Source organism: Cnephaeus nilssonii, assembly GCF_951640355.1.
Source record: "Cnephaeus nilssonii genome assembly, chromosome: 10".
NCBI classification, from domain to species: Eukaryota; Metazoa; Chordata; class Mammalia; order Chiroptera; family Vespertilionidae; genus Cnephaeus; species Cnephaeus nilssonii.
Window position 1 is genome coordinate 1,383,595 of NC_137081.1, and position 106,331 is coordinate 1,489,925.

The window sequence follows — 106,331 nt, forward strand, 5'->3', positions numbered from 1 at the left end:
TTTACTTTTTTCTGTACTGCAGAGTGGGAGTCAGTAATTATTTAAAGTCTGTGCGGAGCCTAGGAGCTGGGAGGGAAGCTGGCCAGGTGGGGGGACTGCTAGAGTGGGGTGACTGGGGGTGGCGCTGATGGCACTGAAGGCCCGCCCACACACCTCGCGTGGAGAGCAGTCCAAGGTGGTGTGTGGGTTGCTGTGCCTGGTATTGGTTTGGACCCTAAGTGTTAATATGAATAAAAATCCAAATGTTAGCTGGCGTGTGCATTGTCAGTGTGTGTTTGTCAGACCCAGTGTTAAACAATCACATTACTTGTTAATGTTCTTCGTTACACTCACATAACGTGTTGATTCTAAATTTTATGTCATTACAACCCAGGACCTCGCATCGATGGGTGAAGGAGTCTAGAGTTCGGCCTAGAACTGCGTCTCTGCCTTCAGTCCGCCTGGACTGACTCGACGGGGCCATTGCAGTTGGTATTGATGGCGTTGCCATCTGTATTTTCACGAGCAAAGCGTGTCTTCCCGTCTCCCTCCCAGCGGTGTGACTGCGCGGGGACCCTCACCCTCGGAATGCCCAGAGCGGACGTCCTCACAGTCTGTCTCGGCATTTCAGCGCCAGATGTAAAACCTCGACGGGAGCATCTGTGTCCCAATCTAACGGGCTGTCTTTCTGCGATCGCAAAATCTCTTCTCGTGCAACTAGAGTCATAAAGTATAAACCGAAACATCCGCGAGTCGCCTCCGTGCTGTGTTAAGCCGTGTTGTGTTGGTAGGGCTGGGCTGCACCCAGAACCCTGGTCCGCGTCCTGTTTCAGTCCCTGTGACTTTAAATGGTGACCAGCTCTCTTGTCCAGGCGCCCAGAGCCCTGGCCTGGCACTGAGTGTCCTTGGTCCCCGCGCAGCAGTCAGGACAGCAGATGGGCTAATGGCCGCCCAGGCTCCAGCCCGAGGACCTCCGTGCAAACCCTGGACCTGTTTCTTCTTCGTCTCTTGGAAACGTCTGGAAAATACTTAACTATACTGTGCCTTATTTATTTATTTATTTATTTATTTATTTATAATACATTTTTATCGATTTCAGAGAGGAAGGGAGAGGGAGAGAGAGATAGAAACATCAATGATGAGAAAGAATCATTGATCGCCTGCCTCCTGCACCCCCTATTCCTCCAGGATCAAGCCTGCAACCCGGGCATGTGCTCTTGACTGGGAGTTGAACTATGACCTCCTGGTTCTTAGGTCGATGCTCAACCACTGAGCCACACTGGCTGGCCGCTGTGCCTTCTTTTCTGCACCGATGAAAGGAAGATCATAGCATTTCACTCCCTGTACAGGCCCCTGTGAGGGCTGGTGGGATTAGTGGGTGTGAGATGCTTGGAGTCGCTCTGGTCTACGGCAGCCCCACCCACAATGGCGGCTGCTAGGCCAGGAATGAGCCTCATTGCTGAGCCCTTGGTAACGTGAGAACAAGTCAGGGAATGGGATTGTGATGTCAGAGAAACTGGGAGGCTTATGTTGTAAAGTACATAGAAGAGCATTGGTATGCAGGACCCATTCAGTGAGTGTATTCACCTAAACCAGTGGTCGGCAAACTCATCAGTCAACAGAGCCAAATATCAACAGGACAACGATTGACATTTCTTTTGAGAGCCACATTTTTTAAACTTAAACTTCTTCTAACGCCACTTCTTCAAAATAGACTCGCCCAGGCCGTGGTATTTTGTGGAAGAGCCACACTCAAGGGGCCAAAGAGCCACATGTGGCTCGTGAGCCGCAGTTTGCCGACCACTGACCTAAACTTATCTTAGTTCACAGATTTACAGACTACTTTTATTGAAGAATACTGGGCCTATAACATTATACTGGTTCTTGCTGTACAACGCAGTGAGTCAATACGTGTACACATTGCAAAGCGGTGACAACAGCAAGTGAAGTTAATCTCTGTTGCCATCCCTGGTTGCAAAAGCTTTTTTATAATTACAACTAAGTTTAGATTCCTGTTGATCCAGGTGCTCTCTAACCACGTGAGCCCATGCGGAATGGCACGGGAGTGGCCATCGGACTTGGGTTTTGTAACTCTGTCGGGAAGGCCCCTCCGCGTTTCCCGGTCCGGGTTTGTGACACAGGCAATGCTCCTCGCCAGGCACGTCTGGCCGCGCTGGCCGCTCCGCTGCGTCCCGGAGTGACCGTGGGCGAGTGAGCGAAGCTCCGTGCATGCAGTTCCTTCACCTGCGAATGGAGGCGCACCGCCTGGGGAAGGTGCTGGAAGATTAAAGATCTATTTAGAAAACGTAGCCTCCTCTCAGGCCCTAGGGTGCCACTAAGCAAGTGGGTTAGCTTTCCCTGATTCGCTTCCTCTCGGTCCAAATCCTAACTCACCGTCCGGCGGGCCTCAGCTCTCTCCTGCTCTTCCATCGCCGTTCCTCTTCCTACCCGGTCAGACGGGCGACCTGTGCAGTGCGAACCGTGGTAGCACAAAACGCACTGTGTCCTGTTATAACCTTAAAACTGGCGTTCACGACTGCTCTGCTGTGACTATCATCATGCCTGACCTCTGACCATCTGCTTTTCTGTAAACGCCCTCTCACTCCCCCTTCTCTTGTGTGACTTCAGCTATCACCTCTCCACTCTTGGGCTTGCCATTTTAGTCTTCTGAGTCTCCTTCTCTCACTGTTTTCATAATTAAAATCTTGCAAAAGAGCCCAGCTCCTCCGAGACAGTTTGTATTTAACTGGTTCCCTTCTGTCTATCCTAGTGGGATGATTTCTGGGGGGAACTTGGGTGACATCATGCAGTGTTCTTGTAAGTAAATGCTCCTTCGTTTTCGGTAAAAATCCTGCCCTCACTGTAGATTCTCTTGTTCTCAAACTTCCAAGTTCATGGCTGAGGACCTCACGTCCTTAGGGTCCTCCTTATCCACATGGCTTTTCTTTTTCTCTCCTTCAGCACACATCCCATTTCTCCTTTAAATCCTGGTAAAAGTGGGATAATTTTTTAAATTAATCTTTATTGTGGAGATCATTACAGAGGTCCCTCTTCCCTCCCCTCCGCCCCATAGCTCCCCTCCACCTGGTTCCCACCCCGCCGCAGGCCCTCGCCACCCCATTGGCTGTGTCCACAGGTAATGCATCCACGCATATAAGATCTTTGTCTAATCTCTTCCCACACCCCCCACACCCCGTTTCCTCTGAGAATCCTCAGTCCGCTCCCTTTCTATGCCCCCAATTCTGTTCCATTCACCAGTTTATTCTGTTCATCAGATTTTTTATTCATTTGATTTTTAGATTCAGTTGCTGATAGACACGTATTTGTTGCCATTTTGTTGCTCATATTTTTTATCTTTACCTTTTTCTTCTTCTTCCTCTTCTTAAAGAACACCTTTCAGCATGGGAATAATTCTTAAGTTCACTTAATTATTCATTTTGAATAGTAAGAATATAAATATTATTTTAATTTATATTATTGAATATTATTAATACTGTTTTAAAAACCTAGCAATATAAAACCCAACAATTTTTTATTCCTTCCAATCTAGTAAATTCTAACTTGAGGCATAATCATTATGACATCATTTTACCATGTCTTAGAAACTGTTATCAAGTATAAATGTGCATAGACATTTATAATAATGTAAGCACCATTGTTTTTAAGCAAAAATAAGCTGTTATTTTAATACACATGAAAAGCCGCACATACAGAAGCAAACGTGTGTTTGCTTCATTTACTGGGCAAACCGTGGCTGGGAAAGTATCATACGATCCGTGACCCCTTTAAAAGGGGGAGTGATTCCAATGTGATGAGACAAGGAAGGGCGTGGTGGGGCGTGGGGGTGGGGTGTGGGGGTGTGGGGCGGGAAGGGCAGATTTCAGAACCTTATTCACGTGGCCTTCTTCGTGCTCGCTCATCTTGGAAATGCTGCTGTGACAGGTCCGTGCCTGGGACAGCAGGGCTGGGTGACCCGGCTGCTCGGAGGAAAGCAGTGTGACTGTCCACCAGCCAACGGCCCAGCTCCCCACTGTGCCCGGCGGGAAGTGGGACCATGGCCGCCCCACAGCGACTTGCGTCCTCGTGCTGGCTGATCCTCGGGGAAGTGACTTAGTGCGAAGAGCGGCTGCTCGTTGCTAAGGAAACGCCCAAGCCTGAGCTGGGAGGCGGTGTGCTGGGTTCAAACTGCTTGCACAGTCGCTTTCTGTGGGTGCTCATTCATTCCCTTTAACCCGACCAGCACGTTCTAATCCTGGTGAAAAGTAGGGTTTTGATGACACGGGTACATTTGAATTTTAATCTCATGGTTTTTGTTTCTGAAACATTGTACTGATGTGTAATATCTAACAGCAAAGGATATATATTTTTTAAGTAATTTTTTCCAGTAGTAATTTAGTGATGACATAGAATGCAAATCACAATCCCAGGCTTCCTTAAAGCGGGGTCAGTGTCGAGTCTACATGGACACACTGAACACAGTCTTGGCTGAGATGCTTTTGACAGCTGTAGCTCTACCAGCACGTTCCCACAGGGAGCGAAGCTAGAGCAGCTGCATGACCAAGTGCTGCTGTCTTAATCCCTCCTTTATCTCTTCTAAATATTAGGAAGGAATATGCAGCACCATATCTGAAAGTTAGTTATTTTCAAAATACCCTATATTATTTTAGAATCTATCAACTTTTCTTTTTATTTTGGCCCCCAAAAGTATTCTTAAACTTGCTTTGGAATTATTTCATTTCTGATTTCATTCTCTCTCTCTCTCTCTCTCTCTCTCTCTCTCTCTCTCTCTCTTTCTCTCTCTCTCTCTCTTTCTCTCCCCCCCCCCCCCCTTCTTGAGTTCTTAAACTTTTGGGTAATTATAGGTCCCTTGGAAAAGCTAATGAATGCTATTGACTCTCTATGACTCCTAAAAAAACACACAACACACTGCAAATTATCTCCTGTCCTAAAGCCCACTCATGGTGCCTACATTATGAATCCCTGCTTCTTCATCGCACTCTTCTTTCTCATCCGTGTACCTAAATGCATAGGAGAAGAAACATACTCTAAACCATAGTGTGAAGGGGCGTGGAGGTCATGTTCATGGGCACTGACTTTGAAACTGCCTTTTAAGAGCTTCTGTTACAGTCCGGGGGCAAGTTTCACATGTATATTTACACCGTCACGGAACACAGTATTGGGGGCAAGTTTCACATGTATGTTTACACCGTCACGGAACACAGTATTGGGGGTAAGTTTCACATGTATATTACACCGTCACGGAACACAGTATTGGGGGCAAGTTTCACATGTATGTTTATACTGTCATGGAACACAGTATTGGGGGTAAGTTTCACATGTATACTACACCATCATGGAACACAGTATTGGGGGCAAGTTTCACATGTATGTTTACACCGTCACGGAACACAGTATTGGGGGCAAGTTTCACATGTATGTTTACACCGTCGTGGAACACAGTATTGGGGTTTAGGAAAAAGAAGAAGGAAGTCTGCTTCCTTTTCCTTGTCTACATTTCTAGTTCAAGGTTATTGAATTTGTGCAATTGGCACTTTCTTCGCGATAGACAGCGTGGTGGGGTAGCTGCCACAGTAACACCCTCCCAGTCTCCTCCCTCCGTCCGTGGGAGCCTCACACCCACCTAGCAGCTACTTTAAGTTAATTCCTAACTTCCTTTGTTTTTATTATGCGTAGTGTGCTGGTTTCTCTTTTCATATAAACGTTAATGTGTTTATTGTAGGGTTCCTCAAGATATGCTTTTAGAATTACAGTGCTGTGCAGGTCTCTTTTTTAAAAAAAATATATTTTATTGACCTTTTACAGAGAGGAAGGGAGAGGGACAGAGAGTTAGAAACATCGATGAGAGAGAAACATCGATCAGCTGCCTCCTGCACACTCCCCACTGGGGATGCGCCCGCAACCAAGGTACATGCCCTTGACCAGAATCGAACCTGGGACCCTTCAGTCCACAGGCCGACGCTATCCACTGAGCCACACCGGTTAGGGTGCTTTCCAGGTCTCTTGGCGAACAGCGAGCCCGCAGAGCAGACGGCGATGCCGCTCAGGCAGCACTGACTGTGACGGAGGGAGCCATCGCCGCAGCTCCCGGACCGTTCGTGCTCTGAGCGCAGCCCTGACACCGGGAGCAGCACGGGCGGCGAGCACCCTGCGGCTCTCTCCTGGAACGGCGTCACCAGAGCTCTAGCTTCCACTCTCCAAGGGGGCCCCCCGATGCTCCCTCGAGGGGTGCTTATGCTTTAAAACGCAGTGATAACATACTCGCGGTTTTCCAGCCAAATCGTATTTTAAAATCACACATGAATGGACTGTAACGTGTAGACTTCGCAAGAGCAGGAGAAAGCAGACCTGGTGACCGTGCTGAGGGCCCGCGGCGCTGGCTGAGGGGCAGACCCGAGTGGGAGCCGCATTGGTGCTGAGGGAGCCAGCACGCGTGCCTGTAGCGAGCATGCAACTTATCTCAGTGACCATCGTCTTTGTTATTCTCACCTGAGGATATTCCTCCCCCTCCCCATTGCTCCTTAGAGAGAGTGGGAGGGAGGGAGGGAGAGAGGGAGGGGAGGGGGGAGAGAGAGAGAGAGAGAGAAACATCGATCTGAGAGAGACACATTGATTGGTTGTCTCCCGAATGAGCCCCGACCTGGGCCAAGGATAGAACCTGCAACCCAGGAACGAACCCTTGGCTGGGAACTGAACCCTTGACCCTTTGACGCATGGCCACACTCTAACCACTGAGCACCACCGGCCAAGGGTGAGCATCATTATTTTTAGCGTATAAAATGCTTAAATAGATTATTGTTAACATTTACAATTATATTAAGTTTCATAAAAATTTCGAGCTAGCGTTACACTGACCACTGTCACATGACGCTGAAAAGAGTGTGAGCTAATGTTAAAAGGATTTGCGAATGAACTTCTGGCACGCAAAGGTTCGCTATGCACGCACCCATTCACTGCTGCGGAGCGTAACCTCTGACCCTCACACACATGGCCGAACTGCTCTTCAGCTCCCGTAGGTACACCCGGAATGGCAATCCCCGCCTGGCAGTGCCCTGCGTGAGGAGAAGATGAGTTCATATAAAGGAGACAGCTGAGGAACAGCTTGGCACGTAGGGGTGTCATAACTAATCTTTATTGATGTAGCACGAGGCGCCCAGCGAAACACATGATACACAGCGGCCGTTTCACAGTCCTCAGACTGGGTGCATTCCCAAGCCCCCACTTCTCAGTGCCACACTGGACGCTGCCATGATCCTCACTGACTCAGTTCCTGCCGAGTCCTAAATGTTGGTGTGGTGGCCTTCTGGCCAGGAGCCAAGGAAACAGGTCAAAGGAGCTAAGTGGCGGGGCTCCGGGAGAAGGGACAGAACCAGGGTTCGGACGCTCGCCTTTCTGACTCCGAGCCCTGAGCAGCTCAGCGTCTTGTTATGACCCAGCCCTTCTTTCCAGCTTCTCCCTGCGTCCCCCTCTCCGTTCAGTGCTTCTCCTTCTATCTTTCATTCCACACACGGTCATTTCTTTCCTCCTGTGTTGTTTGCTCCCCCGTTCAGTTACCGGGGACGCCTCCGCGTACAGGTTCACAAAGGGATCCTGTGCTATAAAGCCCCTCCAGCGATCAGTGACTGTCAAAAAGGTATATTTTTATTGACTTCAAGAGGAAGGGAGAGCGAGCGGGAGAGAGAAACATCCATGACGAGAGAGAATCACGGATCGGCTGCCTCCTGCACGCCCCACACTGGGGATCGAGCCTGCAACCTGGACATGCGCCCTGACCGGGAATCCAACCCTGACCTCCTGGTTCCTGCGTCGATGCTCATGGTATCAATGACTTTTATTAGATTTATTAAGATTTTATTCATCCAACAGTTCAACTACTTTTCTGACAGACACGCTGAGTTCTCTCTTAACCGAAAGCAATCACTCTAAGTAATGGATCCCGTGGATTGGAAAATATGAAATGATAATCTGGCCCTAGGTGGTACATGTAAGGTTCAGCGCTACCTTATCTGTTTCTTTTCACATGAAAGAGAACAGTATCCAATTAATCACATGACTGGCTGTTATCTTTACTACTTAGCGAGTGCTCACCCTCCCCGTGCCCTCGAGAAGGTTACAGAGAATAACAGTCCTAACACTCGCTGAGCTGCTGCTTCTCGGAAGGAGTATAAATCCTGGAATGTCTTGGAGATCTGGAATGCTAATGAAAGCTTTCATCTATTTTGGCTTAAAAAAGGGAAACTAAGAAATCATTTTCTTCTATAGTTCAGCATCTGTGCTTTAATGCTTCTCCCTGTCGCTTTTATTTCTCTGTCAGTAAAAAAAAATTATGTTTCACCGTGAAATGACCCGGCCTTATCCTTGGAGAAATCTAAGTGGCGTCTTCGTGGGATTCTCGGATCTCAGTGCCTGTGGTCGAACCTGGCAGGGTTCCTTCAGCCTGACCTACTAACCCCGCTTGGTGCCGCTTTTCCCACGTATTTAGCGACGTGGCTCCTCGCTGAGCCGGCAGCTGCCTCCTTCCTGCGAATGTGTGCGTGGGCACATCTCTTTTGGCCGAACGCACACCATGCCGGCCTCCCATACCTTTCCTCCTCTGACGCCCCGTGTGCGCAAACATCACCTCTTCCCTTAACACATGAGCTAAGCGCGAATGGAAGGTGTGTAGGCAAAGACCCCGTGTACACGGGGTCCAGGAGCAGGGGCGATGCTGAAATTCAGACCTGGGCCTCCATTTCTAGGACAGTGTGCAGGGAATACCATGGGTACCGTCGTTTCTCTTTTTAAAATTTATCTTTATTGTTGAAAGTGTTACAGATGGCCCCCTTCCGTCTTCCTCATTGACCCCCCTCTACCCTTTTCCCGCTCCCACCCCAGGCCTTCACCCCAAAATTGTCTGTGTCCATGGGTGATGCATATATGCATACAAGTTCTTTGGTTAATCTTTTCCCCTGGCCCCCACCCCTGCCTTCCCTCTGAGGTTCGACAGTCTTTTAGATGCTTCTATGTCTATGGGTCTATTTTGTTCTTTAGATAATTTTGTTCATTCGATTCCACAAGTGAGCGAGATCACGGGATACTTGTCTTCCTCTGCCTGGCTTATTTCACTCAGCATGATGCTCTCCAGGTCCCTCCATGCTGCCTCAAATGGTGAGAGAGCCTCCTTTTTCATTGCTGTGTAGTGTTCCACAGTGTACATGTACCACAGCTTTTTATCCACTCGTCTGCTGATGGGCACCATCTCTTTTCCTTTCAACTTTGGCCTGTGCATCTGGCCCTGCCTGCTAGGAAGGGCTGCTAAGTGTATAATCCAATCCGTTACCACTTACAGACACACCTCAGGAGCGACTGTTAATGAAAAGTCCACACTCACAGGGAGAGGCTACGAAACACGAGTTTATCACCGTACACCTTTTGGTGATACTTTCGCCTGAGAAGAAACAGACATGCCCTGAGGAAATGAAAGACCCCAGAGACAGCGAGTCGGATGTGGAGCAAGACTAACTCCCGATTTAAATGCAAAATCAGCCTTCAGCATTTAAATCAATTATAGACACACAGATCCCTTCCATGTTCATCAGTCCATATCAAATTTACATAATTAGATTAAAATTTCTGTCTTTCCCAGCTGGTGTGGCTCAGTAATTGAGCATCAACCTATAAATTAGGAGGTCAGGGTTCGATTCCCGGTCAGGGCACATGGCTGGATTTCGGGCTCCATCCCCAGTGTGGGGTGTGCAGGAGGCAGCCGATCCATGATTCTCTCTCATTATTGATGTTTCTATCTCTCTACCTTTCCCTTCCTCTCTGAAACCAATAAAAATATTTTTTAAAGCCCTGACCGGTTTGGCTCAGTGGATAGAGCATTGGCCTGTGGACTGAAGGGTCCCAGGTTCAATTCCGGTCAAGGGCGTGTGCCTTGGTTGTGGGCACATCCCCAGTGCAGGAGGCAGCTGATTGATGTTTCTGACTCTATCCATCTCGCTTCTTCTCTGTAAAAAAAAATCAATAAAATATATTAAAAAATATTTTTAAAAAAATGTCTATCTTGAATGGGTTTCTGAAAGTGACCTGGGTGGGAACATGAGGAACAGAGCGAGTTCTCTGTCGTTACACTGGATCATGCATGGCTCCGAAGCGAGACTCCCCATGCCTGGTAGCCTCAGGGACGTGGTGGGTGTTGAGGGATGAAAACGTTAAAACTAGACCACCTACTCCGGGTGGTTCTGGAACGGCATCCTGACTCCTTGCCGATTTCTTGCCTTAATCCAGGAAGCATGTGCTCCTCTTGGATAACTGGGCTGGTGGTTCCTATTGATCTGTATTGTTATCGTTCCTATTGATCTGTATTGTTATCGTTCCTATTGATCTGTATTGTTATCGTTCCTATTGATCTGTATTGTTATCGTTATGAGGGGAGAGGAGTGGTTAGAGTATAAGTCTTCACCCAGTGGGTTTGCCCTCTGAGCCTTTCCTTCAGCGTTTCCCGTCTGTCAGTCCCTCTGGCGGGACCTGCTGGCATCGGGGTGAGGCTGAGACAAGGCTGGGCGGTGAGCCGCCGGGCTTTGCTCCAGGCGGTGCTGCGGTCGTTCACGGAGTGTAGTCCCTGGACCAGTCGCATCCGAACCACCTGGGAACTTGGTCCAAATGCACGTTCTCCGGTTCCCCGGACAGGCTGGCCGGGAGCCCGGGGGCCGGGCCAGTGGTCGGGGTCTTCGCGGGCTGTCCCGGGACGCGGGTGCACACGGCGTTGAGAGCCTTTGCTCGTCTCATCGACGTCTTCCCACATCTCTGACCCCTTTGGCCGCTGGTGAAGCCTGCGGATCTTCGGTGAGAACAACGTTCTTAAAACCCAAGATGAAATACACAGATTGCCAGGGAAGCAGGTGATATTTAATTTCCGTTATCCAAATACTAAAAAACAACACTTGTGATGCAGTAACACATGAGTTTCTTTACGAACCCACTTAACTAACAGGATCCAGGGGAGTCTACTAACCATCATCGTTATAATGGTTAGTGATCAAGGAAGTTCCTCCCAGACCCGGGCCACCAGCACGGCGCGCTGTGACTGCGACTGTGGTTTGTACCGGTGACAGGTTCCGGATGTTGCTGACGCTGTTGTGGCTTATGCCTGCACTCACCATTCACGGAGACCTCGCATTCCGCCAGCAGCTAGAGACGCTGAAATGATGAGTTGTCTTTGCGTCTGAATTCATGCCTCCCTTGAATTCTCCCCACCAGCCCCTGGGGAAAGGAAGCCTGACCAGATGGTAACGTCGGCCCCCCTCAAAGATGCTTCTCTTGTCGCCGGATAAATGCGATGCACTGTGACACGACCTCGGAGGCCGGATGTGAATCAGACGCGTCCTGGAGCCACAGAAGAACTGGCTCTCCTCGGAGCACCATGCGGCCTCGCACCTGGGACAGGGAAGGGGGCCGGCCTGGTCATCTCGTCTCCTGGGAATGAGCAGCAGGGCCTTCAGAGCCGCGACACCGTGACCGTCGGGAACGCGCTCGGCAGAGCCCGGCCGCCACTTCGTCCAGTAACTGACGCTCCGAATGCTTCCGATCCTCCGAGAAGCGAAGGTTTGTAACCGTTCTCCTTCCGGCATCACGGCCAGGCCACGTGAGAAATGGCTCTGCAGAGATCATGTAAACAGGTGGAGGTCCCGGAGCACAGCGCGGGGCGGTGTCTCCCACGCACGTCCCGGTCCCGGCCTGCGTCCCGCCGGCTGCGGAGACGGGGAGCCCGGGACCTGGCTGGCCGCCGTGGAGATGTGAGTGTGCTCAGAGCTGAATGAAAGAACAAAGCAAACAGAGAAAAGGGTGCGTTCCATTTCAGCCGCTGAGGGCAAAGCACTCAGACAGGAAAGGATCAGCGTCTGGAAGGATGAGTTTATTACCATCCTGGGACAGAGGGGCAGCGGACTGTCCCAAACGGAAGGCGTCCCTGTGTGTGGATGGGACCCTGGGAACAGGCACGGTGGCCCACGCGCTGTTTTAAAACCGCGCCTCTGCCTTTCCGCTCCTCCTCTTTGACTTCTCTCCCCAAACTCTGAAGACCCAAGGCGGTCACCGGTCTCTACGGGGCTTTCTTAGCCCATATTTCCCTCTGTCTGGTCTCGTGGCGAGGAACCGTTTGCTACTGTTTCTACCATCCAACCCTGACCTCGATGCTCAGTCTGAACTTGTCTAATCTGGAAGGTGTGACATTGACATCCATTTTCCAAGGCTCCATTTTATGGAACCAGGCGATGATGACACCTGCCCTCCTGCTTCAAATGCATCTACATGCGCAATAGATGAGGGGAGGGGAACAGCTTTTTACTGAGCGACTCCCATGTGCCACGCGCTCATCCTGCAGAGGAAGACGTAGGACACAGACGAGCAGGTGACAGCCGCCTGAGCAGGTGGAGCGGAGGCGTTACAGCTACTCAGGGCGCCAGAGGCTGCAGGGACCAGGGAGGACCCCTGGGCGGCTCAGTGGGGCGTCGATGACTGCAAAAGGGGCGGAGGAGCAGGAACGAACCGGCGCACGTGGGCGGGAGTGAGACCCCGGTAACGGACTAGTTACTAACGACAGGGCAGGCGCACAGGCACGGCCCACATGCAGGCTTTGCCCCCAGCTCCCCCGGAGCCCCAGCGGCACGGCTGCGGGCCCCGGGAAATGGGACGGCGGAAACCCAGAAACAGCCTGAGAAGGAGAAAGAGGCCAAGGTGAGAGGAGACTGTGGGAGACAAATCGAAGTACCGGAAACATTCAAGAAGCACGTACAGTCATACGGCGGAAATGTCCGGGTTCTCAGGAGGCCAGAGACGGTCTTTCTAACGGGGGCTGAGGAGAGCGGGTTTACAGGGAATTGGGAGACAGCAGGAGAGTCATTTCATTACTTCCCTGGAAAGGGAAGCTGAGGGTTCGCATGGTGCTTCAGTGCCAGGAGGTGGCCCCAGGGCGTGGTTAGGAATCCATGGATCTATTAAACCCTGCAGCCATGTGCAAAATCCTACACCCAGCACGTCACCCTCACGGGCTGACACGGGCCAAACAAACAAGGAGTAAGTGGAAGTGGCCACAAAAAACCAAAAGCTTCAGTTTTCATAGAAACGTAGGTTTACTTCGATAGAGACACGCTGAATACAAAGGGCTGAAATGAATGAGTCATCGTTAACATAAAATAATAGAACATTTTAATAAAAATTAATATTTTTTCTTGAACATTCACTTACCAGACACCAAATAACTGCACAAATTAACAAGCGTAACACAAATAAACCTATTTTTCTTGTTCTCTGAAAGCGAAATATTTCTTGTTGTGCACACCAAAAAAGTCAGTGCAAGAAAGCAATGTGGCCATCAGCTGCTAGAATATTCGCTGCTGGTATTAGTGGAGAGAAATGGTGCGCCTGCACGTAAGGCACGAAAGGGAAATGAATGCTACACGATTGTAGTCATCGTCATTAGCGAGCGTTGCAGTTCGTTATTAATTATGTATAACAGGATATTGTAAAAACTAAGTCATGAAATTTTTATTAAAATGTTTCTTACATACCGTTATATTGTGGGCCACACGCGGCCCGCGGGCCGAGAATTTGACATGCTTGTCTTACATGCTTATAGTTGTAAATTGAAGAAAGAAAGAAGTGGCATCTCCATTCCTTTCCCAGGTAAAACTTAAGGTTTTTTCCCCCCACAGACCTCTATGCTCCACAGGGGGTAGTTTCAAGGCATTTCCCCGTTAAAGACAGGCGAGCGCACTGCCATGCCATGACCGTGGCGTGCGAGGAGCCCACGTCTACACCTGGGGTTCCAGGAGGGGCGCGTTTTCAAAGAAGAGAAAGGGAGGTGGGCAAGAGTTAATGATTCTCTGGGGGATCATGTCCTTCCTCCCCCCTTCCTGTTACCCTTTCCACTCCCTTTACAGCAAAACACGTCACAAGAGGGGTCGACCCCCTGCTTCCCGCCGCCCTGCCCCTGCCTGTCCGTGTGCCCTGCTGCTCTGTCAACGATCGGGTCACTCGGTGTCCCCCAGGGCGCACCCCCCACGCCCCTCGCTCAGAGCCTGCATGCTTGCTTGTTTTATTCCCCGTGTGCTCGTCAGAACCAGCACATCGGGCTTCACATAGTGGCTCCTGGTGCTTTCACTCTCACATCCGTGCTGGAGGAGCGGTGTCTCTCTGGTGACCTTCCTACACGAGGACAGGCGTGCCTTTCCGTGGTGAGTCCTCTGTTGGGCCTGCTGGCGCTTAAAGGGCGTTTGCTCCTGTGTCTGTCACCTTCTCTGGGCGCCACGGCAGCGTGCCCCGTTCCCCACAGCCTCTGCCGGGGGCTGCCGGGGGCCACGATGTGAGGGCCTTGACGTGCCCGGGGCTGCGTGTCCGACGGCTCCTGGGCGCAGAGCAGCGCCCCGGGCGTGTCCGTCCTGCTCGGGGGGAGCTGACCCTCCCCCCTCCTCCCCACACGGTGCGCCCGCCGTGTCCGGTTGGATGTAAACAGCAGTGGTGCCGGGGAGCACGCACATCTTGGCCGTGGCTCTGGGGACAAGGCTTCCCTCATTTCCCTCCTGACATGCGCGGCCTCTGGGGCTGAGGTGTCTTGTATGATGTCCGTAAAGTGTCTGTGAAATCCGTCTGTATTTTTACTTTTGGAAAATTCAATACATAGTTTGATTTTGTCAGATGCGTCCTCACCGACGTTGGAGAGGACGATTTGATTTTCAAAATGAATGCAGAGTCGACATACACGTTGGCACTAGTTTCAGGTGCAGTGACTTGACCTGTGAAGATCTTACAGCGTGATCCTACAGTAAGTCAGTCACGCTGGCCGCCCTAAAGGTTATCAGTGCCAACTCCCCTCCCTGTGCTGCCCGGGACCCCCCGGGACTTATTTGTAACCGGAAGGTTTGACCACTTGTTCCTCTTCGCCTTCTCGCCCTTCCCTCACCCCCTGCCTCTGGCAGCCATCACTTCTCTTTCTGTATCGATATATTTTTTCTCCGTCACGCCATCAATATGATGTACGCAGTTAATAGATTTCCTACATACCGATTTATTCTTGCATTCCTGAAACACATTGTCTTGGTTACAAAAATATCTTAATACGCATTGAATTCTGTTTGCCAGTATTTTACTGTAGATTTTTATCTATCAACTAGCGTTCCCGTTGCAGGAAAAATCCTGCAATAGGGTTTCCTGCTGCACTCTACCCCACCCTGCCTGCTCTCCTCCCTTGACCCCGCCCCGCGATCTCCGCCAGCCCCCCTGCTTTTCTAACTTCTCCGCCAGCCCGCTCTCCTTCCTTCTTCCCTGGCCCCGCCTCCGCTCCTCCCTTCTCCCCCAGCCCCGCCTCTGCTCCTCCCTTCTCCCCCGGCCCCGCCTCCGCTCCTCCCTTCTCCCCCGGCCCCGCCTCCGCTCCTCCCTTCTCCCCTGGCCCCGCCTCCGCTCCTCCCTTCTCCCCCGGCCCCGCCTCCGCTCCTCCCTTCTCCCCTGGCCCCGCCTCCGCTCCTCCCTTCTCCCCTGGCCCCGCCTCCGCTCCTCCCTTCTCCCCTGGCCCCGCCTCCGCTCCTCCCTTCTCCCCCGGCCCCGCCTCCGCTCCTCCCTTCTCCCCCGGCCTGCCTTCTCTGCCAGCCCGCCTGCTGTTCCCTTCTCCCCGGCCCCGCCCCTTCTCCCCTGGCCCCGCCTCCGCTCCTCCCTTCTCCCCTGGCCCCGCCTCCGCTCCTCCCTTCTCCCCCGGCCCCGCCCCTTCTCCCCCGGCCCCGCCTCCACTCCTTCCTTCTCCCCCAGCCCCGCCTCCGCTCCTCCCTTCTCCCCCGGCCCCGCCTCCGCTCCTCCCTTCTCCCCCGGCCTGCCTTCTCTGCCAGCCCGCCTGCTGTTCCCTTCTCCCCGGCCCCGCCCCTTCTCCCCTGGCCCCGCCTCCGCTCCTCCCTTCTCCCCTGGCCCCGCCTCCGCTCCTCCCTTCTCCCCTGGCCCCGCCTCCGCTCCTCCCTTCTCCCCTGGCCCCGCCTCCGCTCCTCTCTTCTCCCCGGCCCCGCCCCTTCTCCCCCGGCCCCGCCTCCGCTCCTCCCTTCTCCCCCGGCCCCGCCTCCGCTCCTCCCCACCCCCCCGCTTGCTTGCTTCTCTGCAGCTTTGCTCCCTTCTGCAGCTCTTGGCTTCTTTCTACGCTGTTGCGATATGCAAATTAGCCGCCATCTTTGTTTGGATAATTTGCATATTCGTCCTGATTGGTTGGTGGGCGTGGCTTGGCTGGTGGGCGTGGCTTGGGCGTAGCGAAGGTGCGGTCAATTTGCATATTTGTCTATTATTAGATTAGATATTCCCAAGATATTCATTGTACTTTTTTTAATGCAATATTTGATTGTGGACGTGACGTTCTTACTTCATAACAGCACGTTGCGGGGCTGGCTTTTCTAAAGACGTTGACTTACCTATTGTTTCTTTTCTGATGTTTTTGTCACTTGATGCGTGTTGAGGAGGCAAAGGCTCTACCACGTGTGTGTGTTGTCCAGCTGTCCTTGCGGCCCTATAGCTCCCGTGTTCACTCAGAGCAGCACGGACATTCACGCGTGTCCTGCTGTCCCTGCGGCCCCATAGCTCCTGTGTTCACTCAGAGCAGCACGGACATTCACACGGTCCCTGCTGTCCTTGGGACTTGCACCCGTTAGCATGACGCGCCCTCTTTCCTCACCCGATACCGTCTCAGAAAGCCTGCATTCCTCCTGCCTGGTGTTCACATCAACACCATTGCCTTTCCGTTTGTTTCTCTGAATTTGCCTGGTATTTTCAGAGTCTCTGAATCACGCCTATATATCTTTATCGTTGATAGTATTACAGATGTCTTCCATTTCCCCCCTCTCTCCCCTCCTCCCAGACCCTCCCCACCCCCCAGGCCTTCACCACCCTATTGCCCATGTCCCTGGGATACGCATATCTATATATATAAAAGGCTAATATGCAAAGTGTCCCCTCGGTAGTTCGACCGGGAGAACGGGAGTTCAATCTCTCGCTATAATGTGTGCTGACCACCAGGGGGAAGTGCAGAACATGGCGGGTAACCAGCGATGGTGGCAGGGCGCTGAGGGAGTGAGGGAAGGAGGAGGAGGGAGGCAGGGGAACCTGATCAGCCCTGATCACCGGCCAGGCCTAGGGACCCTACCCATGCATGGATTTCGTGCACCAGGCCTCTAGTAAGTATATAAGTGCCTTGGTTCCTCTCTTCTGGTGAATCGTGCGTTTAGGTTTGTATTTTGCCGACCTCAAAAAGAGGGCTTTACTTGGGATTGAGTTTGAAAATCTATTAATATGGAAGTGAAGTCCTCTGCTTATATGGACCAGATGTGTTACGTTTAATTCTGCCACGTCATTTTTATGTCATTTTTTTTTACTGTTGTTCAAAACAAGTGTTTTTCGGTCCTCCGTTTCTCTGGAACCCTCTCGAATCAGGATTTTGTTTCAGCAGCTCCGCTGCCACGGCCTCTGTCAATGTCACGAGTGACACCCACGTGGCCCAGGACAATGGCCGTCTCCGCTTTGTTTGGCTGCAGTCACGGCAGCATGTGACAGGGGACTCCATCTGCCTGGAAGCCTTTCTCTTCCGTTTGCTCCTGAGAGGACACTCGCGTCTTGGTCTCCTTCCACCGCCGGCCGCGCCGCCTCGCCCTCCTGCTCCAGCTTCTCAGCCGCATCTCGCCAGAGCCGAGGCCCCGAGCCCTCTCTCCCGGCCCCCTGCCTCTTCCTGGGTGGATCCCCCCGGTTTTGATGCTGCCGATGCTCTCAGTGTGTTGACCAGGCTCATGGCCACACCTGCCTCCTGGCCTCCAGTCCCCCCCACACCCGTGCGTGGATACCTGGTAGAATCCCAATCTTGCCTGGCTGGTGTGGCTCAGTAGTTGAACATTGACCTATGAACCAGGAGGTCATGGTTCAATTCCCGGTCAGGGCACATCCCCCGATTGTGGGTCCGATCCCCAGTGGTGGGGCGTGTAGGAGGCAGCCAGTCAATGATCAATGATTCTCTCTCATCACTGATATTTCTCTCTCACTCTCCCTCTCCCTTCCTCTCTGAAATCAATGAAAATATATTTTTTTAAAAAAGAATCCAAGTCTTCTATGACTAACACTGATCTTTTGATTTCTCTACCTATTGTGTCCTGTCTCATTCTCTCCCCTGTTAGTAAACAGTGAGTGAGACTCCGTTCTCCTCAAGGCTTGAGGAAACAGAACAACAAAATAAAATAAAATTGAAACCATCCCCAACTCTTACATTTAGAGCCAATCAAAGAGCACATCCTGTTGGCTCCAGTTCCATGCACATCCAGAATCCTTTGCCTTCCCACGACCTTGGCTGGCTGCTATTTTAAGCCACGACATCATCTCTTGCTCAGACAATTGCCACGGCCACCGGAAAGTCCCTGGTCCCATCCTGGTCACCCCGCGGCGGAGCTTTGCCACGATGGAGCCGCTTCTCCACGTCAGTCAGGGCGGACCTGACGTCAGACCACCTCCTCCTCTTGCCCAAACCCTCCTGTCCTTCCAGAGGACACAGTGAAACACCCACCCCGCGGCTTCTGAGGCCCTGGTTGTGTGGTAACTGTGACTCTCTGGTCTCATCTCTTTCTGCCCCGCCTTGCCTGCACCCCACCACCTTCCCGAGGTTCCTCAAACAGTACTGCCTCGGAACCCGTGTCCTCACTGGCCACGGTGCCAGAACGCCTCCCATCCCAAATAACCTCACAGTTTGCCAGACTGTATGGCTCTGTGGTTGAGCATTGACCTATGAACCAGGAGCTCATGATTCCATTCCTGGTCAGGGCGCATGCCCAGGTTGTGGGCTTGATCCCAGTAGGGCATGCAGGAGGCAGCCCATCCATGATTCTCTCTCATCCTTGGTGTTTCTATCTCTCCCTCTCCCTTCCTCTCTGAAATCAATAAAAATCATATTCTAAAAGGAGAATAAAAATGAAAGAAAAACATAAAGACACGCCCCCGGTGTGTGAGTTGAAATGCGTTGCTTGCTTGCTGGGTGCCTCCTGCCTTTGCTTGCACGGGGGCGCAGCCAGAAACGGGATGTTTGTGAAACCCTCTGAGGTGGGCAGAGATGCGGATCCTCTGTCACATACGTGGAGTTGTGGTCACACGCGTGCAGGCGGGGCACATGCTCCCCGTGGGGACGAGGTGCGGTGGGGTGACTCTCTGTCCTCGTAGTTACTCTGTTCGCACCCTTTGTCCCCGCACGCTGCTGGCTGGGCGGATGAGTCTCCCTGCTGAGCACCAGGCGCACAGGCCTGGGCACCACCGCAGGGAGGGCTTTTGGTCCAGGGGAGGCGTGCCTCTGGTCAGAGCCTGGGCGTTTTGCGATCGTCTCCAATTGGAACAGGAGAAACTTTATGTTGTGCCTGGGAACAATGATCCAGATTTTAATTCTCCACCTGCCCCTGTGAGCTGTGTTGGACATGACTGGTATAGCTTGAACTGTAGCTTTTGTAGATTGCAAACAGAGACGGCGCCGTGCCAAGCGTTCAGTGCAGAAATGTCTGTCTGAAAGGACGGGGAAAGAGATCAGATTTTAAAACATCTTTCCTCCGTGAATGCGACTCCCCTCTCCCCAATGCTCGAGGAAAAGAATCCCATCGGAGTGGTGGAGTCTCTTTGGGGAACTCCACTTGACCCGCGATGCTCCCAGTGTTGTGCTTTTCACACAGGTGCGCAACGCCGTGTTGACTGAAATGGATTTGCTAATCAGCTCTGCTCTAAGGCAAGCATGCAAACGCAAAGGCTCACACGAGCCAAACCAAAACGAGGCGTGCGGCCCGCGGGCTGCGAGTTTGACATGCTTGCTCTAAGGTAACAGCATTAGCTTGGTATTGTGAACTCGATGGCATTTGTTAACCTATAGCACACTTTGTGATATTTCACCAAATGACACATCTTCAGAGCTGATGGTGAATACACACACAAGGGTAGTGTTTGCTCTGCTATTTCAAACTTATTTTTTTTTAAATATATTTTATTGATTTTTTACAGAGAGGAAGGGAGAGGGACAGAGAGCTAGAAACATCGATGAGAGAGAAACATCGACCAGCTGCCTCCTGCACACCCCCTATTGGGGATGTGCCTGCAACCAATGTACATGCCCCTGACCGGAATCGAACCTGGGACCCTTCAGTCCGCAGACCGACGCTCTATCCACTGAGCCAAACCGGCTTCGGCTCAAACTTATTAATGTAAACTAGACCTCACAGAAATGTCTTCTCATCCTGAATGTGTTGTAGGTTTCTTTAAGCCCTAAGATCGAAAAACTTTTTTGCATGCGCATCATCAGTAGCTACAGGGGCTGGACCGGTGTGGCGTCGACCTAGGAACCAGGAGGTCACAGTTCAATTCTTGGTCAGGACACATGCTCGTGTTGCGGGCTCGATCCCCAGTGGGGGGCATGCAGGAGGCAGCCGATCCATGATTCCCTCTCATCATGGATGTTTCTATCTCTCTCTCCCTCTCCCTTCCTCTCTGAAATCAGTAAGATTATATTTGAAAAAGTAGCTACAAGGAAGTCCCTGGGTAAAGCAGGGAGAACAGGAGAAACAGAGCTGCCTTGTGTGTTGCGTGTTGCACACAAATGCTATCATAACGCCAATGTGGGAGAAAGAGACACTATTCATTTTATAGAGTTTTAAAAACAGTTGTCTTAACAAGTTTCCTCCCTTTCCATCTACGTTTGGCCTTTACCTCTCCCCCCCCTCACCCTGTTTTTTCTTTCTCTCCACTTACATTTCATGAGTAAAGTTGTGAAAGACTTTAAAATGGTTAAAAAATGGAAAAGATGGAGAGTGTCACCTCTAGTGCAGCCCCCAGGTGACCTTGGTTTTGCGCTGTTTTGGGAAATTCTACGCCGTGTGAGCGATAGAAACAGGTCACGTCACCTAAACAGTCCCTCCCACGGACAGGCAGGCCCCTTCCACCCGGGACACGCGGCCGGCGAGCCCTTGGGCAGAGCTTTTCCCTCCGCCGCAGGCGCTCCAGAAGTTCGTCCACCAGTGCATGAGTGGCGCTTTCATTCTCCTCCGAGTGCTAGTAACATATCGCTGGTTCCTTCCTTCAGGGCGAATTAAGCAAAATATTTGATGTGTTTTCCTCTTATATTTGTGTGAGTCACAAATATGCCCTCTTTAAAAAAGTATTTTAAAAATATTCTTTTTCTTGTGTTTCTTTCTGCTTTTCAATACAAAATTACACAATCTATCTATATATATATAAAAGGCTACTATGCCAATTGTCCCCTCGTGAGTTAAACCGTGAGACCGGGAGTTTGATCGCTCGCTATGATGTGCGCTGACCACCAGGGGGTGGCACAGAACAGGGCGGGTGACCAGTGGCAGCAGCAGGGTGCTGAGGGAAAGAGGGAAGGAGGAGGCAGGGAGGGGGGATGTGGGGGGAACCTGATTAGCCCTGATCACTGGCTAGGCCTAGGGTCCCTACCTATGCATGAATTTTGTGCACGGGGCCTCTAGTATCCTATATAATAAAAGCCTACTATGCAAATCAACCTAACAGCGGAACGACCGGTCGGCAGGGGGCAGGGTCGGCGAGCAGGCAGCACCAGGCCAGCCAAGGCGGATGCCAGCAGGCAGAGGGAGGGGATGGTGATGGGGGTGGCAGCGACTGGTGGTGGCGAAGGGGTGATGGGGGGTGGGGGCCGGACATCCCCCAAGGGCTCCTGGTCTGCAAGAGGGTGCAGGCCGGGCTGAGCCTCCCCCCCCCCCCCGGCCCCCGAGTGCATGAATTTTCATGCACCAGGCCTCTAATAACATAATGAAGAAATACAAATCCTTGCACATTTTCCTCTTTATGGGCATCCTTTTTTTTCTTTCTGTCTAGAAAGGAATTTGCATACACTGTAGTTCATTTGAAATTTTCTTACCAAAAAAAAACCAAATTCATAACTTTTAAAAATAGAATTTGTGGAGTGATTTATGGGTTTATTGAAGACTTCAAAGAGGGTAATAGAGTTATAGTCAGGGATTTTAAGAAGTATTTCACTGATTGTTATAAAGAATTATGTTTATAAGTTAGATTTTTCAGTACCACAGTAAACATGAGTGAAAATCATCTTTAACTCATAACTTTAATATTTTCATATAATCAAAATAGAGAGATATACATTAAGTAGGCATAACATGAGTTGTTTTAATTGATCAAATATCTTGGGTATGTTTTACAGATAAAAGAAATGATGGTTTCTATTAGCAGACTAAAACCAAGAGAAAATTAAAATAAGTTCACATTTTAAAAAATTATTAAGCAATAAATACAGCACTACAGCTGCCACTAAATTACAGAATGGATTATTTTATGAATAAATGCACTAGAAAATAGTTTTAGAAAAGAAATGACAGATTAGACTTTTCAAAAAATTACAATGTGACTTTCACAAGCACTTGCAGAAAAATAGCAGTCTACATTTTAAAAGTTAGAAATTCCCAAAATTATTTTTTAGACACCAAAAAGGTTTACTCTTAAAAATATCAATTATACCTTTTCTTTATGAGTAAGATACAAAGGTGATCTTAATTAGCCATTCAGCTTTAGAGAAATCTAATATTTAAAAATATTATCCCTAAAAAAATACAGGTACAAAATTAACACGGATTAATTGAAAACTGTACAATAGATAAATCCTATACATAAAGGAAATCTGATCTAAAGTTAATGAGAGCACAATAAAAAAATACTTGAAAATTGTAGAATAATTCAATATAATACTAGCTGATAAGGTGACATTTTCTACTGTCATTTGTGGTTGAGACTGAACCGTTTGTCTAGAAGAATCTAAAGTATGCAAACAGGGTCGGCGAAGGGTCTGGATCTGCCTTTGAGTTAAAGTAACGAAAAGTGAGTTAATTCGGAGGAATTTCCGTGTAATTGAGGCAGCATAGGGTCCAGCACAGCCCGCGTCCCTTTTCTGAGAGCTTGCTGTGAAGTCCACAAATCTGAACTAACTCAATACAATCTGAACACACACACATATATATGGGCACCTTATAAGTGCATTGGCCAGACCATTTAATATGTTCATTCTTACTACTTAGATAATTATCCTGGAGCATTGCAAATGATTTCTGAACTCACCATCTATTGACATAGAAAGCGTCACATGATCAGCTAGCATTACCTTAAACACCCTCGGAAGACGAAGTCACCAGTTTAATCCTTGTTCCGTGATTGACCCACTGTAGACACACACGAGGTAGTGATGTCTCCTCTCACAAATCCACTTTCACTGATTGATGCTTTCTGTTTGTCAGCTGTTTCAGTAAAACAGCATTACAGAAACGGAACCCCACTCAAACGTCCCTTTGACTCATCAGCCACACTTCCCTCCATCTCAATTTAACTCTTCCTTAAACACCTGACAGCAATTCCTCCTGACGCTATATTCAAATCTTTCACCGACTTGTGTCATCATCTATCGTAGCTCTCTTAAAATATTAATATGTTGATATACACTGTATTCCTATAGTTTTTAAAATAGCTTGGAACATTTCAAAAGCCATACACCTTCATATAGGATAAGTCAGGGAGTTAATATTTTAGTGGGCTTCAACCCACAAGAGTAGTGAACCGGCATTTATTACAGTAGGAATTGCTTATATTTTCTGGATTAGAATGCAGGTTCATTGTCAACATAAAAAGAGAAATATGTCAAACATACCTACTAAGGTATGAAACGCCAAGTCAATATGTTCAAGAAAACAAGGGTCTTGAGTTTGTTTTTAATAAATATCTTCCATCTTATCAATATTTCTGCTGTCAAACTTCTGATGCTGGCATCTGGTTGTCTTTAATACATTTAGCGAATGTAAAATTCCAGACTCTATTTTATTACAAAAGCAGCCCAGACACAGTATCAGATATTAAGATGCATCCATCGCGACGTTATGGATTTGTGTTGAGGCTATAAAATAGAATAACCGAGTATTTACAAGCTCATCCTTCACAACATTTTTAAAATAAACTTCCAAGGAGATAAGAAGCCCTTCACTGATCTTCTTGATGTAAAATACTTGCTGATTTGTCTACACAGTAGAGACGGAAGGGGAAGTCTTTATTTACAGATACAGGGACACCGACCCCCTTCCTGTGGTTAGATAGGAAAGGAGCAGGGCAGCAAATTAGTGGATGAGGGTTTTGTAGTGTCAACCAAGATGTCTCCCTAATGACACCGAAGTGGGGCTGCATGTCATACATACTGTTTACGTATCAAGTCTCAAACACGGTATGACACAGGGTAGAACGGGTGTAACCGCGAATGAGGACCCGGTAGGAATTCCGCTTTCTTGGGAAGAAGAGGGCAAGCCAACGGGAACAAGGAGCCCTCCGTCTGGTCCATCGGAAAGGGCAGACACAACAAAGGCCAGAATTGTCTCTGGACAACAAAGAAATCAGCATCACTGAGGAACAGGGGAATACAGTGTTTAAAAAAACAAATGAGAAGCTCTTTCCCCTCCAGGGCGATAGGCCTTCACTAGGTCTTTGTAGGCAGCAGAAGGAGATTTGTGCCCAACAGGTAGATGAAGCGCCATCGCTTCGTTCCTCTGGGAAGGGCAGTGTGCTGGGCTGGCCGGCTCCAGCCACGGCAATGGGCGGGCCATCTCTTCCGAACTCCATGCTCAGTGACGTCAGGCTGGCAGCTTGACATCAGCCGCAGTGCGACTATCACACCAGACGCTGCAGATGCTCCAGATCAGGGCTCCCCCACCCCATAAAGCCGGCTGTTAAACACGGATCAACAAGTGACTGGAGCCCGGCCAGCAGGGCTCCGTGGTTGAGCATCGACCCATGAACCAGGAGGTTACGGTTCCATTCCCGGTCAGGGCACACGCCTGGGTTGCGGGCTCCATCCCCAGTGTGGGGCGTGCAGGAGGCAGCCGGTCCATGGTTCTCTCTCATCACTGATGTTTCTGTCTCTCTCTCTCTCTCTCTCCCTTCCTCTCTGAAATCTATCTATATATGTATATTAAAAAACAAAACAAAAGCCAAGTGACTGGATTCATAGGAGGGTTCTTTGTGGCAATCAAGAAATTCACTTAATATCGAAGTCTCCTGTTTATAAAGTCCTGGATCGAAGTCCGTGAGCTCAGAGTGGCACCCTAGGGTTGAACAGTCCTGCCCCTATTGCAAAATATAGTCATTCAGCTTCTCGGGTTTTAAGACCATGTTCTCCATGTCCTGGATGCTCTTCCCGTTGGAGTGCTCGCTGGAGAAGTCGTGACTGTACGCCGTCCCGTCACTGATGGTTGACACCGTGTAGGACGCGCTGCGGAGGGCGTCCGAGTGCGCAAAGCTGCTTCCGAACTGGATTTTGTATTGATTCCAGTTCCTCCTGAGAATTGCTTGGACCTGCCAGTCAAGAGGAAACAGAAAGAACAAGAGCAGTCCATTTTTTGAAATGAAGATACTGTGTAATATCATAAGTTATATAGAAAGGCTTTTAAAAAAAGGCATTAATGTTAGTGAATAATATTACCTTTTTCCTTTCTTTTTTAAAAATTATCTTTAGTGTTGAAAGAATTACAGATGTTCAATCTGCGTTCCCCACTGACCCCCTCCACCTCTCCCAGGCCCTCACTGACACACCATTGCCTGTGTCCGTGCGTCATGCATAGAGGCATATAAGTTATTGGGTAATCTCTCTCCACCCACACCCCCACCCCCACTTTTTAAACTTAATTTAAAAGATTAAATTGAGTGAACCATCTTTATGTTAGGGAATCATTGCTCTTACTCTGTACTTGTAGTTTCCATTAATATTTTCCTTTCTAAGCCTTATTTTTGAAGCTTTCATAAGGAATATGAATTCATTGTTGTAAAACAAATAGTCAATACAGACGCCATTACAGACTTGTGTGTGCAAGTTTGAAGTTTATAACAATGTCTTTAGAAACAGAATGAGATGATGAGTGAGAGTATAAAAGAGGGACAAGAGATAAAAGAAAAAGAAATAGAAGTACAGGGAATATAAATCATCATCATCATCATCATCATCATCATTATCATCATCATCTGCTTCACATCATCATCTCCAGCAGCAGCACGACCTTTTACTGAGTGATTAGCATACGCCAGGGGTTGCGCTACATTATAGATGAGATGAGTGTTGAGAAAAACTCGACAGGCAATACTACGGTGACTTTGGTGTTAACTGAGCATACGACACTGGTTGATTTTCTTCAGACTGAGTCAGAGGGCCCAGGACTCGCCTCCCACTCGACACCAGGTGTCTGAGGAGAGAGGAGACTGGCTCGGGGGCCATCTGTTTCTCGTTCTAAGTCTCTCAGCCACATTCCAGTGACCTGACCTGTGTCTTTTCAAAGCATGCGCAGCTTTAAACCGTCTTCCTTGCCCAGCCTGGCGTGGCTCAATGGTTGAGCATCGACCTATAAACCAGGAGGTCACTGTTCGATTCCTGGTCAGTGCACATGCCCGGGTTGTGGGCTTGATCTCCAGCGTGGGGTGTGTAGGAGGCAGCCAATCTGTGATTCTCTCTTATCATTGATGTTTCTCTCTCTCCCTCCCTCAAGCTCCCCTTCTCTTTGACCCTCTTTGATTACTTCTTCAAAGAGAGTCGGAGCATCTGATTCTCATACTAATTCAAGCCCCCTCACTGAGTTTGTTTCTAAGGGATGGACTGACTGAAGACGGTCACTATATAGTTTCTGAGTGGAAGGAAGTAGAATGCAGCTGAGTACGAAATATTCTACTAAATGTAACTGAGAAACGGGCAGGAAGTCACACCTTAGCTGTGAATGTAGTACTTAGAGTCTTAAAAGGAAAGCTTAAACTCCAAAAGCCGAAATGGTTTTTGGACTGACTGTTTGCTCTTGAACTGCCTTGATTAAGATCAGCACCCTGGCTCCTGTCATCACACACACACACACACACACACACACACACACCGTGGACGTTAACCATGAGCCGAATTAAAACCTACAGGCCTTGTAGGCTTCTGTTTGTGTGTATTATCCTCCATAAAGACACGATGCTTTTCATTTGCTTCCCTTTCTACGATTTCACACCCGTTCAACAGGACATTAAAGTGGGCGCTTTTAATAAACTTTTAATTAGAAAACTTTAATAGGGAAAGATAACAAGGAAAATTGCCACTGGATGGGAAGACAGCCTGATGGTATTAAAGATATTAAAATGTTTTTCATGGTTTTACATGAGTGTTATATAAATAGCAAGGCCAACTGTTTAGAATATTATATTACAACTCTCTGTACCCTTAGCAGCTGATAAGGAACCAATGCTGGACTCAACCTAAATCAATGAAAAGATGTTTAACAGAGCTTCATAAAAACCCTACCCAGTTCTCAGTACAGAATCTGGGTCCTGTCGTTCTCAGCACAATTTTGTTGACTTTGTAAAAATAACTGCTCTCAAGTATTGTGATTTTTCACTGGCCAGGGCCCTGCCATGCCTAGAGTTCCTAGTTTATGCAAACAGTGACAGTTTTGTCCGCATGGACGAGAGATGAGATGAGAGAATGTGGCCCGAGCACTTGTCAGGCCACAGTTATTTCACTAGTGAGAAATGCAAATAGACATTTTGCCTAAAAGATAAAATACATAGCATGTGAGAGTAAAACAAAAGCAGAGACACTGAGCTAAAGCAGGCGATTCGGCCTAATGTGGGACGCAAGAGGGAAACGGATCCTTTGAGGATGGCTGTGAGAAGCACATGACATTGTTGGAGCCACGCACCATGAATCTGGAGGCTGCGTTTCCAGGTTGTGAGAGTGTGAAAGACGAAGAGAGAGACAATAAGGGCGGATGATGGTATTTCTCAAGACGAGAATGAATCAGGCACAAGCAGGGGTTACATCTGAAGAGATGAAGAGCAGGGGACAGCTGTTGCAGATGGGAGGAACTGAAAGATTTGGCAACGACGTGGCTCACGGATTTTGTAAGATTGAAACTTTTCACTGCCAAAGTGTTCTCAGTGTGAGGACGTGGCCGCAGATCAAAGCACGTCCCGTTTGCTTACACAGACAGCGTGTAACCCAGTGCTGGCCAGGAGAGCAGACAATCCCTGGACACTTTTTTCTAAATTAAAGGGCCAATTTGAGATTTCACTCCAATATGATTAATTCCCTTTTTTAAAGTTTTTTTTAAAATGAGTGACTTGACAAACCTAGTAAGGAATCTAGCATGTACTGAGTATTCACCATGGTGCTAACAACCTTATATCCCTCGCTTCCCTCAATCCTCGTGAGACCTGTGTGAGGAACTTGCTTTATTTTCTGTAGGGTTAGAGCCATGGTCAGCAAACTGCGGCTCGTGAGCCACATGGGCTCTTTGGCCCTTTGAGTGTGGCTCTTCCACAAAATACCATGGCCTGGGCGAGTCTATTTTGAAGAAGTGGCGTTAGAAGAAGTTTAAGTTTAAAAAATTTGGCTCTCAAAAGAAATTTCAATCGTTGTACTGTTGATATTTGGCTCTGTTGACTAATGAGTTTGCCGACCACTGGGTTAGGGTATTGGCCAAAGCATCCATCCAGAACCTAGTGGGATCTTTGGCATTTAAATGCTTTGCCACATCCGTGCTTTTATTCTATGCTGCCTCCTATCACCACAGATTTTATTAGCGATTACGTTTTGTACATTTTCAATTTCCCCTTTATAAAAATCATGCGTGTTTCTGCCGATGCAGAGGTATATCTTCATACTTAACACTTTCTTTGCCTGTTGTTATTCTCCCTCTCATCTGTGTTTAATGATAAAGTCCCATGTAGGCAGCAAACAGGATTGTCTAATTCAGCTTCTACTACATTAAGTTTATAGTGGTACATACAATTGCTACTTGAATTTTATGATCAAAAACGATTTATCTGTTTTCCTTGGTTGCGTGCTCTGTGTATACTTCTCATTGACTTCAGCAAACAGCCGCCTGGCCCTCTGGAGAGGAGAACCTGGCGGTACCACGTAGCGATCCTAAGTGTGGTCTGCTGTCGGGCGGTCCTGCGGCCCGTTATGAGTAAGTCGCTATAGAAAACAAATGCCTCTGCTCACAAATTAAAACGTATGTCCATTACAATTTAAAAATTAAACTTGAAGTTTCACTCCTTGCTAAGAGGAAGAAGTAAAATATGAAGCCACAGAAAGCGATAGCTAATCGTTTCTGAGATGCACGTGATTGCCAGCGTTGACTTGTCCGGGGGGGACCGGTCCTCTAAGGTCACGCTAACTGCTTCCATGTGTTCCCCGCCGGAAGCTCCGTGATGAGCTCACAGTTACCGAGTGTCCCCGGCTCGCTCGGCTGCTGCCTGGATTTCTAAACTGGGTTGAATTTGCCAGAAGCCTCCAGCAGGTTAAAATTTGCCACGTGGATTAGAAACACACAGAGCCGAACCCGTGGAGCTCGAAGGACTGCGCATCACGCCGTCCACGTGCGTGGGAAACTGCGCCCCGCCGGGGCCAGGCCCCGAGGCTCCTCCGCTGGGCAGCCCTGGGGGGACGCTGACACGTCCAGGACGGCGTTGCTGTTTCCAACCTCAGAGCTGGGCTCTCCCCGGCCTGACCACTGCGGCTCCTCCTCACCTAACCGGAGTCTACCTTTAATGATGCTCTGTGTCTACCATAAAGCTGTTGCCAAACAACACACTGAGGGCCAGGCAGGGAAACACAAACAAACAAAAAACAGGGAGGAGGGGAGAATAAGATGAGCCAACTCTCCTTCCTGTGAGCGGCTGTGCCGGTCCTGCGAGGCCGGGCGGGGCTGGCCCCGCGCAGGCCAGCGTCCGGAGTGAACAGGGTCACCTTCAGAGGCAGGTCCCGGACTCGGTAAATACGAGCCCCCCGCGGAGCATCTCAGCGTGAGGCTGACTTCGTCCCTGGCCTTGACCTCCCGAGTGACCCGAGCTTTGGGAAGGAGAGTTGCCCCGAGAAGAGACTCTACGGTTCTCTGTCCCCGGGAAACAATATTTGAAATAGTTGTTCCTGGGGAATTCATAACCCTGTCTCACGGGCTTTTGTTTGTTATTTTTAAAGAAAAAAATTACGTTGCCCCTACGAACCCATCAAAGGAACACCATCAGCCACCATACCTCTCCGTTAAAGAAGCAGAAAATGGTCGAGACCAAGAGACCCTGTGGGAGAAAAACAGAACAATCCGATTCGGAGCAGAAAAGAGACGGCCCGTTCTTTACCCGCTCTCGGCCTGGGTGGTCGGAAGTGAAACCTGTGCACAGTCAGCCCCACGCCCTCCAGGCGCCCCCCGCCTGGGCGCGCCCCCTGGGAACCCGCTCACTGCCCAGGTGGCCGCACCTCTGCACCCCCCTCGACACCCCCTTGTCCCCCCCAAATGCCCCTGTCGCCCCCCCAACCCCCTTCTCCCGCCGCTGCCCCCGCCGCCCCGGCAGGCCACCCACCTGGGAACCTGCTCACTGCCCAGGTGGCCACACCACCGTGCCCTCCTGCCTCCCCTTACCTCCCTCACTGCCCCCGCCTTCCCCCTGCCCCCCGCCCCCCACTGCGCCCCGCCGCCGCGGCAGGCCGCCCACCTGGTAGTGCATGAGGATGTTCATGATGTAGTCGTACACCTCCTCCACGGGCCTGCCCTCGGGCCGCCAGGGCAGCAGCACGAACTGGATGCCCAGCAGCGGCACGAGGATGAGCGTGGCCCGCACGGCCTTCATGTAGAGGTGGGACTCCGCCTGGTGCGTGACCTTCAGCTTCGTGATGAGCACACGCACGATGTTCAGCAGGAAGAAGAGGTTCACCTGGGAGAGAAGCGAGCGCGGGTGGGAACCCCGCATTGAGATGGCCACGCACAGCACACGCCCAGGCTCACACGCTAGGACACACGTCCTCTTTGATTTCAAAACTGAGCGTGAAGTTTTATTTTTAATAAATCTTTACTGTTGAAAGTATTACATAAGCCCTCTCTAATCCCGCTCCCCCCAAGCCCTCTCCACCTCCATCTGTGTCCATGGGGTACACACATACACACCTGAGTCCTTCGGTTGATCTCTACCCCTCCACCCTCCCCTGCCTTCCCTCTGAGGTTTGATGGTCTGATCGATGTCTCCATGTCTCTGGCTCTATGTGTGTTCATCAGTTTATGTTGATCATTAGATTCCACAAATGAGTGAGATCGTGTGATATTTATCTTTCTCCGACTGGCTTACTTCGCTTAGCATAATGCTCTCCAGGTCCAGCCATGCTGTTGCAAATGGTAAGAGTTCCTTCCTTTTGACAGCAGCGTAGTATTCCATGGTGTAGATGTACCACAGTTTTTAATACACTCATCTGCTGATGGGCACTTGGGCTGTTTCCAGATCTTAGCTATGGTACACTGCGCCGCTATGAACATAGGGGTGCATATGTCCTTTTGGATGGGTGTTTCTGAATTCTTGGGATCTATTCCTAGAAGTGGGATCACCAAAATCCAACACCCTTTTTTTGATAAAAACTCTCAGCAAAGTGGGAATAAAGGGCTCGAACCTGAAGTTCTATCACGTGCTGAGAGAAGGAAGTGAACTATAACGTAAGCAAAGGAGAGCGATCGCTCTTCGTTTCTGAGATGCACCTGGCCCCAGTGTTGCTGTTGGCGGGAGAAGCGGTGGAAGGGTCTTGGGCGTTGTAACTGTTAGAGTATGCTCAGCGTCTAGGAACAGGACATGCTTTGTATTTCCGGGAGGTTGATTTATTAATCTAACAGGTACGTCGACTTTAAAGGACGTAGGTTTGAGAGAAGTAAAATGATGGTAGAGTCATTGTGGAGCACACTCCGTTGAGCGATAGTGGAGTGTTTTACTCAGCTCCTTTTCCTAGGCAATTCTTTTTTCCAAGTTTTATTTTGGTTCAAAGACTCAAGCTTTTAAATAGTCTCAGCTCAGACAATGGGAAGATTTATTTTTAACAAGTTCTAGTTTTCACGTGTCTCTTCTGTATCTGTGTCCAGGTGTCCATACCAGGCACTTTCCAAATATATATTGTACCGTAATAACCATTTTCATCTTTTTGGTTGATCCTTTCTGTCTTTTTTTTATTTTTATTTTTTTGTAATAATCCTCACACCTCCTCCAAAATAGAACTGTAATCCTTTTTATCCTTAGACTAGACTGAATCCCACATTTGAACTAGTTGATATTCCATCTACGTCATCCTAGAGATTTAAAAAAATTGGCATCCACAGGGCCTTCTGTTACATTAATCACTTTCTGTAATTACGTATGTACTGTGTGTTAATAATGTTCCCCAAGAGAAAATATTTTCGTTGAAAGGGAGACATAACACTTGAAAAGTATAGTGTGGCTGACCAAGTTTCCCAGAAAATGGACAGTTCTGCTGAAGTACGCCCCGCCCCCTGAATATCACTTCCTCTCTCCCTGTTCCAGCCAAGTCACAGCTTCCCTTTGGTCTGTGTTCTCTGCCCCCTCCCGCCTCCAGGGGCTGCGGCCGTGAACTCCAGGGGAGCCGGGGTGGGGGGAGGAGGGGGGAGGGCTGTCCTCTGTCCCGTCTCCTCCCCCCGTCCCCCCCCCCCCCCCCATGCAGCACTGGTGCTTGTCTGTTAGAACCCAAACACTTCCCAGTGACACCCCCGATGTGACTGCCATCTGCACACTTAACACAAACCGGCCTGTTAGCACCTCGCTTCCTGCAGGAAGCAGCGAACAAGCAGCAGACCTGGCGACCTGGAGGCATGTGTGACGGAAATAACGGGGCACAAAAACACCCACTCCTGTTCTCGGCGGAGTCAGTGGGACACGTGCTGCAGGGGACACCGCTCCCTGTCACTCCGAGGGAGACGCGTCCGTGGAGCGGGCGGCTGCGGCCCAGGAATGTCCCTGCTGCTGACCGAGCCCTGTGAGCCCCAGCAGCTGCGAGGGGCCCGCTCAGCTGTCCCCCAGCCCCTCGCCCTCCCGGCACTCACGGCCATTCTGTAGGCTCTGACTCAAGAGACACGGCTACCAGCGCCCAGGGACAAGGGTCACACCACCCCTCGTCTGCTATGACGGCAGAATGGCAGGCGTCCCACCAAGACCAGCAGTCACAGCGCCGCAGAAATGTGCGGGGGGCCATCGCGAGGACATGCTGCGTGCAGAGCGCCTGTGCAAGCGGTGAGTCCGGGTCCGAGTGTGAAACCAGAAACTGGAAAGTCATCCTACTCCCCTTCCTGCCAACACATCGTTTGTTCTGAACCAACCAGAACAGGAATTGCCCATCGCAGGAGCTGTACCCGCCTCTCCTCTCTCGGAGCAACGTGGATGAAGAGGGGGAGAGGCCTGTCACCCCATCACTCATCACGTTCACTCATCTGCAGGCACAACAGGGCGTTTGATGTCACCCAGCCCCCTCGGGGCATGACAGGAAGGCAGGAAGTGGGGTGACTCAGCCGGGGTGGCGGGAGGGTTCCTAGAAGCCACTGCTGCCCCGGAACAGCCGGCGATCGCTAGGCTATGCACCAGTGACCTCAATGTGTCTCCGGACCCGGACTCAATGCATCTCCTGCTGCCTCCCTCAGCGGGGCTCAGAGGTGCTGAGCCGCTCCACTCACACCCGCTCAGGAGGCAGGTGACAGCGGAAGGTGGAAAGGAAGCGGTGGAGGCTGAAATCTTATTTATCAGAAACCAAACACACACACACACATTCACACACACACACATTCACACACACTCACACTCATACACACATTCACACACACACTCTCTCTCTCACACACACACACACACACTCTCTCTCTCTCTCTTTCTCTCTCTCTCACACACACAGACACTCTCTCTCACACACACACACTCTCTCTCTCACATACACACACTCTCTCACACACACACACTCTCACACACACACTCTCTCTCTCACACATACACTCTATCTCACTCTCTCTCTCTCTCACACACACACACACACACACACTCTCTCTCTCACACACACATACTCTCTCTCTCTCTCTCACACACACACACACTCTCTCTCTCACACACACACTCTCTCTCACACACACACACTCTCTCTCTCTCTCTCTCACACACACACACACTCTCTCTCTCACACACACACACTCTCTCTCTTTCTCTCTCTCTCTCTCTCTCACACACACACACTCTCTCTCTCACACACACACACTCTCTCTCTCTCTCTCTCACACACACACTCTCTCTCTGTCTCTCTCTCTCTCACACACACACTCTCTCTCACACACACACACACACACTCTCTCTCTCACACACACATACTCTCTCTCTCTCTCTCACACACACACACACTCTCACATACACACACTCTCTCTCACACACACACTCTCTCTCTCTCACACACTCTCTCTCTCTCTCTCTCTCTCTCTCACACACACACACACACACAGAGCATCAGGTAGACATTCCACGTCAGGAACTTTCTGCAGCGTTAGTTTGAGATTTTATGCTGTTCCCGGCGCTGTGCTCACCGCTCACTGTGACGTGTCTCCTTTAGTCTGACCACAGCGGTGAGGACCTTATTCTCCCGAGCACAGGGAGCACGCAGCCCAGACAGGTGCAGACACAACCGGCCCCGCGAGGGCCCGCAGCGGCGGCAGCGCCAGGCTGCAACACGGGCTCTTTGAGTGCAAAGAGCGCACGGCTAGGCCGTCTCAGGCTACAGCTCAACACGGCGTGTCATACGTGTCCCTCGTACGTGCATGGAGTAAGAAAAGGGAAAACTTCTGCCTCTGAGATGCTCACTCAGATGAGAGCCTTCTCTTCACTGGGCTGTGTCCTCATTCCCCCCCCACGCCCCCCCCCCCACACAGCCGTGCGGGGTTCCTGTCTCCCTCCCCGCCCAGGGCCCAGCCTCTGTCCCTGTCTGTGGGCTCTGAGCCCGGGGCGGGGCGGCTCCCGAGGCCTGGCCATCCCCCCACTTCTACCCTCTGCCATTCGCTGCCCTGGCCAGTGGGAAGGACAGGAGATCAGAGTGGGGGGGAGGGGAGGGGATATGTGAGCGTCTCTCTCCTTCTTTCCCGCCAGGCTGTGGCTGTGGCTGTGGCTGTGGCTGTGGCTGTGGCTGTGGCTGTGGCTGGCAGCACCGGCCCCTCTGCCCGCGGCCCAGCTCCTCCCAGCGCTCCTCACACCAGCACCTGTGCGTCCCCTGCTTCTTGCTGTGATAACGGCTTCCCACTGGGTCCCCAGGGCCTCCCCCCACAAATGAGCGCCTTCCCTGCCCGCCACCGCGAACGCAGCAGCACCCTCCCCACGCCTCGCATTGGCCCGGCGCGGGGTGTGTGCCCGGCCGCCAGGCTACAGCGCGGACACGCGTGAGGACGGGAGCGGCTACCCACCAGCAGCGCGGCGCAGATGGGGCCGTGGATGATGTAGAGCAGGTGCGTGTCGGAGCTGATCCAGCACCTGCGGGCAGACAGAGCGGGTTAAGGTGCTGCTCACTCCGTCCCGTCCCGAGAGAAACCAGAAAGGGCTGTCTTACTTGTCGTTGTAATACAGGCTTCTGCCCACGGCGTGCGTGCAGGCGGGGATCAGCGGGAAGCCTGTCGGCGACAAAGGAAACAGACAGATGGGCCACCTCTCAGAGGGACGCCCCCCGCGTGGGTCAGGACCTGCGGCTCCGGGGCTTGTGATCTGTGGCCAGGCCGTGAGCGTGGCCCCGGCCGGCTACTCCCGTCCTCAGGGCGGAGTGAGTTCTTCCCAACACGTGCCATTTGGGTCCGCGGGCCCCGCGCCCAACGCACGGACATGGACGCGCTGCTGCCCACGCCCAGGCCGGGAGCAGGCCGTCCCCGCGTCTCCGTAAGGAGGGCCGGCCGCGGGCAGGGCGTCCCACGTGCGGGCAGGCGGGACTGAGGGACTGACTGCACAAGGAAAAGGGAAGGAGGGAAGAGATGCTGCTCGTGCCACAGGCTTTGCGCGGTTTGAGCCTCGAGAGCAGATCTTCAAAGAGACGTTTGAAAAGGTGGCCTGGATGCGCCGAAGCCGCGTGGGCGCCTAACAGCGGCGTCCATCTGTCTGTGTCTGACTGGATACGCAGGGAGGTGAACAGATGAGCAGAGAGATAGGTAGGTAGGTAGGTAGGTAGATGGGGAGAGAACGTGCAATTTCAGCTATGTTTCTGGAAACTAGTCCTATTGAATTTATCGTCAGCATTTTGTATTTCGCATTATTCCTGTTGTGCTTTTTAAATGCTAGAAATGTAGCATTCTCTGCCATGTGAATGACACCGTGTCAGGGGATTGTGGGGGAAAAAAGAGATATTTTGCATGCTCGTATTCAGTAACGGATCCCTATACTCTTAGGTAAAATGACAATATTGTTGTTTTTTAAGTAAACATTTAAAAAATGGAAGGTCAAGCTAGCTAAGCCCGATGTTCTTATTTTGCACACGAGGAAAAAGCAGAGTGAGAGAAGTACAAACACTCGGTCCTCATTCATTACCCTAATCCTATTGTTTTAGTCACCACGCAGTCAGCCAAGATCCACACGGAGTACTGAGGAGGAAGAAGAGCAGTGCCTTCGCAGTCGGCCCAGGCCGGCCGCAAACAGTGAGCCGGGGCTGTTTTATCCCAACATCTAACTCCACAGCCCGCAGCACAGGCTAACCGCCCGGGCCGTCTTAGAACGGTGAATAGTAACTATGTCCGGATTACAGAGGAGCGACACCCTCGAACGCAAGCGTGTCAAACTCAAAGGCCAACACGGGCTAAATAAAGGAGGCCTGTGGCCCGCGGGCCGTGGGTTTGACATGCTGCTCTAAAGGACGCAGAGGAAGGCGAGTGGGCAGCGGTGTGCGGGCCTTACCCCAGCCGAGGAAATGGTACCACAGCAGGCGCTGCTTCTCGGCGAACACGGCCACCACGATGAGCGTGTGCAGGTACACGCCTTCGCAGAGCATCCAGAAGTAGTTGCAGCCCATCAGGTAGAGGTGCAGGAACTGGGACACCTTGCAGCCCACCTGGGAGGAGGCAAGCACCGCCGCGGTCGGTGGTGAGTTCACGGGGCCCGCCCCGTGGAGCTCGGCCGTTCAGGACCGCGGGGCCTCCCTTTCTCTCCCCGAATCGCACACGCAGAGGACCCAGGTTTGCAAAGCGCCAGCCTTCATTCTCCTCTAACGGCACCTCCGGAGTTCTAGCCATGACCCCAACGGGGCGCGATGGGGAGCTGCCACGGGAGGCGCGTGTTCCGAATCTCCTGCATTTAGTGGGCGTGCGTTTCCCAGTGCACCCCAGGCCTCAGTCACCCTATTGTCTGTGCCCACGGCTGATGCATAGACGCACGTGAGTGCCAATGTGTTTTAGTTATTACGTCATTTTAAGTGTGAACGTTTCACACCTGGATGACTTCACACCTATTTTTGTTTTAGTTACGTCTTTATGAACTCCTTGACTGTGGTAGTCTGTTGGGAAAAATCTTAATAATTACGAAAGCAATTCATGAGAAGTGCCAAATACTTGGAAAGTCTTGCATATTATGTGCTAGCCGTGCACATACTCATCAAGCAGTGACCTAATGAGCTTTTACTTTCTCTTGTCCAGATGTGGGGTCCGAGGGAAAAGAAGGAATAGTGCTCTCCTGCCTCTATCCTGGGGTCTCCACGTTCTCTTCTCTGCTCTTAACGAGGCAGGAAGAGGCAGGTTCAAACACAGCGTGAAGAAATCACGAGGCAGTAGCAGACACGACTCTCGGAACAAGGGAAATGAATGAAAAGCTCTCCCAGAAATACAGGGCCAGTTACTCCCATCAGCTCCAATTTCCAGTCTGGAACTCAATACATATTTAGTGGCAACTGTCACCATTTTTGAAATAAATATTTTTTTCACTAAAAATAAAGTCAGAAATGAAATACACTGGAAAGTAAATATTGGGTTCTCATAGAATAGTAACAATAACATTTGTATATGATTTAGCTAAAAATGGTTTAATATATTATTTAATCTTTAAAATGATTCCGAGGCATGAATTATTATTAATCACATACCTCATAGATTAAAACTGCTCTAAAAAAGTTAAATGACTTCCCAATATTCACACAACATCGATCAAAGCCACACTCTGAAGACAAGTCCTATGATCCGGATTTTGTTTCCATGACTAGACACAATGCCTTCTGCCTCAGGACATTTGTAAAACCTATTCTTTCATTCAACATCCTTTCAGATCGCATGACACTACATTTTAAATGGCATCCCTTGATGTCAAACCTAACACCGTAACAGCAAAGTTCCCTCAAAGGTAAAAATGAGTTATTCCACTCTACTCTATAGAAGAGGTAGCCTTCCGATTCACGTTCTTACCCATATAGTTCTCAGATATTCCTAACTGATTGAGTTTTTAATTTCTAAGCTCATTAAACACATGAATCCATAAACTCTTATAATAAAAATAGCTTAAAGCGTGCTTCAGAAAAATAGCTGAGCATTGGTGAAAATGAAAACGGACAGAAAATTTCCAAGAACATGTTCACACTACGTCTACGCAGTTTGCTATTTGCGTGTGAAACACAAGTCCTCGCACAGTACGCCAGGCCTGAACCCCTCGCTCCGCAGCCAGGACGGGACTCCGAGCTCCGAGCTCCGAGGAACCCACTCCGACAAGCAGGCCGCTGGCTGGGAGCCACATGCCCCGGGCGCTTCCTGTCTCCTCACCCCCTGGCTCTGGAGTGGAACATGCACAGAACTCAGGCCCCGGGTGCACATGGGCAGGCAGTGCAGGGGCTGAGGGTTTTGGAAATCACCCTGAAAACACACGCGAGCAGTGTTTACTGACCCACTGAGTGAAACGTCCCCCCGCCCCTGATTTCAGTCACTAGGTAACTTAATCTCTAAAAACTCCCACTTGCTAAATACAGATATGCACACCCCTCCAAAACTCCACATCCAACTGGAGTAGAGGTATTTGTAAACGTGGCGAAAAATACGATTTTAAAAACGTGAATGTTTTTTATTTATGCAGATATTTTAATTTAAATATGGCTTACCTAAACATACAGCTTACACAAAACGTATACATCCGTGTAAGTAAATTTCAGCGTATGTTTTAAAAACACAGTTTATGTTCGACAGCCTCTGCTTATGGCTGTGTTCTCTCGGTACCCGCCCTACAAACTCCCTTCCGAAGGAATTGTGAGGAAACGTCTCATAAATGTCTGCTGCACGGGAGGACTTGGTAGGGCCCTTTAAAAATTTTATGATGATAAAGTTTAACATTGTATAGGGGATGCAGAATTTATTTTCCTCTGTTTTTGTTAACTTTTAACGTCAGCTGGATACCAAGAATAGAATTTAAATGTTCCATTTTCAAGCATTGTTTTTTTTTCTAACGACACGGTTCGGGGATTGATGTTTTAATTCTTTTGAGCAAAGGCTATGTAGTCATTAACACTTATGTCCTACCAGCAGCAGGACTCTAGCCATAAGCTGAGGAGAAGGTATGTGTAACATTTATAAATAATTGAAGCAAAAAAAGTGTTCTTCCTTTTAATACTGGATCATTTTAACTTGAGGAATGTTGAGATATAGAGGTGTCCCAAAAAGTGTATATACACACTTTGAATAATTAAAGGCAGAGTTTATTAAAATACATTTCATTTTCAAAATTAAACCATCCGCTGTTAAAGTATATGCACAGTTTTTTGGGACCCCCTGCATTTACCTTTCTTTATGCTCTCTGTATGTCAGACCTTACCAAGCACTATATACATGAGCACTTAATTACGCTCAGCACATGTATCAGGACCTCCCCCCTGGCGTAGCCTCCCGCCAACCCTTCGAACCCGAGGACACACGCGCTTCACTTACAGGGTCTGTGGCCACCAAGGGCTGGTTGTTGGCCACGGCCGTGAGGTGAATGATCGTGATGACGGAGTTACAGACGAAGGAGAAGAACAGATTTTTGTGCAAAGTAATCCTTTGGCAACTTAGGCTCCTAAAAGGCAAGAGAAAATAAAGTGTGATGACATCATACAGTGCTCCCACCTTTTTAATGAATAATCATTCAAATAAGACACATTCGTCGTATGTAACAGCTGCTCCAAACATGGAGGAATGGCGTTCCCCCCCAAGATTCACTCATGATGAAATCTTAATGAGGAGAAGCCAGTAATCTCTTCAAACACAGAGACCGACATGGCGCTTCAGGAGCAGGAGACAGACAGAGGGACGGGACATGAGTCCATACCAGGCCGCGACATAAACGTTTGTTAACCTCGCAAGATGATTAATATTTTAATTCAGAAACTGAGATTCTCAGTAACGTTGGTAAAAAGTGCAGCTAATTAGCCCAGTCGGCGTGGCTCAGGGGCTGAGCATCAACCCATGAACCGGGAGGTCAGGGTTCAATTCCCGGTCAGGGCACAGGCCTGGGTTGGGGGCTCAATCCCCAGTGAGGGGCGTGCAGGAGGCAGCTGATCAGTGATTCTCTCTCATCATTGATGTTTCCATCTCTCTCCCTCCCCCTTCCTCTCTGAGATCAATAAAAAAAAGAAAAGAAGTGCAGCTAATTAATTTTGAAAACTTTGGATTTGTGTGTCTGATTCCCGCACAGATCAGGGTCTTTTTATCCCCCCCAAGAGGTTGTTCTGTCCCCTCTGTGTGGTGCTGCTGTGGGGTGAGTACACAGGCCAAGCATGACAGCTAGCATTGTACCGAGAACAGTGAATTGACAAAAACAGAGACTTAGCAACCGATGAGGTCTGTTCAGCTTTACTGAGTTTTTCTCATTGGTCCAATCATAGTTAAGACGTTAGGATTTCCCACCTCTCACTGGAGGGCCTCAGGTATAAAACAAAATCATAGGACTGGCTGTGGGGGATTCCTAGAGAAACGGGTTTCAGGAAAAGTTGTCCTTAATGGCAGGTTGCGTTCACATCCACTCGATGAGACGCCCATACGTGACTGACCACACACCTACGCTCAGGGCCAACTCCAGCACCGCCTCCGATCTGAAGCTCTTACGTGAAGGCTTATTGTCAAGTTTTAAAATAAAGGAAAGGAATTTCTGAGACTAAAACGTCCTATCAAAACACACACACACATGTAGGAAGACATGGGAACTTTGTGTGTTTACAAACGTATGCAAATAGCACGTCCCGTGTGTTCCAGTTGGGAGGGGTGACAGGGTTCCCGTGCTTAGAAGGCAGCGTGCCGGCTGTCCCGTCTGACATTCCTTCCAGCCGGGGTCTGCGATGTCATACGTAGCTCCAGCGTTTTAAAGGATCTGGCGTGAATCCGGCCCAATCCATCTGCATGGAGTTACTGCGCGCCTGGCAGAGGTGGGCGATCGGGGGCTTGCGGGAGCCCCCGCGAGCGAGCAAGGTGGCCCCGGTGGACAAGTGCGTGTACCCTGTCATGTACCCGTGCCGCCAGGCCCAGTGGGACCAGGCACACAGAAGCGGCTGAGCGCCGCGGGTGTTTTGATCCCGGCGTCTCCCCCGGGGCCCACTGCAGGGCGAGAGGGTAGAGGGGGCGGGCAGGGGTCAGGCCCCAGAGGGGAGACGAGACTTCCTAGAACGAAGAACCTCTGCAAGCTTTTGGCCAAGAGGGGCAGGGTTCCCCCCTCACTGCGGCAGGGGGCCAGGCAAAGGCGGCTTCCTCAGTCCAAGCGCCACGAGGCGGCACGGAGCTCTGTGCTCGGAGGGAGGGGGCTGATGGGTGTGAGGGGAACCCCCTTCGCGTCATGTCCATGACGTGTGGTTTATTTTAATGACGTATCATTCTTCTAAGTGAATGTTATGAACTATAAAATATATTTACATGGTCTTATTTTTAAACGCCTGCCCGGAGCTTACCCAAGGTCTGTGGAGTACCGACTACTGTTTAGAGGAAAACGGCTTAGCCATGACAATCTGCACTTTTTTAGTAAGAGAATTGAAATAACTCAGCTACGACCATGGGAAAAACACTCAAATGTTTTCCTTAACTGGGCTATTTTCCCCCTTCTGCTGGATATATATATATATATATATATATATATTCACTGAGTGGCCAGGTTATTATGATCTCTAAACGCATAATAATCTGGCCACTCAGTGTCTATCCTATATAATAAAAGGCTAATATGCAAATTGTCCCCTCGACCAGGAGTTTGATCAGCAGGCAGGCCGGCCAACTGCCCATGTCCCCTCCCCCTGGCCAGGCTGGCCAGACCCCACCCATGCACAAATTCATGCACCAGGCCTCTAATATATATATATATTACACACACACACACACACACACACATACACTGAGTGGCCAGATTATTATGCGTTCAGAGATCATCATAATCTGGCCGCTCAGTGTATATCTCCAGGTCAATTGGTTAAGACCTACATATATAAACAACACAATTCCATAGTTTTCATATCATGACAAAAAGACTGAGAGAGTTTGCTCAGACAGCAAATCAGAAGCACTTGGAACAGTGAGCCGGAAGGAGGAGGACACGCTTAAGGGCTTTCAAAGCCGGCGATCGGTGACCGAGGCCGAAAGGCGGGCCGGGAACACAGACGGAACAGCGTGGGTAGCACAACCGCGGGTGTTTGTAACCCCACTGGGAGGCTGAGGGTGGGACAGTGGGACCCTGCCTGCGGCTGGCAGGCTTAGTCTCCTGGGTGCCGGCCATCACTCCCGGCGAGTCTGCTCTCTGCCTCCCGGGCGCCTTCTCTCCTGCGGCTCCGCTCCCACCTCCGGGCGGCTCGGCAGGAAGGCTTAGAAAGGGCTGCTGCTGGGGGAGGGCGACCGGGGGCGGGGCGGGGGCGACCGGGGAGAGGCCAACGGGGAAAAGCAGACATAGGTAATACTTTCAACAATAAAGAATTTCTTTTTTTAAAAAATGAGCGGCCGCCTGTCTCCCTGAAGCTGTGGTTCCTGGCGCCCGGCCCCAGAAAGGCCGCCCCCGCCTCGGTGACAGAGGGAGTTCCCGACACAAACCCGGCCATGTGACGGCAAAGCTCTGACACGAAGGACTGACAGCCTGTCTCATGGGTCATCTGATGTCAAAACCAAGCGAACCCTGAAGAGCGCTCAGGAAATCAGTGTATTTTGTGTGATTTTTAACACAAAATGATCCCGGTAATACAGTCAACCTAAACAATTCGCCCTCTCTACACTCCAGCCAAGTATCGGCTTTGGAAAGCCTGTGTTTGCGATGAGCTCTGTGTGTTTGTAATGAGCCGGACCACGGCCCAGCCATTCCCTCCGTGGTGGTGGTGTGCGAGGGCGTGCCCAGCCGCCCGGGGGGCCTGTGGCTGGCCGTGGCCGTGGCCGTGGCCGTGGCTGTGGCTTCTTCCCTCTCTCCCTCCGGGTTCTGTGTGACTCACATGCAGACAGACGCTCTCTGATGCGTGCTCCCCACCGATGCCTAGCGGTAAAACGCCTCCGATCTTCCCAGGAACCCACGCTGTTTTCTTCTAAGCATATTCGTTACCACATGTAAGTACATTCGTACCAATAAAGTCAACTTGTAGAGGCAAACCAAAGCACGCGTGTGGAAAACACACTGGCTGTTTTAATGAAACCCTCAAAACATTCCAGACTTTTCCACATGTTAATCGACAACCAATTTCACCTACTCTGAATTTTTAAATGTGCTTCTTCTGCTCAAAGTATTTTTTTGGAAATTGTTTTATAGGCTTAGAGAATATTTTACAAAACCCTCCCTCCTTTGTCTAAATGTCACACTCTCCCTCTCTATCCTTGCGGAACCCACAGAATAAAAGACGTAGTTTGTGGGTTGGATTGTTTTCATTTCATGTCCTCTCCACACGATTCTTTTAGAAATTACTTCAATATGCAAGTTTGACAAGCAGAGTCACAGAGGCAGTCGGTGTAAATGTGTCAACAAAGCCATTACACGCATGTGGGATGTATGTAATTCTGTGCCGTTCAGTCCTCTTGTGGGGCAATTGGAAGCAGGCGCGTGAGTGGGTGCATGCGGATCAGGGAGGGCTCTGAGAGCTGACCTGAGCGTGAGCCTGGACTGTGCCGCCGCCGTGCAGCACGACTTGCACAAGTTACTTACAAACCCCGTCCTCAGTTTCCCCATCTGTCACAGGAGGTCACGTAGCGCTCCCAGGACTGGCCAGAGGTTGCGTGCAGTAAGTCGTGTCTCGTGCATAGCGTCCTTTCCCACACGTGGTGAACGCTCAGTCTTTTCTAACATAGTTACCACGAGGCTGCTTTCGATTAGCTTCCCTGCTCTTCTTTTCCCCACAAACAATAAAAGAGCATAAAGCCCACCTCAGTGAAACAAAACCACCCCTGTTCCAGTCAGACCATGAAACCACAAATCGCCATCTATAATAATAAAAGCATAATATGCTAATTAGACCAGACAGCCAAACGACCTTCTGGACGTCGTTCTGGACGTCCTTCTAGATGAAGCCACGGCAGCAGGGGCCGAGGCAGAGGCAGTTAGGGGTGATCAGGCAGGCAGGCGAGAAGTTAAGGATGATCAGGCAGGCAAGCAGAGTGGTTAGGGGCGATCAGGCAGGCAGGCAGAGTGGTTAGGGGTAGGCAGGCAGGCGAGCGGTTAGGAGCCAGCAGTCCCAGGTTGTGAGAGGGATGTCTAACTGACGGATTAGGCCTGATTTGGGCCTAAACCGTCAGTTGGACATCCCCCGAGGGGTCCCGGATTGTGAGAAGGTGCAGGCTGGGCTGAGGGGACCCCCCCCCCCAATACACAAATTTTGTGTACTGAGCCTCTAGTTTAGTTATAAAACATGAGTGGAAAACCAGATTGCAAAATATATTACGACTTCAAGGAGAAAGAACAAGTCGTATTATTTATGTTTTGTGTTTCAAATGACAAAGTTTTAATCCATTTAAATGAATACTTAGTTTTTATACCAAACCATGGATCCTTAGGTATCTTAAATGATTTGTCACTTTATTCCCAGGAAAATGTAGTTATGCTTAAGTAGCATTTATGTTTCAACTGCTCAAGCAAAATAGATAAAATATACTTATAAAGAAAAAAATATCAACAGAAATATATGACCTTTAATAATGTTACAGCTTTTAATAAAAATTTACTGTTTAAAATGAGTCCAAATTTGTTAATTCATTTGCTTTATATTTCCATTCCTGGGACTCTTCGCCATTAACCAATAATAGCAATTATGTTATAGCAGAACTGGGTCTTGGTGTAAATCCATTACTTCTTTGCTTTTTAAATAGATTTTTAGAGAGAGAGGAAGGGAGAGGGAAAGAGAAAGAGAAAGAGGAAGACTGATGTGAGAGGGGAACATCCGTCAGCTGCCTCCTGCCCGCAACCTGGGCATGTGCCCTGACCCGGAATCGAACCGGCAACCTGGGGGTGCCTGGAATGATGCCCAGCCAACGGAGCCGCACCGGCCGGAGCGACCACGGCTTCGTGCACCGCTCTGCCATCGCTCGCATCTGACATCTAATGTGGAAAGGCATTGCTTTCCTTACGTGAGCACCGTGGACCCACTGAAAAGCTTTCCAACCCAGACTTGCGTAACGAGTAGGAATGTTTCAGCCCTCACCAGGCCCGTTAGAAGGAGATGGATTTCTCAGCACATTGATTAACATTCATAAATTTGGAAAAAGACCTAATAAGTATAATCTGATAAAACAACACATGGAAAAATATGGTTAATTAAATAATATCCAAATGTTAAGTGGAGGAAACCCTGCAACAGAATAGGACCTCTCTCAGGACCCGGCGCACAGCGCACTTCCCGGGAATGAAAGGGTCACGCGGGCGGAGGACGCGGGGGCCGGGGCAGGCCTGAGAGCGTCGTTCAGGGACCGCGGTGACCACTTCTGAACTCGGCCCATCAAACCTCTGATGGTGCCAATTTACAGATTAAAAAAACCTACAAACTTGTGAAAGTTCTGATTTGCCAAAACAGGGCTATCATGGCATAATCCAGGGGTCCTCAAACTTTTTAAACAGGGGGCCAGTTCACTGTCCCTCAGACCGTTGGAGGGCCGGACTGTAGTTTAAAAAAAAAACTATGAACAAATTCCTATGCACACTGCTAAGTCGGCTGCTAAGCAGGACAGGCAGCGGCGGCAAAAACACCCGGCGGGCCGGATAAATGTCCTCGGCGGGCCGCACGTGGCCCGCGGGCCGTAGTTTGAGGACCCCTGGCGTAATCTATAGAGTAAGACTCTGTTCTCTAGGTTTCAATGCAGAATTTCTCTAAATAGTCAGCTTTGCTTAAAATGGATTTAGAGATTGAATCATGAACCGTTTCAGGAGAAAAAGTATACCTTAAAGAAGAAAACTATAATTGTTCTAATTCAAGAGATACATGAAGACACTGGAAATGAGGACCAAGTTCACAATATTGATTGACTCTATTCAGATAAGATCTAAGAAAAAAGGGGAGAATTTGGGTCACTTGTCCTGAAAAAAAAAAAATAGATAAGCATTGAAGGGTTATTTTACTACGTTAAGAAAACTTGGGCCTCCTAATTGGATACAGTTTTTTTTTTTTTTTTTCTGAGTTTCATTTAGGGACTCTTCTCGACCAGCTAGAAATGATAGCATTGTCGATATCGTTGTAAATATGCAACTTGGCTTTCGAATTGTTTGGTGTCCGAGCCTGAATGTCAGCAAAGGAAGATGGTGAAGAGCAGAACCACTCTCCTCACACAGCTCGGATGTTGCACATGCCCTCGCATGTGCAAGGAGACGGGGCCCCTGCCTGGGCTGAAAGAAAGAGCAAGACGGGCTGTGCTCTCAGATGTTAAACAGCGATTACACTGTAATTTATCACTAATTCCGGTAAAGTTTATTTGGAGTTGTTTTTTTTTTTTAACCAAAGGGTTCTGTTTTGCTTTTCCGAGGATCGTTATGAGCTGGAGTCACTGTCTCTCAGGACTTGGCAAGCCCCCAAGTTCTGTCTTTCTGGTCCCCTCCCTTTCGTTTCATCTCCGTCTGCCTCTGCCTGTCGTTGGCTGTAATCTAAAACCGAAGTCTATCTGGTCACGGGCGTTTCATGTTCCTCTGTTTCTAATTTACAGCGTGGCTGAGGAGTCCACGTTCCTGCCTCTAAAGGAAACAAACCGTATCCTAAACCAACTCTGTGTGTGGCTCCTGGTTTTTATTAGGGTGGACCCGTGGCCCTCCATTAACAAACGGGGGAAAAGGGTTACCTGCACCCAAGGCTAGGCCAGAACGACGCAGCACGGAGAACGGGGTTTGGAGCAGAAAGGCGCTCCTGACGGATCCTCTTTCTAACACACAGCGATGTTGTGTGACCCGCCCGTTCCTCTAGGAATCGGTCGGAAGAAAACTAAAATCGGTATCGCTCTTGACATAGGAACTTGCTTCATGAACCACCCACGTTAGCACGTTCCCAGGCGGCCTGGTCTTCCTTTAATCCAGCTGCAGCCTCGCACACTGTGCCACACAGATGAGAATTCTGAGGAGTCCTAGTGACGGTGGGGACAGAAAGACCGGACAAACACAAGGGACTTGCCCCAGGTCGCGAGAAGTCATGGGAAAGTCAGTCGTACAAATAAGCGTCCCAGTCCATTCATGTCTTCATTTCTCAAAAATGTATTAAGATTTATGAAAATACTTATTAAAAACTCATTAAACTTTATTGCCTACTACGTGCAAAGTCCTGTAGTAGGCAATAGGGTGCACAAAGAAGCTAAGCCGAGGTCACTCCTGCTCCTACAACGCTAACGTTGGGACATTCTTTGCATTACTTCCCATTTCAGTGGGTGGCTGTTTGTAGTAGAGAGTGGCTTTTGCTGTTTGAGTAGACAGTTCTGGGGAGTATACATTAGAAGTGTCTTAAAATCAAACACTATGAATTCTTTAATATGATTCAAGTACTGATACACTGTATGGAATCTTGTGGGCATAAAAATAGTTTCATTCTTTTTGACTAGCTTATTTTCTGATATAAATATACCACTAAATTGGTTTATAGCATTTTTTTGTTCATTATTTAATCAGTAGAAGCCCAGTGTACGAAATCGTGCGCAGGTAGGGTCCCTAGGCCTAGCCTGCGATCAGGGCCATCTTCTGCCCTTTCGCCAGTCCCCAGTCCTGCCCCACCACTGCCACCACTGATTGGAGCCTGTGGGCCGGGGGGGAGGGACCAAGAGGTCTGCCTTCTGCCCGCTCACCAGTCCCCAGTCCCGCCCCGCCACCACCCACATGGTTCCCCGTGGTTCCCCGTTCGCCGTGCTGTGATTGGAGCCTGCGGGCTGGGGGGGAAGAAGGAGGGGAGGGAGGAGGGACTGAGAGGTGGTCAATGCACCTCATAGCGACTGGTCCAGCAGTTGTTCTGGTCGTTATAGTTGCTGGACTTTTATTATGTAGGATTTTTCTATATGAACATTATAACAACTTCTTTACCAATGTGGCACCTCTGAAACTGGCAATGTGTTCTTTGTTTTTAAAGAGCCTAGTGGCATGCTATGCCTATCAGGGCTAAATATTTCTATAGAAACCTCTTAAGGAACTAACGAGAAGGAGTGATAACTATGCCAGTCATAGACAATGTTTTCCAAACTGGACCCTTTGCTTCACGCTGCATGTGTATCTCAGTCTTTCTACCACATCTATGACACAGATACTAACAGTGTCTGCATTTGAAAGATGTGAAAATGAGGCTTAAGAAAGGACAGACTTGTTGCGTGCTATGCAGTAGGGGACAGGTGAGAGAGGTGTTTCTGTTTGGTCTGTGCTCTTAACCTCTCTCCTGTAATGAAGAATGTCCAGACATAAAAACGTATTTAATGCTCGGCTGGGGTCTTACCTGAAGAGGGTTTCTCGTGTTTTACCTAAAGCCCAAGAATGTGTGATAATAAAGAAACATTCACTTGTAGCTTTGCTTCTTTTTGTTCAAATTCTCCATTTTTAAAAGACAGTGAAAGTCCAATAAAATGATGAAGCCACACAGAGAGGGAGGGGATTGGGAGGAGCCTGCAGAGCTCAGTGAACCACTGGGAACCCCCGTAAAACCAGGCATCCGAGTACAGAACCTCTTCCTCTCTCACGGTCTACACGCCACAGCGTCTGCCTGTGGGACGTCTCCCCATCCTTCAACACGTGCTTCGGTGGGAGTCTCACCTCTGGGGTCTTCTGATTCTGGAATCAGCATGAGTTCTCTCCCCCCTCCCCCCTTCCACTCCCCTACCCTGTTTCCCCAGAACTCTCTGGAACTCGGCAGTAACTTTCCTTAACCTTGTATAATTATCATATAGGAGCAATGTTAGATGACGACATAATGTAATCTGTGTGCCCACTTGATTGCTATCGTCTAGTGATAAACTAATGGTCCAGTTTGTCCTCCCAGGCACCTGTCCTCCCAGAGTCCTGTATGCCAGCTACCATCGGAGTCGTCTTTGCTCCGTATTTTGAACAGTATTATTACCATTTGTAAAGAGACGGAAGCTCCCTAAAAACAGGCATCAGGATGAGTCCACGCTATCAGTTAAATGGTGAAGGCAAGATTAGAGTGTATTCCACACTTTATATCACTGCACTGCATATCCATTAAAATGGAGTGGTGCCTGAAATTGATTCCACTCCTGTTATGCTAACTCGCCATTATAGGGGTATTTTATTTTATTTTTTTAGTTCACTTTAGTGAATGAACAGTTAGTTGTCCATTCGGGATGAACTTTAAGTATAAGCAATGTAATCACTTGAACACTTTAATTTTATACATCGGCAAGACACTCCTTTGCTTTAATTCAGTTTTGCCTCTGTAGCATGCTAGCCATCTTTTTTTATTTTAAAAAAAGCATGGAATTTAGCTGAGATACAGCTACTTACTGCATAGAGCACTCTTGATTTTTTTGGAAATTGCTCTTGGAAAAAATAGGCCTATTAACATGTGAAACATGAGATAACTATTTGGGGGAGAGATGGAATTTCTAGCCTCCCTTTTAAAATGAGATATGAGTCTGCGGATTGTATCGTAATGATGGCAGCGAGGAAGATGCAGTGACATCAGCTCCTCACTCTTCACATAGAGTTCTGTAATTATTGGTGGTGACCAAAACGATGCAAACCATGTTAACGCATAAAATTATATATATATATATATATATATATATATATATATATATATATATGCTTGGGAATTTACTTTCCTATTAATTAAAAAAAATCACTTGTTGTCTCAAGGAACTGGAGCTGAGTCTCCCTCCCCCAAAAACGACTGTTATTTCAAGTAAAATTCAATGTATAATTTAATCATTTTAACAATGATTTCTTACATAAAAAATAAACCATAGTACATTGATACTATTTTTAATCATATGTATTAAATGCTATTGCTATCATTCACACAAAATATCAGTTCCCATAATGTACCATGTGTCCTGATATTAAAATTGGCCAATAAGCTGAAAATTCAGCTAATACGGCCTTTAATATGTGGCCGTCTCCAAGGCAGCTGGAACGGTCACATGTGACTTCCTTCTTATGTTGCTGCTAATTTTGTAAAGTTGGCATTTAAGATGAAGTCGATATATTCTATTTCAAGTTATTTCAGGCATCTAATTTATTTGAAACATTGTGAATCATCTACATTTCACATGTTTTATCAGCACATAACACACCGGCTCCACGGCACAGCATTCATCAAAGACAGCTGGTGAATTGAACCCCATGTCACATGTACTTACTTGAAATAAAAGAATATGCCAAGTGAGATGAGCAACGATGCAATAGACAATCCATGTCCAATTATAGCCAGGTAGAACAAATTCAGTGCCGTCTGTAATGGATAATAAAAAAAAAAAAAAAGGTAAGGCTTATGTCCGTACCACAATCCTACGTGTGTAGAAGATCAAACTCAATGGAACGCACTATGTGTTCACAAACATGTGATCTTACGGCTTTCTCATTTAGCCTGCAAACCAATAAATGCCTGAACACATCTGGAATGAGGGATATTTATGCAATTTATCCAGTGACATCAACACTTATCACTTGTATGCCCTTCTTATGTAAGAATTAGACATCCTATATTAAGTATGCCCAGGAGTACTGTCATTGGTCTAGGGCAGTGGTCAGCAAACTCATTAGTCAACAGAGCCCAATATCAACAGGACAACGTTGAAATTTCTTTGGAGAGCCACATTTTTAAACTTAAACTTCTTCTAACGCCACTTCTTCAAAACAGACTCGCCCAGGCCGTGGTGTTTTGTGGAAGATCCACACTCAAGGGGCCCAAGAGCCGCCGTTTGCCGACCACAGGTCCAGGTCGTGTGCCAGGTGAAGCCAGCACGTTCCGTCGTGGCGGACAGGGACGGGGTCGCCCTCTCTCTCTGCGCCTGAAACCAGGTGCTGTTGGGTGCTCTCCGTCTGGCTCTCCCCGTGGAGGTGGAGGCGGGAGGCGTGCTTGCCCACGGGCTCTGCTTCCTGACAAGCCCGAGGCGGAGACCGATCTCCAGGCAGTAACTGAGGGCCTGCACACCCCTTCCCCCTTCCTCCGGGTTTTGCCATGTTCTCTTTGGTGATTTGTCTGTAGTTCATGTGTTTGTAACGTACCACTTCATTGTGCATTTTAAAAAGCTTCTTCAAACTCTCCTCTGCGTAAGCAAGGGAGAGACGGCGCATAGTTAGAAAGCCAGCTGCCTGCACTCAGGCTGCCCTACGTGCTGGGCTCTTTCCGAGGGTCTCCCTGTGCCAGTCCATCCGGGGGAAAGCTGGGGGTGGGCTCAGCTCTGCCTCCGCTATTACCCGGAGGCAGAGAGAGGGCATGGCTCGCTGAAGGCCACCCCGCTGGTCAGGTGCCGAGACGGAAGGCAACTAGCAGGACTCAGTGTCCATCCCCGGGACAGATGGCCCCTCCCCATAGGCACACACCTGCAGGCGGACCAGGCGCCATCCAGGCTTGATTCCCAGGCCGGGGTGCAGGCGGGCACCCTTACTGCCTGCAGATGGTTCCTCTGAGCACAGGCAGCTCGGCGGGCGCTCTCCCTGCAACGCTCCCTCCCCCTGCCCTCCTCCCGGACACGCGGGCGGCTCCCCAAGGTTGGCCGGGCCAATGACCCCTGGGGCGCCCGGGGTACCCTGTTTGCGGGAGTGAACCGCCCTTCCCCAGCGCCGGGCGCACCTGCAGGCGCTCATGCGTGTTGGTGTTGCACCGGGTATAGTTGGTCCACGTTCGGTTGCTCGCTGGGTGCCTGAACCAGTGTCCGTCCTGGTCACAGATCTTCGTCACCTTTTCTTTAAAATGAAGAAGGAGAAAAGGAGAACAACCCCGTGACCCTAGGGTGATGGGCAGGATGTCCAGGAGAGGGCCTGCCCGGGGCCGCCGTTACCTGAGGGGTCGAAGTCTTGGAAGTAATCCGGGCAGTGCTGCACCGACTCGGTGCCCGCCGCCACGTAGTTCCAGCACAGCCAGCCGTCCCAGGTCCTGTTGCAGAACATGCCTGGGGGAGGAAGGCGGAGTGACCAACTCCAGCAGCTGTCCCTGAGGACAGAGGCTTTTAGAAACATACGTGTATTTATCGATTTAGAGAGGAAGGGAGAGGGAGAGAGAAACATCAATGATGAGAGAGAACCATGGATCGGCTGCCTCCTGCACACCCCACACTGGGGATCAAGCTGGCAACCTGGGCATGTGCCCTTGACCGTGAATCAAACCCGGGACTCTTCATTCCACAGGCTGACGCTCTATCCACTGAGACACACCGGCCAGGGCCATCCATAGCCTTGATGGTGGGGCCACACTGACGTGGAACACGGGCTGTCTACTGACGATGAAGACTCACGTACACCCTGAGCCACGCACGGCCTGAGCGAGGCGTCGTTGGGTGACTGTCATTGTGCGCACAGCACAGAGAGCACTCACACACCCCCAGAGGCCAAGGCCGGCTCCACCCCAGGCCACATGGTGCACCCCGCACGCCTGCCAGTCATCGCTGACGGGGACGCCCTCAGGGGTGCATGAGCGTGCAGGGATTACTTCACCGTCATGATTAGAATAACGGTTTCCAAATTAAAATGAAAGATGTCTGAATTTGTATGCAAATAGTTTAATACTTGATCATTCAACCCCTATTGACCTAATATCAGATCATTTGTCCTTGTCTGACTTATTTTAAAGATATTTTTAACTGAATAAATACCTTCTAATAAGAATGTTCAAGCAGAGGTACCCGAGTTCTTCTCCAAAGATAAACAAGTTACGCTGTTCAGTTATAAATTAAAATTTTAAAAGTTGACCAATGTGAAAAAAAAAACCCACATTTTTTCTCTTTCTCACATGCGAGTACACATTAATAACAACCTACTTTTAACACTTTAGTTACATAAATATATAAATATAAATAATATATAAATATATCAAATATTTCAAAAAAATTTAAGATCTTTGTTTCCACTGATAGTTTAAAAATCTAAGAATAGCTAAAGTCTTTGTCTTTTGCTTTGTTGTATTGTGAGTTTTGCATTTTATATTTGAAGAAAACCATGTCGTTAAGGCTGCCAGATAAAATACAGGTACTATTTTCTATTATTGTTGTTATTATTATTATTTTGCTAAGTCTAGCCACTCTACTGGTGTTTCTCATCTTTACATCTTCAGAATTGGGGCCCATAAAGGCATTTAGGAGACTCTCAATAAATGTCTCAGACATATCTGAAGACTAACAATGGGAACAAAAGCACGTATACTTCATTAACCTTGCTACCAAATGTACTATTCAAAGTATAAGTCATATAAAAACAATTGTTCATCATTTTATTATGCAAACTCCTATCAAGCAGCTCATTAAAAACATAATTACACACTGAAGATCAACTGTCACTTATTTCATTCAAAACACATACTTAATTTGATATTTTAAATTTTTTTATACCATAAAGATTGTTACTAACAATATCCCTGTTGCACATATTCTTATTAGAATTTTGTAGGAGAGAGAAATTATGTCGTAAAGCGTTCTTCATAAATAAACAATAATGAAAACCGTTCATATACCAGAAAAATTAGCAACTAACCTATTTTTAATCAGGGGCCTCGGACACCCATCTGATGGCATGGGGCGGTTTTCTCTTAGAAATATACCGGTGCGTTTAAAGTGAAATAGGCATGCTTACCTTCGGCGTGTTGAATGGGGTCTTGCATAATTTTCTGGTAGCATTCATATTGAGCCGTCATGATCTTGTTTCTCGTGACACTCAGCGGAAGTGAGTTATTGCTCTGCTCCTGATGGTCCTGTTCTGGTTCCGCTGCGACAGGAACCTACGGGATTGAGGAGGAGATGTCAGGATGGTGCCGAGGTCTGTCGCCGGCCGTGGGCTCCGCTGGGGACAGTCAGGGCAGAGCTTGGTCCGCGGACTTGGTGGGCGAGTCCCTGCGAGTTCGCACTGGCCTGTCTCCATAGCGACCATCTCCTGGGTCAGGTCCTAGTTCCAGGGACGAGCTAGGGGTGCCGAGGGCAGAGGGCCTGGGCCTGGCCGTCGGGTCCTGCGAGCTTGACTCCAGGCCGCGCTGTAGGCGCAGACAGGCCGCGTGCACAGCCCGGCCCGCTCGCCTGCTCTGAGCACGGGAGACAGGCCGCCCAGCCCGGCCTCTGCTCTCTTCTCCTCGACGGACACCGCGTGGTGCCCAGACGCCGGAGGGGCGCCGATGGCCCCGACAATCCTCGCAATTGTTGTCGTTTTTCTAATTCTGTTTTGATCATCAAGATCATGACAAGCTCGTGTGTGACGCTGGTAGGCAGAGCTTTTACTCTGTGCACGTCGATAAGGTTTTAGGGAGGGTCTACATTCAGGTTCCTCCGGTTTAGTGGGACCATGTCAAGCCTCACTTCCATTTTAATGTTTACATGGCTTTTTCTCCCTGTTTTGTAATGTAAAATCGGTATAAACCTCTCTTCAACCTTATTTCTCTTTTTAAAATACGGATTTTTAAATTTTTGTTGTTGATAGTATTACAGATGTCTCCAGCGCCTCCCCCATGTCCCCCTCTGCTCAGCCCCTATGACCCCCCAGGTCTTCACCCCCCCAGGTCTTCACCCCCCTATGGCCCGTGTCCATGAGCTGTGCATGTGCATACAAGTGTATATGTTCTTTGGTTTCTCTCTCCTCACCCCCCCACCCCCACATCGAGGCATGTCCGTCTGTTCCACGCCTCCCTGCTTCGGGTCTTATTTCGTTGGTCAGTTTGTTTTGTTCGTTAGATTCCACACGTAAGGGAGATCGTGTGATGTTGGTCTCTCTCAGATTGGCGGCCTGTTTCTCCACTTGGGCATTACTGTGTTGACTGCTCTCCATAAGCAGCTATTTTTCTCCTTTCTTTTGTCCCTGGTTCCTGGTGTTTCTGTTTTCTCGCAGGAAGTTGAGTTCAGGGCGGGCTGAACAGTCGCACTCCCTGGATGTGGCACCACCCGCCTCACCGTCGATGGCCCCACTGAACAGGAATGCTCCCAGCCCCCGCCTCATCTTAATTTCCTAGTAAACACGCAGGCAGCCGGCGTGCTGCGCGAGTAGAAATGGAAACACGTAACAACATCAAGAAAATGCATGGTTTTTCTCCTGCTCTCGGGAAGTTCATAGAGTTGCATAGAATCAGCATCATTTTCATCCTTACTTAAGAGCTCAGTCCTATCTGCTTTGGCTCAGTGGGTTGAGAGTTGGCCTGCGGACTGAAGGGTCCTGGACTCGATTCTGGCCAAGGGCACAGGCCTGGGTTGCAGGCTCGATCCCCAGGAGGGGGCGTGCAGGAGGCAGCTGATCCATGATTCTCTTTCCTCACTGATGTTTCTCGCTCTCTCTCCCTCTCCCTTCCTCTCTGAAGTTAATAGCAATATATTAAAAAAATAAATAAAAGCTCAGATTTGCACATGCTGTCTGAGAAACGGTCACAGCTCCTTCAATCACGATGATCCGGTTGGTGATCCGTGACGGGCGTCTCTGCCAGACCAGCGCGGCGTGGGCAGCTCAGGGCCACACTCGGGGGCGGGGGGGGGCGCGGAAGGTCCAGGCTCCTGAGTCCTGGTCCTTTTCCCGTGAGGGCAGCGAGGGCAGCGAGGGCATCGAGGGCATCGAGGGCATCGAGGGCATCGGGCAGGGCCGGGCCCACTGCCCCTGGCCCGGCGTTCCCAGCGCTCGCGGGGCAGGAATGCAGCCTCGCTCTCCGTCGGTTCCTTTTCTGTGTTTTTCTTGAGTTCCTTTGTTTGCCTCCTGGTGGGCTTTGCTTGGAAAGCCACAGGCCAAGTATTTGCTGGCACCGAATCGGAGGAGATCAGGTCCCTCAGCTTCTCCTCCGGAGAATGAGCCCGGAGCCCGGCCACGGTTCTAACGGGGGACACGCCGGGCCGGGCTGGGGTGGGGGCTGCAACTGTCCACGGGCGTGTCTTCCTGTCTTCCTGTCTCGGGGCTCCACTGGGATCTTTGCAAGGAAATTCTGATTATTACAGCCAGGGTTAATGTGCGACGGAGAGAAACAAGTGAAATATTGCTGTAAAGAAACATGAAATTTGCTCTCGCCGGTGTGGCTCAGTGGATAGAGCATTGGCCTTCGGACTGAAAGGTCCTGGGTTCGATTCCCGGTCAGGGTACATGCCCGTGTTGTGGGCTCGATCCCCAGTGGGGGGCGTGCAGGAGGCAGCCGATCCATGATTCTCTCTTATCAGTGATGTTTCTATCCCTCTCTCCCTCTCTCTTCCTCTATGAAATCATTAAAAATATATTTTTTAAAAAAGAAACGTCACATTAACTGTGTGGGGCATATGACGGTCCAGCGGGGAGCAGCTGCTTTTTCGTCCTCCCTGGCCCTCCCTCCACCCCCAGCCCAGCATCCCCTGCGGAGACGGCAGAGGTGATGTGCACACACTCGTGTACACGCCTGCCCCATGCCGGGCAGCCGGGCCTGCCGGACATGGCCCAATGCGGATCTGAATGACAGGACGAGGAAATGAATCCAAAATCCAGCGCACGATTCCAAATGGGGTTTTAATCGATGTCAGCCAATCAGTGGGCAGAATGGGAGACAGACCAGCAGGTTAGGCTCTGCGGGTCTCAGACTCCTCAGACCCGGCTGAAATGGGTGACCTACTACGCACCGCTGTGCTGTGAGCCATCCTGTTTCTGTTTTCAATCTGATCAGTACTTTCCTCTGGGGTCTTGCGTAGCTGTGTCCATGAAATTGTCTCACTCTGACGTTCCCCACCCAACTGTGCCTCCATACCGTCGTCCCTGCTCTGGGACAAAGAGCCGTAAAGCGCACACGGACAGGAAGTACATCACTGCTGTACTGAGCAGGTGTAAACATGTACCTGGTTTGTGCATCAAATAACGGCATGTCGTTTTGTGGCGATTCACCTTTATCAACTATAGATGTATTATTGGAAGTTAGGAAAACAATAGTCATAGCGAGGCAGGTGTATCAGAAAGAAGCATGCTTACCGTAAGGAAAGCCAGGAGGTACAGGAAACACAGCACACGCCTTTTCCCCATCACGAAGGCCCAAATAAAATACGTGTATAGTACAAATCAAACTGCAATAGAAAATGAAAAAAATACAATTCATCAATATTTATGAAATAAATATACATGGTTCTCAGCAGAGAATTTCTTTCAAATGACACACAATAACTTTGCTTTAAGGATTTGAGTAATAGTCTTAGGTATTACAAAGTTAAGAGCATTATGGCTTAAAATACTGATGAGCTTAATTACATTTCAATTTAATTTAATTAGTATTACAAGCAGGAAAGCTTCTTGCATATACATTTTTAGTAATTACAAGACATCTTGTTTTCTTTTCCTTTACCGAAATTGGGATAAAATAATTAAAGTATCAAAGTAAAGACTTTTACAAAACATAAAAGCACTACTTTTGATGGCATATTTACTATAAAACTTATCTTTATTTCCTATAAGTATTAATCTCTTTTTTAATTTTCTGAGTTTTCAATACATTAAAGGGACAAATTGCTCTTGGGCCAATTTCTTGAGAATCAATATTCATATTTCATTAAAATGGCCTTATACTTTTATAGAAATGGCCTTGTAATTTTATAGAAATTATTCTTCACTGAAGGACTCAGTTGTGGTTTTTTTATTTTTAACCAGGGACTAAACTTATTCCCTAAGTCGTCGACATTATTAGGATTTGGTTGCAGAAGACTGACAATACCAAACAAAAGCATTTCTGTTCAGCGTTTCTAAGAGTAGATAGAATCCTAAACAAATGAACAACGGCCCCTAGACCACCACCCTGAGCTCACAGCATGCTGGGAAAAGTGTGTGAAACTCCCTGTAAGGCGCCCGAGAAACGCCCCCTGACAGTTTCTTAAGAGGTACAAATTACCCTGGTATCATCATAACATATGGTGACAAACGTGTAAAAAATGTTTCTCAAAGGAGATAAAACATTTTCCATCAATAGATGTTTGCCAGGGAAGGATAAGCTTAGATTCCATGTTGTTGGGAAGTTGTCCTGCTTTTTATGATGGGGCGAGGATGAGAGTACGAACTCTAGACACCTTGCCCACGTGCTCTGTGTATTGGTTTTACCATCGGTTACCATGGGAACACGCCATGAACTAGCAAACAGAATCTCTGCAGGCTCCCGTCACCAATGACTCACCTGGAGCCGTTTATTCAGGAAACGGGAGCCGTCTCCCACAGAATGCTTCTCTCCTGTCTGCTGTCCTGGGGTTTTATGATTAGCTGACCTTAAGAAAAATATAACCCAAAAAGTTAGAAACATTGTATTAATTTCAGATATTAAAAACCAGGCATGTTATAACAGAAGGGAAATATTAATCAAGTTTTTACAATTCAGTAATGAATGAGCTGATATCTTAGTTTTTATTACATTTTCATGAGAAAAATCTAATTTTCTCATACTTACATGCACAGTTGTCTCCAGACTCAAATCACATTTTCTCTTGGATCATGTTCAACATTGTCTTGAAGAACTTCTTAAATGCTGGGGTCATGACCTAAAATATTGAGTGATATAGTAATTAATATCATTTTAATGGACCAAAATTATTCCCATGATAAATTGAAATTTTCAAAACAAAGACCACTATGAAAATGATATTTTTATTAAACTATTCCAATTTTTAAAAGTCTCTTTTGCTTACATTATATTGGTGATTTGTCACACATAGATGTTGTTTTTCCATTAGATAGAGAAACATCAATTTTCATTTTTCCAGGATACCTGGGATACTGAAAAATCTAACTGAATATTTTATCCAAGTAAATTTCAAAGAACTCTAATAGATAAAAAGATTTTAAAATTAAACCCGAGTTTAATCTTCCTTTGAATAACTTTCTTTGTCTAATCTTCTTTTGGGATGTGGTGTTAGTTTTGTGTACCTCTCTTTCCCTTGCTGGTATGGTTTCTCAGAACCAGAAGCCATTTCTTTAAAAAAAAATTACTTTTATTGATTTCAGAGAGGAAGGGGGCGAGAGAGAGAGATAGAAACATCAATGATGAGAGAGAAACATGGATCGGTTGCCTTTTCACGCCCCACATTGGGGATTGAGCCCACAATCTGGGCATGTGCCCTGACCAGGAATCGAACCGTGACCTCCTGGTTCATAAGTGGACGCTCAACCACTGAGCCACACCGGCTGCCCACCAGAAGCCATTTCTGATTGACCTTCATATACTTTGTGACTAGCAGGTGCCTTACATTTGTAGTATAAATGAATGAAAAAATGAACTGTTAAAGCACTTTAGGATTTTAAACTTAAAAACAAGAACACTAATCATAACCATTGACTATCATTTATTTTACGAACGCTTTTATAAATACCTAACAGAAGGCTTTACATAGTGTTGGAATCTGTACTGACAATAAAAATGGGGCAGGGTTCTTATATCAGCATGCTTAGTTTCTTACATAACAAAGTCCTGAAACTACTCAGATTTCAAGTTCTGTGGTTGGTTGGATATTGAACAAACTGTAGTTTACTGTACTGACTTGAAAATCCTAACAATTAAGCCAAAATTTGAACATTATTTCATAGTTTTCTGTAGCGAATGCATATAATACCAAAATATACAAATATAAATGCAAATGGATATTATTCTATTTGGAAATCAGGTTTTTATGAAACAATTCTTTGATGACTTACACATGAGTAAGTATTAATTATCTTTAATAATGGAAGGAAAAAGTGCTTCAAAAACCTGTTTGGAGTTTTTCCTGAACCCAACATATCTGAAAGACCTTTCACCCCACACGTGCAGGTATTTGGTTGCTTATCTAAGTGGCTTCGAGATCCCCATCCCAAAAGGCATCCCAGTGAAATGTCTCTGGTGTGACTACATCATTCCGGCACCGATATTTTAAGAGGACTTTGTTCAACTCACAAAATATTTATCCTTGCAAGTAATTTCACTTTTACAGCTGTCCTTCCCCAGTCCCGGCGAGCTGGAAAGGTGCCTCTGGGGACAAGGGTGTGCTCTGCACAGAGTAACCGGGTAGCACCCCCAATCACGGGCAGGTCTGTGGGCCCCAGCAAGTGTGGGGGGCAGTCTTTCAGGCACATGGTGAGCACCTGCCCCTTGTACCTGGCGTCCCATTCACTTGAGTCGTCTGCTCTACAGAGGGCCAATCCAATTTCCTCGCCAGTGGACGCTTGGCGGTGAGAAGTGGTTATGGAGGAATTCAACTAATTCCCTTTCACCACGAGTTCTCTAGATCAACAGCAGATGCATCGTGCAGGGAACGCCATGCAGACACATCTGAAGGTCCGTTTAAACCGAGTCCCACATGGTCGATGTAATGGCACGGTTGCTATCAGGAGATGTAGGCTGAATTGTATTCCTTGGTTTAGCTCTCGGTGCTCTGCATACTGTCTCTAACATGATCATTCAGCAAGTGGTTCTCTCTTTTTATTTTTATTATTATTTTTAAAATATATTTTTATTGATCTCAGAGAGGAAGGGAGAGGGAGAGAGAGATGACACATCAATGATAACAGAGAATCATCCATCTTCTGCCTCCTGCACGCCCCACACTGGGGATGGAGCCCACAACCTGGGCCTGTGCCCTGAGCGGGAATTAAACTGTGACCTCCTGGTTCACAGGTCGACGCTCAGCCACCAGCTGGGCCAGCAAGTGGTTCTTTCTCCAGTATTTACCTTATTCTAAATTTACCTTTCCTGAAATACATCTTAGTAACTGTCCAAAGCTGTTCAGCAAATCGTTGTAAATCTCTTCCAGGCCTTGTTAACGTGGTTGCATATTGCCTAGTGAAATGCAGTGGCTCTCACTCAGTGCCGAGAAGATATGAAGTATTTAGCCGGAGGAGGACAAGTTGAATGACTGACTCTACTGTGGGTTTCTTTTCAAGTGCACTTAGGTTTGTTTGGTGGGAAAAGCACTTCGTCAAAGCTGAGCACACTCATTCTAAGCTCTGAAGTGGCCTTGTAATCCCAGCGGGACTCACAGCAGTTCCTGGCGATTTCTCTTTCTAACCACCAGCTTCCCCTCAGTACTATTTGATGTTCCCATCTCAACATTAAACCAGCGGCGAGAGTCGGTGCTACTATTAGAAACCAAATAATGTCTGTGCACACGGAATAAAAAATAGCTTATTTCCAAACAGACTGCTCCTCTTGCCCCGAGAATCACCAGCAGAAAGTGAAAAGGATGTATTTCATCACAGCAAGAACTGGGAGAAATAACGACCGCCTTCAGATCTCAGACAACATCCGAGGCTCTCAGGTCTTTATGGGATGTTCATCTGGTTTCATTTTTTTTTTTAATCACTACAGATCTCCCCACAAGACACGTTTCACAGATCTTACTGCTGAAATCATAAATTCTAGCCAATCTTCTTGACTCACTTCCATGTGAAGGCATGTTTTATTCTACATAAAAGTTATAAATAGAAGTGACTACTGATTTGCAAACACAAACATATAAACCCTATCCATGCATACGTGCCTGGCAAGCCTGCTTCTTCTTCCCCCCAATTTTTATTACTCTTGTGTGTACTCTTCATTTTCTTTTCTTTATAATAAGTCTTATTTTCAGTTGAATTGCCTAACCCTAATACTAAAAGTGCATGTTCAATCCAAGATTAAGGGAAAAAATACAACTTTCATCTTCCACTCCTCCATTTCCAAAATATCTTAGATTTTTGTAGGCCCGGAGCCATGTCATGTTCTCCATTTATTTATCCAGTCTCCAGAACGCTGGCTAACAAGCATTCCCCAGGCATGACTAATTTGCCATCCAGTATCCTGACCCGGTGTGGGGGCAAAGCCAGGCCATCTGCGATCTCGTACGCGCCTTCGCGGATGGTATCTGACACCCGCTACACTTCTCCTGAACCCAAAGCAGGGCTCAGCCCTGGTCTCCCCCCCACACACACACTCCCCACCTGCCTGCACACGGACCCTCCTCCATCCCTGCGCGTGGCAGAGCCCGTGCCACTGCGAACAACGCCATCCTCACCGCCTCCCACCCTCTCCTCGCTGCTGCTTGCCTTTTTCTTTTTTGGCAAAATCGACGTCTTAGAGTTATTCTTGCAAAGTGCTGTCTTTCCTCCCAGCAGAACCTGCTGAGAAAGAGAGGCCCGTGCAGATGGTAGTTTCCCACCCCAGCACGGCCTGGCGTCCCTAACCCTTTCCTGGATGCAGGGGGAGGAAACGCCATCTAAGAGGCTTCCTTTCCCGACGGCTCTGCCTGCTGTGAGGACGGACTCCCAGCCTGTGGGCATGTGGCCTGGAGCGCGGTTATGCTTTAGGCTCTGGAGTGCACAGGTGCCCGGTCACCGATGTAGCCGAAACCAGTGTCCCTCAGAGTGGGACCCGCTCCCCTCCCCCAGCATCAGCACCAGCACGTCCTGAGCAGGTTGGGCCCCGACCCCGACCCCTGGGCCGAAACCTCTGGGAGAAGATGGGAACCTGCACTTTAGGGAACGCCAGGGCAGCTCTCGGCTGGCGAATTTGGGGAAATACAGTGCAAAGACGTCACCCTCACGGCCGTCCTGACCCCGGCGCACGTCACTCCGCGGTCTCCAGGGACTGGCCGATGGGACAAGAACCATCCAGCGCGATCAAGAAGATGCCGTGCAGCCTTCCAGGCCGGTGATGCCCGAGAGATGCCAGGCGACGGCCCGGCCCGCGGTGGAGCGCGGCGTGGAGCGGGCGATGCAGGAGCAGGACCCGCATCCCCCCGCGTGGCCCCCGCCCCGCAGAGAGGGCGCACAGACGTGCGTGGGGAGCAACTTGCTTACGGAGGGGACTTAGCCCAGCGGGAGAAAGCTCGTGGCCTGGATGCCACTCCCCGGAGTTTAGGTTCCGTCCTCTCGACGGGCCCGGGGCGAGGTCCTGGAGGTGAAGGTGCCTCCCGCTAACAGCCGCGGGGATGGGGGTCCCACTCCACAGCCACGGGAGCTGAGTCTGCCAGCACCCCGACCCGAGGGAGTCCGCAGCGGCCCCCCTCCCCGAACCTCCAGAGCCAGCTGGCCAGCACCGCGGTAGTGGCCGTGGACTTGACCACGAGACGAGCTCCCGGACGCTGACCTATGGAGCCGGAGAGGGCACTGCGTGCTGTGAGCGACGGCATTCGTGGGAGTTTGTTACAGCTGGACCGGAACACGCACACGAATCCTTACCCACGAGAAACCATGTTCCCAGCAAACCTACGGGCGGCCGTTCTGTTCCCACCTGGGCGGGCACTCCTCGTAGCACACGCCCCCCGTGGCATGCACCCCCCCCCCCCGGCCCACGCCCCCCCCCCCCCCCGCACACGCCCCCCGCGGCCCACGCCCCCCGCGGCCCACCCGCTGGCAGGGTTTCCTTCCCGCCTCCCCAACTTGCTGTGTGATTTTGGCAAAATGAATACAACTCTTTGCTGCTTGGTTGACCCAACTAGGAAACAGCAGTGACCTTGACCTTTTTTATTTTATTTTTTAAATTTATCTCTGTTGTTGAATGGATTATAGATCCTCCTTTGTTTTTTGTTTTTTTCCCATTGACCCCCTCCACCCGCACCCACCCCTGCCAGGCCTTCACCCCGCCATTGTCTGTGTCCGTGGCTGTGCATATATGCATACACGTGCCCCAGTGAATCTGTCCCACCGCCCCTTGCCTGAAATTCATGCATCTGAACGGGATCTTGAGCCCGTTTCCTCTTGCACGCCTGTGGGAAGACGGACGCCGCGCAGAGTCAGAAACACAGCTTCACGCTCCAGTTGTTGCAACACCTGAACTCGTTAAACCTGGACCCTGGCCTGAAAGGGCGTGCGTGGCTCAATCACTATTGCCTAGAATTTTTATAACTCACCTTGTCGGATTGTTTTGCATTAAATTACCTGATAGATGTAAGAAGCTTACTTCATAACTAGAGGCCCAGCGCGCATGAAATCCTGTGCAAGTCGCTCGCTTCCGCTTGCTTCAGCTGGCTGCCCCGCCCATCGGTGCTAGTAGCTCCTGCCCTGCCCCGCCCGCTGCGAGAACCAGTGCTCGTTTGGTCGTGACGGCGTTACAGCAGTAGGGCCCTGGCTATATATATATATATATATATATATATATATATATATATATATATCTGGATAAATAAATGGAGAACATGACATGGCTCCGGGCCTACAAAAATCTAACATATTTTGGAAATGAAGGAGTGGAAGATGAAAGTTGTATTTTTTCCCTTAATCTTGGCTTGAACATGTACTTTTAGTATTAGGGTTAGGCAATTCAACTGAAAATAAGACTTATTATAAAGAAAAGAAAATGAATATATATAGATAGATAGATAGATAGATAGATATAGATATGGATAGATAAATACTTAGACATCATTAGCTAATGCTATGATCTTTATTCATCTAGGATTCTAGGATTCACAGCAATGATAATGAACCAAAGAAGTCCAACATTCGTGGCCCAGGTCATACAAGACGCTTAGGGCTGACCCCAAGCTAAGAACTCAGATTCTCTGACCCTAAATCTGGGGCGCTTTGCCCCTATACCCTATTGACTCAGAGGACTGAGTCATTTATTTAGATAATGAAGGCTTAAAAAGTACAGAATAGGTTTCTATGTTGCTTATTCACTTATTTTTGACTAACCAATTTTCAGATTTCATTTAACAAACATATATATTTTTTCTCACACAGTTTCCTGTATTAATTCCTGCTCTTAGTAATGTCCAATTTGATGTATGTATGTATGTATGTATGTATGTATGTGTCTTCCATTAGTAAATGGCTTGGCAATTCAAGCTTGCCATTCTGGTAAGGTACCAAAAAGTCAGTATGTACTATCTCACGTTCGAGCACTTCACAATGCATTCTAAATTAAGAAACACGTCTAGAAATTCCATTAGTCCCCTTCCCCTATTCATTGAGCATCTACTTTCACCGAGTCATGTAGGGAGAGAGAAGAGAATATATGTGAAGGTTTCTTCCCTCCACGAAAATAGTTATCAAGTTGGAGGTGATGCTATGTTTAGGCGCTTTGTTCATCATTGTAAACACAGTCCACAGGAGCCATTCATGAGATTCTAGGGAGGGTGATGTCTCCAACATTAGAGACGAGAAGGTAGTCCTGGGCCTTGTCACCGCTCTGCCCATGAGCTTGAACACATTACCTTCCCTGGTGTCTCTTTTGCAAAACAAGGGGGGAGGAGAGCTCTAAGCCTTGGGTAGAGGTTCTAAGTTTATATAAAAAGGAAGAAATGGTGCGTATAGGAACAGTTTTGTTCAGATTCCCAAATCCAAAAGGGCCCTGGAGCCAAGCCGTTCCTGACGGTGTTTGTTCTGGCTCGGGGAGGCCTTCCCAGGGCGCCTCCTATCAGTGTCGCTGGAACCCGAGGCAGGGAAAGTGGGCCATTTGGCGGGATGACGGTTCTTTTGTTCCTGGGGCTTCAGGAAAAAGGCATCCAGGCCAAAAAAGCCCGTATCTTGATCCCGCCTCTTCCTCTCCCGCCTCTTCTCAGAGCCGTTCTCACTTTGGAAAGGCCTTTTGGGGGAAGTCTCTTTCTCTCTTCTCCACGCGGAACCTGAAGCTAGAAAAGGAAACACGCGTCTTCACCAGCCCTGCAGGCTTCTGGGAATGGAATCAGATCAGATCCTCTGGGCCGAGCTCAACGCATCATCCTCGTCACCCAAAGGACCCTGGTGCGCCTGGGACTGGACACTAACGATTGGAGTTTTGGCCACACTGCCTTTTTATCTCTTTTGCGTGTAACAGAAAGTAAGCCGGGTAACAGTTTAAAGATTATAGAGTCCCAGAGATTACAGGACATGTTAAAAAACAATTCAATAAGGCATAAACCCAATAAGGTAATCAATAAAATAGGTTATTCCATTTCATTCATCAAAACCCTATGAATGACCTAGTATATAAAAGTACATGTGATAGTCAATTTTAAAAAATCAATTTAAAACTCTCATTGAAACTTCCACAAAATGTTGTATTTTTGAAGAGACACCTGAATTCAATGATCACTATTAAATCGCACATGCTAAGAAAATATATTGTCAGTATTGGCTAATGGCACAGTGTTCCTTTTTTTCAGAGATATATTGAAGTAAATAAATGGCACCCAACTGACATTTAATAGCATAACAGAGGGACAATGTGTGATACCAATTCCAAGCAGGGGCAGTGTCTGTACTGGTTACACATAGGATTAGACTTCCTGGTTTTTAAAACCAGCTCAGCCTCATACGTACAGGTTAAACAATCCCTGTAAAAATAGTGTTCTCCATTGCAAAGCAGTGCCTAAGCCAGAAGGCTAGATGAAGTCATGTACATGCACTTCTAGACCTCAGTAAACGTTAGCTATTATTATTATATCACCTTAAATATTTAGAGATACAGATAAGCTCACGCATGTTTTAAGTTATTTGCCTCATTTTCCATAGCATTGTAAGTAAAATTAACCCTACATTTCAAGGTAGGGGTCATACACATCTTGAGTTTTTTTATTCTGCAGAAATAATAATTGTTTTTATTGTCATTTAAGTCAGTTATAAAAATGTCAAGCAAAGCAAATGATTACAAGTGTCTTTTCAAATATGATGTCAATCAAGTTAGGATAACTGTATCTTAGTGCTGAGCTTATATAAACTGAAGCTCTAGCACATTGCTTGCATAATTATAATCCAACAGTCACAAACAACTATCACATGCTAATCGAATTAAAATCAAGATATGAAACCTTTCAAACTTGACTTTAATTTTGGGTTGACTTTTAGCCTTACTAACAATGGATTGGGAACAACAAAAAGAATGTATTGACTCTGTGCTTGCTGGCTTATCTAATGAACATTCCAGGTTGAATAGCTGAATAACTTTTAAAGAGAGATAATATTGTGATTAAATTTGGGACTTGATTTTACACTCTGAAGTACTTACGGAAATAATTTTCCCATTGTGGGCATAATTAACCACTTTCCGGTAATTTTGGTCACCCTCTTTATCTGTGAAAGAGGCAAGTGGCCAAATCTCAGCCCAATTAGTAAAAGGTGGGAGGGAGCCTGAGGGGGAGAAAAAAAAAAAGGCTTTGTAGCTAACGGAGATCTAATGTGGAAAGTGTCGCTGCTCAGAGCATAGAAACTAAAGTCATCTCTCCAGCTCTTTGCACTCAGAGCTCGACACCTATTTCCTCTCCATCAAGTCTGGAGTCAAGTTCTCCATGAAAACATGTTTTCTACAACAGACAGCAAGATCAGAAAAGATAGCATTCTGCTGGAACTTTAAAGTACATAACGTGGTGGTCGTCCATCATCAAAGTTATTTAGAGCTTTCAGTCTTTCTCAGAAATTTTAGACAGCCCCTCCCGGCAAACCTCGGCATTTGGGAAGCACGGGAACTCGCAATACTGCTGATCCAACGCAACTCACCTCTCCCACAGAAGGAACCTCTCTTTCCAAGAGGCAGTCTATTCTCTCTGGTCCAAGGGAAGCTGCCCTGGGCACTGAGGTCGGAGGTGACTGGCATCTGGTCAGACAAGCACAGTCCTCACATTTGGGTTGGCGTTGGCATGGACACGGGGTCCAGGCGACGGCCTCAGAATACTCCCCGGGGCATTTCTGTTCGGGTATCAGGGGAAGTTTTCTCTTGCTGCAAAGCAAGTAGGGCCTGAGGATCGGGCCGCCCCTGTATCCTTTCTGCCATATGGAGGACACCTATTCTTTTAAAACATATTTTTATTGATTTCAGAGAGGAAGGGAGAGGGAGAGAGAGAGAAACATCCATGATGAGAGAGAATCATGGATTGGCTGCCTCCTGCACGCCCACTGGGGATCCAGCCTGCAACCCGGGCCTGTGCCCTGACAGGGGAATCAAACTGTGACCTCTTGATTCATAGGTTGACGCTCAACCACTGAGCCACACCAGCCGGGCAGGAGGACATGTATTTTTAAAGAAATGAAGCCAAGCAGAGGCCACCAGCTCAGAGCTCGGATTGTGTATCTAAGGGAAGACTTTTTTCTGAGTAGAACACCCAGTTTTTTCTCTCTCCTGTGTCAACAGGCAACTAGCGTTCACGTTGTAAAACGAAACAGGTTGACCCAACACTTGTCGCTTAGAGCCTCCCATGGATGGAAACTCGGCATGGGTCTGCGATTGGACATGTCAGCTCATATTCAGTGACAACAAAGAGTGAAGGAATTCTACTTTACACGTCTGGGACAGCCTTGATTTGTAAGAAGAAGTATGTTTTCATTGACATTTCATCTCACAGCCTACTTTTCAATTCATACTGAAAAATATTACATTTCCTCTGAGAAGTAAATGTTAGTTTTTAAAAAAATAACCGTTATGTATATAGTTGAGGCAAAAGATATGGTGAAATAGAAAGTTTCCCTCAGGTTTAAATAGGATCTCTTTCCTTTCCTGACAGAGATTTTTTTTTTCCATTTTTACAGTCTTTCATTTTATTTTTTTATAGAAGTGGAAAATTGACAATTTATATACAAAAAGTAAATATTTTTATTCTATTTGTGACTTATTTTAATTGTGTTATTATGAACAATAACAACAAAAAACAATAGGGGAATATTATCAAGAAAGTGAAGAGAAGTTACTGAACGTTAGTTTATTTCTGAAAATGCACCAGGGTTAAAAATCTTACATCCGAACTCTTTTCCTTGTGTGGAGTTATTACTAGATAAAGGAAAATAGGAAGGATGCAGAGGAGAAAGTGATGGAGGTGGGAAGGGAGGGAGGAAGGGAGGGAAGGAAGGTAAGAAAGGAAAGGAAGGAAGGAGGGAGGGAGGGAAGAAGGAAGGAAAGAAAAACCGATGGGTGTGTCTCAGGTGAATGCCACACTTCATATAAAATTAACTCTACTTTCCATTTTTTTAAAAAGAAGCAAGCAGAATATTGATGGTACTGAGATTTGTTTCTTTACAGGGCTTCTATGTTTACAGCCTTAAATAGGATTCCATCTTAGTATTTTAATAGATTTATTATTGACTCACTTAAGCATATTTATTTAAAACCAAATACATCCCAAGAGCTATGTTAGGTCCCCAGGACCCAGAAAGGCCAGCTCCCTGCTGTCAGAGAGGCGAGCCCAGGGGGGAGGTGGGGAGGGGAGGGAAGGCCGTCGGATTCTGGGTGGTCGGGACACGCGCTCAGTGTCCCATCGTCCAGGTAGAACAATGAGCCTTCGAGCTGCTCTCCTTCTGTGGCTTATTTCTCCTTCTTTCCTCCCGGGACCCGTCTGGATTGGGACTGAGGAATAGACTTTGCCGCGCAGAGCGCCCAGAGCGCCCGGGCCTGGGCGCTGGGACCCGCGGCTGCAGGGCCACCCGCCCGGGGAGGAGGCCGCCCGGCCGGCAGCCTCGCCGAGAGCTATTATCAACGCGCTGTATGTTTTTTCCTGTTTCACAAACATGTTCCCAAAGGACTTCTAAAATAGCTTTCTTTCCTGCTAAACCGTGGGCCCAGCACTTTTGCTGCCCAGCCCCCACGGCCAGGAAGTGATGGGGGAGAAGGCGAGGCAGCGACCGGCTCCCCCGGGGACCCCCAGCCTGGCACAGTCTCCAACCACCCTGCCATGAGAGCTCCTGAATAAATCCTTACGTTGTAAACTGCATAGGTTTTCATTTAGCTCTTGCCATTTTGTAAGAATTATTTGTGAGAAAGCGTACTTTAAAAACAGGGGAACACACTCTTTAACGGGTGAAGATGCACAGAACATTCAGTTAAAATTTTTCTGTTAAATATTTTATGAAGGAAATCCAGAAGATTCTACCCCTGCGTGATAGACGACACCAGTTGGTAAAAAAAAAAAAAAAAAAAAAAAAGAAGAAGAAAAGAAAAAGGAGAACAAAGAAGAGGACGCCCTGAGGAACCTAGCCTTGTCTGTTGGCTTGTTTACACCCTCAATCTTTTCAACCCAGCTTTGCTTGTTTGCTGTGGTTGGTACTTAAAACAAGAGACTAATAAGAATATGGAAAAAGGTGGGATTTGGACCCCTTTTGCAGTGTGTGTGTGTGTGTATGTGTGTACATGCATGTACATGCGTGCACATGGCACATGTGCTTATCGGTGTGAGAGAGACAAATGGAAGACAGAGGGCAGGTTTTCCTGCTTTACTTCCTACGCAGGGAAGGGGTGTTGGAGTCAACATCATTAAACGTCAGGTGGGGGAAGAGCAGGATTTGGGGAAAATGGAACGGCGTTGTCCGTTAGTGCTGACGGGGCCTTCCCGAGGGGCCTGGCTCCTGTCTCTTCGGGACTTCACTGGGGTCCCACCGTCCTCAGGGGACCTGCTCTGAGCTCCGAGGCCTGAGTCTTCCCTGCATGCGAGGCCTGCACCCCGGACAGGCTGAGTCATTGGACGTGTTGGGTCTCTGCTCTGCCTTCTGCCCTGGACGTGGGGGCCCTGGGGCCTTACTAATCTCTAGGTGTCCAGGGCACTGCCTGGTGTGTCCGGAAGTTTTTAATAAATAAAGGGAATGATTATCCGTTACAAAATATGTGGCCGTAGCCATAAAAATGGACATCGTTTTGATGATTTACAAAGACTAGTCACAGCGAAGTTCAGGTGTATGTTGGAGGAGTAAAAGACTAGTTAAAGTGGTTTGTCTTGTATTTGTAAACTAAAGAAACGCACTTAAATGCATCAAAAGTGTTTGCTGGCGTCACAGGCAGTGAGACAGACAGGAGCAGAGCAGGGACGATGGGCAGGTGCAGAAGGTCACCAGGTGGAAGTCCCCAGGCCTGGGATGGGCAGAGCTGGGACAGCAAGGACCTCGCCCCAGGATGACCTTCCTCCCAAGCACATGGCCGGGGTCATGCAGGTTGGACCCCTGCCCGTTCCTCCCTGGAGATAACATCGAGGCGAGACTGAGGCTGCATTTCAGCTCCGGGCCCCAAGAAGCAGCCAAACCAGACCGATGACCCGCAGCTGCCTCAGGACCAGCTGCACTGACCAGTGACCCCCTGTCCTGGCGCCGACCAATCAGTGGAGACCACGACTGAGAGAGCACCCCTGGAAGCTGATGGATATCCTACTGAGACACCCCCCCCCAGAGCGCCCCCAGGACTCCCACCTGCAAGAGAGAGAGTAACTCGCTCAGCACGAAGGACCAGTGAGCTCCCCCCCAGGGGAGCAGGGACACACCATTCCCCCCCTTCCCTCTGAGGGGACCCAGGAGACCGGCAACCAGGGGAGCAATGGGCAGTGGCAGCTCGTCCCAGGCTCCCCCGACTCTGCCTCCAAGGCCCCCTTTGCCCCGACGCCCGTGAGCCAGAGCAGCCCGCCCGCTCTCCTGCGGCTTCTGTGTCCTCGTTTCCTGCCCTGAGTGTGTTTGCTGCGGCCAGTACCTTCTGCTGCGTTCTTACACTTTGTCTCTTGACTGAAATCTTTCCTTCCAGAAGGTAAGATCGGAGGTCTCACCGTCTCCCCGGTAACACTAATACTTTTGCAGAAAACTTTAAAGAGATTGGTAGGTGATGCTATGGCAACTAAAATGGGAGAGTTGTGAACATTTTCAAATGAGCTGTTTTTTTTAATTCTTCTATAGTGCATAGTCAGCATTTTATTTTTGCCTGCTAATGTTAGATATCGGTGCTAACATCGACTTTTACGTTCTAAGAGAGAAAAAAGAATCCCAATTTAAAAACAAAATACGGAGAAGTCTTTGGGCATCAAGTGAGGACGGAGGCCCAAGGAGATAGAGGTGAGAACGGTTTGGTATTAAAGCTTTCTTGAGCAATCAGCGTGCACGTAGCTAAAATGTTGCATTTTAAAAATGCCAGTGTCCTGAGGGTGAAGGTGAATAACCCCAGGATTTTAACTGAACCGAACCTGGGACCACAGGACCCTCCCACCGGACCCGCGTGCTCCCTCTGCGTGTTTCCCGACAGCCCCGCCTCTAGGCTGCCCTCACTCAGCGCATTTTACAGAATCCCAGCAAATCCCAGCAAAACCATGGAACTTCCGTGGCCTCCGCCTTTCACGTTACCCTCTCTTCCTCCAGGCTCCACCCAGTGTATAATGCAAACTTTTCCCAGGAATCCAGAATTGGCTTTTTCCTAAAATTAAGTGGCAATTACATGTTAAAGAGAGCACACGTGAAGTAGCTCAGAGCGCATAAAGTGTTCGCGATCACTTGGGTGACATGCCCAAGTCTTCCTTTTCCGCCCTTTGCCCGCCCTCAGCTTTCTCCCAGGCCTGGGTGCTGCTGGAGCTCTTTGTAAAGGGGTGTTTTCTTATTAAAGGGGTGTTTTCTTTGTAAAGGGGTGTTTTCTTATTAAATGGGTGTTTTCTTATTAAAGGGGTGTTTTCTTTGTAAAGGGGTGTTTTCTTTGTAAAGGGGTGTTTTACACGTGAATGCCTTTAATGGACCTTTCACCCGATAGTGATGGCTCACAGCTCTGAAGCCCTGGGAGGCAGTTCCACAGCACAGCCTTTCCCCTCCAGCAGCCTTTGAAACTCCTTTGGATTTAGGAGGCAGCCCCAGGGAGTGGGAGAGGGTTGGGTTTTCCTCTGCACAACAAGGGGAGGGTCCTGCATCTAAGCAAATGTGGGGGGGGGAGGGGAGGGAGAGGCAGATGGGGCAGAAGATGGGGAGAGAGCTGGACAGAGAGAGGGGGGGGGAGAGAGAGAGAGAGAGAGGAGAGAAAAGAGAGAGAGAGAGGAGAGAAAAGAGAGAAAGAGAGGATATTCTATAGTCCATATAGGGGAGGCAACATGGGAAAAACAAAGCAAGAAAAGACAGGAGAAAAGCGTGAGCATCAATGGGCCTCATATTTAAGTCTCAGAATTTCACATTTCAAAGAGAGTGACGCATGGATTGTCTCCCTCGCCATCAGAGGTCATTGCACGTGACTATTGCTAGCTGTCATGCATGTGATCGCGACCTCGGCCTCCCCGCCTCTAAATGTTCCATCACGTGTGTGACAGGCGGTTACACTGCGTGTGCCCCTCCCGTGAGGAGAGGGAGAGGCCGTCATGGGACCAGCGTCTCATGTGCGACACTTACTCATATTCCAAAGGGACAGGAGAAGGTTCCGGGCAGACGGAGGGTCCAGCAAAGAAAGAGACTTCCCTCAGCCGCGGGACAGCCGCTCCTCGGAGCAGCGGTCCTCGGCCTGCCCTGGCGATGCTCTTCCTATTCATCCCGGACTGGCGTGCTGACAGCGCCAGGACCGGTGTAAACACCGTGATGTATGTCTCCGCAAACATTTAAAACGCCAGAGGGAAACCTCGCGTCGCTGTGCGCACGTCTGTATCTTGGGAGAACTGAGCAATGTTCTTTTTCCTGGGGTTAGTCACTGGTTGAGTCTGATTTAGACGGATGCTATCTATACATCTATGTAATTTAGGCAATTACTTTGTCCCTCTTATCTGGATATCCATATAAAGTGGGACTAATCCTCTATAATAAAAGGGTAATATGCAAATTGACCCAACGGTGGAACAGCCGGTCGCTATGATGTGCACTGACCACCAGTGCAGGCCCCTATTGCTCGTCGGTGAATGGGGAACTGGGGGTGGGTGGCGGTGGGGGGCCGGGCTGGCTGCAGGCAGCCGGGGAAGATGGCCCTGATCGCAGGCCAGGCCTGGGGACCATACCTGTGCAAGAATTTTGTGCACCGGGCCTCTAGTTATATCATATTTAGGGATGATGTAGAACAGTGATGGGCAACCTTTTGAGCTTGGTGTGTCAAACTTCGCCAAAAAATTGAGCATAACTCGGGTAGTGTGTCACTTTGAGGAAAAAACTAACTCCAAGACTCTAGTTGTAAATGTTTCATCCTCAGGAGCAGCAAATGTTTCATCCTCGGCATGCGGCCGCGTGTCATCAGAAATGGCTACGCGTGTCAGTGCTGATACGCGTGTCATAGGTTCACCATCACTGATGTAGAACATGGTAAATTAGTAGATCCCATTAGTAAGCACTCATATGGGCCAGGTATGAGATGATGCAAGTTTCTTATGGAGACGAATATCACTATCGCCCGGCAGGAGGAATGGGAAGCACTGTGTGTTGGGACATCAGCACAGCAAATATTTTATTTATGTGAAAATTTTACTTGTGGAGCAGCGGCCTCTTTCTTACCAGGTTTCATTAGGGTGTGATCACGGAAAAGCCGTCTAACTAGTTGCCCAAAAGCGTCAACTAGCATTTTTGTGCAAGGAAGGTTTTGAATTCTTCAATGCTCGTCAACAATGACTCGTCCTTGAATAGAAAAGTCACTGTGAATAATGACATCCTAAACGGAAAACCACATTTTAACCCGCCGCTCACAGAGTCCCGGGGCAGCAGCCATCGCCATGGACTCATTTACAACCCACGTTGCTCTGAGAGAGGCCATGATGGTCAGGGGCTAACCCCATGGGAGACTGAGCACACAGCCTTTCGTTTATCGTAGCAGAGTGAATCACGCCTAAACTCAACGTACTGTGTGAGTCTTGGCTCAGAAGGGCATCCAACTGGCAGCCTGTGCACTCCGTGCCATCTGCTGCCTGTGTGCCCATGGCCCATGGAATGCCCAGGTGCAGACAGACCCCTGGGAACACCAGCACTTGAGACAGGTTTTCCCGGGACAGTGGGGAGGTACCTGCTCATGTCGAGCTGGACTCAGAAAGCAGTGCCCACCCTGCAGGCAGGAAGTCCGCACACTGTTATTAATAGACTAGAGGCCCGATGCATGAAGATTCGTGCAAAAATGGGCCTTCCTTCCCCTGGCTGCCGGCACCGCCTTCGCTCCGGCCGGAGCCGCCTTTCTGCCTTCCCATGCTGCCCAGAGGCCCAGAGTGGCTGGGGTGGTGCAGAACGCCTGTGTCATCGCCCCACCCATGGCCGCTTAGTGCCTGCATATGCAAATTAGCCCACCATCTTTGTTGGGTTAATTTGCATACTCACTCCTGATTGGCTGGTGGGTGTTGCGAAGGTACGGTCAATTTGCATCTTACTCTTTTATTAGTGTAGATGCAAAACTCAAATGTGTAAAGTTGCTTAACTGTCCAACAAATAATTTGTGTGGAATGTAATCATGGTAATGAAAAATTCCAAAGTTCAACTGAAAACAAATGAACCCTAGAATCCAAACTAATTTTGTTATTAAATTTAGGAGATACAACCATTTACCTAAGTTTCAGATCAATGCTAAAAATGATGGCCCACTTCGTGAAAAGTGTCCATCAGTTTTCGGGGAAAACTTGATATCTGAGCTTCAATTTTAGTTGGTTTAAGACTGAAATGCGAAAATGGGCCTATTAAATTATTAGAAAGCTGCAAGTTAATATTTTTACTATCTTGGCGTCAGAAAGGCTTTCCAGTAAGGTTGTCAAACGTCAGCGATACCTTGAAATCCTTCTGTTGTCAAAATTCAATTTAGCCGGAAATACTGTCTTTATTTACTTTCCCCGCCCCTGACCCCTGCCAGTCCCAGAGCCGGTGGGATGACTGTAAACACAGCCAGGCGAAACGTCCCCGCTGGAGGAACGGAGGGACAGGGCCTTCGCTGAGGGTTAATTCCTGGCTCCCGCCTTCACGGAGCGCAGGGGCGGTCCCAGGTGCTGAACCCGAGAGCCTGGAGGGCCTGGGGAGTCTTACGGTCTCGGCTGCTCATCTTGCTGACCCAGAGGGCAGACTGGGAGCAGGCGGTGATTCCCCCGCACCCCACACGCGCCGTGAGGGTAGAGGAGCTGAGACGGGGTCCCCTTCCCTGGGCCTCATTCCTGAGCCCCGTTCACTAAGTTAAACTGAAACCGCACCAGCCAAGCTGCGGCGATGGCGAAGGCAGCCCTGCCCGGCAGGTCTTAGGCCCCCATCGCCTTTCAGCCTCTTTCCTGCTGGGGTTGGTCAAGCTGACGTCTCAGAAATGCAGCTTTTAAATCTCTAAATGGGCAACTGACTTCTCACCAAAAATAGATATGTTATTAATTTTTCATATTTTAAGAACTACACATTGATTTTTCATGTTTTAAGAAGTACATCTTACCAATACCCTGAAAGGCGGGGATCAATCTACGACAATCAAGCAGTTAAAGCTGGGTCTTTTCGTTTTAAGCCACTTCCCATGTTTCTCCTCCAAACTGGTCACTATACGTCGGAATCTGTAAGCTGGAAGGACCCTTTAGAAGTGCTGTGTGACCCTCCGAATGTCCGCACGCGAAGGCCGGGGCAGCGGGGGAGCCTGGCCCTAGCTCTGCCCTCATTCAGGAGAGGGAGCCCCTCATCCCGCTGGGATGGCATGGCTCAGAGGAGAGCCCAGCTGTCAGAGGGGAGTTCTGGAGGGTCTCCTCGCCCCCCGAGCTGAGCCGGAGTCACAGGGGCTGCGATGGGCAGAGGCAGCTGCCACAGGAGAGGGCAGGACAAGGGTGCGGTCCCCAGGGCTCGAGGGCGGAGAATCGGCACCGAGGCTCTGTTTGGGGTCCGAGGGAATGATTCGGGGATCTACAAATCAGAAACGACGGCGCTCGGCTCTGCATGTAAGAGGCTCTGGCTGAGCAGCCGCTGACGCTCAGGACCCGGTGACAGCGCCGAGGGCGGTGCAGATGGAACTGCTGACGCTCGGGGGCCTGGGAACACGGCCAGGGCGCTTTGCTTCCGTGGGAAAGGGAGCGCGAGGCATGATCCTGTGGCCCAGGTAACGTCTCCGCGGGCGGGCCGGGCTGCAGCACAGGGAGACACACACAGGAGCCGCCTCCCCCTGCACCGGCACCTTTCTGAGGCGCCCCTGTCCCTGAGCTTGTCGGAAGGCCCAGGGTGAAATGACGCTGCTTCGCCAAGGAGTTCTCAACATATCCCTCAGCGACTTCCGAATTCAGAAGCGCTCCCCCCACTTCCCTGCTCCCTCATTATGGCACCCTCTAATTTCAATTGTGGGAAAGTTCGCAGCCAGTAATGGAGATACAGCAGTGACTGGGCGGATCAGAAAACCAAGAGCCCTTCAGAAGAAAGGAATTTAGCCTTAGGAGCTTATGAATGACACGTCATTCAGTTTCTACAGACGGATGGAAGCATGCACATACGGTTCTAGTTATACCATAGCCACAGATGTTACATATGTGTGTACAGACACAGCTCTGCGTGTGATGCTTACGGCTAATATTGCCAGGTTACTAACATTACTAAGGCTGACGGGACCTAGTGAAGCTGATGTAACCCCCTAGTCCGCTGGCCAACGGAGCAAGCACAGCGGTCCTCACCCAGCCCCAGGTCCCCGGAGACGACGGGAGGTTTGAGAGAGGTCTGTGCGGCCTTCCTCAGGAGTGTTTTGTTCGGTTGACTGTTGAAGTTTTCCTGTAGTCAGAAGCTCCTTGAAGCTGCTGTATGAACTCTGTGGACTCTTCCTCACTGTGGTTCACGTGTTCCTATTGTCCCTGACTCCACCGGGAGTCCACACGGCACGTTCATCGGGTCATGAATATTTTGTGTGACGTATGCGCTACCTGAGAGCAGGGCCACCCAAGGATTTGACGGGGGGGGGGGGGGGGGGGGCAGCATGCGTGGTGGGTGTGTCATCGCGGGGCCTGTAGAACTTCAAACATGTCACAGCGGCATCTGCAAGTCTTTCATCTTCGCCAGCTGATGTTGGGATTGGAGATGCTTTCATTGAACTTGCCTCTTGGCTTACCACTTGCTGCCACTTCTAACAATCTCTGGCTACTGCCAAGCATTTCTACGAGGTCAGTAGAGATCTTTAAGTGAAAACCAATCTGGTTAGCAGGTGTCAGTGACGAGCGGGCATCACTGTGACATATGTGTGTGGCGTTTCTGTGAAAACCATAGGCAGGTGTGTCTTCACGGCCACATTTTAGTGGGGCGTTGGTAGGAGGGGGGCAGGCACAAGGTTGCCACCACGCTAACCTGCGAGCCAACAAGACTTTGTTCTTGCGCCCTGACTGGTTTGGCTCAGTGGACAGAGCGTCGGCCTGCAGACTGAAGGGTCCCAGGTTCGATTCCGGTCAAGGGCATGTACCTTGGTTGTGGGCACATCCCCAGTGGGGAGTGTGCAGGAGGCAGCTGATCCATGTTTCTCTCTCATCGATGTTTCTAACTCTCTATCCCTCTCCCTTCTTCTCTGTAAAAAATCAATAAAATATATTTTTTTAAAAAAGACTTTGTTCTTGGAACCTCATTCCCTAAGAACGAGGACAGTGCGGGGCTCGGCCATGGAAGGTGATCCTGTTGCTCCAGGTCTCAGCCTGGGGCAGGGGCGGGTGCCTGAGTGTTCGGGAGGAAGGCTGTCCCGGGAGGAAGGTGACGTGGCCCAATGACCCGAAGGAGGAAATGACCTGATGGGGGATTAGCGGGGGTGAAAGGTGAAGACCTGGTCAGAGAGGCCACACCGTGTCAGCGATGAGACTACACTTTCCTTAAACACAGAGGGTTGTTAACACGCGAGATCTGTCCACTGCTCACAGAGACTTCGGGATGATAGGCGTGTTTCATGTGCATCTTTTCAGACTCGAGTGAATGGTGAGAACGTGAAGCAGGTGTAATCTGGTTTCCCTGGCTGTGTGTCTGCACGGGGCTCGGGCCTATAGAACTTCAAACATGTCACATCGGCGTCTGCAAGTCTTTCATCTTCGCCAGCTGATGTTGGGATTGGAGATGCTTTCATTGAACTTGCCTCTTGGCTTACCACTTGCTGCCGCTTCTAACAATCTCTGGCTACTGCCAAGCATTTCTACGAGGTCAGTAGAGATCTTTAAGTGAAAACCCATCACGTTAAGAAAGCTGGCATGAAAAGCAATCTCCGCAGTCAAATATTTTGTGGTAAAAAATATTTTAATTGCTTTGTACATTTTTACTACTTCTCGCATTTTGATAATTTCCTGTGTATTATTACAAACTGTCTAGTATATGTTACAAGTGGGATCAGAATCTCGTCACATTAAAGAGATGTGCATTTTTATATCAACAAACACTCTGCACTATATTTAGAATCTGGATTTTCTGCAAGCTATTTTGAAAAATAAAAATAAAATCCCTTGTCAGTCTCAGGCTTTAGGTTCAAAGTCGGAATTCACTCTGCGTGTTTTCCCAACTTGCTGGGAAAAGCCACTAGGAATAGAAATAACATGACGTGTTACTGGTTTATTTTTCTGCGTAGCTCTAGAGCGTTCATGTGCCATCGCAGCTGAAAATGCGAGGGAATGATCTTTCTACCCTTTTGGTGATTCGGAGGAACGAGGAAAACAAATGCCAGTGGTTGCTTCTGGCTCCCGGAAAATGTGCGGGTGAGTTCTTGTTGGCCACTGAGATGTGTTGCCCATATTAATGAAAGACTGGATGTGTCTTCCACTTTCCCCAGAAAAAGACCCGTCTCTATGGCACCAGGAACAGGCTAACCCCAAGAAGAGCGGGCACAAAGCAAACATTGAAGTGTTAGTGAGAATAAGAGAGACACCGAGAACAAGCTACAAAACAGACACATTTGTTTAAGGAGCCCCGTTGGCTGGAGTGATGACACAATGAAATCAAAATCAACCGAAACGTGAAACACAGAAAAGAAATACAGCAAATAAGGATACAGCTAAGCCTCCTTGCAGCTGCCATGGCGAAGCACAACAATTAGGCTAACCCAGTGGTCGGCAAACTCATTAGTCAACAGAGCCAAATGTCAACAGGACAACGATTGGAATTTCTTTTGAGAGCCACATTTTTTAAACTTAAACTTCTTCTAATGCCACTTCTTCAACACAGACTCGCCCAGGCCGTGGTATTTTGTGGAAGAGCCACACTCAAGGGGCCAAAGAGCCGCATGTGGCTCGCGAGCCGTGGTTGGCCGACCACTGGGCTAAACTAAAAAGTGCAAGCGCAGGCTGTGCAGTAAGAGGAAACCAGAACCGTGAAGGAACGTGTTGCTTAAACTCAGCCAATGGGTGTAAGGACGGCCCAGCGGCTCCAAAACGAGGGAGAGTCCATGCAAGACAAACCCCGTGCCTTCCAGGGTGCCTCCTGTGGAAGAAATCCTCCTTATGTGGTAGGAAGGCAACACCTCTTTCAGGAGACGTTTAAGCTGAATACATGACTTCAAATGTCCAAAACGTGATAAAAACACACACAACACATGCCATCGTACATGTGTCCAAACTCACAGGACGTACAACACCAAGGGAGAACCCTCAGGTAAACCACAGGTTCAGGCAGTCCTGCCGTGTCGGTCTAGGTTCATCGGTTCTAACAGTGAACCGCCCTGAGGGGGAAGCTGGTGCTGGGGAGGCTATGCAGGCGGGGCGGGGTACATGGGAAATATTGGTTCCTTGTCTTCAGTTTTGCTGTGAAACTAACTATTCTATTATTGATTGATTTATTTGTTTGTTAATCCTCACCCAAGGACATTTTTCCATTGATTTTTAGGGAGAGTGGAAGAGAGAGGAAAAGACAGAGAGAAACATCGACGTGAGAGAAACACATGGATTGGTTGCCTCCTGCCCAGGCTGGGGAGGAGCCTGCAACCGAGGTACGTGCCCTTGACGGGCATCAAACCCGGGACCCTTTGGTCTGAAGACCGAGGCTCTATCCACTGAGGCTCTATCGTTTGCATATGCTTAAGTACCCCTGCTAGGGCTGTACTTAACTGTTCTAAAAAGTAGTCTATAAAAAAAAAGTGAAAGGAATTATTCATTTTCTTCCTCTGAATGTTTGAAGGGGATTTTGATGTGTATTTGGTGGGATTTTTGAATAAGGGGAACTGGAAAGTTAGGGATATGATTCCAGGCATTCTTACTCTGTGTCCTTGTTCATGATGAGAAATGCTATTCAGACCTTCCCCGTTCTAAAAGCAACAAAACCTATTCTCTCCATTCCCTGGATCACCTAACCAAAAGGACATAGTTCTTATCTTAAACAGTTATAAGCAAAAAAGGTGGCTTAACCATAATTATACAAACGCAAGTCACTGCTACCCAATTAGAAACAAATGTTTCAGAGCAAGGTTTTAATCCATTTTACATATGAATTTGCTGTGATTCATAATCAGGGCAATGCAAATCCAAACCACAGTGAGATACAACATCCACCCACCAGACTGGAAAACATTTTAAAAGTTTAACAATAATTCAATATACCAGAGAGGATGCTGTGCCATGGAAACCTCTTACACTGTGGCTGGGAGTACAACCTGGCCTGAGAACATGGAATGTCTCGGATCCTGAAATCCCACTGGGAAGTATATTCCTGAAAGACCCCCAGACCCTGGAGATACGGTATATATAGTTCCGCTGTGTCATAGCAACATGGTGGGAGCAATCCGAGTGGTGACTCAGCATCTCTCAGCAGGAGAAAGGATACACACCCTGGGCTACATCCTTCCATGGTACTCTGTGATCCCACTTCTAGGAATAGACCCGAGAACCCAGAAACTCCCCTCAGAAAGGACATATGCACCCCTATGTTCATAGCAGTGCAATTCACCATAGCCAAGATTTGGAAACAGCCCAAGTGCCCATCAGCAGATGAGTGGATTAAAAACCTGTGGGACATCTACACCATGGAATACTACACTGCTGTCAAAGGGAAGGAACGCCTACCATTTGCAACAGCATGAATGGACCTGGAGAGCATTATGCTAAGCAAAGTAAACCAGCTGGAGAAAGATGAATATCACATGATCTCACTCATTTGTGGAATATACTGATCAACATAAACTGATGAACACAAATAGACCCAGAGACATGGAGACATCGATCAGACGATCAAACCTCAGAGGGAAGGCAGGGGAGCGTGGAGGGGGGGAGAGATCAACCAAAGGACTCAGGTGCGTATGTGCGTACCCCATGGACACAGATGGAGGTGGTGAGAGCTTGGGGGGGAGCGGGGTTGGAGAGGGCTTATGTAATACTTTCAACAATAAAGATTTATTTGAAACAACAACAACAACAGTGCAAACAAAGAACCACAGCCCCGCACGTTAACAGGGGCCCCTCCAAGCGGAGGGCGGAGTGAGAGAAGCAGGTCTCTGAAGACGGTTCAGGATGATCCCACTTCCTCAGCCGTGACCGTGAACACAGCAAAGCCGAATTGCTTGGAGCTCACCTCTGTGCGGTGAAGCTTAAAGGAAAGCAGGGCTGCTTCGCGCAAGTTCAGGATGAGACTTTATCTCTGGGACGTCCCCGTGGCAACCAGGAGGGGCCTGGTGGACCCGCTGGGTCTGGGACAAGGCATTCATGTGCGGAAGTTGTATGTTCATGTGCAGCCTCTCTGTCTGAGATTTAAAGCCTTTCACAGTTTTTGTAGAGCAGTATGAAGAGAATGATGCCTTACTCTGGAGTGATCTATGTGTTGTGGGTTGATGGATCAAAATATCAAAAATGCAGTGTCCTCGGGGTAGGTCAGCGTGGTTGGGTGGTAGGTCAGCGTGGTAGGTCAGCCTGACTCAGCACCAATCCGGGTTGAACGTTTCCTTTCTTTGGTCAGAATGTTGCCAACATCAGACCTCTCTTAAGGTCTCACAGTGAGGCCGGCCGGTGTGGCTCAGTGGTTGAGCATCGACCTATGACCCAGGAGGTCACGGTTTGATTCACGGTCAGGGCACGTGCCCGGATTGCGGGCTCGATCCCCAGTGTGGGACGTGCAGGAGGCAGCCGATCCATGATTCTCTCTCATCATTGATGTTTCTATCTCCCTCTCTCCCTTTCCCTTCTCTCTGAAATCAATAAAAATATATTTTAAAAGCAATCTCACAGTTAAATCACAGTCATAGGCACAATACAAACCCTCACATTTTGCCAGTATGATTCAGGTGTGTGAATTCTATTGGGCTTTAGGTTGCTTTCCTGTTTATACAGAGGAAATTGTGGAACACTAATGATGGACACCTAGGATACAAGGTGTGTGTGTGTGTGTGTGTGTGTGTGTGTGTGTGTGTTCCAGCGAAAGAGGAAAGAGCTGGTCGAGCTGTGTTCCGCATTTTGAGCAAGGTCCTAAGATGTAAGTCAGGATGATCCAGACATGAAACATGCGGTCCCAAATTATAAAACTAAGGATTGTCAAAGGGGGCATTAGAGGAGGTGGCGATATAGGTCTTGCTACTTATGTGCAGTTCAGTGTGGAGGTGTGTGTATTATTTCAGTATGTAAGCATGTGCCTTGTTCACTCTTCTATTTTGTTATAAATTTGAACCTCATCATGCTATTCTGTTTTATTCTGACCATATCCAAAGTTCAGGAAAGAGATAGCTTCTCAGGGCCCTGGCCCGTTTGGCTCAGTGGATAGAGCATGGGCCCGGGGACTGATGGGTCCTGGGTTCGATTCCGGTCAAGGACACACCCCAGTTGCAGGCTCCTCCCCAACCCAGGCATTGGTCAGGGCGAGTGCCGGAGGCAGCCAATCGATGTGTTTCTCTCACGTGGACGTTTCTCTCTGTCTTTCCCTCTCTCTCCCACTCTCTCTAAAAATCACTGGGAAAATATCCCTGGGTGAGGATTAAAAAAAGAAAAGAAAAAGACAGTGAGCCTCTGGGGGCCCACAGGGGTCATGGAGGCATCACCACCTCTGCGTGCTGAGCTCCCTGAAGCTTGCGCAGGTCTGAAATGAGCAGAGGGGGTGCATTCTACCCAACAGCCCTGCTCCTTTAAGTGCGGCGATCACGCAGCCCAGTGTCGGCTGTCCCCGAGAGGCGGTCCTAGACGCAGGCCTGCAGCAGACCCAGACTCTGAACTCCCCGCTGAGGTCCTCATCCTGATGGCTGGTCCCAGCCTCAGAGCGAGGCCCACCCAGGGCGTGGGCCACTTCCCGCCACTCCACACACTCCTCACCTCCCATCGGCAGGAGGAAGCGCAGGCTGAGCACTCAGCCCCTTTCCCAAGCACAAGGGCAGATCCAGCCTGTCCTGCCCGGGAGGCGGCCAAGCAGCTGGAAGGCGTTTGCGTGCTAACCCTGTGTCCCGGGCCGGCGAGCCAGCTCTCCCAGCTCAGCTGAGGCCGATCAGCCAGCGTGTCCTTCCCCAGCCTCCTGGCCCATCGCCTGTCTTATTGACCCGTTTATCCCATCGTGCACTCTCTCCTCTCATCTTGCTTCGCGCTCCTTCTCTTTATTCTGGTCCCACCTGCCTCCCCTCCTTTTTCCTGGTTTCTTTTACTTTCACATCCCACGCCTCCGGCGGGTGTGACGGCCGCTCGCTCGGTGTGCAGTCATCACCGAGTGACTGCATCCTCACGGTCCCGTCTTTATTCTCCACAGGAGCGTTCTCCGGAATCGTCTCCGTTTTCCTAACTGGTCCTTGACTCCCCAGTCCTGTTCCTTTCATTTCTAGTTTCATCAGCTTCTGGGTGAACCCCCAGGCCCCTCACCTTGACAGTTACCAAGACGCCATCACAGCCCTGGCTAAGATGAGGCGTCCTGGCTTCACCCCACGGGAGCAGGGGTGAGGGCGTGCACCATCTTTAAATTATACGTTTAAAAATTAGCAACGTAAAGCTTTGATGCATGTAAATATGGGGAGCACACCCACTCCTTTAGAAACAAATGAGGTTGGGGCCCCGTTAGCAAGAGGAACTGGTTAAACAGGGCTAGTCCGGGATGTTTGTGGGCAACCCCATGAATTAGAAAACTGACTCCTTGTCAGATTTCATGCCGTAGGTTAGCTAGGAGGTCTCCAATGTCACTATCAACGCCCGGAAATAGAGACAGTTAGCTCAGTCAGCGGATCCAGAATACACAAGAGCTGAGGAACTACTGAAATGAATATGAATCTGCCCGGCCGCGTGGCTCAGTGGTTGAGCGTCGACCTATCAACCAGGAGGTCATGGTTCAATTCCCAGTGAGTCAGGGCACATGCCCAGGTTGCAGGCTCCATCCCCAGTAGGGGGCGTGCAGGAGGCAGACGATCCACGATGTTTCTCTCTCTCTCTCCCTTTCCCTTCCCCTCTGAAATCAATAAAAATATATTAAGAAAATATATCAAACAGATGTATAATTTTTTGGCGATTAAACAGAATTGGTATTCTACCATAGTGCTTTTTTAGAAGGTTTATTTTCTTCCTCCCAATGTCACTGCTAGGTTTCTTCCCCGTTTTCTCTGGACGCGTTAGTGCCCTTGTCCAGGAGGCAGGGAGCGATGGAGTGGCGTTCGCTGGGAGGCGGCAGCTGGCAGGTCTGCCAGTTTCAGCACAGAGTCTGCCAGCTCCAGCCGCTGGCCGGGCCTTTGGGGAGACGCTTTGAGTTCTGGGAGCACACGGCCCGGCCTTCTCCTGCACCTCCCCGGGGAGGTCGCCCCTGGAATTCGCTGAGACCTGAACACGAAGGCATGACCCAGGCCCCTTGCTCATCTATTTTCCTTTACAAAACGGGGGAGGGATGCCTATTCGGTGACCGAGAGGAATGACATGGTAACCGGTTTCCGAGTTCTTTCTCTTTGGCGAATTAGTGATTCTAGTTGCTCCAGGCTCCCAGCCCGTGTCCGCCGTGCACAGCCTAGAACCCCACGGCGTCGCCTGCAGGCTTCCGTGGAGACGCATGTAACAGAACACCTTCATTCACGGAAATCGTTTTTGAAATTTGCATGGAATGTATCGGGGTGACGTTGGTTAATTAATGACACAGGTTTCAGGGGGACGGCTCTGTGATGCCTCATCTGTATGTTGCACTGTGTGTTCGCCACCGAGTCGAGTCTCCTCCCATCACCATGTACCCCCTTCACCCTCCTGTCTCCCCTCCCCCTTTCCCACTGGCAGCCAGCACCCTCCTGTCTGGGCCTGTGAGTTTCTGGGTGTGTTTTTGCTTAAGCCCTTCACCCCCTTTTTCACCTAGACCCCCAATCCCCTCTCCACTAAGAGCTGTCGGTCTGTTTTCTGTCTCTGTGAGCCTGTTTCCATTCTGTCTGTCTGTCTGGCTCACTGGATTCCACGTAGCAGCGGAAGCATATGCTATTGGTGCTCCTCTGACTGGCTGAGCAGAGTGCCCCTGGCCCCTGCCGTCCGGAGGGTGAATGTCCTTCTTGTCACGGCGCTGGAGGCCTCCGTGGGGGAAGGTGCCACGGCCTTCTCACCCGCTCACCTACGGGCGCGCCGGGCTGCTCCCAGACCTCGGCCGTCGGCAGTGCCGCTGCCGGGAACACAGGGGGCGCACATTCCTCCGGATCGGTGTGCGGGTTTCTTCGGGTGAACCCCCGAAGCGGACTCACTGAAGGTTAAGCCCCTCCGTGAGCAGACAGTTGTCTGGGCGCGCAGACGAAGGCTGGCGCTGGCAGAGCTCACACGGGAGCAGCGTGACCAGGAAAGGACAGGCACGTGGGAAATTCATCCTTTGTCGTAGGTGGTGGGGGGCCAGGGGGACGGGCCGTAAGTAAAGGCTGGGACAGAATAACAGAGCTGAGCAGGAGCAAGCCGCTGTGAAGGCCGCAGGGCGTCAGCAGTGATTGGGACGAGCCCGGGGCAAGTTTATCTCTTATGTGTGCAGGGTCCCCGTGGGGAGGGGGGGCAGGGAGTGAGGGACCCGCACAAGGACCCCGGAGCGGAGCGCCCACGCTCATGGGAAGGAGCCCACGACTCATTCTAATCCTCGTCCGGCCCCAGGCCGCCTTCCTGCACACGCGTGCCGGCGGCCCCAGAAGTCCTAGCGACAAAGAAACTAGTCTGGAGGGGAGGACTCAGCGCAAGCAGGGACCCTGGCATCCGGGGTTCAGGCATCCGGGCCCCAAGGAAAAGGGGAGCCAGTTTCCTCGTCCAGAGGCTGCAAGGCTGGCCGTGTAATGAACAGTGCAGACAAGGAGGCATGATGAACTTAGAAAGCCCGCGGTTAATGTAGCCAAATCAACACCCCGCATCGTACATCAGTAACGTGATCTGATGCTGGGGATCGATGTTTATTACAACTTAATTCCACGGAATTAGTCACAGTGGAGTGGATGCACTGTGGTCGCGCTCCAGACAGAAAAGCGAAAACCTTGTATTTACAGAGTTTTCCCTCGGGGATTGGAGCACGCTGGCAGGCAGGTCTGGGAGAAAACCAGACGCGGGGTGTAGGACAATCCCCGAAGTCTAAACAACCTCGAGTAATCAGGGGCGGAGTATTGTCCGAGGGCAACAATCCGACTCACTGTAAGCACCTGCTCCTTCCAGACCTCCCTCGCGGTGAGACTTAACCAGCCCTCTGAGCACCCTCGGACGGGGGCCCCCATCTCTGAGTGCAGAGCATAGTTAGCCCACTCCAGGGGTTCGCTTCAGGGACTGCGCCGTTACACGTGGTGAACACGCCTGTTCGTGGTGCGTGTGGCACAGAACAGAGACCGCTGAGCCCTCAGGCCTGGACGCGCAGACCTGCGTGCATTGCGGCGGCGACAGGCTGGGGAACAGACGTGGCCTCAGGGGCCGTCTGAAAGGCTGCACCATTAAAGGGTTTTTGAGGGATGGTTGCATTTTACCAAAATGCAGATCTGAACTCTGCTAAGTTTTATGTTTATTTTCTTCTTTTAAAAATATATTTTATTGATTTTTTTTACAGAGAGGAAGGGAGAGGGATAGAGTTAGAAACATCGATGAGAGAGAAACATCGACCAGCTGCCTCCTGCACACCCCCTACTGGGGATGTGCCCGCAACCAAGGTACATGCCCTTGACCGGAATCGAACCCGGGACCCTTCAGTCCGCAGGCCAATGCTCTATCCACTGAGTCAAACGGGTTAGGGCTATATGTTTATTTTCAAGAAAGTAGTCTGGAACCTGGTTCATTAAATATGCACACATATTACTTTTACGATCAAAAGACTGGGCAAGTCTTGTTAAATAACTTTTGAGCTGACAGCATGGAACACAGGACAGGAAATCCTTTGGAAAAACGTCTAATCAAGGAAGCTAAGGATCGCGAAGAACTCGGTCGATGAAAATGTGAATGAAGCGTGGGAACATCACGGGACGGCTCTCAGGCCTGTTGTCTGGTTTTAGATGGTCGTCAAGCTTGCTCACACCTCATCTGAAGACCTTTCTGTTCAAATGAATGAAACCAAACATCCTTCAAAGCCTTATTCGTAAGAATATCACTTCACTAACCACATATTTTGTCCTAAAATTGAACAATTTCTGATACACAGCCTGGCATGAGCCTCTGATTTAGGTACAGAGCTTTGTCAAGGGTAACTGTTTGATGCTGGGCACACCGTGCGTTTCTCTGAGCTTCATGTGTAAAAGAATGAAGAACAAGGGATTTCCGTGTGATACGCCTTTTCCATGGTTAGAATGAAGAGGCTTTTAAGTGCTCCAGTTTTAAAGAAATCGCGCTTGACGCCCGCGTTTGTATTAGGTTCTGGAATATATCACACGACGGCAAGAGCGTGGCCACCCTCAAAACGTCCGCTACACACCGGCCTGTCCCCTCCCCGGCCGTAGGAAGAGCTGGTATTCCGGCTGCTGATGGTGCAGAGAACCAACTCACAGCTTCAGCTCTGTTCACAACAGATGGGTGAGGGGCACTGACACGTGTGGAACGCCTACTACGCGCCGAGCGCTGAGCTGAGCGTTTCCCACGTGTTGTTGGGTGTCTTCCTTACAAAGACCCGGGTTTCAATACCACGTTATGGATGAGAAGGGGGACCGGCAAGGGGGGCAGGCGGGTCCACCTGCAGAGGACCTGCCTCCTCCGCCCGTTACATCGCTCTCTGCGAGAGCTTACATTTCAGCGGTGGGCTTTCCTTTCTTCCTTTTCCCCCTTTCTTCCTTTTTGCCATTGATAAGAAAGAGGTGGGAAACACAACCATAATAATAGTTTCCTGCAGAGGGACGGGGCCGAGCCAGGAAACAGCATGCTTTACTTGGCCGTTGTTTCAGACAATGGGGCGTTCTGTGCTTTACCCGGAGGGTCTGGGAGCAGCACATTCCCGCGGGGGAGTGGCAGGCGGCATGGGAAGAGGAAGCCCAGGGCCGGGGGCAGGTCCCGGCCCAGCCCCTGGGGCTGTGTGCCAGGGCCGTTACCGAGGGTCCCTGCGCCTCAGCGCTCAGGGCCGGAGTTTGTATCTGCAGACAGAGCGGAGGAGAGTTCTGGGGCTTTGGGGGCGTTCAATGAGATGAGCGCTGAGGAGTCAGTAATGCACAGGGCACATGGCAACCCCTCAAAACGAAGTCACGTCACCATCGCACGCCGCCTTGAGAGAAGGGGCTCTTGTCCTGGCCGGTTTGGTTCAGTGGTTAGAGCGTCAGCCTGCAGACTGACGGGCTGTGGGTTCGATTCCCGGCCAAGGGCACATGCCTGGTACTTGGGTTGCAGGTTCCCAGCCCAGGTCGAGGTGCACGTGGGAGGCAGCCAGTCGATGTGTCTCTCTCACATCAATGTATCTCTCCCCCCGATTCCCTCCCAGTCTCGCTAGAAACCAGTGGGAAAACTACCCTCGGTGAGGATTAAAGAGGAAGAAAAAGAAAAAAACAAGAGGAGGGGCTCTCGTTTGTGGGCACAGCGTGGGGAGGCAAGACAGGATGTCCCCAACACGTGTACAGACGTCTTCCTGAGAGCTCAACTGATGTTTCTTTTCAGATTTAACCCATTGGAATTGATAAGTATTCCAGTGTGTCCCATAAGTTAACGGGGAGGGTTTTTTGTTTGTTTGTTTTTTTATTTTATTTTATTGACTTTTTACAGAGAGGAAGGGAGAGGGATAGAGAGTTAGAAACATCGATGAGAGAGAAACATCGATCAGCTGCCTCTTGCACACTCCCTACTGGGGATGTGCCCACAACCAAGGTACATGCCCTTGACCGGAATTGAACCTGGGAACCTTCAGTCCGCAGGCCGATGCTCTATCCACTGAGCCAAACCAGTTAGGGCAAGTTAACGGGGAGTTTAAAGGAAATGTGTTTAACACATTTAAAAGGTAGCAGCGTCCTGAATGCTAAGGTGTGCCCGGTGCCAGGCCTCACTTAAAGAACTCCGCCTGTCTCTATAGCACAAATGCATAGGTTTTCTTTTTCGCCTTCGCTAATCACGTATATTGGCTTGTTTTTAAAGAAGGTGTAAACCCCAAACTTCTCATTGAAGGTAAATTTTTAAAGGAGACCTATGCCGATTGACTCATAAAACATTTACACATGTTACTCTGATATGAGGTTTCCATGAGCTAAATCAAAACAAATCTCTTCATTTGTCTCCCATTTGAAAGTAACTACAGAATTACCACCCCCCCCCCAAAAAAAATAAAATAAAATCACGTTTTGTACTGGCCACATTCTCTTCCCAGTTTTCATGCTCCTTGCTTTCTGTTCTGAGGTGACGTCTTTTTCTCCAGCACTTAACAACGCCCCAGTTTCCCTACACATTACCGGGGAGGGCGGCCACGGATGCTCATGTCCACGTCTGCGTCCTGATGGGTCGCAGGTGAGTGCGGGACATTCTGTGTGTAAAACGTATGAACTCAGGACGTGGCCGGAGACAGTGGAGCTGGGTGGTGATGGATAAGCTAAGCCTGTGAGCTTGGGGGTGCGCTCACCGTCCCCCCCCCCCCGCACTCCCCCCCCCCCCCGTGTGCCCGACCCCTCGGGCCAGGGCTGCTCCATCAGCCACGCGGCTGCCGTCTAACGGCTGCCACGGACGCGCTCGGAGCTCTGGCTTCGTGAGAAACACAGTCGAGCTCAGGGCAACCTACACCTAGCAGAGAAGTAACTACAGGTTTATGGAGAAGTCTATGCCATGCTAACATTTTAAATTAAGAAATGCATTCCAGCCCTAGCCGGTTTGGCTCAGTGGATAGAGCGTCAGCCTGGGGACTGAGGGTCCCGGGTTCGAATCTGGTCAAGGGCATGCACCTGGGTTGCAGGCTCAATCCCAGGCCCTGGTCCCGGTGCGTGCAGGAGGCAGCCAACTGATATGTCTCTCACATCGATGACTCTCTCTCTCTCTGTCTCTCTCTCTCTCTTTCTCTCTCTCTCATCTCTCCCCCTCCCTTCCACTCTCTCTAGAAATCAATGGAAAAATACCCTCGGGTGAGGATGAGCAAAAAAAGCAAAACGAAGAAATGGTCCCATCCACCAGCTTCCCTGAGTACGGAGCTGTGGACTCAATGCCATCGGCGACTTAGTTGCTCATGAAGGTTCGTGTTGGGTCGAGTTGAGCTGAGATGTCTGTTCGTTGGATGGCAGCCAGGGAGAGGAAATCACACATGTGCTCTAAACCAGGAAGGAATAAGCAGGGGCACTTCATTTTACCTCTAAAAATAAACGCACTCTTGTGCCCACTTTTGAGAACGGCAATGATGGCTGAGCTCGTTCTGCATGACACTGTCTCTTTCAAATAGGCAAGACGACTTAGGGACACGGGGTAAATACGCTCTATGAAAATATCTGCAACTTGTCATCTGATCATACGAGTAGGACCTTACCGCACGTGGGCCTTAACTCCGCTCACAGCAAGTGACTCTATTTTACTTTTTAACGATAAAAAGGAAGACTTTTATTGTGTTTTTATAAATTTTTAAAAAGTGTTTTTATTGATTTTTAGAGAGAGAGGGGGAGAGGGAGATAGAAACATTGATGAGAGAAACATCATGGATCGGCTCCCTCCTGCACGCCCCCTACTGGAGATGGAGCCTGCAACCTGGGCATGTGCCCTGACCTCGAATCCAACCAGTGACCTCCTGGTTCCTGGACTGATGCCCAACCATTGAGCCACACTGGCTGGGCTATTGTGTTTTCAAAAATTGAAATAATTTATTTTCTTATAAAATAACATTAACTTAAAAAATTAATCTGGTGTTGAGATTATTCACATATGGGAAGAGGCAGGGATTTGTTGATCTAATCTGATTTAATGAACAGTATTATAATCCTAATTAGACATAAAAGATAACCTAGATTTATGGAGGACGTTTCTGTTTAAATTGGAATTGCAATAGAATGTATAAGAATGCTTTCTATTATTTAAACAGATTTTGTAGATTTAATTGTCACCTGTCTATTCATAGGTTCTTTTTACTACATCACGTGAACTATTTATAGTCCACATTTTGCAATGAAATGTAGTATATTTCTTCAGTATTTTTTTTAAAACTAAGGCTATATATCTTCAAGATTATGAAACCACTTATACGTCGATAAACTAAAATTAAGGGGTGACAGTGTCTGGTACATGGAGTTGCGTAGCTGCTGTTGGTGAAGGATTTGGGCAGGATGGCTGTGTGTGTGAACACATAGAAACATGACTGAGGTGGCTGGTTCGTGTGCAGACCAGATCTTGCATTTCTGGTAAATATTGATTTCCCACCTAGCTGCATCAGGGCATTTCCTGACCTTCCACGCGAGGGTGTCTTGATTCGTGTCGGGGCCGCGTGGCGGACGTCTGGTGGGGGAGCGAGCTCCCCGCGAGGACAAGCACTTCTCCTTCACACGGGGCTGCAGACCAGACCTAGCACGCGTTTGAAGCAGCCGGGCACTGGTCTTCTTTCTTTCTTTTTAAAAAATTATATTTTTATTGATTTCAGAGAGGAAGGGAGAGGGAGAGAGAGAGAGAAACATCAATGACGAGAGCGAATCATTGATCAGCTGCCTCCTGCACGCCCCCTACTGGGGATCCAGCCTGCAACCTGGGCGTGTGCCCTTGCCGGGGAATGGAACCTGGGACCTTTCAGTCCACAGGCCGACGCTCAACCACTGAGCCACACGGGCCAGGGCTGATTTTCCATGTTACGTGCGTTCTCTGACGGTCTGAGTGAGTCCAGACAAAAGAGGTGCTACAAAAGCGGGACTGTCCTTTACCACCATCGCCGCCCGCGGCTCAGCTTATGGGTTAGAAGCGTCTCTGAGCCCCGACCGAAGATGGGGAGCGACGCCAGAGACCTCCCACACCGTTCTCTGAGGTATTCGCTTTCTGAAATGTCGGCACCACCATCATTCTCTTTCCAAAACCAGTTAGCTTTTCCAGCTGCGTTCGAAGGCACAGAGTACGACATACGGTTTGCTCAGTGAACCCACATCTTGGTCATTTAAGAATTACTTTGCTAATTTTTCTACAAAGTTCTAAGACAGTCCTTCAAAACGAAGCTGCCGTCGAATGTTAACCGCGTAGGTGACGATGGAAGGGGTTACTGTTATAATGGTTCCAGAGGATCTGTTAGAAATACAGGACACTGGGGCTGCCTGAGAGCTCATGTGTTTTTATGGGTTTATCAAAGGGTTTTCCCCATTAACATAAAGCATAGAAGGTAATCTTTTTTTGTCTTAATATTATTTTGAATTTTTTTACTGAAATTCAAATTTCTGTTATGCATGAAAAAATAATGATAAAAACACTTAAAGGGGAATGTAAAGGGCCTCATAAACCTGCTAGGGTGTTGACTCCCTTTAAACCTCACTGTATTCTGGGCATCACCAGTGAGGAAAATACATTCTTGAACACGAGTTTAAAATGACAGACCCACTTTTAATTTATTTTACTGTTCTGTTTTATCAAAGTGAGTGGCTTTGACATATGGTAAACATTCACGTATTTTAACTAATAAAAATCACATTTTTGCATGTGCTAGATGTAATTTAAAAAGTATATCTTTTTTAAAGTATCTCTGCAATAACCAAAGTATATTTCTTGAAGATGACTGAATGTTGCAGGTAAAACACCATTTAGCTTACGTTTCTCATGCAAAGTGTCAATTCTATCTTTATTTTACAGCTAGAACTTGCCGTAGACTCTGCACTGGTTTTCTGATGTTACAGGCTAGAAAAATACCTATTTTTTTTTTATCTAGAAAAATAAGTTAATTCTTTTTGGTTGAAAGCATACACTGATGCTCTGATATTCTCTTATCATTAAAAAAAAAGCAAACACCAGAATAGAATAACATGAATTTTCATTTCAAACTTTCTAACATTTGAAATGTTTATTTCTAACGTTATTTTCTCAAAATAGTCTTTGCCTTACGGCTCTCAATATTCACTGCCTAGTGTTTTACAAATAAAGATGATAAAATTTTTAAAAATAAAGATGATAAAATCCATACTATTAATATAGCTACAAAAATTTAATTAAATTATGCAGGGAAATTATGGGGTTTGGGTTAGCAATTTAAAAAAATATTAGAAAAGTTTGGGGAGTTCCAAACTTGATATTAATATAATACCTCTTTCTAAGATAATAATCTAAACAAAAATAATGCTATTTTAACTTTTGTTACTAAGCCATGGCATTGGGTTAGGCATTTAATGTGTTTTTCCATTTCCTCTTCTAATTATCAAATGGCTATTTACAAGGTCACGGTCCAAAAACACTTTTTTCCATTCTGCCCCCGTGTCAGGGAGCTCAGCACAATTAATAATAGAAAGCGGGCAGGAAGCCAGCGACAATGTTTTCAAAGAGGCACCAACGTTAGGTTACCTGGAAGTTGACATTATTTGGAGAAGCTTGGGGGGGAAGTAGGTGTAAAATTACCAGGGAGACACTCAGTCTGAGAAACGAGTCCTCGTGCCGGTTCCGAGGGAGCTCGGCCAGGACTGCCCACGGAAGGACTTTGCAGAGTGTCCTGCATTCAGGTAAGAAATGTCACTGCTGTCAGCCAATACCTGATCGAACCCGGTCTGAGGCCATTCTTCCCTCAGCCAGGAGCTCTGCACCCCTGTCCCAGCAGCTCCCCGGGCTCTGCACCCCTGTCCCAGCAGCTCCTGAGCTCTGCACCCCTGTCCCAGCAGCCCCCCGAGCTCTGCACCCCTGTCCCAGCAGCCCCCTGAGCTCTGCACCCCTGTCCCAGCAGCCCCCCGAGCTCTGCACCCCTGTCCCAGCAGCCCCCTGAGCTCTGCACCCCTGTCCCAGCAGCCCCCCGAGCTCTGCACCCCTGTCCCAGCAGCCCCCTGAGCTCTGCACCCCTGTCCCAGCAGCCCCCCGAGCTCTGCACCCCTGTCCCAGCAGCCCCCTGAGCTCTGCACCCCTGTCCCAGCAGCTCCTGAGCTCTGCACCCCTGTCCCAGCAGCTCCCTGGGCTCTGCACCCCTGTCCCAGCAGCCCCCTGGGCTCTGCACCCCTGTCCCAGCAGCTCCCCGGCGGCCCTGGTGTCAGGTCAGGACAGCCTGCGGCACCAGCAGGGGCTTCGTCCCTGTTCCCTGCGTCCTGTCCCGGGAACCCTGCCTTCAGGGCACGGACACTACTCTTTATTTATTTTTTAATATAAATATATATATTTTATTGATCTCCGAGAGGAGGGGAGAGGGAGAGAGATGGAAGCATCAGTGATGAGAGGGCATCATGGATCGGCTGCCCCCTGCTCGCCCCACACGGGATGGAGCCTGGAACGTGGGCCTGTGCCCCGACCAGAACCGAACCCGGACCCTCAGTCCGCAGGCCGACGCTCTACCCACTGAGCCACCCCGCCGGGCCGGGCCTCTCCGCTCCGGTGTCAGGCCGGATGCGCTCACCGGGGAACCGGGTTCCTCTTCACCCGCAGCCTCTGCCCACACCCTCTCTCCGAGGCCGGGAGGGTGGCCCGCCCCGCGGGGAAGCCGGGCTCCGGGCTCCGGGCTCCGGGGGCAGAGCCGCCACCGCGCCCCGCGTCCCCGGCAGCTGTGCTTCCCCGCGGGCGCCGCCCGCCACCCGCCGGGGGCGCCGGTCGGGAGCGCGAGGGACGGAGACCCCGCAACGGAGTCCCGCAGGCAGAGCCGAACCCCCCTGGGCGGCGCTCCCCGAACCCCCCTGGGCGGCGCTCCCCGAACCCCCCGCGCCCCGCGGAGTGAGCGCGAACCGAACCCCCCTGGGCGGCGCTCCCCGAACCCCCCTGGGCGGTGCTCCCCGAACCCCCTGCGCCCCGCGGAGTGAGCGCGAACCGAACCCCCTGCGCCCCGCGGAGTGAGCGCGAACCGAACCCCCCTGGGCGGTGCTCCCCGAACCCCCTGCGCCCCGCGGAGTGAGCGCGAACCGAACCCCCTGCGCCCCGCGGAGTGAGCGCGAACCGAACCCCCCGCGCCCCGCGGAGTGAGCGCGAACCGAACCCCCCGCGCCCCGCGGAGTGAGCGCGAACCGAACCCCCCTGGGCGGCGCTCCCCGAACCCCCCTGGGCGGCGCTCCCCGAACCCCCCTGGGCGGCGCTCCCCGAACCCCCCTGGGCGGTGCTCCCCGAACCCCCTGCGCCCCGCGGAGTGAGCGCGAACCGAACCCCCTGCGCCCCGCGGAGTGAGCGCGAACCGAACCCCCTGCGCCCCGCGGAGTGAGCGCGAACCGAACCCCCTGCGCCCCGCGGAGTGAGCGCGAACCGAACCCCCCGCGCCCCGCGGAGTGAGCGCGAACCGAACCCCCTGCGCCCCGCGGAGTGAGCGCGAACCGAACCCCCCGCGCCCCGCGGAGTGAGCGCGAACCGAACCCCCTGCGCCCCGCGGAGTGAGCGCGAACCGAACCCCCCGCGCCCCGCGGAGTGAGCGCGAACCGAACCCCCTGCGCCCCGCGGAGTGAGCGCGAACCGAACCCCCCGCGCCCCGCGGAGTGAGCGCGAACCGAACCCCCTGCGCCCCGCGGAGTGAGCGCGAACCGAACCCCCCGCGCCCCGCGGAGTGAGCGCGAACCGAACCCCCTGCGCCCCGCGGAGTGAGCGCGAACCGAACCCCCCGCGCCCCGCGGAGTGAGCGCGAACCGAACCCCCTGCGCCCCGCGGAGTGAGCGCGAACCGAACCCCCCGCGCCCCGCGGAGTGAGCGCGAACCGAACCCCCCGCGCCCCGCGGAGTGAGCGCGAGGCCCCGGGGGACTCCCGCGCCCCTTCTCCCCGCGGCGCCGGGCGCGGAGCGGGTCCGGGGAGGGTCCGGGAGGGGATGCCCGCGGTCACGGTCACGGCCACGGCCACGGCCACGCCGCCCCGCGCGGAGGGCCGGCTCCCCTCGGGCTGAGGTGGGACCCGCTCGGGGGTGGGCGCCCCGCTCATTCCTGGACGGTCCGGCCCCGCGCGGGCGGCGTCTCCCCCGGAGCTCAGGAGGCGATGTCGGGGCGCCAGCCCGCTCCCTCCGGGGGGACCGCCCAGCCGGGACCGGGAGCAGCGCGGGTGCGGAGGAGGCGCTGACTTACCGGCCGCGGGAGCCCGAGAAGCTGGGCGGACGCGGTCCCGCTCCTCCCGCCGACGGTCCGGGCGGCGAGCTGCTCCCGGTGGCGGAGCCCGGCGGCCGGCCCTGCGGGAGGCGGCTGCAGGCAGAGCCGGTCTGAGCGGCGGGGCTCCCGTCACCCCGTCCCAGCCGCGGGGGGGCGGGGCTTCCTGTGACCTCAGCGCCCCGCCTGCTCGGGGCTGGGTCACTCCTCCTCCAGGGGCGCCCCCAGGCGGCGCCCGCTCCCCCGCCCCCCAGGCAAGAAGCAGCGGACCCCCGGGCAGCACCCACGCGGTGGGCTTCTCCCCCTGAGCTCCGCTCCAGCGGCCCAGCAGCTGCCCGCGGGTGCAAGGGAGTCAGTGTGATGTTCTGTGCAAAGACGACAGGGGCTGGGGCGGGCCTGTGTGTGCGCCTGTGCATGTGTGTGCGTGCGTATGTGCGTGCGTGCGTGTATGTGGGTGTGCGTGTGTGTGCGTGTGCATGTGTGCGTGTGCATGTGTGCGTGTGCATGTGTGCGTGTGCATGTGTGCGTGTGCATGTGGGTGTGTGCGCGCGTGTGCATGTGTGTGCGTGCGTGTGTGCATGTGTGTATGTGTGCGCGCGCGTGTGAATTATACTTCCCAGTGTCCCCGAGGAAATTCTCCATTCCCCGTGAGTGAACACGGGGTGGTGACCGCAGCGTCTTCATTCACGCTGTGACCCGCGCTCATGCGTGTGGGGCTCTGGGAGTCAGCCGGGCCTTGACCAGTTTCCCAGGACGAATGGGAGGAACCTCATGCTGCAGGTCTCTTAAGCGTGTTTTTGCCGTGTTATGACACTAGCATGCGTGTGTTTTTGCTGTGTTATGACACTAGCATGCGTGTGTTTTTGCTGTGTTATGACACTAGCATGCGTGTGTTTTTGCTGTGTTATGACACTAGCATGCGTGTGTTTTTGCTGTGTTATGACACTGGTATGCGTGTGTTTTTGCCGTGTTATGACACTAGCATGCGTGTGTTTTTGCTGTGTTATGACACTAGTATGCGTGTGTTTTTGCTGTGTATGACACTAGTATGCGTGTGTTTTTGCTGTGTTATGACACTAGCATGCGTGTGTTTTTGCCATGTTATGACACTAGTATGCGTGTGTTTTGCCATGTTATGACACTAGCATGCGTGTGTTTTTCATCAACAAAACCATCGTGTGCCAAGAAAGATAAGTTTATTCCGAACGTGTGTGATGACTCCCTGGGACTGGCGGGGGGCGGCTGTAAGTAAGACGCGGCTTTGGATACTGTGTACGTGTGTGGAGGTGCGGCGGCAATGATCGATCCTGAAACCGACACAGCTCACACCTCCCTTATGTGTCCGAGCACCGAGGTCCTCATCGGCAAACTACACATGATGAGCAGATCAGACCTGACGTCCCTTATGTCTCTAAGCCTTTCAATCCAGCTATGTGACATTTAGAAATAAACAGGCTATTGCGATGTTCATTCTGGCCTTCGTAAATGTGGCATCAGCGGCGCTGAGACACTGGGACGTGACTGCAGTTCTGGAACAAAACGGCGTCCTTGCAGACGATCAGAGGAGGAGCGGCTAGCAACGTGAAGGGGTTCGTGTCCCTGGAGCTCTGTGCTCCTCACATTTTTATTAGCTGGACCCCGGAAGAAACTTAGTGCACAATCTTTGACTTGAAGGTCAATAGGATCAAGGTCAGTGCAAACACATTCATATAAAAGTAGGATGCACACTAGCCTCTATCCACGGTGATTCTGTGGCTGAGAAACGGAGTTACACCTGTTTTGTTCCTGGGGGTTGACCATTGTCTCCCAGGTCGGGGTTAGGAGGCCGGTGAGATGTTGCTTAGCTATCTCTTCCGGCCCCGAGGAGGAAGTCCGTGATGCAGATTTTAAATCCGAACCTCCCTGCCCATGTCTCTCACCCCCGGGCTCGATACAATATGCGAAAGAGACATCTGACCCCCTAGAAAGAGATCAACATGTAGCTTTGAATTTAAATCATGAAAAATTAAAACGCTTCCTGTTACGTTTGCAAAAACATTGATGTTTCCCCCCAAAGATTAGTTGATTTTATTTGTCCAACACTAGTAAAATCTAGTGAATGGGGAAAATAATCTATGCTATAAACTTAGGTCATAAGACTCTTCGATCTGAAATCGATGCTCTTTCTCCTTTACTGAGCATCCAGGGCACGCCACCTGGCCAGCTCCCCGCAGGTATAGGCTTTATAAGAAAGTTCCTGGTCAGGTTCATGTTTATGATCCGTGAAGACGCGGGCTCTTTTCACCCCTGTCATTTGTAAACCTCACGTAGAGAGAATAGGCGACCTGAACCCCTATCGGACCCTTGCAGTTGCTCGCCTAGAAACGCGGGGTGAAATAAGTGGCCTGGGACTTCCGGGAGCCACTTGGTGTGGGGGGATGGGAGGCAGACCCCTCACGGACACACTGCGATGTGGCAGCAAGCATTTGGGGAAACACAGTAGAACAGAACGAAAATATTGCAATAATCAGTGAGGTGGCTCTTAGACGATGTGGCATGACTCAGCACACTAATTCAACCTTATGTGCTAGATACATTTAGTCTTTTTCCCAGAGCCGATCGAAGACACTTGAAATCGCTTATAAGTAGCGAGCAAGCCTATATTTTGAACCAGATTCGATCCTAGTTGTGTTGGAAGTTAAAAACCGGATTTGCTCTGCTGTCTCGTTGGGAGGGATGATGTGATTTTCTATGATTAAAACCAAAGGGCTGATGTGTCACTCTAACTGTGCACATGCTTTATCATCTCGAGGGAAAGCATGATGTTGTTTTAAAATATTTACTACGGATACGAATCAGAAAAGAGCAGAAAACGTTGCATTTGCAACGAGTCATATCATAACAAGCTCCTATATGGATAAAGAAAACTCTTCTATTAGCCTACATATAGGATTTACTTTCCCATTTTAAAATGTGCTTCCCCAAGAGAGGCCAACAACATGTCATAAACGATTGCCTAAGAACCTGCCCCCTCTTCCTGGATTCCTAAGCGCTGATGGGATTGGGTCTTCGAGGGGCTCATGGTTTCCTCCTAGACATCCCCCGGAGGGGAGCCTGCTGCCAGCAGTAAGGCGCTCGCACTGGCAAACGGGCTAAGTCATGGACGAAGTCAAACTTCATGTTTAAGTTCAGCAAATGGAAACGCTCGCTTAAGTGAGGGCACAGAGCGACCTTCAGGGCAAACACTCGCCATGAGGCGACCCGCCGCCCACTTGTGAGGCAGCCCCGTTCAGGGTGCCAGGCTCAGTGTCCTGGTTTGGACAAAACATAAATCACACGTGGTCCCCTCGCCATTCCCACCACGCTGTCCTGCCAGTCGTGCGCACGCAAGGAGGACGCGTGAGCAAGGTATTCGGGAGTCTCACTCTCCTCCCCAGAAAGCGTAAAACCGTGTTCCAGTTCTGGGCTCGGGTTCCCTGGCCGGCCGTGCTGGAGCCCCCCGCACCCTGCACGTGCGCGTCTTGTGAATTTATCCTGACAGGCTCCTCGTTCACTGATATCAACCTTGACGGAGACCTGAGTGGCTTATTTAACTTGGTGCTGATGCCTGTTGGCCTAAGCCGCACCTGCTTAAATGCCCAGGGCTTGGATTTGCTTGAAAATGTAGCTCATACTGATTTTAAAGATGCCAGATGAGTCTGAATGTTTCCCCGCACAGACTATTTCGTTCAGCCATGTAACTTGTACAATTACCAGCAATTTTGATTTTTCGCTTCAGTTATTCATGCACGTTTCACATCAGCCCGTGGTGTACAGTGAAGGCTTTTCCATGGAAGGAGCGTGGGGCTGTGTGTGACGCTTACACTGAGGTCTGATACAAGGCATTTGCCTAAAAATCCAGAACCCCTTCCCGAGGGCCAGTCCTTCCCATCCGCTCCGAGATGGGGATCTCTAGTCTCACCCTGCCATCTAGTGTCCAGGACTCTCAGTTCCCAGCGCGTCCCTCCGCTGAAACAGGATGCAATTCGCTCTCCTTTTCCATAAGGAAAAATCCCAACAGCCAGGAGGTTCCCCAGAAAGCATCCTCACGCTCACGATCACCAGAGTTTTATCTGCAGGTGTTTATGGCAGACGATACAATTAAAGCGTCCATTCACACACAGTGGGAAAATGTGTCTCATAAAATATTTAGGTGCAAAAGCAAACAATCTCTAAATAAATGCTAAAACATCCATTAGGAGTTGCAAAATAAAGCGACATTCCATCGTTTGTCCTTCAATATATATGCGCATCTTTGAAATGATCTAAATCTGGACAATTCTGGGCTGATGTGGGCCGGGTCCTACATATCCGGTCGGAAATACCCATCAGACGTTGGAAGCTCAGGGTGGAGGGAAAGGTGTCTCTCATACCTGAAAAAGGAGTCCCCCCCCCCCCCCCCCCCGGCCCCGTCTCCAAACGTGAAGAGTATTTGTTCTACGCCGTCTGCTAGGAGACTCGGCACCATCGGCCATAATCCCGCCCTAACCTAATCCCGCTGACACCTGAGGGCGTCTGTGGCCGTTAATGACCTCTAATTACGGACCTCTCTCTATGTAAGCATCTGCACCCTCAGACAGCAGAGCCTAGAATGGACCGTGTGCCGTGTGCCGGGCCCTGGGCAGGTCCGGGGAACCCGGGGTTTGGGGATAAGGACTTGGTTCCTGCTCCCAGGGAATTGGCTGTCACCCCCGCCCCCCAGGTGGGCTTTAGAGAACACGCTGTGGGGCTCCCCCTGTTCAGCTGCTCCGATGGCTGGGACGTGACGGTTAGGACGGAGACGAGGAGGACAGAGTGGGTGGGGGCTGAGGAGGCCTCCCTGTGGCAGAAACGCACTTTCTCGGAAAGTGACAATTGTCCTGGAACCAAGGGGGGAGCAGGTGCTCCCTGGGTCAGAGAGACGCCCTTCCCCGGCAGGGCTGCCCGGAGCGGAGCGGAGCGGGCCCAGGTGCCCACGGTGATGGAGGGAGGGCTCTAGTCTTTCGGGAACGGCATCGAGGGAAATGAGACGAGCCTGGGAGTCAGAACAGAGTGAGGTGAGCCGCCACGTGACCGTCTCAGGTGGAACCGGGGGTTGGACGAGTGGCTCGGGGTGGGCCCCGGAGGGTGGATTGCAGGTCAGAGCAGCGCCTTGTCCTGCAGAGAAACGCCCGCCAGCTGAGGGCCATCGGGGGCCGGATGCGCCCTGGGAGCTGGGAGCATCCCATCCCAGCAGCGAAGACCCAGCGCACCAGCTCAGTGGGGAGCAGGGGCCGGGCACCAGCGTGTCCTGTGCCAGGCGGACGCAGGGCGCACACACCTGCTCACCGGTGGCACCGAGAGCGCGTGCCGGGCACGGAGCCAGGACCCAGAGGGAGTCGCCAGGGAAGCCATCAGGGCTGCGGTACAGGGCTCAGACACGGTAAGAAATTCTATTTTCGCCCGGCCGGCCGGCGTGGCTCGGTGGTTGAGCGTCGACCTGTGAACAGAGGTCACGGTTGGATTCCAGGTCGGGGCACAGACCTGGGTTGCGGGCTCCATCCCCAGTGTGGGGCCTGCAGGAGGCAGCCGGTCCATGTTTCTCTCTCTTCAGCGATGTTTCTCTCCCTCTCCCTCTCCCTTCCTCTCTGAAATCAGTACAAATATCTATATTATTCAGAAATAAGTTGTATTTTATTCTCTGTGCAATGGCTGTGCCGCCCAAATCAAGTTGTGTGCTTTGTCCGCGCGGCTGGATGCGGCTGGGGTTGAGGGCTGGGGAAGGAGGCGAGCACAGGAACTACTTGTTTAGCCAAGTCATTTAGTCGAAGTGAATGACCACATGGCTGACACTACAAGTGGAGACTCGTTTTTTGGATTAATTGTAAGGAAACAAAAAAGCAAATTCAATTCGAGGTTGTGTTCATTAGTTTGAGCACTTACCTCTCTCTAGTGGTGCTTCCTGGGTTGCAGTTCTGTTTTAGGGGACGTTGAGGAAGAAAAATAACCTTTGGATGATTAGCATCTTTCCAGAAATATGCTGTTTTCCGTGTTTTCTTTAACTCCGTGAAGATGTCATTTCAACGTTGCAGATGGGGGACTGAATCTTAGTAAGTTTGTTCCACGGGAAATTGGTGGAAAGGGAACTTGAAACCCAAGTTGTTTGGTCTTTGAACCTGTCTCCTTCTTTATAACATTATTTGCAAGAGGTTTAATCTGGCAAACTGCCTCAGAGGTTCCTGGAGGAAGGTGTATGGGCTGTAAGGCGAAGGACATGGGCACTGGGGCTCCGGTTAGACACTCCCACGCGGAGAAAAGGAAGATGTTGGGGAAGACAGCACCGGCCACACCACCACTAGCGTGGCTGTATTTCTACTCGGCTATCTCTGTGTTCTGATCTCCGTTGGGTCATACATTTCCAATAGGATCCATACACACTGAGTGGCCAGATTGTTATGATCTCTGAGCGTGTAATGATCTGGCCACTCAGAGCCGAAGTTTGCCGCTCTGTTGACTAGTGAGTTTGCCGACCACTGCCTTAGGGAAAAACACTTAAAAAACATTTTAATAATGTACTAATGTCTTTAATCTGAAGTCAAAACTTCTGGGTAAGGGTAATGCCTTACAGCAGTGGTCGGCAAACTCATTAGTCAACAGAACCGCAGTTTGTCGACCACTGTCCTATAGAATAAAAGGCTAATATGCAAATTGTCCCCTCGACCAGGAGTTCGACCAGCAGGCAGGCCGGCCAACTGCCCATGTCCCCTCCCCCTGGCCAGGCTGGCTGAACCCCACCCATGAACGAATCCATGCACCGGGCCTCTAATACACACACACACACACACACACACACACACACACACACACACGGTGGCCAGATTATTATGTGTTCAGAGATAATAATAATCTGGCCACTCAGTGTATAAATGATAGTGTAAGTCTCTGAATGTTTAGAAAGATGACACAAGGAATAATGACCATTTTTAATATCTAATTTCTAAGCAACATAAGATATTTAAATATTTTCAAATGAATTGGAAAAATGATTTTATTAGAGAAACCGAAAGAACATTCACTGATTTTTACCCTTTTGTACCCATGTTAAAGTTTCCACATTAAAAATATTATTAGCACCTCTTAGGCAACCATCTCAAAATCAAATAAAAAAACCCAAATTATTAAATGCATATACTTTTTTACATTTTCCTCAGTTAATCTTGTTAACAGTAAAACCACTTCATCTTTATGCTCTTCATTCTTCATTTTATAAAATTGTTACCTGAGCAGAACAAAATTTACCGAGAAGTTCCTACCTCAACTTTTAATTGCTTGAATAACTGTTACATCCCAAAGAGACTTTGTTCTAAAAATCTCAAAATGTTAACTACTCAGTGACTTGTGATGCCGGTGGCTGCTGTCTGATTGGCTACTTCGGATGCAGCGAGCGCTATGCCCGCTCTCCACGTGTGGACCTCAGAATCACCTCACCCAGAGGAGGGGACGGGGGATGGAGGCTCATTGAGCTCCAATCCACGTTCTTCATTTACTGTGTTTGGTCTGGTGCTTTATTGTTCCCTTCCACAATTCTCAACAATCCTTCAGTTGTCTGACCGCTTACCGCCCGCCAGTAGAGACAAGAACAGCGGGGAGATGTGCTGGATTTCAAAGATTTTCTCCATCATTAAATGAGCCAGAGAGCGTTGCTTCAATGTGGGTGGGTAGCTTGTCCAGGAGACAAACAAAAGGAACATGCAGAGTTCAATAAACATATTCCTGGCACACACCCAGCTTTGCAGCTGCCAAGGCGTCTCGTTGAGCAGGGGCGGGCAGTCGGAGTAAAGGTGGTCATTGTTTCTTCATCTCTGCTCTCAAAGGGCCGTTTCTCGGCCAGATGCACCGGGTAGGTGGCTCCCAGCTGTTCCCGTTGGGGAACTCTGGAAATTTCCCCAGAGCGATTTAGAAAGTGTGTGGAACATTCTGGAGGGTGGGACGATGGTGAACAGGAAGGAGGCAGATGGCTGGACAGTCAAACATTCTTGCTTTCTGTTCCAAACGTTTGCGAAGAGGAAGGAAGTGGCCGCTTCCTCTGCTTTAACGCGCCGGCACCTGTGGCCGAGAGAGGCGGGTTCCGTGGGCGGTTATTCCCTCTGTGCACACGCAGATTCCACGCGGCGAGAGCCCCAGGGCACCCGGTGTATAGTGATGTTACCCCGTGGCGAGTGAACCGTCAGCAATGCTGATGAGAATGGCTTCATTCGGGCTACTTGGGATTTGCTTGACACTTATTAGAGAACAAGTTGTGGATTGAAATGAAAGGTTTTGGTACTAGGAATACATTTCTCTTCACTAAATTTTGCCAGTTCTTTAAAGAATGATTTTAGAAGAGATTAGCCCGGCCGGTGTGGCTCAGTGGTTGAGCATTGACCTATGAACCAGGAGGTTTACATGTTCTATTTCTGGTCAAGGGCACAGGCCCGGGTTGTGGGCTCCATCCCCGGTGTGGGGCCTGCAGGAGGCAGCCGATCGATGACACTCCCTCATCATGGATGTTTCTATCTCTCTTTCCCTTCCTCTCTGAAATCAATAAAAATATATTTTTAAAATGAATAAATAGTAAAAAGAGATTACTTTCAAAAGTGTTTCAAAACCTCCCATGAGCTTTAAGGGCCTGGAGTCGGTGTAAAGCGGAAGCAGATATGTCACTTCCGTGGTGTTTGGGGATCAGTCCGACACCGACAAAGGACCCAGGTGTGTCAGCTTCCATGTGGCAAGTCACAGCGTCCCCACAGGCCCGCTCCGAAGGAAGAAAGGCAGCGGCCATGGAAAATGACCACGTTCCTCAGGAACAGAGGTGGCGATCACCGTGTGAACAGCCTGGCCATTGCTGATGGTTGGTTTTTTCATCTCAGAACACTTTTTCCATGTTTTGGCTCATCGGATATTGGCGTTGGATGCCTTTACCTGGAGAGCACTCAGTATTTTACATTTATTTTATTTTATTTTTTTAGCAAAGCGCTACAGGCATGTACTTGAAAGACCAATGAGCATTAAAGGCTTATAACAAGCAAAGAGCTA

General features: G+C 49.7%; 1 protein-coding gene across 1 annotated transcript; it reads right to left on the minus strand.

Moving 5' to 3' along the window:
• Positions 1-22,092: 22,092 nt before the first annotated feature.
• Positions 22,093-97,406, minus strand: CALCRL (calcitonin receptor like receptor). Its single transcript, XM_079782318.1, has 15 exons — positions 97,263-97,406; positions 58,769-58,859; positions 58,502-58,589; positions 57,316-57,407; positions 54,004-54,148; positions 52,221-52,331; positions 52,013-52,125; positions 50,577-50,668; positions 39,765-39,891; positions 36,769-36,922; positions 35,444-35,504; positions 35,301-35,367; positions 30,547-30,765; positions 30,091-30,132; positions 22,093-25,386 (listed from the first exon to the last, which is right to left on the minus strand). The coding sequence occupies exons 4-15, from the start codon at positions 57,364-57,366 to the stop codon at positions 25,159-25,161; spliced, it is 1,410 nt and encodes a 469-aa protein (XP_079638444.1). The 5' UTR covers positions 57,367-57,407; positions 58,502-58,589; positions 58,769-58,859; positions 97,263-97,406; the 3' UTR covers positions 22,093-25,158.
• Positions 97,407-106,331: the final 8,925 nt, after the last annotated feature.

Excerpts from the sequence above, each read along its gene's own strand:
- CALCRL (XM_079782318.1), bottom strand. The coding sequence starts at position 57,366 with ATGGGGAAAAGGCGTGTGCTGTGTTTCCTGTACCTCCTGGCTTTCCTT. Across the intron at positions 52,126-52,220 it reads CCAAGACTTCGACCCCTCAG|AAAAGGTGACGAAGATCTGT; the intron begins GTAACGGCGGCC and ends TTCATTTTAAAG. Across the intron at positions 35,505-36,768 it reads GTACCATTTCCTCGGCTGGG|GCTTCCCGCTGATCCCCGCC; the intron begins GTAAGGCCCGCA and ends TGTCGCCGACAG.